Source organism: Schistocerca gregaria, chromosome 5, assembly GCF_023897955.1.
Source record: "Schistocerca gregaria isolate iqSchGreg1 chromosome 5, iqSchGreg1.2, whole genome shotgun sequence".
In the NCBI taxonomy this organism is placed as follows: Eukaryota; Metazoa; Arthropoda; class Insecta; order Orthoptera; family Acrididae; genus Schistocerca; species Schistocerca gregaria.
In genome coordinates this window covers 425,750,338-425,894,516 of record NC_064924.1, presented here as the reverse complement: position 1 = coordinate 425,894,516, position 144,179 = coordinate 425,750,338, and positions in this window count along the sequence as shown.

Below are 144,179 nucleotides of genomic sequence, written 5' to 3'. Positions count from 1 at the left end.
CCACATGTTTGCCTATTCAGAGCTTGTGCTCCGTCTCTTATCACCTTGTTATCTACGGAACATGAAATCCTAATCTTCTTTCCGTCCTTCAATTTCATTTGACCAAATTGTCTGCCGCATTTCCACCTTTCTCAGGGAATGAAACAGAAACACGTAGATGTCGTTTTTGTACAGATCAGTTAAGGGCTGTGGGGCCGTTGATAAACTTCTGGTACGTTCGTGAACCGTTAACAACGTAACAGAATACTTGTTTTTCATGTCAGTTTCTTTTCGCTACTGAGTTATAGCAGCTTTCTCCGCTGTTTTAGGGGAATGAGTGCATGAAAGAGGCGCCTGTTGAATTACACGGGGCTGTCTTCCAGGAAAAATTTGAGCCTATTTTTATAGCTTGTGACAGACTCCCCCGCTTGAAAACCTCTCATACGCCTTTTTTACCTTGAGGGCTGTTACTGCGTCACTTAAATTACGGAGGAGATGCAATATTACCTCCTTTGCGTGTCAACGTCACTGTCACCTTCAACGTCTTCACTTGTCAGGCACAAGCAGAAGATCGTAAAATTAGTTGCGTCTCCTGCTGCTTCGATTTGGCCGAAGGAGATGTTACAAACTGGGGGAAAATTTCATAGGAGTACCTATTCTATTTAAACACTGGTTTATTTGACGTTACTGAATAGATCTTCCTTACCGGAAAGAATCCTTTATTCTGCAGTGGAGATGAGCTGTTCTGAAATCCTTTCACAATAAAACTTTGTGCCAGAACTGGACTTCAATCCGAAAGTCTTCACTAGCAATGCTCTTATCGGCTGAACTACACTTTTATTTCTGTGTGGACTTGTTCCTCTAAAAATATCCGTCCTTCTCTGGTTAACTTTTTTACAGTCGGCTTTAACTTTATTATTTCTTTCGTACAGTTTTTTTTGTTCTTTTATTTTCATCTTCCCCATTACTAAAGAGCTTTGGTTGTGTCTCTGGAGTCATAAGGGATAATCAAGGCTTTGTCGGTACGTCACAGTAACGAATATGCTCTTACAGATGACTGAACTATTAAACTAATACTGAAATGAATTCAACAATCGAATAATTTATATACATTTTCTCCTCTCCGTTCTCTCTATCTTTTTCTCCCCATCTCTGTGTCTACCTGCTCCTGAACCTTTCTCTGTCCATCTGTTAATTTTCACCTCTCTCTCTGTCCAGCTCCTCCTCACCCTTCTTCTGTCCACCCTCTCCTCTTTCCTCTGTCCACATTCTCTTACCCTCTTCCTCCAATCTCCTCCTGACCCCCTCCTACCTGCCCTCCTCTTTCAGTCCAACTCCTTCTCCACCTTCGTTGTCTCCATCTCTTTCTCCCCCTATGCCTCCCTGTCACCGCCTCCCCCTTCTCTCTGTCCGTATCCTCTTGTCCCCTGTCTGTCCATCTCCTCTTCACCCTCCCAGACATACTGTGATTGTAGAACTGCTGCGTTCATTTGTTGCAAATTATGTGACAAACTGTTATGTTTTCTCTGTTTCCTTGGGCATGACCACATTCAAATTCATACGAATATCTATATCGGGAAGGAGGTGTATCTCAGTCACTTACCAGTGGTACAAATTAGGTGCGTCGATAAGAGATTCCTATCATATGACACACATACCGTCACTGATGCCGTGCGTGACACACCAGGCGTGTTTTCCGGTAGAGGATTCGGTTACCTGGTCACCTTGTCAGCAAACATTTGTGGTTCCCATTCGAAAGCCACTTCCTTTCGGCTACTAATAGACTACTTGTGCAGAAGCATCTGTCATTATATATCCCTACCTTACACTTTGCAGTTACATGTCACAGACACAAATTTGGATAAAACGAACAGTGAAAACAAATTGAAAGGGAGGAGTTTGGAACATGGATCGTTTTTTTTTTTCTTTTTCTTTAAATCTCATTTTGTTCGTTTTCGTTCGTTGTATCTGCTTGGGGTGGACGTCGCAAGACACCCGTTTAAGTTCGTCGTTGATCCATTAACTCAGTTTTTTTATTACAGAGGGCAGCTAACCCTCTGACCGAACACGCTGAGTTACCGTGCAGGCATTCATTTGGCAGGTCACCTCCGTAACGCCTTAACCATGACGCATTTCACTTCGCACTTGTTCTATATTGTACTTCTTGAGATAGGACCGTTTCTATTTTGCTCCATTTTTTTTTTAAGTTCGGCACATCTTCTTCCTGTTTGCGTGCTTGACCTGTGTTATGTTTTTGAAGGGCTGTCTCCTGGGCCCTGTTACCACTAGATGTGATGGGGCTGCGGTGGGGAGCTTCCCTTGTAAGATGCTGGGAGAGTGTTCCGTGTCGACGGCTCCCGCCTTTTGGGCCCGGTTTACCTGCAGCTGTGTGCACAGCTGTCAAGCATTTCCTAGCGGCTTGCTATTTGTTTGCAGTCGCGCGTCCTGGCTGTCTGTGCTCAAGTGGAGCAACTTACGTTACCTGACTTGCACTGTAAACGAAATTTTGCTTTCGACCAAGAGACCTTTGATTAACTGACTTCGCACGGGAAACTTTCTCTTTAATTTTTAATACATACTGTATTCTTGTTCTAAGTTTTATTGTAATTTTCTGGTAATCGTCGTTATTTTTGTCAATATTTACCCTTTGGTGGTCCGCCTAATATCTTGGCCTTGATTTCATTCGAAGAAATTTTTCTAGAACCGTTTTATTTAATTAGCTGGTTTATTTAAAACCCCTATGAGCCATGGACCTTGCCGTTGGTGGGGAGGCTTGCGTGTCTCAGCGATACAGATGGCCGTACCGTAGGTGCAACCACAACGGAGGCGTATCTGTTGAGAGGCGAGACAAAAGTGTGGTTCATGAAAAGGGGCAGCAGCCTTTTCAGTAGTTGCATGGGCAACAGTCTGGATGATTGACTGATCTGGGCTTCTAACAATAACCAAAACGGCCGTGCTGTGCTGGTATTGCGAACGGCTGAAAGCAAGGGGAAATGACAGCCGTAATTTTTCCCGTGGGCATGCATCTTTACTGTATTGTTAAGTGATGATGGCGTCGTCTTGGGTAAAATATTCCGGAGGTAAAATAGTCCCCCATTCGGATCTCCGGACGGGGACTACTCAAGAGGACGTTGTTATCAGGAGAACGAAATCTGGCGTTCTACGGGTCGGAGCGTGGAATGTGAGATCCCTTAATCGGGCAGGTAGGTTAGAAAATTTAAAAAGGGAAATGGGTAGGTTAAAGTTAGATATAATGGGAATTAGTGAAGTTCGGTGGCAGGAGGAACAAGACTTCTGGTCAGATGACTACAGGGTTATAAACACAAAATCAAGTAGGGGTAATGCAGTAGTAGGTTTAATAATGATTAAACGATAGGAGTGCGGGTAAGCTACTACAAACAGCATAGTGAACGCATTATTGTTGCCAAGATAGACACGAAGCCCATGCCTACTACAGAAGTACAAGTTTTTATGCCAACTAGCTCTGCAGAGGATGAAGAAAATGATGAAATGTATGATGAGATAAAACAAATTATTCAGGTAGTGAAGGGAGACGAACATTTAATAATCATGGGTGACTGGAACTCGAGAGTATGAAAAAAGAGAGAAGGAAACATAGTAGGTGAATATGGACTGGGCTTAAGAAATGAAAGAGGAAGCCGTCTCGTAGAATTTTGCACAGAGCATAAATTAATCATAGCTAACACTTGGTTCAAGAATCATAAAAGAAGGTTGTATACTGTAGATTAAAACTGATGAAACTGCAAAAACTTGGGAATTTAAGGAGATGGGACCTGGATAAACTGACTAAACCAGAGGTTGTACAGAGTTTCAGGGAGAGCATAAGGGAACAATTGACAGGAATGGGGGAAAGAAATACAGTAGAAGAAGAATGGGTAGCTCTGAGGGATGAAGTAGTGAAGGCAGCAGAGGATCAAATAGGTAAATGGACGAGGGCTGGTAGAAATCCTTGGGTAACAGAAGAAATATTGAATTTAATTGATGAAAGGATAAAATATAAATATGCAGTACATGAAACAGGCAAAAAGGAATACAATCGTCTCAAAAATGAGACCGACAGGAAGTGCAAAAAGCTAAGCAGGGATGGCTAGAGGACAAATGTAAGGATGTAGAGGCTTATCTCACTAGGGGCAAGAGCTCTGATGGAAACCCAGTTCTAAGCAAAGAAGGGAAAGCAGAAAGTTGGAAGGAGTATATAGAGGGTCTGTACAAGGGGGATGAACTTGAGGACAATATTATAGAAATGGAAGAGTATGTAGAAGACGATGAAATGGGAGATACGATCATGCATGAAGAGTTTGACAGAGCACTGAAATACCTGAGTCGAATCAAGGCCCCATGAGTAGATAACATTCCATTAGAACTACTGACAGCCTTGGGAGAGCTAGCCCTGACAAAACTCTACCATCTGGTGAGCACGATGTATGAGACAGACGAAATTCCCTCAGGCTTCAAGAAGAATATAGTAATTCCAATCCCAAAGGAAACAGGTGTTGACAGTTGTGAAAATTACCGAACTATCACTTTAATAAGTCACAGCTGCAAAATAATAACGCGAATTATTTACAGACGAATGGAAAAACTGGTAAAAGCGGACCTCGGGGAAGATCAGTTTGGATTCCGTAGAAATGTTGGAACACGTGAGGCAATACTGACCTTAAGACTTATCTTAGGAGAAAGATTAAGGAAATGCAACCCTACATTTCTAGCATTTGTAGACTTAGATAAAGCTTTTGACAATGTTGACTGGAATACTCTCTTTCAAATTCTAAAGGTGGCAGGAGTAAATTACACGGAGCGAAAGGCTATTTACAATCTGTACAGAAACCAGATGGCAGTTATAAGAGTCGAGGGACACGAAAGGGAAGCAGTGGTTGGGAAGGGCGTGAGACAGGGTTGTAGCCTCTCCCCGACGTTACTCAATCTGTATATTGAGCAAGCAGTAAAGGAAACAAAGTAAAAGTTGGGAGCAGGTATTAAAATCCATGTAGAAGAAATAAAAACTTTGAGGTTCGCCGATGACATTGTAATTCTGTCAGACACAACAAGGGACTTGGAAGAGCAGTCGAACGGAATGGACAGTGTCTTGGAAAGAGGGTATAAGATGAACATCAACAAAAGCAAAACGAGGATAATGGAATGTAGTCGAATTAAGTCGGGTGATGCTGAGGTAATTAGATTAGGAAGTGAGACATTTAACGTAGTAAAGGAGTTTTGCTACTTGGGGAGCAAAATAACTGATGATGGTCGAAGTAGAGAGGATATAAAATGTAGACTGCCAATGGCAAAGAAAGCGTTTCTGAAGAAGAGAAGTTTGTTAACATTGAGTATAGATTTAAGTGTCAGGAAGTCGTTTCTGAAAGTATTTGTATGGAGTGTAGCCATGTATGGAAGTGAAACATGGACGATAAATAGTTTAGACAAGAAGAGAATAGAAGCTTTCGAAATGTGGTGCTACAGAAGAATACTGAAGATAAGGTGGATAGATCACGTTACTAACGAGGAGGTATTGAATAGGATTGGGGAGAAGAGAAGTTTGTGGGACACCTAGACTAGAAGAAGGGATCGGTTGGTAGGACATGTGTTGAGGCATCAGGATATCACAAATGTAGCATTGGAGGGCAGAGTGGAGGGTAAAAATCTTAGCGGGAGACCAAGAGATGAATACACTAAGCAGATTCAGAAGGATGTAAGCTGCAGTAAATACTAGGAGATGAAGATGCTTGCACAGGATAGAGTAGCATGCAGAGCTGCATCAAACCAGTCTCAGTACTGAAGACCACAACAACAACATTTAAAACTGTTTAATTAAAAATTTTAAATGGCCAATACTGTTAGGGTCTTGCATCTTGGATTTATTTGTGGTTATTATTATTGTGATTTAACTGCTCTATCATTCACTGTTTTGAACGCCTTTTACGACAAATTAATATCAGTTTTTATACCTGTTTTCCAGAGAGGACATGTCGTTGTAAAGTTACACATATGTGTATAAAATAAATGTTGCTGTCCAAGGATAAATGGTTTTAGTTTAAGGGGTGTAGTCCTTCCATGTCATTTCCTTGATCCTGGTAATTCCAGATTTCAGTTTACTCTAATGAGAAGGATGGCGCTCTATTTTCATATCAACAAGGATTTTTTATGTTGGGATCGCAAGTAATGATTGTCATTAAAATAGTTCAACACTCAGTCGTTTCTACAATTGTTTTTTTATAAATTTCATGCAGAAAAAAGAGACCTACACAGTTACGTCGAGCCAAACATTGTCTTCACTCTGATAATACTCTGCACCAAAACTGGGTATTTTTGTTTCGCAACAACAGGCCAAATACTTTCAGAGCTTCAAGAAATCAATTTTAACGATGAACCATTTTGAAAATGTCAGTTTCTGCTCTACATTTAATTCTTGATTATTAAAATACTCCCTGACACAAGTAGAGAACTCTTCAGCATCAGTCTCTACAAAAGGCAAGGTGAAAAATTGTGAAACAGTTTAAAAAATTTTGAAATTTTTGAAGCTTTTATTGAAAAGACTTCTGAAATCTGAAATAATTTAAAAGTATTGTTCTCTGTTGTAAGGAGAATATGAAGAGCCCTTCTTGTCAAGGGATTGTTTCAAACAGGAAACGTCTTTTTATACACTTACACGAGATTTATTCCGTTTCAGCTTTTTTGAGAAAGAAGAAACATTTGAAATTGTTCATCCAATGTCTACCATTCCTCGAATATGTAAGCAAAAATCGTTAAGTTTCCGGTAACGCCCGCAAGAAAAGCAAACCCTGCAGTCAACCCGTATCCTCCAGTTACGGATGGATTAACCTCTTTCTTTCAAAAATTCTACTAACGCATGAAGCAACACTAAAACATAGTAAAACACTCCCTGTGCTGAACTAACGAACTTCCGTAACAAGCAGATCATCACTACACTGGCAGTCCAGTGCATCAGTTACTGGTTTCAACAACGTCTCTGAATTGCAACCTTGTTCACCACTTTAGGATTGTACCTTGCATTGTTCATACTTAACACATAATAGTAAAATGGAAATATCGGAAAACTTTTGTCTCTACAACACAAGGCTATGAATCCCTTCTGTTCGACTACCATCGCAGGAGCTACAGTAGACTCTATGTCCACCATCATCTGTACAAGACTTCTTTTTCAGACGTGAGAAGATCTGCGACCTCTGAAATAGTGGTGTAATCTGTATAATTTCCGCTCTTAAATTATCAAAATCCATTCCAGGTAGAAACGGCCAACTGATATGTGTAATCTATATTAATCGACGCGTCACACTTTAGGGGAAAACAACTGCAACTATCAAAGCCGGTTTTAAATTGTGAAGCAACGTCAGGACTCTTAATCTCAAACTTCCTCATTACTGTATTTGCAGAAAACTGTACAGATTTAATGGTGCTATCTCATTTTTATTTTTGAATTATGAAAGTAACGAATCTGCAGCTCCTAAAAACGCAGTTTCATTATTTCGCCTTCATATATTTTACTATCCTCTGTAATAATCTTTGACAATCGGAACGACGCCTCAGTTGCTACTTTATACTTTCCAAATGGTTTTAGAAAAGTAAATTGTTTAACATTAAGTTCGGATTTTTTTCTGTCTTACCTTTTCCTCCCTAAGAAGAGCATCCAGTCTAAAATTCTCCCCTGTGCGTGAGTTAACGTTTCTTAAGTGACGTTCACAACTGATGCACAGCACAGTAAACATACATTATTTGTCCTTTGTCTGGATAAGCAAGTAATCGGTTTCCCATTCCGAACAAAAATGATTGGTTCTTCCTTGAACACGCCCTCGTCAAAACAAATCTAGTCAGTATCAATAAGTAAATAGAACTATCCATTTTAGCAAATGCGTGAGCAGTTGACTATGAGGCTGACGACCTGGTGTTTTTGACTGACACTGAATGGCATTGGCACGGGGGAACCGAACAGTTGTCATGATCACGGTCTAAGCCCAGTGCAGCCATCTTGAGTGTTCCTTGATCTATCGGAAATATCCCTGAGCGTTATATTAGCTCGTGATCGACGGTTCGGCTTGTAGTAATGTATGTAGCAGAACTTTTGGGTCATTCGCACCTAGTTTACTGGTAATATCAGTTAGAAATTTCCTCATTAACTATTTTACTAACTTGTTTTCCTATTTGTGATATTTTTCTGCTGACCTCTTCAGAATTTTCGGAATGAATTCCTATATTGCGCCTCTAGAGGCCAGTGCTATGGAATTAGTTCCCTGACACTTACACTCTACTTTTTTGTGGCCAATACATTATTCGCTATTTTATACCACGCTGCTTACACACTTCATGTATGAAGCAGGTTGAGCACGTTTCTTCATACTGACACCCAATGTGTATCAGGAAACGAGTCCACGGTTTAGTTTCTTCTCTGTCCTTTCCTCATTTAAGTGATTGACAAATTTGTTGTTAACTGCCTTTTCATCAAAGTAGTCTAGCGTATGTAATTGTTTTACATGGAAACTTGCACCAGTTTGAAATTTATTGTTCTCATGTGAATCGCTTCAAAGGATGTAGAAGAAATTGCACTAGTTTCGTTCTATAACATTTGAAGTGTCCGTTTACTGCACAAAACTATCACTGTCAGTCCTGTGTTAACTGAACATTCTACACGATTTTGTCGTTCGTTTTCTAATGTTTCTGTTTGACTCTAATCATTACTGCTTCCCATAAGGGGTGGCCGATTGTAGGCATAAATTTTTGCTATTATTTGGCCAAAGGCAACGTTTGTACAATGTAGCATTCCTTGAACGCTATTCACGTATTATAAGCTTAATTTTTTGATTATATTACACACATTAAAAAACGTTTTGCATCACATCGGTTCCGATAGTTCCGGAACCTGTACAGAAAATTGGAATAGAGATCAACGTAAACATCATTTCCGTCCTTTGTACTGTTCAACTAAACCACACATTACATGTTGTACCATTATACATCGAAACCTTCCAAGGTGATGATCCAGACTGCTGTACACACCGGTACATGTACTACCCAGTAGCACGTCCTCTTGCATTGATGCATGCCTGTTTTCTTCCTGGCATACTATCCACAAGTTCGAGTCTCGGTCCGGCACACAGTTTTAATCTTCCAGGATGTTTCATATCTGCGCACACTCCGCTGCAGAGTGAAAATCTCATTCTGGAAAGTGTAGAGATTTCCATACTCGCTGTCTATTGTACTCTCTCATCAACGAACATAGTCCCTTGACGTTAATCCTCTCGGTCTGAATATCACGGTAGAAACAGCCATTCCCGTCAGATCAAAATCCTTTCTGTGTCAATCTATCATTGAGCCACTCTCTCGAAGTCCTTCTCAATAGTAGAAATTTGATTCTGGATCAACTATCCGCATTATATGAGGAAACTAGCCGGCCGCTGGTGGCCGAGTGGTTCTAGGCGCTTCAGTCTGGAACCGCGTGACCGCCACGGTCGCATGTTCGAATCCTGCCTCGGGCATGGATGTGTGTGATGTCCTTAGGTTAGTGAGGTTTAAGTAGTTCTAAGTTCTAGGGGACTCATGACCTGCGATGTTAAGTCCCATAGTGCTCAGAGCCATTTGAGCCATTTTTTTTTGTTTTGAGAAAACTAAATAACATCTCCAGCTTCAAAAAAATGGCTCTGAGCACTATGGGACTTAACATCTCTCGTCATCAGTCCCCTAGAACTTAGAACTACTTAAACCTAACTAACCTAATGACATCACACACATCCATGCCCCAGGCAGAATTCGAACCTGCGACCGCAATAGTCACGCGGTTCCAGACAGAAGGTCTTAACACCGAACGACCACACCGGCCGGCACTACAGCTTCAGAAGACAGGTAATGACGTACCTACTAAACCATCAATATGATTACCATTGTCCTTGTACGCACTTGTTACCCTTTTACATTTTTTTTACAAAAATTGATCTTCCTCTTTTCCCTGTATACTTAGCCAATGTAGTCTCCTTAAATTTAGTTTTACAAGAGTGCACTATATCAGAAAACCGCTATTTTGTAAACCTATAAATTCTTCTTATATCTTTCATTGTCATCATTGTAATTAATGTCACAATTATTCTCATTATTATAATTATTGTTTTCTGTTATTATTAGTGCCTGTAGCTGCAGTAGTACACATAAGGCAGTATGAACACTGTTAGTTCATACACTGCCACTTCAGACACTCCAGTCATATTAATACTTGTAGTCAAATTAAAACTTATTTTTAGGTAACTGTGATGTAATAAGTACAGTACGCGAGAAACACTGGTCTGATGTAAGAGAGTGCCTGATGTACCTAATAAGATCAGGTTAAATAAATAAACCAACTACTGAAATAGTTTCCACCGGACAAGTATTAAAGATATCTGTTAGAGATGCTTACCTAAGCTATATACGTTCTTTCCAGTCCTATGAGATTCAGTATAATGATTTTACTCAAGCTATTTTTTCCTTGTTTCGAAGTAATAAACTTTTACTCCAGTCTAAAAGCGCCTTATTTCACTTCTTACTACAACTCTTGCTTCAGTTGCGAATGCAATTGTAACTGCCTTCTTTTATTGCAAGTGTATCTCTATTAACTTTTCACTAACCAATATTAAGATGATTCTCGAGAAATGAAGAAAATCACCATCCAAAATGCGGCTCCGTGTGGAACTGAACGTTGTACATTTATTTATTTCGTAAGCTATGCATATATTACGATATTTAGTGTCGTTCCCTTAACGATCTTCCGCGTTATCTTTATTGCTGTACCTCCTGAATTCCATATGCTACATAATATTTGAGTATTTTTTCATTTTCTACTTCGACGCTTTTCGAGGGCTTATGCCTTCGTCTTGAGGTAGATCAGTGGATTACTCTACATTTTCTTTGCTGGATGTAGCCAGCTGTCTGCTTTGCTACAAATACAAAGAATCAGTACTTGTCAACGTATTATGGGACTAGTATCACAAATTTTAAACAGTACTGAAGTATGTAATATGCTCCTTGCGCATTTGATGCATTCCTCTCTGCATCATATTTTCCTACATTTTTGTGTGTCCTAGATCTTCCCACAGAGGAACCGATCTTTTACAGCATAAGTGGTACTTCGTTTTCACGCTGATCCTGAGTCAACGAAAATAAATTTGTGTCATTGTTTCTGCTCATAGGATGGCCTCGTCCTTCTCAGAAGGTATCATAGCAAAGAAACCAAGCAATATCATCATTTCGCGTCTCTACCACTGAGTTCCACAATGGGCTTCAAGGCGAAAGTGTGCTTTCAGATTTGTCATACTATTTTCATCAACGAAAGTTAAGCCAACTAACACACGCATCAATAGTCTCCATTCCCCATTTCATTGGGTGTCTTCACAAGAACGACAATCAGGTGTGTTATGGACCCTATTTTCTAATAATGTGTATGGAAGTTCCACAGTTCGGTTAAACGGAAGGCTATTTTATTACAGGGCAACGAGGGAACTACATTTAGGTTTTACTCACACTCAACAATGTTTTAAATTCGTACATAATTCTAACTAGCTCATAACCGTCAGTGGAAGACTATTGTAGCTGCGGCCATGGAGCGTTGTAGATTATTCAGTGCGAATAAATACTCTGCATAGCCTCGCTGCGTCGCGTATCTACACTGTGTTACGGCTGTTATCACAAACTCTCACAATTCGCCACACCCTGCGAAATATTCTATCCAAAGCGTTTCTCCTACCTGAGACTTTGTAACCTGTGATGATTTTTAGTCTTTACATCACAGAGTAACAGATCTGTTTAATAGAGTTAGAGGAAGCAATGACTTAAAATAAATGCCCATATTACTCGCGGAATAACGTTAGTTACTGATTTCATTTACTATCTTCCTAATAATTATAAGTACAAGTGATCATTTCCCTTATAGCTGAAAACAATTTTTTTTTTCGCGTTCCATGCTTGTTTGGTACTGTGTATAATATTAACACTTTTTTGGCTCCTACTTTTAGCATTTCACAAGTGTTTTACCAATGCCGCACTCGGGAAAATGATATGTTTTTCGCTGTTGAAAATCCGACTTTCCGTTACCAGCTTCGTCAAAAATTTAGCATACAGCGGTAGTATGTAGAAACAGATTCATGGGTTATGGTGGGCTCTATCTTATCAAGCAATTTTTTCGTTTGTCCACAAGTTGTGTGATTTTGAATTTGACGCCGGTTGCCACATATCTGGAGTAAGAACCCTTCAGCACTCACCCACTCGGTTGGTTAGCTGGTTCGTTGCAGTCGACTATATTCCACATACACAGAAAACTTGTAAACAAACGACGCACCAAGAAGGAATTATCCGAATGGGACGGAAATTGGTACATGTGACGTACGTATACGTACAAACAATTTAGTACAGTTTAGCAGAAACTGGATGATTTATTCAAGAGAGAGAGCTCCATGACTTGAGCAAGTCAATAATTCGTTGGTGTGCCTCTGATCCGTATTTATGCAGTTATTCGACTCGATATTGTTTGTTAGAATTGTTGAATAGCGATATCGTGCCAAATACTGTCCAACTGGCTCGTTAGACCGTCAAAATCCCGAGCTGGATGGAGGGCGTTCCTAGCTGGCCAGAGATCCGGTGACCTTGCTGGCGAAGGTGGGCTTTGGAACGCATGAAGACAAGTATCAGAAACTGTCGCCACGTGAGGGCGGGCAGTATCTTGCTGATATGCAGGGTGGCTTGCCACGAAGGGCAACAACAAGGAGGGCAGACTATCATTGACGTACGGCTGAGCTGTAAGGGCGCAGTGGATGACAGCCAAAAGGGTTCTGCTATGAAATGACACGGCACCCCAGAACATCACTCCCGTTGTTTGGGCCGCATGGTGGGCTTCGGTCAAGTTGGTATCCCACCGCTGTTCTGGGCGTCTCCAGATCGTCTTCGGTCTTGAATCTCATTGACTGGAGTCCTGCTTCGAACTCAGCCCCAATGACCAGCAAAGATGTGTCTGGGGAAGCCCTGGCTAGCAGTGTGACAACAACCTGACTGTCGATCGCTATGTGGCCCGTCAGTCAGGAGTGGTGGTCCAGCGTGCCAGTTCATTTGAAAGCATGGCCCCTTTGGTTGCCATGAGCTGCACCCTTACAACGCAGCGGTATGTCGACGATATTGTAAGCAGCGATTTGTTGCCTTTCATGGAAAGCCATCCAGCGCTAACATTTCAGAAACATAATACCCTCTGGCAGACGGTGTGAGTTTCTACTGCTTACTTTTGTGCTTGCCAAAAGCCACCTTGCCCAGCATGGTCGCGAGAACTCTCATTAAGAACGTATGGACCATTATCCGCAGGGCCCTACAACCAGCTTTGTCTTTTTATGAAGATTTAACGTATTTGCATAAGGGCTAACGGTGGACAAATGCGTTGTTGACTTCCCCAGTTTCTGAAGGTCTCTGTCTTTGATAAATTTTATTGTGTGTATTTGTTTATCTGTACATGTAGATCACATCTACTGATTTCTGTCCCCTTAGATAGTTCCTTAGTGGTACACCATCTTTTTTGTCTTGGTATTTATTTCCTGGAGATTTTATTAACAAATTTATGACAGTTGCTGCGCGTAGTATGGTGACTAGTTTCAAACCAACAGGTTCATTCTCAAGCCAACATATCGACTTTCGGTACAGTCTCAATGAGTCAGTCTTGAGAATGAACCAGTCGGTGCGGAAATAGCCACCAACATGTGTAATGTAACTGTGAAAGATCTTTGAACGAACGCTTCGTGAAAAGTCAACTGCTTTTTAATGGTAGTTTTTATACTGTCTCTTATAACTATGACAGGACACTGTTATTCTACCATTGAAATCTACACGTTTATATCACACAGCAAGGTTACTGTTAAGCACTTTTGTAAAATGGAGCAGAAGAGATATATTAATTATGTTTGATATCAATACTTTTGGCAGAGGCTGTCTAGTGGTATAGAAGTAGAAACCAGTTCTAGAACTCCCGGGTTCAAACACGGATGGGGGTGGGGATTTTTCCTTGTTCCAGTCTATTCAGAACAGCCCCAGATCCACTCTGGCTGCAGTCATTTTGAGTACCAGATATATAAGCCAACTGGCGTGAGCGCCCCACTAGCCTCCCCCATCCTCGTGTTACGCCGAAGAGACTCTGCTGTCTAGCCGCATTCAGGCCAATAGCCTGACCAAACATTTGTGCCACAGACTAATTTTTTATCATTACGCAGTTACTCACTTGCTTGCTTACTTAATCATCGTTTCAGCTTAGCTGGCAATATGCCCCCTCTACATATTTCCTGAATGTTTTTTGATCAGATAGGGGTTCTAATAACCCGAATTTTCCAGTCCTATATTTTAGAAAGTACGCTGATGGTATTTTTAAATCTTTTTTTGTCTTTTTCCTCATCTCCTGTTATCTTTCACTACTTCACTGGACAGCTTTAGTGTCTTTGGTCATCTGACATCCACACTTCATCTCGTGCCCAATAGTTATTTATTCTCAGTTCTGGAATATTAATAAAAAATTTCCAGATCTTCGTTTCTAATATATATTTAGATCTTTATCACAAAGGCAAAACTTTTCTTAGAAACATCCTTTTAAAAATGACAATTTCTAGTTCATCTGCGTTCCAGAAGATTAAATAATCTTAATGAACGAACTTTTAAATGCAGAATCTACAGTCAATGACACACAAAAAAGTTAGGTGCACCACTAAAGAAATGTAATTAAATGTTTTGCAGCTGCCTTCGTTTCCATTAAATATGTCTGTTACTTACCCGGAATAAAGTAATTGAAGTTAGAGATCATAAAACTTTTTCTGAAACAATTATCATGTATTCATCGCATCTTAATATTACAGAAGAGAACCGTAAAATTCGCACATCGTTAATAACTGTCTCATGATTACTTTATAAATACACTACACTAGGATTCGTTAGTGCAATCCTTTACCACGCAGTGAGTCACAGAATGGATGAAGTAGAGAAGAAATCTTCATTATCCTCCAGATTACAGTAAAGAACTAAAAATTAAGTTTATGAGAAAACTATAATCTGTAAGCGAAAAGAAAGTATGGAGGCCACTTTTGTCATAACAACTTTGAGCACAATCTGTTGTCTTTGATTTTTTAACATGTAATGTTTGTATTTTGCAGAGTTCGTAATTATACTTTGTAATTCCTTCATGTTGTATGACAATATTGTCTGAGATTCTGGAGTTATTTTATTTCATTAGTTTGTGAAGAAATGATGCTATATAGAAAAACAACTGTTTTATCGCAGTATCCTTTAAAAGTACACCATGCAAAATGGTTTTAGTTAGCACCAACTTCAAGAAACCACGTGAAAAACACATATACACGAAGCTCGTTGAGACAGAACCCGAGGGTACAAATAGCCATTTAGTGCATAATACGAGAATAGTTATTTTGGGACTAAGGAGGAAATTTATACAAACATTATTTAGGTGTAATATTAGTTAAAAATGTGTGTGGCATTAAGAGTCGATCTTTCACTGCTTTGAGATACATACAAGAACTGTTGCAAACATTTGAAAGCTACGTCCCCTTCCTATTTTGATGGTGACCCCTAACGACAACTGACCAGCTATTAACTGGTTTGAGTCTGTTCGCTTTATCAATGACTTGTTCTGCCGAACGCCCTTCGAAGGTGAACTGCGTCTCCACGATTTGTCTTTCGATAAACTTAGTGGCAGAAGACTAGCAACTTACTGCAGACAGTTTGTTGCATTCCGCGGGAAGGCAGGAGAACACTCGCGCAGGAAATGAGGAGCACATACGTTTCCACCATCAGGAAGAGCGAACTCATATATCTGTGGACTCGAGTGTTAGCGTTCGTCTGAGCCTCGGACTTTCTCTTGACACGCTAAGTGGCCCTACTGGTGTCCAGAGGCCAGAATGCACACACACACACACACACACACACACACACACACACACACACACACTTGTGCATGGTAATTTGCGCGACGCACTGCTTAGCAGATTTGATTGGAACCGTTTATTAGCAAACACAAACTATTACTAAGCGCTGCTATACTTACATTACCTGTCTGAATTAGATCATTAGTCTCACTTGAAGCTGCGAGAGAGGGTTTATATTTTCATTACTCCAGTTCTACCACTTGACACCCAGTAGTCATGCAGCTACTTTCAAAAGACCCTCTGATCCGACCATTGGACTACAGTTACAACACCGACTGGTCTTTAATCTTTCCAACCGATAATATGCTCCATAAACAAAAAAGGATTAGAGTTTAATAATACAATGAAGGCTTTTACGACTGGATGATTCAGCTGCCGAGAATTCTTCCGGAGTTTAAAACAAAAAATCAGAAGCACAGACGAAACAGCTCCACACATTTAATTTACATTGGAACAAAACGGACTTTTTATTTAGTATTAGACCATGCCGACTCCCCTGGTCGCACTTTAAACGACACCTGCAGCTAGCCAATAGCTCCAGACTCTGCTATGCGGCCTCTTCCTACAGAGAAGTGTTTGTTGAGTAAAGCGCAACTGTTGCGTCGCAAATGTGTAAGTGGCTAAGGCGGTTTCCTTGCCCGCACTCGGAAACACACTTGCGAAATTATTCGAAATAGTTTGTAAAGGTGGCGCCCTACAGTTGATAAGTATTTAAAGAAATCATAGTTCACAGTCAGGTGCTGATAATAAATTCTCTTTATTGGCTGTTTTTTTAAAAAAAATATTTCCGTAGAGCGAGAAAAGCTTTGTCGATCATTGACGCTCGTAATCTACCAACTTCCGTAATAAACTCAGCGACACTGCCATCGCCGGCTGCGGTAGCCGTGCGGTTCTAGGCGTTCCAGTCCGGAGCCACGCTGCTGTTATAGTCGCAGGTTGGAATCCTGCCTCGGGCATGGATGTCTGTGATGTCCTTAGGTTAGTTAGCTTTAAGTAGTTCTAAGTTCTAGGGGACTGATGACCATAGCAGTTGCATCCCATATTGCTCAGAGCCAACTGAGCCATTTTGAAATTGCCATCGTCCAGTGGACACAAAACTAACTTCCGGCACTCCACAAAGCCTGCGAACGACTCCCTTCTTCGTGTGCTCAGAAGACACTCAACTAAGTTGTACTGCCTTTGAGGCCTTCCAGCCGGTCACCCTTAGGAAAGAACTCAATCATTAGTATTCACCATTTCCAGCTCTCACCAATACAACTCAGTAAACAGCTGCTTCAAACCAGGGTTTTTTAAATTTGTTTCCCATTAGGTGCTATAAACGCTGACCACCCTGGGAAGCAACGTGGTTCTTTCAGACAGCCACACCTTTGATAGCGTTAAGGTAAAGAATGACTGCCCCATGACTTCAGGCTGGATGGGAACTTCTTTCTCTTTGATTCCGGAAACACGACTGTGGGTAGTAGGTTAAAAGTCTTATTACTTCTGTGTATTCGTTTTTGGTGCCTTTAGTATGCGTTAGTGAGATTTTTGATTCCGCTACCGTTTACAAGAGTCTGAAATATTTAGTCAGGCAGAAAGTAATCAAGAAACTGTTGTCCATAGTTTCCAGTTCACGAGGTCAAAATCTAGGCCGTCAAACTGGAATGAAATCGAAACTTCCTGGCAGATTAAAACTGTGTGCCCGACCGAGACTCGAACTCGGGACCTTTGCCTTTCGCGGGCAAGTGCTCTACCAACTGAGCTACCGAAGCACGACTCACGGCCCGTCGGGCACACAGTTTTAATCTGCCAGGAAGTTTCATATCAGCGCACACTCAGCTGCAGAGTGAAAATCTCATTCTGGAATGAAATCATCTACCTCACTATTTATAATCAAAAGGAAGCGGGAACTAAGGTGATAAATGAAAGTTTGCTGTCTGAACGAATCGGTGTATAGTACAGTTCACATGGGTAAATTAATATTTCTGGACACAACAGTGCCTGCTTCCCCATATCACCTCCTATATCATTTTGTGATAGAAAATCTTACATAAACATAAATACTGAAACCAAGCGTTGGTTAATTTCTCATTCTTATATTAAATATGAATTATCAGCAACGTCACTTACTTACTAGTTTACAAGCAAAAAATTACGTTTACACACCAAAATCACAGAGACATTAACACATTTATAATCATAAATACGATAAAACTGATTTAGTATGAAAGGAAAATTTCATTTCAATTTAATTATGTTTTACGTTAATTTAAAATCAGCTTTCTATTTCTAATGTACTTTTTTTATTTACTTTACATGTACATAATTTGCTACTCACTCATCTGTTTACTGACTGTAGGCGTTTTCGAGAGGATCGCTACATCTTTCTTTCTATTTACATAACTACAATAGTCGTCACCACAGAGAATCCCAACAAGGATTGCGATGATTCTAAGGGAAAACACGTGGAAGGAGGACATACTTCATTCCATAATAACAGTATCATAATTACAGCTAAAACCTTGTTAAAAGATTAACAACACTAACAATAATTTAAAGAACTTGAACAGGGTCAATTCATTAATAACAAGATTTAACAATCTGTACCATTAAGAAAGGGACTTGTATCCGGGATTACATAGTACCAAAATACAAGTAAGAAGTCACACCAAGAATCGTGTCCACCAGCGGGTTCAACGATCTGAGTTTGATCAAAAAAGAATTGCAAATGAATGCCGCCAGCTGTACTGACAGTTACTTGTAATAATACCCTAGCATGAATAACACGTTACACAAGTTTTTGTTTGACCATCCTTGTAGCAGGAGGTCTCTGGGACGACGGCCGTTTACTATCGTGACAAATTATAAAAACAACTACAGCCGACCTTATAATTTTATTTTATTTTGTCCCTAACTGGTAGGGACGGCTGTAGGTGATTTTATTTTTTGTCACGTTACACAAGTGGATAACGCCCATCGAAAATACAGAAAGTGATTGTGGCTGATGGAAAGCCCTTAACAATGTATAAGCCTGAATAAAATCCCTTAAGCATTAAAATATACAATACTCCAAAATACAAGCAAAGATGGGAAGGCAAACAATTTAAATGAGAATCCCAGCTGATACACAGCAGCAGAAACATTGAGAATGAAGCTTCTTAAATAAGTATACAATTGCGCCAAATGCTAGCTGATCTGGGAGGACATGCAATCTAAATGTGACTTCCAACTGGTACACACCAGCAGAAGCACTGTCAATGACCCTTAAATAAATTTGGAATTCCGCAAAATACAAATAAGCTGGCAAATATAGCAGGCAGCTATCACAGCCAACAGAGAACAAGCATGCAAGTTTCACAATGAGTGGAGTTAGCTAATGACTGTGGAAATAAGGGTCCGCAGCTCGTGGTCGTGAGGTAGCGTTTTCGCTTCCCGCGCCGGGGTTCCCGGGTTCGATTCCCGGCGGGGTCAGGGATTTTCTCTGCCTCGTGATGACTTGGTGTTGTGTGATGTCCTTAGGTTAGTTAGGTTTAACTAGTTCTAAGTTCTAGGCGACTGATGACCATTAATGTTAAGTCCCATAGTGCTCAGAGCCATTTGAAACATTTTTTTTTTTAAAGCTACGCACACACATGCACGAGTGTCACCTACCCGAGGGGATGTGCGACTATTGTCCCTACCCTTCAGCCAGTCGGCGCATGTTACTATCTCGGAAAGTGGCCTGATTACGCTCTTTACGATCCGAAGCCACTTCTATAAACACTGTCGTTTGTGAAAAGTGCGACGCCGAGAAGGAATTACCCGAACCGCATCACATTTGGTGGACGTGGCGACGTGTGTGCAAGCAAAAAGTGATATAATTGGAAGGAAAATCAGCATTGGCCGTATTTTGTTGTTTTATTGTCAGCAAAATCGTTTTTCAGTCACTTAGTGACCATCCTCAGTGCTGTACTATACAATTAAAATTGGTAGTCACTGGTATCATGCTACAACCACAAGCTTAGAAAGACCACATAAACTCTAAGTTTGTGGTTATAGCTTGATACCAGTGCTTACCAATTTTAATTGTATATTACAGCACTGAGGATGGTCACTAAGTGACTGAAAAACGATTTTGCTGACAATAAAACAACAAAATACGGCCAATGCTGATTTTCCTTCCAATTCTATCCACTATTTGGTCGTGGTGCACACAACTCTCCATGGAGTCGCCAATCAGTAAGTGATATGTTTTGCAGCGAGATGGGCTACACGTAAGCCGAAAGCAGCCCTCTCGTGTCGGTCCGACAGGGTCGGTGTTCCGCTTAGTGTAGGTGCTTCAGTCTGGAACCCCGTGACCGCTGCGGTCGCAGGTTCGAATCCTGTCTCGGGCATGGATGTGTGTGATGTCCTTAGGTTAGTTTGTTTTAAGTAGTTTTAAGTTCTAGGGGACTGCTGACCTTCGATGTTAAGTCCCATAGTGCTCAGAGCTATTTGAACCATTTTTTGTAGTCGGTGCAGAACTGTCACGCAGGGTGGTAACAATACAGGTGTGATTTCAGGTGTGCCGCAGGGGAGTGTCATAGGACCGTTGCTATTCACAATATACATAAATGACCTTGTGGACGACATCGGAACTTCACTGAAGCTTTTTGCAGATGATTCAGTATACCTCGTCCACATCAAAGGGAGCCATATCGACATGTGAGCGAGTTCGAACGGGTCGGAATGATCGGTCTCCGGGAAACGGGGTTGTCATACCGTGAAATGTCGGCTCGCACAGGGCATGCTGCTACGACAGTGATGCGGGTGTGGAAGCAGTGGATAGAGGAAGGACGTATGCAACGACGAGAGGGAACTGGACCACGGAACATGACAACAGCACGAGATGACCTTCATATTGTCCGGATGGCCATTAGAGACCGTACAGCCTCATTCACAGAGTTGGTTCGTCGCTGGAGCACTGCTACAGGCGTGAACTTGTTAGAATCGAAGGTTCGTCGCCGTCTGCTATAGGTTGGTGTGATTGCACGCATGCCATTACATCTGCTTCCATTGTCCAGAAACCACAAACTACTCCGACTGCAATGGGCACCTGAACGCCGTCAATGGGGTGCTGAGTGGCTACATTTAATCTTTTCGGATGAGTCTCACTTCAACGTTTAATGAAAAAAGTAAGAGCATATGGACTATTAGACCAATTGTGTGATTCGATTGAAAAGTTCCTAGATAACAGAACGCAGCATGTCATTCTCAGTGGACAGAAGTCTTCCGAAGTAAGAATGATTTCAGGTGTGCCGCAGGGGAGTGTCATAGGACCGTTGCTTTTCACAATATACATAAATGAAATTGTGGACGAAATCGGAAGTTCACTGAGGCTTTTTGCAGATGATGCTGAGGTATATCGAGAGGTTGTAACAATGGAAAACTGTACTGAAATGCAGGAGGATCTGCAGCGAATTGAGGCATGGTGCAGGGAATGGCAATTGAATCTCAATGTAGACAAGTGTAATGTGCTGCGAATACATAGAAAGAGAGACCCCTTATCATTTAGCTACAAAATAGCAGGTCAGCAACTGGAAGCAGTTAATTGCATAAATTATCTGGGAGTACGCAATAGGAGTGATTTAAAAAGGAATGATCGTATAAATTTGATCGTTGGTAAAGCAGATGCCAGACTGAGATTCATTGGAAGAATCCTAAGGAAATGCAATCTGAAAACAAAGGAAGTAGTTTACAGTACACTTGTTCGCCTACTGCTTGAGTACTGATCACCAGTGTGGGATCCGTAACCTGATAGGGTTGATAGAAGAGATAGAGAAGATCCAATGGAGAGCAGCGCACTTCGTTACAGTATCATTTAGCAATCGCGAAAGCGTTACGGAGATGATAGATAAACTCCAGTGGAATACTTTACAGGAGAGATGCTCAGTAGGTCGGTACGGGGTTTTATTGAAGTTTCGAGAACATACCTCCACCGAAGAGTCAAGCAGTATATTGCTCCCTCCTACGTATATCTCGCGAAGATACCATGAGGACAAAATCAGAGACATTAGAGCCCACACAGAAGCATACCGACAATCCTTCTTTCCACGAACAATACGAGACTGGAATAGAAGGGAGAACCAATAGAGGTACTCAAGGTACCTTCCGCCACACACCGTCAGGGGGCTTGCGGAGTATGGATGTAGATGTAGATGTAGAACGTGTCCTACAGTAATGGCCGCATACGCGTGCGTCGGTACCGCGCTGAGCGCAGCCTGGAGGGCTGTATTGTGGAGCGGCATGGCGCACAAATACCAGGTGTGATGGTTTGGGGCGCCATTGGTTACTACAACCGATCTCGGCTCGTGCGTATTGCGGGCACTTTGAACAGCAACCGGTACCTATCGGAGGTTGTGGAGCCTGAGGCACTCCCTCTGCTTCAGGCATCTCCATAGGCCACATTTCAACCGGACAATGCCCGGCCACATATTGCGAGGAATCTACACGCCTTCTTCGAAGAGCCACAGGTACCACCGCTTCCCTGACCTGCACGTGCGCAAGACATGTCACCCATCGAACTTGTCTGGCGTATGGTTGGTCGCACCTGGTACGTCACGATCCTCCAGTGACTGATTTCACGGATTTGTGGGCTCGGGTACAGACGGTTTGGAGGGAAAGCCCTCAGGAACGTATTCAGAACCTCATTGATTTAGTGCCACGGCCTACAGCAGCTCTCAGCACATGGTGGTCACACGACATGCTTAATAGTAGGGCTCAAAGGACATGTACAAATTATTTAAAAAAATCATTTGTTACTTGTCATGTACCTAACCTGTGGTATCAAATAAACTGAATTCATGCGTTCCCTTCTTGATGTTGCAATTTCCACAAACGGTAGTGTATATGAATCTTTGTAGTGGAGCGCAACACATAGTTGAATCCACTGGCAAATATGTAGCATTTTAAACAGTTTTAAGACAAATCTCACAGGATAAAGCTATTACTTTTACTGTGTATCATGTATTAAATGGTAAGTAAGAGGATGATACTCATATGTACTAGACAGTCAACGACTCCCAGATCGTATATAGACAACATGTAGTTCTGAAGAAGGAAAAATCTATTTTCCGTATCTGCATATAATAGGTTGCTTTTATCTTCCTCTCTCCATTATTTTTTTGTCAGCCTGCTTACCTCTTTAGAAATATTTCTGGCCGGTGGATCAAGCTACATCAGCGTTAACAACGTACAAAAATCGCATATTTTGCCTTATAAAGAGCAAAAGAGAAATAGTTTGAATAAAATTACTAAAATTTATGTTTCGCTGGGTGCAATAAACTGCTGTTCTTGTCCCATTGTTTACAAAATACAGAAAATAGGCCATGGACACAACGCAAGAAGTGACAACTCCTCAAGATTGCCAGCGTTGATGTCATCCAAGCGAAATGTGGTTGCGTAGATTAATCTAGAGCTGTAAAACAAACCATGAGGAGCCTTATTTAGTTAAAACTACAGGATTGACCTCAAGATCTGATTACATTGACTACATATAGAACTATAACACTGTGCAATCCTTTCTACCAAAGAGTAACTTCTTCAGAAAACTGGGTATCTTGTGTAGGTGGCGAGATTATTAACCTCTAAAACTATTCCAATCCAACCCTCCATTTTCATTTTCACATGAATAAGCACATCCACACTTTACTGAAATTTATTTGTTTTGTAATTGCCTTTATCATACAGTTAGTTCTAATACAATCAGAAATGGAATCAACAGCGTCATACAAACGCTGCATAATTATTTATTTAATCCTGAAAATCTGTGCCGAACTTTCTCCACGTCCTTGTGTTTAACTGTCTTCTCTTACTTAATTAGGACTGACGTGTAGTCGTTTCCTAACTCCTCTCTGTCTTCGTGTTTTATAACTTTGACATGGGTGCGTATAACCCTCGTTCCTTCTGGGATCCTTAGTCGTCCACAGGTCTTCCTGCATTTCGCTGTAGTCCTCTGGTGTTGCAAAGCATGCTATTGACAACAGCGACGTTTAATAAACTCCTTCTGGAGGAGAAGGTTTAGATCCCTTCAACTCCCGATGGATTTTAGTTAATTTTCTATTCCGTGATCGCTTTTCCAATATCTGTAATTGTGGCGCTCATACTATGGTTAAAAGGAAGAAACGTATTACAGTCTTCCGCGAGAAAACGATTTTGGATTATGGAATTCAGTATTTCGCCTGATTTCTATCGTATGAGCGACTGAATGTATCATTTCTATCCACTCACTGACTTTACCCACGATCATAAGGTCGAAGAATTAGTAATTATTTAGTAATATGGATTGGCAACGTTTAACTGTCGAAATTCATTCATTGATTCTCATATTTGTTCTCCACACGCTCATTTTTGTTTTGTTCAGTTGTGGGTTGTCAACAAGGCTTCGATCTCGCTTAAAACTATGATAAATCTCTATATGTTCACACACATACACACCACACACACACACACACACACACACACACACACACACACACACACACTAACACGGCCATTGAATTACGTTGGGTCTTTTCCAACCCTCACAGTCACATGCCGTTCCAAGGTGTGTTGTACAATGCATACTTCTACTCACTTAATCTCCAGATCATCGCCCACAGAGCTAAGTACGAGAATAATTTTCCGTAATACTAAATCATTTCAGTGCAGTGCAAACGTACAATCTTGACATCTTTCCACATCCCAAAGAGCCCCCTCTATAGGAACTGTTGAATACGGTTGATGTAACGATTATGACTTTAGTGTTCAATGTTTGCTGGTCATGGATGTGTTGTCTGTATGGTTGACGAAGTTGTGAACTGGACAAGAAAGATACATTGTTATAAAGTATTTCAGATATTAATTGAATCCCTTCTGAAACGATTTCAGAATTTAAATCATTAAGTATTGTTGAATTTCTAAACAGAAATTAAGCAGTTAATGTTATACGCATGTCTTGTTTCGGGCAGACTAGAGTTTCCTACTTTATGTGGGTGCAGCAGGTCCCAATATACAGGTGCTGGAGAAAAATATGGGATTCACCCAAAACACAACACATTACCAAACCCAACACAGTATAGGAAATCCTTTCCCACTCAAAACAGCTTCTATTCGTTTCGAAAGCCCAGTATGGTTTTCAAGGAAATATTATACCAACCTTCCTGCAAAATGGTGGCAAATTATAGTAGAGATGACACACCCTTCTCTCCAAAGGCTCAAAAACATTGAGATCTGGTGACTTTGATGGCCAGGGTATATATAGAATATCATTCTGCTCCTCCTGAAACCATTCATGGATGATAAGAGCTCTGTGAGCAGGGGCCCTGTCGCCTCTGAACACAGGGTTACCACTGGGAAACAAATATTGTACCGTGTGATGGACCTGTTCAGACAAATGGTCACATAATACTAGACAGTAACACAACCTTGGAGAATAACCATGAGGCTTATGGAATATCACGATATGGCTGTGCAAATCATCACCGAACCCCCACCATGTTTCACTCCTGGGATGGACACTTGGCTTGAAGATGGAAACGATGTGAAACAAGACTTGTCCGATCGGATGACTTGGTTTCGCTGCTCAGAGGCCAGGTTTTATGGCTTGGCAACACATTTTATTGTTAAGGGCATTTGCAGCACTGATGAGATGTTTTGGAATTCCAATTCACCCTGTAATTTCTTGCTTATCGTCTCCCTTCGTGTTGTTTTCGTGCTGCCAGAGTTCGCTGTCACTTTTGCAGCTGCGCCCCCTACTTTTCATCACAATCCTCTTCAATGACCGTAAGTCACGATCACTCAGCACTCTCTTTCGTTTGCGTTTTGACATAGCGAACGATGTATTCCTGTCTTCCCTGTAAGCGGTATAAATATTCGATACAATGCATCTTGAAACACCAAACACTTCGGCTCGCTTGATAACAGAACCACCCACCATACGCGCACCAACAATTTACCCTCATTCGAATTCAATGAGCTTCGAAATAATACCCTTAAAATTAAACAGGATACTGTTCTGATCACGACTGACATTTACAACACATTGAGGTCATTGCACAGGTACCGTTCGTTGTCAAATACAACAGTGTAATCTACAGACTTGGCTAGCATCTGTAGTAAGCATCTGTAGCGATGTTTCCATATTTTTGTACCGTACCTGTGGGAAAGGCAAACAGCGTTACAGCGCAACGCTACTGGAGGCCGATAACAATTTAATGATGGAAGATTTATCGCCGGTTGCGATCACATCGTTGGTACCCAACCATCAGAGGGCTTGTACACGAACGTAAATTTGTTTATAGCTCAACTGTATAAGACAGTTTCAGAATTTTACTGTTGCTTTATGCTCTTATAAAAGCACGGATCTGTCATGAGTAACATTAAGATAGACAGATCAGTGAATTAAACGTGATGGTACGCATTTCTCCTCCTTAAACGAGACATCACAACAACGTTTCACCAGGCAACACCGGTCAACTGCTGTTTGTGTATGAGAAATCGGTTGGAAACTTTCCTCATGTCAGCACATTGTAGGTGTCGCACCGGCGCCTACCATGTGTGAATGATCTGAAAAGCTAATCTTTTGCGTGTCACAGCATCTTCTCCTGTCGGTAACATTTTGCGTCTGTAGCACATCATCTTCGTGGTGTAGCAATTTTAATGGCCAGCAGTGTACTTAATATAATTTAAACTACTTTACGCTAAGGACAAAACACACACCCAGAATGAACTGCAGTACAGTAACATAAATCCATTAGAATTTAAATACATAGGAGCTGTACAACAGCCAAGGAAAAATGGCTACAGTACAGATGTGGAAAAAATCGAAGAAGAAATGATCGTCGTTAGGACTGACTCATCAGATAGAAAAGTCAGAACAACATTGAATGAAATTAAAAGAAAGCGTGGGTACATTCAGACTGTGGGATTTCCACTGCTAAAAGCAGAGAGAAGAGTCGAAAAGTGGAATGGGTACAATGAAGGCATCGGTAAGGGTAAGGATCTGTCTTATGACGCGAAACATGAAGAAACAGGAATCAATACGGAAGACGTAGGGGATCCAATTCTTGTGCCAAAATTTAAGAGAGCTCTGGAAGATCTGAGCTCAAATAAGGCAGGTGGAATAGGTAACATCCCATAGGAATTTCCAAAGTCTTTGGGTGAGGTGGCAACCCATTTTTTACTCAAGTTCGTGTGCAGAATCTATGAGACTGGCGACATTGCATCAGTCTTTCGGAAAAAAATCAACCACACAGTTCCTAGTCGGTCAAGACCAGGTAAGTGCATGAAATCGCTCAGTGATGTTAACAATATATGCATGAAAGCTGGAAACAAGAATAATACATAGAAGAATGTAAAAGAGAACTGAGGATCTGTTACATAATGCTTAGTTCGGTTTTAGAAAAGGTAAGGGCACCAGAGATGAAGTTATTACGTTACGCTTGATAATGATAGCAAGACTGAATGGAAATCAACACACGTCCATTGGATGTGTCGACCTATAAAAAGCTTTCGACGTTGTAAAATGGAACAAGACATTCGAAATTCTGAGAAAAAAATGAGTAAGCTACAGGGAAAGACGAGTAATACTCAATACGTACAAGAACGAAGTGGGAACAATAAGACTGGAAGACCAAAAACGATGTGCACGGATTAAAAGGTTGTAAGAGAGGGTTGTAGCCTGTAGCCCCCTACTGCCTATACATCGCGCATGGAATGATGGAAATAGAAGAAAGGTTTAAGAGTGGGATTAATAATGACGGTGAAAGGATATCAATATAAGGTTCACTGATGACATTTGGGTTCGGTGAAAGTAAAGAACAATTACAGAATTTATTGAGTGGATTAAGCAATCTAATGAGCAAAGTATATGGGTTGAGAGTTAGCTGAAAACGACAAAACTAATGAGAAGTAACAGAACTTACAATAACAGGAAATTAACAGTAAAACTGGTGATCTCCAAGTATTCGGAGTTAATGAATTCTGCTGTCTTGAAAGTTAAACAACACATGACGGATGTAGAAAGCAGGATACAAGAAAGGAGACTGGCACAGGCAAATACGGCATTCCTGGTCTAGCAAAATATACTGATACCGTCATAGGCCTTAATTCTAGAAGACATTTCCAAAAACGTACGTTTGGAGAGCAGCATTGTATGGTTGTGAGCAACGGACAACAGGAAAAGTGGAACAGAAGTTAATTGAAGCGTTTGAGATGCAGCGCTACAGAAGAATGTTGACATTTAGGTGGACTGATAAAATAAAGAAGTAGGACGTTTGCGGAATCGGCGAAGAAAGGAACATATCTAAAACACTGCCAAGAAGAAGGGGCAGGATGATAGAACTTGTGTTAAGACATCAAGGAACGGCCTCTGTTAGAGGGAACTGTAGAGGGTAAAAATTGTAGCGGACGACTGATATTGGCATACATCCAACAAACTTTCCCAGAATGAAATTTTCAATCTGCAAGAGAGTGTGTACTGATGTGAAACTTCCTGGCAGATTAAAACTGTGTGCTGGACCGGGACTCGAAATCGGGTTTACGTTACGCGGGAAAGCGCTTTACCATCTGAACTACGCAAGCACGACTCACGCCCCTTCCTCACAGCTTTGCTTGTGTCAGTATCTCGTCTCCCACCTTCCGAACTCCACAGAACCTGCTGAACTAGCACCACTGGCAGAAAATATAATGCGGAGACATGGCTTGCCACAGACTGGACAATGTTTCCAGAATGAAATTTTCACTCTGCAGCAGAGTGTGCGCTGATATGAAGGTTGGAGACGAGGTACTGGCAGAAGTAAAGCTGTGAGGACGAGGCGTGAGTCGTGCTTTCTTTGTATTTAATTTTATTTCTTCACCTTTTACTATACGTAACCGTGTATTTGCAGTATTTCTCACTGCTACTCATAGTTCGCACGTTTACACATACTGCATGTCAAATTACATGTTGTTTAATCTAATGTGCTGTAAAATAGCATTGAATAGTGTCTGCCGTTAGCTACTTGGTTAACTAGGAAAATTGTGAATTTTGTTGGCGAAGCGTTTAGACCGCATGAAAACTCTAAATCTGACATATGCGTGTGTTCTGCGTTTGTTTACATATCAGAATCAGTCACACTGTAGTATTCGAGAGCTGTTGTGGTACTTTGCGTATTTGTTTGGTGAATACTAGTAATTTTTTCAGTCCGCGTCAGTATAATACTCAATGTATTCTGGGAGACAGTCAACACTTTATGTTGTTAGTTACTCCGAAACTACACGCATGAGGTCTTGTACTCTTTTTATAATGTTTCTACTACGTTTAATACGGTTTTTATTCGGTAAAATTCTCCTTCAGTTTGAAATATCTATTATTTTCAGTATTTTTATTTTGCATGAACATGATCATTTCTGATAGAAGTATATTAGGGAGGCTCCTGTTACGTAACACCACCCATTTTACGTGAAACTTTTGAAACGTCGAACTGCCCGGAGCTTCCTCCTGCCCTTGTAACCTCGATATACACTTCTGGAAATGGAAAAAGAACACATTGACACCGGTGTGTCAGACCCACCATACTTACTCCGGACACTGCGAGAGGGCTGTACAAGCAATGATCACACGCACGGCACAGTGGACGCACCAGGAACCGCGGTGTTGGCCGTCGAATGGCGCTAGCTGCGCAGCATTTGTGCACCGCCGCCGTCAGTGTCAGCCAGTTTGCCGTGGCATACGGAGCTCCATCGCAGTCTTTAACACTGGTAGCATGCCGCGACAGCGTGGACGTGAACCGTATGTGCAGTTGACGGACTTTGAGCGAGGGCGTATAGTGGGCATGCGGGAGGCCCGGTGGACGTACCGCCGAATTGCTCAACACGTGGGGCGTGAGGTCTCCACAGTACATCGATGTTGTCGCCAGCGGTCGGCGGAAGGTACACGTGCCCGTCGACCTGGGACCGGACCGCAGCAGCGCACGGATGCACGCCAAGGCCGTAGGATCCTATGCAGTGCCGTAGGGGACCTCACCGCCACTTCCCAGCAAATTAGGGACATTGTTGCTCCTGGAGTATCGGCGAGGACCATTCGCAACCGTCTCCATGAAGCTGGGCTACGGTCCCGCACACCGTTAGGCCGTCTTCCGCTCACGCCCCAACATCGTGCAGCCCGCCTCCAGTGGTGTCGCGACAGGCGTGAATGGAGGGACGAATGGAGACGTGTCGTCTTCAGCGATGAGAGTCGCTTCTGCCTTGGTGCCAATGATGGTCGTATGCGTGTTTGGCGCCGTGCAGGTGAGCGCCACAATCAGGACTGCATACGACCGAGGCACACAGGGCCAACACCCGGCATCATGGTGTGGGGAGCGATCTCCTACACTGGCCGTACACCTCTGGTGATCGTCGAGGGGACACTGAATAGTGCACGGTACATCCAAACCGTCATCGAACCCATCGTTCTACCATTCCTAGACCGGCAAGGGAACTTGCTGTTCTAATAGGACAATGCACGTCCGCATGTATCCCGTGCCACCCAACGTGCTCTAGAAGGTGCAATTCAACTACCCTGGCCAGCAAGATCTCCGGATCTGTCCCCCATTGAGCATGTTTGGGACTGGACGATGCGTCGTCTCACGCGGCCTGCACGTCCAGCACGAACGCTGGTCCAGCTGAGGCGTCAGGTGGAAATGGCATGGCAAGCCGTTCCACAGGACTACATCCAGCATCTCTACTATCGTCTCCATGGGAGAATAGCAGCCTGCATTGCTGCAAAAGGTGGATATACACTGTATTAGTGCCGACATTGTGCATGCTCTGTTGCCTGTGTCTATGTGCGTGTGGTTCTGTCAGTGTGATCATGTGATGTATCTGACCCCAGGAATGTGTCAATAAAGTTTCCCCTTCCTGGGACAATGAATTCACGGTGTTCTTATTTCAATTTCCAGGAGTGTAGTCCGAGCTCTTGTTATCAAACACAGGCAAACTCGCTCACCTTCGCAACGCAGGGAAACGCAGCGGCATTAGCTGCAAGCAATTGACGTCGCGTGCGCACAGGCGATGTCTGCGGCAGCAATCATCTAATCAAGGCGGCTGGCCCAGCATCGCAGCCGCCGCGGGCAGCTAGGCGTACCGGCCGGTCCACGCAAGGTCAGACGCGCGAAGCGCTGATTTTATTGCTTCGCAACTGGCGCTACAACAGCACTAAATAAGAGCTGAGGCTAAAAATAGACACTTCTGCAGGCAGGCAGCGCTGAGAGCACGGTGATAAACCTACCACTCGCGGAGTAATGTTGCCAGATGTTACGAGCGCTAAGCGGATCGCTGACGGGCGTCTTCGTTAAGTGTAGCTGCCGACACAGCACGCTATTACTGTCGCGGCAACACTAGGGCCGAAGGAATGCGTGCCACTGTATGCTTCTGTCTGTGTATCAGTGTACAGCTAAAAGGAAGGTTGGGTAGGGAGGTCGTTGTTTGGGGTTTAACGTTCGCTCAGCAACGAGGTCATTAGAGACGGAGGACTAGCTTCGATTGGAGAAGAATGAGGAACGAAATGAGCAGTGTCTTTTTAAAAGACATCGGCTCTGCATTTGTCTTAAGCCGATTTAGAGAAATCATGGAAAACATATACCTGGATACAGCTCAACAGCAATCTTCCTGAAGTGCCTACCACGGGACTTACAAAACGAAGAAACGCAGTGCTAAGGTTGGTCTTCGTGGACTGGCAACCTCGATTTCGAGAAAGAACAAAAAAAATTGTAATGACTAGACAAGGCTCTGAACACCTCCGATGTCACTGCGATGGTGGTCGATGTACTATGCAGCTACTCCCAAACTTTTAAATTATATATTTACAAACATTTTATTTTATGTGTATCATCAGTTTTCTGACATATTTTACTCGACCAGCCACGAAATTATATTTTGTGCGAACCTCTTCATCTGAGAATTACACTTGCACTCGACTTGATCAATTATGTTTTGTATATTTTCCACTTTTTGTCTTCCCCATAGTTTTAACGCTCTACGGATCCCTCTAGTATTCCTTATTTCCTGATGTCTTAAAGCATGTCTTACCACCCCGTTCCCTCTTCTTGTCATTGTTTTCCGCAAATTTCTTTCCTAGGCGGTTCCGCAGAGAATTTTCTCGTTTCTTATCTTGTGACTGCGCCCAGCTTTCAACGTCCTTGCTGGCATCACATCTCAAAGGCTACAATTCTTGTATTTTCCGGTTTCTCCACAGTCTATAGGTCTCTGCCATACAATGCTGCCCTCCAGACCTACAGTCTAATATATTTTCTCATCAGATTAAATCTTTGTTGATCCATTGTGGATACGGGACAGAGGGCGGTCAAATATTTACCAACGAAAATCGCCAAACAACCGTATGTTTTGAGGAGTTATTTTATTTTGATCACCAGTTTTGGCTTCTCAATAATGCCACCTTCAGGCCCCTACGCACTCCATGTATAGACAATCAGATATGTCGATGCTTGCATACTGGTCAAATCAATATTTGCATTCCGTGATTTGGTTTTTGGTGTGTTTACTCCGAAGACAGTTCTCAAATATTCAAAGCAAACGCTTCCGAAATAATTTCACGGAATCCAGATACTGATGGCACCAGTTGCCTAAATAAAATAACTTCTCAAAACATACGGCTGTTTGGTAATTTTCCTTGGTCAATAACCACCAAATTAAGGTCTATGTTCGAAATTAGTGGACATATTTCGGTCACGAATGTCTCCGTTCCTTGCTCTAGTTCTGTCCTTCTTGGTTCGTCATCCACGCGTTATTTTGTTTCCGAGGTGGTGGACTACCTTATCTTCATCCACTTCGCGCCCACCAGGTTTGATGTTAAGTTGTCGCCAATCCATGTACTTATCAAATCTTTCGTCTGCCTCTGTTTTACCCTTAGTCCATATTCTGTGCTAATTACGCTCCATTCAACAGATCTTGTTATTCTCCTTCATACTAACGTCATCGGCGAATCTTATCACTCATATTCTTTTACAGTGAATTTTAACATCAGTCCTTTTTATTTTAATCAGTGCTTCTTCTACTGACAGAGGGAAAGGTAAAGGGTGAAATTCTGCTTTTAAGTATAGCACCCGTTTTAATCCGAGCACTTAATTGCTTTTCAAACATTATTATTTCCTTTTGGATCCTGAACACACTCTACGATAGCCTCCTTGCCCTGTATCTTACACCTATTTTCCTAGGTATCTTGAACATCTTGCACCAGTTTACGCTGTTAAACTTTTTTTCTTAGTTAACAAATGTCATGGATGTGGCTATATTATTCTTGTGTTGTGCTTCATTATGAAGCGGAGGGCCGTAATTGCCTCTCTGGTGACTTTACTTTCCCTAAAACCAAACTAATCGTTGCCTTAGAGATTCGTTTTTTTTTCTTCTGAATATTATTCTCACCAGCATCAAAGATACATGCATGAGCTACTAAACCGACAGTGCAATGATTCTCGCACTTTTCTGTCCTTTACATCTTCGATACTTCGTGAAAGATATTTTCCGAAAATGTCATTGCATGTCGCCTAGATTCTAAACTACAGCTTCAACAGTCGTTTAATTGCCACCTCTTCCAATGATTTTCTAAAATCCCAGTAATGTTATGTAAGCCTTCCACCATATTTGACTGCAAGTCTTCCAGAATGCTGTTAAATTCGGTCTCTAATACTGGAACCCCCGCATCGTCTATATCCATCCCCATCTGTTTTTCTATCTTCAGGCAGATCTTCCCTCTCGTAGATACTTTCAGAGTAACCTCCCCTTGCCGGCCGCGGTGGTCTCGCGGTTCTAGGCGCGCAGTCCGGAACCGTGCGACTGCTATGGTCGCAGGTTCGAATCCTGCCTCGAGCATGGGTGTGTGTGATGTCCTTAGGTTAGTTAAGCTTAAGTAGTTCCAAGTTCTGGGGGACTAATGACCAAAGCAGTTGAGTCCCATAGCGCTCAGAGCCATTTGAACCATTTTTTAATCTTCCCATCTACCCACACTCTCCTTTGGATTTAGAAGTGGTATTCCCATTGCGCTCTTAATGTTTACATCTTATGTTTAATTTCACCAATAACTGTTTCGATTTTTCTACGTGCCTATTCAGTTGTTCTGAGGACCTTTTCATTTCCGATTTCTTCACCTTTTCCTGCATCCACTTCGCCTTGGCTTATGTACACTTGACAGCAAAAAAAGTGGGTCACTGCCGATGGAACCAACATAACGTAGCTGTGTTGCAGGTCCACTAAACACCAAAACCAAGTGGGGTACAGTCGTTTGACTACACACAATGGGTACCGCAAGAGACTACTAAGAGACCAAAGGTTTTATGGAAGTCAGTCTAAGCGTCAACTAATATCGTCATACAAAACATGTTAGAAAACATGTTCTTAGCTATGAGAAACCCCATAACACTCATAAACTAACTTTAATTACAACAAGTGACATTCTAAAAGGTCTGAGAAAACGGATTATTTTACATATATCGTATAGTAATCCTTAGTCAAAACTAAATGCTTGAGACAATATATGGAGTTACAAAGCTGTACGGCGATTGGAAAAAAGTTTTTCGCTCTCTAAAAGGTTTTCCATTCACGTGCTGAAGGTCGCTCAACGGCGAGTGGTTCTGGAAGCTGGATATTGGACGAACCAGTAGAAAAACGCGATTAACGGCAACAATCACTCTAAGGAATTCTTAACATTAACAGTGAATCACCAGTAATATCACTGTTCTCGTAACACATCAACTTCTACGTGTACACAAATTTGAACTTCAAATGACATGACCAACGTCGTCGTTCTGGACCTGGATTCAAAACCTTCACCTATAGCCATTGCCACCTGAGCTAAGCTTCGTTTGTGCCTTATAGAGACCGGATCACTAGGCACAAAGAAACGTGAAGTATAGACGTTTGCACCAGTATCAGTTATCAATTCAGATCCTTAAAATAAATGACGAAAATGTTTGTACTGAACTGGGAATCCTGTCATAACAGTTACCGTCCTGGGAACTACACCCAACGACGATTAATATGGCGTCATTGACAAGGTACAAGATACGCTCATGTTTAAAATTGAAATGCCACCATATCAAGGTTGTGACAGGGATGTGAACCCAGCACCTAATCGGATTGTTAACGAAGTACAGTCATGCTCAAAAGTATCCGAACGATCTGTATTGCATTTCACCTGATTCTCATGCGACCTACATAACGCAGCCGTCTAGCAGGTCCTCTAATCTCTCCTTGATACAGTCGTATGACTATTTAAAATGGTTCCAACACGTAACCCCTAGAAAACACTGCTCTGTATCGCAATAACTCAGGATGTAAAGTGATAGCACGATACTAAAAATATCAAGGAACAACTCATCACGGATAAGACAGTCCTTAAGGCTTTTAAGCTCGCATTTATTGCAATAACTGACATACTTGAAATGTTAGCACACTCATTATTACGTGAGATAGGTAATGCACGTAGTAAGTTCATCGTATTCATGATTTCCTCTTCAAAGTAACATACCATACTTGTTATTTAACAGAAAAGTCATTAAAAATTTACGTTATTCACGAACAGCTAATTGAGAATATGTATGAACTAGGCATAAAGAGGATGCTATACCTCGATTTTAGACAGTATCAGTTAACAAATATCAACTTTAAATTACATTATGTAACATTTTTAACGGACGCGAATTCCTACCCAACATCTATTGTCCCTGTTAACGAACTACGGGAGATGTTAAATACTGCTTCTTCACAAGTAACTTACTTGAAATGCAGTGAGGTAAGGCTTTGTGTTGGACAGAGATTCGAACCCAGAACCTAATCGGATTGTTATCGAAGAACAATCAACTATTACATATCGGATTTTCTCGGCAGTAGCTAGATGTGTTAAATGAAATGACGAGACGAAACATTAATTTTTCCTTTCCAGGACTCCAACCCGGCACATATCGCTATTATATTCCAGAGAAAAGGAACGTTAAGTATAGGTTTGTTACACCAGCAGCAACATGTGAGCATGTTTGAACTAGAAATAATATGACGAAGTGTTCAGTGCTGACTGAGAATCGAACCCCAAACACATCGTTGTTGACTACACACAAAGCGACGACACTTACAGAATTTTTCTCCACCAGCAGCTCGTAATAACATCCCTAAACTTACAGTGATCTCGCAAATAGTTCTGTGTCTCACTGGGAGTCGAAAACGTCAGATATCGTTACTGTTGACAACGAATGAAAATATATTAAAAATAAAAATTGTTATCCACCAGCAGACAGGTGTTCTCAAGATAGAGCTTGAGAATACATAGTGAAAAGTTTAGTGCTGGGCCAGGATTCCCACCCATTCATGCGCAATATGTGGAGATGTTGAGGAATCTGCAGTTTTGAACAAACAACAAGTTGTATTCGAGCTGTATTGTCACGAAGGGATCAAATTCCCCGTTAAGGGCGGTCTGAGTTGCATTCCAAGTCCAGAACCAATTTCATCGACATACATAAGCTCAAATAAAAGACGGAATAAGTTTCCTGTGACCATACACAGGGTTTGTTTCGTCACTAGAAATAAGTAACTAGTGTAAGAAAAGTTACTGGTGATAGAGTTTCTACATGTCGCCACTCCTTACTTTATTGTGGTTCCACCTAACGTCTACTTGGTAGAGAAGGAATATCATGTTTAATGTGATTTTCAGACCACAGTACCATTATACCTTCTTCACTAGGCATAGCCAGAAGAGAATACAATCTGCCTCTCCCTATTAAAAAACATCATCCGATGTTTGAATCGAACCGAGACCAACATCATATGAAACTATCATGAGTCCAACAGACCACCACACCGACGTCTCTACGGCTTATCTCTCTATCGTAAAACCGTTGCGACACACAAGATGAGAATGCCGACACACAGGCTCCCTGAAGTGGTTTGCAGGATGTTCAGTACATTCATTTACTTGGTTGACCGAATCGCCATGAACGAGCTGCCTTAGCTACCCAGTACATACATTCGACTCTATTTTGTAATCACAGAAATAGAATAACGTAACTGCCACCTACACAGAACTGCCAACAGTGTAGGATGCAGAAATGTAAATATGAAGTGTTCCTTTCCATTTGAGCTGCTCTATTGCGCTATTTGTTTGTTGAAAAAATCGTACAATGCAAAAGAAATCATGTAACTGTCTGTCTCTCAGATGTCTATATCCAGCCATATGCATTATCTCATAGCACTGACGAATGCCGAAGTTCTGGAGGGACTTTTGTTCACTTCCAGAGGTGCTGTAGCTACGTCACAGCTAGTAGCGTAACGGTAAGCGTTGTGCACTGTTGCTGGGATGTCGCGTGTTCTATTACATTCGCTACTACATTTTTTAACGCAATTCTGCTGTCTGCTAAAGTTATCAATTTAATGGAACTTTGAACGTAATTCTCTTCACTTCTCAATCCAAAATAGTCGCATGAGGAAAAAAGGCTAACTTCTGCGTCATTTTGTTCTTTTCAGGTTTAATAGACGGCCAGGCAGCAGATGCGCTCGAAGCTTTTGTATTATGTATGGGGAGAGCGCATCGTGCCAAAATAGACACAAAAGTATTTTCTACATTAGCTGTCGTCTGGTAGTGGTATTTTATTCTTCTTCAAACTTTGTTTGACAGCTTTAACTCAGAACAAGTTTTCTACATGCATGTAATCAATAAACTGCATGTGCATTGTCAGTCTGTTATAGATAACTTCAGAGAATTCGCATATATCGTTGATGATAAATTTCTCTCATGTGTAGCATTGTGTTAACAACACTAAATAAACCTTACGAAAACTGTGCACTGTATTGTAAGAAATGCAATAAAACTACCCACGACAACATTACGGCTTAAATCTGTTTTAACAAAACTGAGTATCTGTACACAAGCGTGCCTCTATCTGCAGGAATTAGTAAAACACTATTCACTTAGATTTCGATTGGGTCTGAGTTTAAAGGGTATGCTGTGTCATACTCAACAGGTATGCCAACTAGGCATTTCATAAATAAAGTTATGTATTCCTACAAACCCAAAATTTGCTGGTCAGCAGCGGAAAGAGGCGTTATCTGTTGTGCAGCATTGTAAGTTTTTCATCATTGCACTATGAGCTGAAAGTATTTCCTTACATTTTGCTGATCGATGTTTGATCTGACTGCTTGCAGCTCTTACACAGGAGGGATAAAATCGTTACATTCAGGAAGGCTGGAACCGCGAACCATAACAGTTGCGTTTCCACAGGTCAGCACGTCAACACAGAGCTAGCGGATAGATATGGTTTGATCCATATTCTTACGAGATCAGTAGTGGCTAGAACTCATAAACCGCTATTTACAGGACGAGATTAGTTGCGATAACAACTCAGGTTATTCAATGGAAATGACACGAGAAATTAAGTGAACTTTAAGGCTTAATTCCGTGCACACCAGGAAGTAACTCGTCGATTACACAGTTGCCAAACATACCTTGCGCTGTTGCCAAATCTCAGTTACATTACTAGCAGGAAGAAGACGAACCTGTGTGATCCTACAGTGGGCTGGGAAGTGACCATAGCTGACGTTTCAAAGACACGGCTGCTACGGCCTGGAATACATAATGCGTTTGATTAGCATTTCTGTAACTGCTACTAAGCAACATAAATCAGTAACTCTCATAGTTGTTTTTATATTTCTTTCGCAACTATACACAAAACTAAGAAATTCATTCATGGACTTTTTCGTGACTCGCCGATAGTCGAGCACAACAAACAAAAATAAAAAGAAAATGTGTGTGTGTGTGTGTGTGTGTGTGTGTGTGTGAGAGAGAGAGAGAGAGAGAGAGAGAGAGAGAGAGAGAGAGAGAGAGAGAGAGGGGGGGGGGGGGGTAAAAAATTGTTTTAAAGAAATTGAATACTGGTATGTAAAGAAATCTGTCATTAAAATAACTCGTTCCACATCATTACGGAATGTCGTATTAATGATCTATGGGACAAGTATTAATCTAATGTAATCATATCATATTGCTGTTTGTCCATGATGAGACATGAAGTACCGAAATTTTCGCCTATATCAGTAACCAAATCTAAACTTGAAAATAAAAGACGACAGTTTTTGTAATAAACCGGGACTCCCATCAAGACCCTTTCATCCCTGTTAACTAACCATGAAAGATGTCTCATATATCTCAATTCAGAAGTAACGAAGTCTGTATGAATTTAAAGATGAAGCGCATGATGTGAAGTTCTGCGACGGAGATACGCACACAAGACGTAATCGGATTGTTAACTAAGTAAAATCAAATGTTACGTATCGGTTTTTCTTGCCAGCTACTAGGTGTTTAATCTAAAATAAGGACACAAATTTTTGTGCCTGAGAGACAATCGAACCGCACTCCTATCGTTCCTTAAGTGTTAATTGCTTACTCACCAACAGTAAGATGTGTGCGTGTTTGTCCAGAAATTGTTGGCAACATGAAAAGACATTAAAAATGCACGTTAATTTTCACTAGCAGGCCGGTGTGCACGTGATAGGGCTTGAAATGAAGTTATGAATATTTTTGTACTGGATCAGGATTCTGACCCGCATATTTACCTTTGGAGGAGACCTAAAGAAGACTGCAGTCTTGGGAAAAGGAATGAAATGATTGAACTATACTGTTCCGAGAGATTCAGATCCTCGAAAGAGGAGATACGAATTCGAATCACAGTCCAGCACCAAATTTTTCAACGTCTCTAGTTCAATCAAGTACAAGTAAAATAAGAGCCCTGTTCCTTTAGGCGGCTATCAGTTCATCAAATAAAATAAATTTTTCTAATGTAAGTAAGTTTGCTGGTGACAGTATTTCTGTTTACCCTGACCTCCACCTATGTCATTTTCCAACGTAAGCCGGCTCTGCCCAGTTTGGAATGAAGGAACGTGACGTTTAATGAGGATTCTGGATTATAATAGCTTTCTTTTGAGGTTACCAGAGGTAAAGTAAATCTGTTTGTGCCTCTTAAAAGTAAATGCCTGAAACCACGCATTGAACTTGTGATAGTTCGTTCCACCAGACCATTGTGGCCACATTTCCCAGCCCCAGGAGTGTGCTGTAATTGATGATGTGCTTAGCTTACTAAACTAGTCACGGCGGAAAAAGCGCGAGTCTATTAAATGGTTAAGTAGAAGCAAGCTTCTGACGTGGAGATTATGCTATTCTCAAGTCAGCAGGATGTAAAGACTCTTCTAGGCGCCATAGCCTCGATTTGAAGCCATTTTCAATTTTTCACTAATTCAGGAAATTTCTTAGTTCCAGACAATCCACTGTGAAGTGTGAAGTTACCGGATAATTCGATTATCACCGTCATTATTACTATCATTTTCTAAATACCGCTGCTGGAACACATGTGCATGAAGATCATTTAAGTCCTTTTTGTCATTATATGTCGCTGTCGGTTCTTCGATATGATTTGGTCGACTTGACCAGTTCCAAGTTGTCTGTGACACAGAATGTTTTAGAAAATTGATTTTTTTCCTTTGCAATAAACAGAAAGATTTGCATTCTAAGCTATCCAAGTCAAGAATTTTCGCAAAATTAGTTCAAATTTAATATTCGCTTCCATAATGTAAGGAAAGTATTTCACAGTTGCAAAACCCGCATCCCACTCACTGTCCTTACACTTGGTCGCTGGCCATAAATTCCAGCTCAAAGTGACGCCCGTTTAAGTAACCTAATGTAGCGAAGACTGTTTGCCAGTGCTCTTTGTCACCGGAAAATATGCAACTCTCTCATTGGGCTCCATAAGTACACTGTAACAGTAATTTCTGTGTGCATTCAATGCATACGGATTGTAGAATTTTGTGGTGCTCTCTCTTCCACTTCTGTGTACAATATGCCTGACCTAAACGGGTCCTTTATCATTACAGTGCCTGGGCGGTGCAACATCATATTGACAACAGTAACGTGCTTATACTGACAACCTCATTGTTCGTTTTACCCGATTTTGTAATCATTTAAGTAAAACAACATGGCCTTCGAGTGGGAGACATTTCGTCCACTTTTTCCTTCTGTGAAATTTGTCATAAGCATTTTTTTTTTCGAACCAGCGAAATGCGTCAGAGTACGGCTGGTAAACGATTTACAAACCACGATTTAGTGGCGTTAACGCGATTTCTTTAAACATTGACGTAGCTGAAGGAACTTTCTTCTTAAATCGTCTTATGCAGCAACGTTCACAGATATCACAAATAGGAAAAGCTCTTTATCCAGGTACGAAGGTAGTAAAACAAACTTCCCACAGTTTGCGACCTCATTTTAATACCTCGTGGGATCAGGCATAATATTTTGCTTTTTGAACACCGAACAATAACACACAAGGATAGTAGATGGAAGGATACAAAGAAAAAATCAGAGTCATGGGTGTGGACCCAGTTCATCATAAGAAGACTAAACAAGAGGGAAACATTACGAAAGCAATGAATACGCTGATTAGTATACATTATTTGTATAGATCTGAAGATGAAAAAGCGCAGATCTGCACAGTGCCCGCATCTGCACATTAGTTTCTGTCTTAATTGACATAATTTTTAGTTTCTTCTCTTCTGAATTATCAAATGAATTGATTATTACGTGGTACAGAATAAGTAGGTAACTGTGTTTCTTACAGATTCCATTCACACCAACATTTTTCTACATTCTCGTGCAATCCATGAAATTCTACTTGTATGATCACAAAACTGCACATAGATGCAATCGATTTCGAGGTGCAGAGTGTTTGTTATCTTACTTTTCGTGACAGGTTGGCAAAGTTGATTTCCAAAGACTTTTTATTGTACTGAAATAATCTTTTGTAACAAAGTAACAAGGTAAGTGTTTTATTCGTACATATTTTGTGGGAAAGTGTAATCGTGATAGAAAATTACACACCTAAACGTTTGACACAGCTGGTAGGAGAAAACGCTGCAAATTAAGCAAACCCCGCGCCTCCTCTCCATATCTTCCTGTGACATTAGCACAGGATTTTCCTCCTATAACGCTACAGAGCTGTTGCTAGCACAGCTGCGAATTGGCAACATCGTCACAAACGTTTGGCAACACTGTGACAGTGCAATTACTTCCGCGAATGGTACTGAACAAAGTCGCTAAATTCACTTGATATTCCCTTTCCATTTGAATGACTCGTAGTATATAGTCCTCACGTAAACTTAGACTCTGAGACCGAAATTTCAAGTTTGTGGCTTCATAAATGCTATTCTTCACATAAGTGACAACTTTTAATACCTTTCACGATGCGTTATGAGACTGAGCGACCAATACCATGACGAGAGTGGCGTGTTGGCAGCAGTGTGTCCGTAGCCCCAGCGTATTGGTTCATATGGAGCGGAAACATCTTTAAAGTCACCATGGCAACTATAGTGTTAACCCGCGCCGCTGGTGGTTTGGGCGTCAAAGACATCAAGAAACAATGCACTGCCATATACATGGACCGAATCCGCAAAATACTGCAGACACCCCACACGACAGTTACAAAAACGTTATTCAACAGGTTAGCCCCAAAGAGCAAACCGGCCCCAGCCGATGTTGGTCGCATCAGCTCTCAACTCGATCACGTCCGGACTTACTACCTGGAAATGAGCTATATTCAAGATACTTCACAGCTGCTTCATACCAGAAGGACCTACTACCGCTTCACGAGACATCATAGGCAAAACCCAATGGAAGCGAAATATCCAGCGATCAACTGGAGTAACGTCTGGAGAAACATTAACAATCCCATCCTCCACTCCAAAGTAGTGTCCACATGGTATGGCACTGTAAACGAGAAGGTCCCCACAGGTGAAAACCTGCATAATATCGAAATTAAGCAGAGTCCATATTGGGATCATTGCCATACTGTAGATACCTTGGCACACATTCGCATTTGCCGAGACCAATACCACATATGGAACTGGACTAGACAAAAACTCGCAATAATTACTAGAACAACAGACTCTGCTATGACACTTAAAAATGTACTTCAACCAGAATGGCATTTCTTTCCTGCAACAAAGCACAATAGCTACACTTGTATTATCGGCCAGTTTGCATATTTTGCTGTTACGAATACGCATGCGAGTATTGACGAATACATACAGTATATAATGGAAGAGCACCACAACCTTAAAACGAGTCGAAAATACAAAGTTTTGTTTCAAAATTTCTTACTTCACACTTTGCCTTAATGGAAATTTTTGGTTGATGCACGAAACTACAGCGAGTCGATACTAATTTCACTTCATTATTATTAATTTGGCATTTATTTATTTATTTATTCTTGTAGTACGGCAATCAAAGTGTCTCAGGAAAACTAATTTTTCCAGGAGCTGTAACATAAAACAAATCAGAAGTGCTTGCTTAATTTCGAGTTCTTCTGTTTTACGGGTATTGGACAGTTTGTCACGGAAAGAAGATTTATTCAGTTTCTTTATATATTATTTAATAAAAAATATATAAAAAAAGAAAGTAGGTTAAGTTAGCGTGAAAGTGGCGGTGGCAACAGATTGTTTCTTTAATGTTAGATAGGATTTTGGGGGTGATAAGGGTGATAGGGACCAACGCCTGAAGTGGAAGAGGTCTAGAAAAAAAGAAAACTGACTGTAACGTTTTTATCTCTTCCGTGAAAGAGCTGCAAGCAGTCAGATCAAGGAAAAAAAGTGTGTAATGGTTAGCGTCGCGCACTGTTGATAAGACGTCCCGAGTTTCGGTACATTCACTGCTACATTTTTTAAAACGCCATACTGCTGTCTGAAAAAAAAAGTGGTAATGTGCTGACCCGTTAACCCGTGAAAATGCATGTTATAGTTCTCTGTTCCAGTCTCGCTGAGTGAAACGTTTTTATACCTTCTGTGAAAGACCTAAAAAAAAAGTAGCCCCCTGGTACCACCCGTGTCTCGTATTCCACCGGTTAAGAAAATCGTTAGTAGTAACCGTGATAGGGGCAGAGCGTGCGAACTTTTTTTGTGTATTATTTCATGGAGCTGCGAATTCGCAGAAAAAATTCTGTAACAAAATCAGAAAAAAACCTTTACACATCAAATTCTCTTGGCAGCTCGAGTCAGTAAGTTGTGTTAATGGTTGTAGATCTAGGCTTTCTGACTGCCAAGCTGCTATACGATACTAGCATCTCTGAAGAAATTCGAATCGACCGTCAACGATACGAAATTCAATAATGTTCTTCACTTAAAACTCTCATGCCAGGGTGATAAATATGAAGGAAATATATTGATTAGCAAATCGTAAGAAAATACTTTCAGCTCATAGTGCAATGATGAAAAACTTACAATGCGGCACAACAGGTAACGCCTCTTTCCGCTGCTGACAAGCAAATTTTGGGTTTCTAGGAATACGTAACTTTATTTATGAAATGCCACGTTTGCATACCTATTGAGTATGACACAGCATAATATAAAATCTTTGAGCGCATCTGCTGCCTGGCCGTCTATTAAACCTCAAAAGAACAAAATGACGCAGAAGTTAGCCTTTTTTCTTCATGCGACTACTTTGGGTTGAGAAGTGAAGAGAATTACATTCAAAGTTCCATTAAATTGATAACTTTAGCAGACAGCAGAATTGCGTTTTAAAAAAAATTGTTAGCGAATGTAATAGAACAAGCGACATCCCATCAACAGTGCACAACGCTTACCGTTACGCTACTAGCTGTGACGTAGCTACCGCACCTCTGGAAGTGAATAAAAGTTCCTCCAGAACTTCGGCATTCCACAGTGCTATGAGATAATGCATATGGCCGGATATAGACTTCTGAGAGACAGACAGTTACAGCATTTTTTTTGCATTGTACGATTTTTTCAACAAACAAATAGCGCAATAGCTCAAATGGAAAGGACACTTCATATTTACATTTCTGCATCCTACACTGTTGGCAGTTCTGTGTAGGTGGCAGTTACGTTATTCTATTTCTGTGATTACAAAATAGAGTCGAATGTATGCACTGGGTAGCTAAGGCAGCTCGTTCATGGCGATTCGGTCAACCAAGTAAATGAATGTTCTGAACATCCTGCAAACCACTACAGGGAGCCTGTGTCTCGGAATTCTCATCTCGTGTGCCGCAACGGTGTTAAGATACGGAGATGAGCCATAGAGAAGTCGATGTGGTGGTCTGTTGGACTGATGATAGTTTCATATGGTATTGGTCCCGGTTCGATTCCAACTTCGGCCGATGTTTTTTTATAGGGAGAGGCAGATTGTATTCTCTTCTGGCTACGCCAAGTGAAGAAGGTATAATGGCATTGTGGTCTGAAAATCACATTAAACATGATATTCCTTCTCTACCAAGTAGACGTTCGGTGGAACCACAATAAAGTAAGGAGTGGCGACATGTAGAAACTCTATCACCAGTAACTTTTCCTATACTAGTTACTTATTTCTAGTGACGAAACAAACCCTGTGTATGGTCACAGGACACTTATTCCGTCTTTTATTTGAGCTTCTGTATGTCGATGAAATTGGTTCTGAAGTTGGAATGCAACTCAGACCGCCCTTAACGGGGAATTTGATCCCTTCGTGACAATACAGCTCGAATACAACTTGTTGTTTGTTCAAAACTGCAGATTCCTCAACATCTCCACATATTGCGCATGAATGGGTTGGAATCCTGGCCCAGCACTAAACTTTTCACTATGTATTCTCAAGCTCTAGCATGATAACACCTATATGCTTGTGGATAATAATTTTTATTTTTAATGCATTTTCATTCGTTGTCAACATTAATGATATCTAACGTTTTTGACTCCCAGTGAGACATAGAACCATTTGCGAGATCACTGTAAGGTCAGGGATGTTATTCCGAGCTACTGGTGTAGAAAAATCGATAAGTGTCGTCGCTTTGTGTGTAGTCAACAACGATATATTTGGGGTTCGATTCTCAGTCAGCACTGAACACTTCGTCATATTATTTCTAGTTCAAACATGCTCACATGTTGCTGCTGGTGTAACAAACCCATACTTAACGTTCCTTTTCTCTGGAATATAACAGCTATATGAGCCGGGTTGGAGTCCTGGAAAGGAAAAATTAATGTTTCGTCTCGTCATTTCATTTAACACATCTAGCTACTGCCGAGAAAATCCGATATGTAAAAGTTGATTGTGCGTCGATAACAATCCGATTAGGTTCTGGGTTCGAATCTCTGTCCAACAGAAAGCTTTACCTCACTGCATTTCAAGTAAGTTACTTGTGAAGAAGCAGTATTTAACATCTCCCGTAGTTCGTTAGCAGGGACAATAGATGTTGGGTAGGAATCCGCGTCCGTTACAAAATGTTTTATTATGTAATTTGAAGTTGATATTTGTTAACTGATACTGTCTAAAATCGAGGTATATCACTCTCTTTCTCTCTTTATGCCTAGTCAGGAATGACTGTTAATTTCCGACAGTCACGAAATCTTAGTTTGCATGACCTGGGTTTGATTACATATGCAGAACGAGTCGGTTCGTCGTGTCATTTGAAGTTCATACATATTCTCAACTATATTCTCAACTAGGTAACGTAAATTTTTAATGACATTTTGTGTGAAATAACAAGTATGGTATTTTACTTTGAAGAGGAAATCATGAATACGACGAACTTACTACGTGCATTACCTATCTCAAGTAATAATGAGAGTGCTAACATTTCCGGTAAGTCAGTAATTGCAATAAATGCGAGCTTACAAGCCTTAAGGACAGTTTTATCCGTGATGAGATGTTTCCTGATATTTTTAGTATCGTGGTATCACTTTACATCCTGAGTTATTGCGATACAGAGTAGTGTTTTCTAGTGGTGACTTGTTGGAACCATTTTCAATAGTCAAATGACTGTAACATGGAGCGATTAGAGGACCTGCTGGACAGCTGCGTTATGTAGGTCGCATGGGAATCAGGCGAAATGCAATACAGATCGTTCGGATACTTTTGAGCACGACTGTACACAGTATCAGAAGTTAAATATCAAATGTTTTCACCAATAGCGAACTGCCGGAACCTTCATTGACGATAGAATTATTTTTGCCTGACTGGGATTCGAACCCAGCATCTAGCACCGTCGTTTTGTAGCCAGGAACAGACGATAAATAGCTACTGTTGGATCACCAGTAGCGAGATGGGCGCATGTTTAGCTAGACATCAGGCGACGAAAAGTTCTTTCTTGAATGGAATTCAAACCCCGGACACGTGGTCATGAAGAAGCTTTAACTATCAAATTATTTTCCAATAATAGCTAGGAATGGCATGTTTGTACTTTCAATGATGTGTTGGAAAATACTCTTTTGGCTAGAAGTTGAATCCACAACATGTTGTCGTTGGTGATTACAACGAACACAACGCCAAACACAAATCCGTTTTCACCAGTAGGATGGACAGGAATGTATGAACTTGAAAAGATGTAAGGAAACGTTTGATCTTGCAATGTTGTGATAAAACGCTCATCGTGTGGCTGTGAGTTGAAACGAACACGTTACAGCTGACAACGCACAAAGAGACGTTGAAAATGCAACTATTTTTCGCCAGTAGTTCGGAGTGCACATGCTAGGGCTCGAAACAAAATAATGAATATTTTGTGCTGACCAGGATTCGAAACCAGATAGGTGGCTTTCGAGGACGCCTAGAAGAGTTTGCAATCTTCGGGAACATAGTGACATCGAATTCAAATCCCAGTCCAGCACCACAATTTTCAACGTCTCAGTTTCAAATAAAGTAAGACCCTTTGTGAACTTACATGGGCTTTGGTTCATTAAATGAAATACGTTTTCAAGTTTACAACGGCTTGCTGGTGACAGAGTCTCCGTCTTACGGGATTTTGTCCATCTCCCACAGCTCAAACGAATGCCCAGTCGCCAGCGAAGGGATGTTATCTTTACTGCGGATATTGAACGACGGAGCTTACTGGGGTTCTGCACTTGGCGTTACTAGGGGTGAAGGAGAAGTTACTGGTGTGTGTTAAAAATCTACGCCTGACGTGAGATGTGAACCTACACGTTTTACACATTAATACAAGATTAATCCACCAGACCACAGAACCCCCTGTCAAGCAAATAATTGTGAATTGCAAAGTATTCATTTAGATGTAGATGCAGATATCAAGGGACGCGTAACACGAAGGAGGGCGGGATCTGGGAATGGATAGAAGTGCAGAAGTGCAAAATATAACGTGAAATGCTAGCAAAGTATTGCTTACTTAGATGTGTGCCACAGTTCGTTTTATCTTAGGACCGAGAGATAAGGAAGGACTCTTCTCAGAACGAATAATGGGTTGTAGGGAAGGGGAGATACGGTTTCATAGGTGGTGAGAGGAATGATAGAGAGTAAAGACAGCAGCAATTAAAAGAGAAAATGTAGCGTCATTGGAAACCGCTAGATTTGTTTACAAAGCTTCTGGGGAGTGTAATAGAAGGGCACTTGCGGCAATAGTGTCAGAGAGAGAGAGAGAGTGTGAGAGAGAATAGAAGAGATATTAACAACGAGTAAACATAAATGTTCATATGTGTGTGCTAAGGTCATCAGTTCCTAATCTTGTACACTACTTAAGCTAAATTATCCTAAGGACAAACATACACACCCATGCCCGAGGGAGATCTCGAACCTCCACCAGGACCAGCCAAGCAGTCCATGACTGCAGCGCCGTAGACAGCTCGGCTAATCCCGCGCGGCGAGTAAACATAATATGAAATCGTTGGCGTATTGTGTGGAGGACGGAGGGTGTATTCATGGATGGAGGGGAAGAGAGAGACGTATTTGAAATAACAAAAACTACTGTGACAGAGTCCACCTACGCTGATTAGTTTGTAACTATGTAGACATGGTATAAATGAAATCAAAATAGAATACTTACCAAACTGTATATTGAAAAGAAACCCACTTGAATTAAAAGGGCAACTCAAAGGAAAGCTAACCCAAATTGTATCTTTTCTGTTGCCACGCGATCTTCCACTAGCTTCCAATGAGGAAAAATGACGAAAAAGAAGACATAACAAAACATTTTAAGAACTCTAATATTTTATCCAGAATCCTTCATTATTTTGTACTTCTATCACTCGTCTTGGCATAGAATGTATAAGCCTTCGGACGTAACAGCCTGAAGAAGCAACTTCCTCCCAGGCTTCCAGGACGCAGTCCCAAAGAGCGTCCGAAGTAGTTGGTTGGTTTCGTGGCCAGTTCTCTGTCAATGTTCTGGCGACCTCAGCCCACATGTTTTCCATGGAGTTCATATCAGCCGCCCGTGGCGCCAGTCCATGACGTTGACGCCAATCTTGGAGAGCCGCTGCTGAACAAATGCAGACATGTGAATGGGAGAATGGTCCTCTTCCAATGTGACGTCCCCTTTTGCCTACAGCATTCGCACTGACGGAAGAATCACATTTTCCAATATGTGGGCATACTGTGCGCTGTCCAGATTTCCTTCTATTATGTGAAGAATTCCCGCCCCTCTCGCAGAATTCCAACATCAGCAGGTAACAGATATCCGGCCACTTCTTCTTGTTGTGGTTGCATATTCGCATCGATCGCGAGTCCCTTGCGGCCTGTAAACGATTCGTGGACCTTCGTTGTTGGTGGAAAACACTTTCTCATCAGTGAAAATGACTTTGCCCACGACGCCCTCAGATGGAGCTCCGCAAATGCTAGCCGGTATAAAACGTTGTCTTCGCTGAGCTCTTGATTCACGGCGGATCGTCGTGCATGGAGTTCAGCGTCCCTCAGCCTTCGGCAAATCGCGTCACTGGAGCCGGGGAAGTTGGTCTCCCACCGCAACTATTTCGCGTTCAGAAAGGGATTTTCTCTGCTCCTAGACACTAGGTCCTTCTCTTCCTGGTGTGAGATTACTCTCTTCCTGCCTGAGCCAGGAGCCCTGTTGGTGGTGCTCTTTCAAGTGGCCGAGAGGTTCTAGGCGCTTCAGTCTGGAACCGCGGGACCGCTACGGTCGCAGGTTCAAATCCTGCCTCGGGCATGGATGTGTGTGACGTCCTTAGGTTAGTTAGGTTTAAGTAGTTCTAAGTTCTAGGGACTGATGACCTCAGATGATAAGTGCCATAGTGCTCACAGCCATTGGAACAATTTTTTGACTCTATCTCGAATAGACCTTTCCCAGTGACCCATTACGGCAGACAGCCTGATGTGTACTTCTGCTTGCCGGTCTTATACTGATTCCAGGAGAGGAGGTAAACATATTTACGTCAAACGGAGCGGCAGCGGCAGAGGCATGCGGCGCAGCCGTGCTGGCTCGTCCCGGGCTGTTGGCCCACCAACGACACTTGCTTGCGTCTCGCCTCGGCCAACCTGACTGGCCCGCAGCTAGTACCGGGCCGCAGGGCCACGATCAGCCCTTGAAGGATCAAAAGTTACACCTAATCTACCTAAGTCTGTTGTACAAACTAACGCAGCTACAGCTATTATGCTATAACATGTGCAGGCACACCTACAGTTGACGATTTATTCAAATATTTGACGAACAATACTTTCAAAAATACATTCATTTTAAACATAGCTACCACAAAATATTTCACCTAGCTAACGATAGCATGACGCAGGAAACTATACTTTCTTGTAAGCGCTGTGCATTAGGTGTAGCCTTAAGAAAACCTGTATTCAACCACAACTGAGCGGAATGAAAAAGTAAACGGGTTTGGCGGCAGCTTCTCTAAATAATAGTATATACTTAGTATGTAATACACGTTTTGTGCACTTATAATATGTTCTCAGTGTCTCTGAAACATTACGTACTGCACGACGGAAATTACTTTCTGCTGAAGCACTTCATTTACATCTCAATGATACACGACTACAAGAGAACATTGCTCTTTACGGCAGTCAATCAACTTGTAAATTAACATCATGATATCCCAGACATTAGGCAACACGTTACTAGGGATGAGTAAGGCCTTAAGGTTTGCAACTAAACGTGCTACTCCTACGTACTACTGAATATGAAGTTGATTATTAACGTGTCTTCATAACCATGCGTGCGGCGTTCGACTCTGTCAGCATAGACGTTTTCGTCACCTTATTTCTAGTTAAACGTGTGCACATCTCGCTGATGGTGAACCAACATTGGACATTTCTCGTCTGTTCCTGGTTAGACAACTACGGCGGTAGGCGCCAGGTTCGAATCCCGGTGAGGCAATACAACTTCACTCGTCATTTAAGGTTCCAACCCCACTATTGGTGACAAACTGTGATATCTACATTATGATTTTACGTACTTATTCAACAATCCGATTCGGTGCTGGGTTTGCATCCTTGTCCCCAGCATTACATGATGGCATTTCAATTTTAAACATGTGCATCCTTTATTCCTTGACAATGCAACAGTATACAACGTCTTTCGAGGTTAATTATCAAGAAGGTAATAGTCATGTTAGGGTTCCTGATTTCATACAAACATTATCATCATTTACGTTTAAGTTGAGAACTGATAACTGATACTGGTGCAAACGTGAATATTTGACGTCTCTTTCTGCCTTGTGATCTAGTCTCGATAAGGCACAAAGCTTTGCTTGGTTAACAATGGCTTTACGTTCTGGGTTTGCATCCAGATCGAGAACGAAGACGTTGGTCATCCCATTTAAAGTACAACTTCGTGTACAAATAACTGTTGATGAGTAATGTGAACAATGATATTACTTGTGACTCGCTGTTAATGTTGGGATTTCCATAGAGTGGTTGCCGCCGTTAATCACGTTTTCTTTTAACTGCTTAGTATTACATAAAGTTGATGCGAAACCACTCCCCATTGAACGTTGAACGACATTCAGCATGTGTTGGGTAAACCTTTTAGACAGCAAAGAACTTATTTCCAATCCATATACTGTCTCAAATATTTAATTGTGCCTAAGGATTACCGAACGATTTATGTGGCAAATCTAGTTGTCCTATAACATTTGAAATCTCACTTTTTGTAATTAACTTTAGTTTACAAATGTTAAGGACTGTATGATCTCTTCTGTACTATTGTGGTGTTACTTTACATCTGGACAGACTGTCATAAAGACTGGTGTTCTCTAGTAGTCTCTAGCGGTACCCATTGTGTATCTTACGATGACTGTACTGTGGAGGATTGCAACTAAGTGCAACACAGATATGTTATGTTGGTTGCGTACATTCAGGTGCAGCCTACATGTTGGCGTTCATGTGTGACCCACTTTTTTTGCTGTCCAGTGTACGTTTCTTATTTATTGCATTCCTGTTGTTTGTATGGTATGGTCTTCAGTCTGAAGATTGGTTTGATGCAGCTCGACTACAACAATCTTCAACTTGGTAAGCCGTTTTAAAGACTTGACCTTCCTATACAATTCTTACCCCCACCCCCAAACACACCCTCCTACTTTCCTCCATTCCCAAGCTGATAATTCTTTCACAACCTGCGATATGGCAGCGAATGGAACAGAGATCCTAAAATGTAGGATAAATTTCTTTACTTCACGTCCATGATCACAAATATTGTAGGCCCTGAGGTTCTGAGAACCTATAGTATTTGTATCAGAGACGTGAAATAAAGAAATTTATTGAGATTTATGGATGTGTGGTATCAACCAATCCCTCCTTTTAGTCAAGCTGTGCCATAAATTCCTTTTTTTGTCGATTCGGTACTCATTTGTTTATCGAACTATGCACATAATCTTCAGCTTTCTTCTGAAGCGCTACATTTCAAGAGCTTCAGTCTTCTACTTGACAGAATTACTTATCGTTCACGTTTAACTTCCATGCAAGGCTATAACACAGAAAAGATACCAAATTTGTACGATACTGCAGTGCATTTGCCCTTAAGACGATGCATTGTTCGCTCGGAGATTCACATGTGTCTGAAGGAAGAGGCACTGCGGCGACTGCAACCGTTACGGAATACATGGCATGTTTTCGCAGTTGTGAATACGAACAACAATCAGCTGTATAAGGGAATGGCGAAAGTGAAAACTTTTGCCGGGCCGGGACTTGAACACGGATTTTCCGGCTTTACGGGAGCGGTCTCTTTAAGTGCTTCGGCTATCCGTGCACGACTCACGGATAGATGCAAACTTCCGCACGACGTCGTTCCTGCGTCACAACCTGTACGCGTACAGACAGTATGTAATGCATAGGAGAGGACGTTTTAATTGAAAGTCGCTGTCCGGTACCGGCGGATAAATACGATGCATCGTACTTATTAACAGCATAGACACTGTAATATTGTATTCATCCGCCGACACCGGGCAGCGACTTTGAAAATGTCCTGCCTGTACGGGAATTAGACTATGTGTGTCAGAGTACAGGTTGTGACGCAGGTGCGGCGACTTATGGAAATTTGCGTCCGTGCATGAGTCGCGCACCGATAGCCAAAGCGATTAAGGCGACCGTTCGCGTAAAGCGTAAAATGTGCGGTCTGGCACAGATTTTCACTGTCGTCATTTCCTTACACTGCTGTTGGTTGTCCGTATCAGCAACTGTGAATACATTTCACTTAGCTATATTATTGTTATAAGTTAACAAATTCTTCATTTTCAGAAATGATTTTCTTGATACTACCAGTCCGCATTTTGTATGCTCCCTACTCCGGCCACATCAGTTATTTTGCTGCCCAAAAAACAGCACCCACGTAGTTCTCTCAGCGTCTAATTTCCTAATCTCATCCTCTCGTAATCACCTGATTTAAACCAACCACAGTCCATTACTCTTGTCTTACTTTTATTGAAACTGATCTTATAATCTCATTTAAGCCACTACCGATTCTGTTCAATTCCTCTTCCAAGTGCTTCGACGTATCTGACAGAAATACTTTGTCATTAGCAAACCTTAGAAATTTTATTTCTTCTCCCTGATCTTTAATTCCCTTTCCATTTTTCCTTGGTTTGCTTTATAGGTAGCTCAATATATAGATTGAGTTATTTCGGAGATAGGCTAGAACGCTGTCTTATTCCCTTCTAAATAAAGTCTTTTCTTTCATGTCCTTTGACTCACGTAACTGCAATCTGGTTTCTGTTGCCAACAACGTCTGCTCCTTTTATTTCATTCTTGTTCCCTTCAAAACCCTAAAGAATGTATTTCAGCCTACATTGTCAAAAGCTTTCTCCAAATCGACAAACGTTATAAACATGTCTGCCTTTCCATAACCAACCTAAGATAAGTTGTATGGTCAGTGTAGCCTCTCGAGTTCTTACATGTCTGCGGAACGCAATCTGATATTCGGTAGAATCGACCACTGTCAGTTTTTCAATTATTCTGTAAGTAATGCGCATCAGTATTCTGCAGTCATGACTTACTAAACTGACGGTTCAGTAGTATTCATATCTATCATCACGTGCTTTATCTGGAATAGGAATTACGACAGTATTCCTGAAGTCTGAATGTATCTGATCTGTCCCATATATCTTGCATACCAGGAAGTTAATTAAACTGATGTACTGTTGTGTTTCACTGCCAATTTTTGTACTTCCGTCTTTCGTTGATCGGCTGAAGTAAGTCTTCCTGTATGCTCGGTTTCTTGGCATTTACCTAGCTTGTACCTGTTTTTCACAGTCCTATTTCTGTGGCTCTCATTTTTAGAGATATCGACCCCTCTTGAAGTTACTGTTTACTATGGTATTGATTATTTTCAATCACAGAGTATTTTAAGCGAATCTCAACCTTACTCACTAGTTCAGTATTACACTTCTTTCTGGATTGATTCGTTCGGACGATCATATAATTTCTCAAGTCAACATATATTTATCTAAACATAATGACGTATCGTTAGAAAGGTTTTCGAACCAGCTTCTGACACTGTATTTCGATTTTGCGCTAAAACTTACTGTTTATGGAAAGTTTTAAGATAAAAGACACTTTTAATTGTCATAGGCAAAAGAGCATCAAGGATGCCCAGCTTCATACCAACGAAGCTAACCAACTAAGTTAACGTGTTAAGAGACTCCCTTCTCATATTATCTTATTACAAATACCATTTCATTTGTTTTAGAGTACTTTTATGCTGGATAATTTGTATATAGCACTGACACAGGTAACTGTGGCTGCTGCGGTAGCCCATTATCTCTCCCCTTTGCTCAATCTGACTTTCGTAAACGAATATACTTTCCGAAACAAGAAACTTATCTGTCATTGTCACTTTGAATTGTGATTTACCTATTGCTACTGCGGCCTAAAGTGCTACATAGCGTACGAAGTGCACGTAAAATCTTGAAATGCGGTACCAAGTGAGAAACGAAAACTACGTTGTAACCTAAACATGTCGCATTTATTTACTTCCTTGTATTTTATATTCGTTTTCATCATTTAACTTCAGAGGGGAAGGTAAATCTAAATTTTACGTTCGAAAATTAGAAATTACAAATAATAATCCATGGAAATGTGTATACAAGGATCTACCATAAATTCACGATTGTTATTTCACGTTGCTCGGTTCATTTTTAAATTTATTTTCTCTTCATTCCCACAGCTAGCCTTATCACAACTACTACATTAATTCTAAATACTGCCATTATTTGTAACTAAAAAACTGCGAAAGTCTCGCACGGGTCCCCTGGTTCTCTTATACTTCAGTCTATTCTTTACCATTACTAAATTACGATCTAAGTTGTTGGAAACTTTCAGAAAACAGGTGTAAACTATATTTGCATAATAATCAAGAAAGAGCAATGAGAGAGGGAGTCAAAGAACAAAAGGGTCCTATTAAGAACTTAGTAAGACGGAGTGATGCCAGCTCTCACCCGTGCTGTTTAATCTATAGATCGACGATATTTTTTGACTGGAGTAATAGGTACGTTCAGCAATGGTATTTAAATTCAATGTGAAAAAATAACGATGATAAGATTCGCGTATGAAAGTGCTTTCATCAGTGAAAGCGAGGAGGAGTCACGGGCCGTACTGAGTGGAATGAACAATCTGATGACAACATAATATGCATTGATAATATACGGAGGGCGGACGAAAGTAATGAGAAGTAACAGAAATCAGATTAGTAAGAAATTTAACTGTAGATCACGAAGTAGACGAGCTTGAGAAATTCTGCTATTTCGGCAGAAAAAGATGACGGACGAAGAAAGATGGATATACAGCGTGAACTGAAACGCCGCTGACCTTATGAGTATTTTGCTACAAAAAAACCATGGTCACCGGCGTTAAATCATGGTAATGTAATTATGATCTATTCGGTTTGGTACCGCAACTGTCTTTGTTTGTGTGAGAATAACTTCACAATAGTGAAACTGCTTATAATATGCAATAACTAAAAGTACAACACATAACACAGAGCAATTCAGCAACCTTCAGCCTAAACACTGACACTTTTACCATACTATGTTCAGTCTGTTGTGTCAGTGTACAACACAGCACGGAACAAATGCAGAACTGTTCCGTTATAGATATTGTTCAAATTATCGACCACCACGATCACGTAGTGTTCAGCAACTGCGTCATAGCCTTTCTTAGACCATGAAGAATTCCAGGAATTTGGCGCACTACTTCAGCTTCTGTGATAGTTCTAGCAACAAGGTCTGTACGGGTGTCGACAGGAATCTCATAAAGTATACTTGGATGCCTCCTGAGGAAGACATTCACTGGTGCCATGTCAGGTGACCGCACTGGCTACGGAAAAGGATCATCGTGACCAATCAATGGTCTTCAATCTAATTGAAAGTGGTTAATAACATAGGGTGCAAAGTGTGCCTACGCCCTGTCATGCTACAACCACAAAGCTGACGAAATAGTAGCGGAATATCTTGTAGGAAAAGCCGGAGGACATTTTGAAAGTACATTTTTTATACGCCTCCGTTCTCTGTATCTGGAAGTAGGTTAGGTCCAATTACAGAATCGTTGATAATATCAGTCCAAACACTCACAGCTAACGACTGTTTACAGGATCGACGCACCACGGTGGGTGACTTTCGTTATCCCATACATGGCTGTTCCTATTTTTGAACGTGCCTCCTGATATGAACATGTCCTCGTCTGTAAACAACATGAAAGCGGGAAAATTGAGTTTTCCTATACATTGCTATTGAAACCAATTTCCAAACACCACACGGAGTGGGAAGTCCGTTGGCTGCAATGATACCACTGACTTTAAGTTGTACGGTTGCAGTTATTGTTCATGTAAGACTCTCAAAACCGACTCAGAGCTTGTGAAACGCGCTGACTACTAGAAGCAAGACATTTACCAGATGCGTATAACACATTGCCTTCCATATCACATTTTCTAGCATACATCACACAACCGGTACATTTCATTCTAACACGGAAGGCCACCGTTTCTCGTAGCCGTCCATACACAGAAGAAAAAGTACTATGCCGGTGGTACGGGAAGAGCTCAGCATAGCGTCTTCGTATGAATGACATGTATTAGCAATTGCGAATACAAACAACCATCAGCAGTATAAGGGAATAACGACAATGAAAGCTTGTGCCGGACCAGGACCCGAACCCGCATTTCCCGCTTTACACGAGCGGTCGCATTAACCGGTTTGCTAACCGTGCACGCCTCACGGCTAGATGCGTACTTCCACGTGTCATCGTTTTCGCTTCCCAACATGCACTCCTACGCACATTACGTAAGTCCTGCACAGGGGAAGACTTTTTAATTGAAAGTCGCTGCCTGGTAACTGTGGACATCCATACATGCAACTCTGCATCGCGGCGTTCTTCTTAATATCACAGGCACTGCTGTATGGTACTTATAAAAGGGTGTTGAATATTAGGTAGTATTATAAGGTTAGAGATGAGGAGATTCTGCACATGAAATGAGTACAAAACGATGTGGAAAACAGTCACAAGAGGAAGAGACAGGTTGACAGGACATGCATTAAGATAGGAAGGAATAGCTTCCATTTTACTAGAGAGAACCGTAGGGGATAGAAACAATAGTGGGCTCTAGATGTTGGAAGATATACAATTTATAGTTAAGAATATAGGGTGAAAGCTCTGCTCTGGGATGAAGATAGCGGAATAGGAAAGATAGTTGTGGCGGGCCGCATCAAATTATTGTGAAGACTGATGAAAATCTTAAACCGGCTTAGTATCAGTATTACTGTTCCAAACTCGAATGTATGTTTGAACCCCAAAGTGCTTCACTGGCCAGCGTCCTATTCCAAGTGGATCTCCTCAATACTTTTAACTGACTTGCGTAGGCAGTTGTATAGGGGCCTAAAACTAAACTTAGGCTGCAAACCAGGCCCAATTGGAAATTTTTCTCATTAACAATGACTGTTAGAGGTGAAACTAGAGATAAATGACAAGTTAAAATCCTATACGGGCATGGAACCCGAGACCTTAGCAAGCACAGTCCGTCAGTTTACCACTGAGCCACTGTACCATACTGCATTTAATTATCAGTGCCCTTTCCAACGGCCTTACCGCTGCGGTAACATCAGTTCCCGTCAGATCACCGAAGCTAAGCAACGTCGGGCTAGGCTAGCACTTGCATGGGTGACCATCCGGTCTGCTAAGCGCTGTTGGCAAGCGGGGATCACTCAGCCCTTGTGAGGCAAACTGAGGAGTTACTTGATTGAGAAGGGGCAGCTCCGATATCGTAAACTGACGTACGGCCAGGAGCACCGTGTTTTGACCAAATACCCGTCCATATGGGCATCCAGTGACGCTTGTGGGCTGAGGATGTCACGGCGGCAGGTCGGTACCGTTGGGCCTTCTAAGGCTTGTCCGGACGGAGTTTAGTTTTCAAACGCTGCAGCTCTTGATTTATGCAAAGTCACTGAAGGCCATGTTTCATAAATGCACGTACGAACCACGGTGATTGAGTAATAACACATCATCTGTGTTGTATACAAATATCTGTGATCAACTAAAATCGTCTACATGACGGCCTAACACTTCATGCACCTGGCTGCACGATCCACAGAAAATTCTGCAAAGGTATCCTGATCCACCCCTGATCAGCCACCGCTTACAATCTGCGGCGGAGGTGGAGCAGCGATGAGTCCATCGAACGCTAAAAGGAATATGATTCTTAATAAACGAATTGTCCATATTAGTCTGCCCTTCTTCAAATATTTGTCAGTGAAGTACTGAAACAACCTGTTCTTTAACTAGCTGTAATTTTTTTGGTCTGGAGTCTTCTGAGAGTATCCGTCACACCGACTAGGATAAGCTAATATTGAGCTGTGCAATTACTGTCACAGCACATTTACGGTACTGAGACATATGTGTTTAGTTACTTCTCCATTTAAAATAAAAATGCTCGAAATTCTACATCGTCGTCATTCCACAAGAAATGTCACACACTGCAGGAAAAGAAACTGGTACACGTCGTAAGGGTTCCCGCGAGCAGGCAGAAGTGCCGAAACACGACGTGGCACGACGTGGCATGGACTGAAGTAATGTCTGAGATAGAGCTAGAGGGAACTGACACCATGAATTCTGCTGGGCTGTCATTAAATCAGTGAGAGTTCGATGGGGTGAAGATATGTTCTGAACAACACGTTGGAAGGCATCCCTGACATGCTCAATAATGTACATGTTTGTGGAGTCTGGTGGCCAGCGGATGTATTTTAACTCAGAAGAGTGTTCCTGGAGCCACACTGTCGTAATTCTGGACTTGTGCGTTGTCGCATATTCCCGTTGGAATTGCCCAAATCTGTCGGAATGCACAATGAACATGAATGGATGCAGGTGATCAGATAGGATGGTTAAGTACATGTCACTTGTCATAGTCGTATCTAGAATGTCAGTGGTCCCATATCACTCCAACTGCACACAGCCCACATAATTACAAGGCCTCCACCATCTTGAACAGTCTCCTGATGACATCCAGGGTCCATGGATTTATGATGTTATCTCCATACCCATACACGTCCATCCGCTCGATACAATTTCATACAGACTCCTCCGACCAGGCAACATATTTTCAGTCACCAGGGGTCCAATGTCGGTGTTGACGGGCCCAGGCGAGGTTTAAAGCTTTGTATCGTGCAGTCATCACGTGTACACGACGAGGCCTTTGGCTCCAAAAGCCCATATTGATGATGTTTCGTTGAATGGTTCGCACGCTAACGTCTTGTTGATGGCTCAGTATTGAAATCTGCAGCAAGTTGCGGAAGGATTGCACTTCTGTGACGTTGAACGATTCTCTTCAGTCGGCGTTGGTACCGTTCTTGTAGGATACTTTTCCGGCGGCGCTGATGTCGGATACTGATGTTTTAGCGGACTGGTTATATTCACGATACACTCGTAAAATGGTGTACTGGAAAATCAGAACTTCGTCGCTACCTCGGAAATTCTGTGTCCCATCGCTCGTGCACCAACTATAACACAAAGTTCAAATTCACTTAAATCTTGATAACCCGCTATTGTAGCAGCAGCAACCGATCTAACAACTGTGCCAGACACTTGTTGTCTTATATAGGCGATGCCGACCGCAACGCCGTGTTCTGTCTGTTTACATATCTCTGTATGCCTATACCAGTTCCTTTGGCATCAGTGTTTTAACAAGTGAGACAGGTCACCATTTCAGGAGAACCCGATTACAAATGCAGAACAAATGAAACACATACGTCACGGTAATGGATGCCCAGACAGCTACATCAGTACGCAGTGTAGCCCCCGCCCCCCTGCCGCAAAACAGGTGTGTAAACTAGCATGTGATGGTTTATAAAGCTGTCGAATGGCTTTCTGTGATAGATTTTCCCAGCATCCTCTTCTGTTTCTTGCAATTCGGCAATGATTCTTACAGGCCTTCGAGAACGAGTAAGTTCCCTCTTCATCATGTTCCGCAAGTGGAATTGGCGAGCGATCTGGTGATCTTGTTGGCACTACGAATAGCACATTGCGTCGCAGAAGCTCATTTTCGATGTGCATTGTCCTGATAAAAGGGCACGTAATCGTGCAGTCGAAGGAATGGCAGTAGCAGGGGGACAACAACTTGTACAACGTATCATGGACTGTTAATTTACCCTGCAGAAACAACAAGCGTCACCAGTGCCATAAATGATGACCCCACCACACTCTATGAAGCCTGGAATGGGATTTGTCTGCCGTGGGCGAATGCAGTCTGGAGTAAACAGCTCTCATGTCATCGCTGCTCATGTGTACATCCATCACTCGCATATAGGCAGAATCTAATCTCATCACTGAAGACATCATAACGCCATTCCACTCCCCAGGCCCTTTCACGACGGTCAGAGTGGCTTTTGTTGGTAGAGTCATTGTGTCAGTGATACCCTGGCCAGAGGGACCCATGATTTGGATCCTGCTACAAACAGACGGTTCCAAATGGTCCCTAATGGCACAGCAGATGCAATATGTGTTCCTAGATAACTTTCGGTCAACCTACGCGGTTCGTGCAATATGTCGATCTTGATGTGCTCTGTAGCACACGGACTCCCTAAAGCTGCTCTATCGATGTTGGAACTATCCACAGATCACTCCTGAAACCATCGACGCATCACCGATATACTGAGCCCAACTAGTACTGCAGTTCCTCAATAAATCCGTCCCGTTTCTCTCATGTTCAAAATGCGAAACCGTTCAAGTGCCTAAATATTTTCAACAAGACTATGCAATCATCGGTGGGGCATGATTGCAAGCACTAGTACTTTCTGCAAGGTCAGAACCATAGGAACGGTGGTGTTGAGTTGAATGACGTGCACATTGTTTCAGAAACATCAGTTTTCTAAAATGATATCGAAAAAAAAAGAATCCACTTCCAGAGGGTGAGGCCCAGTCCCACTCACAAACACATACAGTACATCCACCGTGTTGTTCAGACAGTAGCAACACTATGAATAACAAAATTTCGATATGAGTCGCTCTAAAGAAACCGCTAACCAAGATCCAGGTTCAGTTAATAAGAACTGGCACTGAAGTGGCCCATCCAAAATTCCTGTGTAAAATGCCATCGTTTAAAAACAAGAAGTTTAGCAAATAGAATTCAAAGCTCAACGCTAGTCAAGCCTCAACTTCAATAACAGTAAACTGGCAGTGAAGGTGCCCACCAAAAAATTCTCAAGTAAATTTTCGATTATTTAATTACAAGAACATTAGTACATTAAATTCAAAATACAATGAAGATCAACTTCCAACTTCAGTTAACCTCAAACTGGTGTTGAAAATCCCAGTAAAAATTTCTAATGTAAAAGTTCAGTTACGAAGGCAAGCACCAATTTTTCGAAATAAAATTGCTTCTTTAATTCCAGTTTCAACGAAAACCAGTTAATACGAAGCAGAAGCAGCGCCATAACTAGTAGCGTAACTTTAGCTTTTATGAACTACTTTATTTTCTTAATCCCAGTACAAGATCTGATCTTAGCTTATATTCAGTTACTGCTGTTACACAAGGAACAAGGTGCGACCAACGGCTGCCACACGTGAACAAAATGCAGACAATCTTGCTATATAACAAGTCGCAGCTCGCAATTGTCCTTTTGCTCAAACGACAGCCGAACATCGGTTTTAACTCGATAGCCGTTGCCTGCCTCCCCACTGGCCACAAGTCGTCATTAGCTGCTCACATTAGACCTCACCACCATTCTTTAATGCTTCTTCTTAAAACAGGACTAACCCAACAGACACATTCAGGCGACCCCCAGCAACGCCGATGACATACACCTCCTGGCTACTCCACCAGACTGTCTCCTTTAGACCTTCGTCTCCGAAGGGATGTTTCCGAGTCGCTGGCCACCCGCGGAGCCCGCACCAATCGACACTGCTTCAAGTCGCGTGCCGGCCGCTTTGGCCGAGCGGTTCTAGGCACCTTAGTCCGGAACCGCGCTGCTCAAAAAATATTCAAATGGCTCTGAGCACTATGGGACTTAACTTCTAAGGTCATCAGTCCTCTAGAACTTAGAACTACTTAAACCTAACTAACCTAAAGACATCACACACATCCATGCCCGAGGCAGGATTCGAACTTGTGACCGGAGTGGTCGTGCGGTACCGCGCTGCTGCTACGATCGCAGATTCGAATCCTGCCTCGGGCATAGATGTGTGTGATGTTCTTAGGTTGGTTAGGTTAGACTCAGGCCTGACAATATCTCGCTCGTTTCCGGCACACTCATCGGATGGCGGAAGTGTTGGGGCAGGGAAAGGGGACCGGTACATTGAAAGCGTGGCCACCCAATGGCTGTGGCACTTTGCAGCTATGTCTACTTGATATTCCCACTGTCTCTCTGAAGCATGTTTTACTACCTCAGTAACAGTACCTAGATTGAGCTTTCACGTTACTCGTATTTACCGTGCAATGCTAGGAAACAGTTCCTCTGTAGCATATCACTACGTTACAAATAGTTTCTCACTTAGTAGTTAGCGTTAAAAAAATTCCTTAGCCATCAGGCGTGTTTTACCAACACAAGCACACACACACACACACACACACACACACACACACACACACACACATGCTGACAAAACACAGTGAGTCATCTAAGATATGCCATACATTGAGATGCCGTTATCGATAAGGTACAGGGAAGGTGTATGATGTATTCTTTCGTCGCTACTGTTAAATCTAAGCGTCGTAGAAGTAGCGACGGACCTAAATAAAAGGTTCAAGAGTGGAATTAAAATTCAAGGTGAAAGAGTATCAAAGATAAGATTGCTATTCTCTTTGACAGTGAAGAAGCATTACAAGATTGAAAATCACGAAGTTGATTAAGTTAAGGAATGCTGCTACGTAGACAGCAAAATAAACCATGACGGATGAAGCAAGTAGAACATCAAAGTCAGACTAACAGTGGCGAAAAGGGCATTCCTGGACAGGAGAAGCCTGTTAGTACCAAACTCAGCCCTTAATCTCAGGAAGACATTTCTGAGAATGTACTTTGAGCACGGCGTTGTGTGGTGGTGAAACATGGACTGTGGGAAAACTGGAAAAGAAGAGAATAAAAGCATTTGAGAAATCGTGCTACGGAAGAATTTTGAAAATTATGCGAACTGATAAGGTAAGGAATGATGAAGTTTTCTGGAGAATTGTCGAGGAACGGAGTATACCGAAAACGCTGACAAAAAGAAGGCACAGCATGGTATGACATCCGTTAAGTTATCATGGAACTGTTTCCGTGGCACTAAAGGAAGCTTGTAAAGGGTAAAAACTGTAGAGGAAACCAGAGACTAGAACGAAATGTTCAAATATGTGTGAAATCTTATGGGACTTAATTGCTAAGGTCATCAGTCCCTAAGCTTACACAATACTTAAAATATCCTGAGGACAAACACAAACACCCACTTTTGGACAACATGGTGGTGGAGAGAAGCAGCGATTAATATGATTAATCAATAATTCAAGAACAATCTTAATCGCATTTATTATTGTTATAATACCGCCAACCTGTTCCAACCTGACGTAGGGCTCATCTTCTGGGTGTTTACACCATTGCTCGACTGCTGGTGGTGTTACTCCTGTCTACATAACGGCAGGAAACTATCAATACCGTTATGTAGAGAGGAGTGACACCACCAGCAGTCGAGCAATGGTGTAAACGCCCAGAAGATGATCCCTACGTCGGGTTGGAACAGGTTGGCGGTATTATAACAATAATAAATGCGATTAAGACTGTTCTTGAATTAATAACACACATCCATGCTCGAGGGAGGACTCGAACCTCCGCCGGCAGTAGCCGCACAATCCTTGACCGCAGCACCACAGACCGCTCGGCTAATCCCGCGCGGCAAACTGGAACAGATCCAGCTGATAACTGAGGACGTAGGTTGCAAACACTGCTCTGTGATGAAGACGTTGGCAGAGTAGAGGAATTTGCCGTGGGCAGCATCAAACCATTCAGAAAACCGATGACCCAAAATACAACAAACAAAAAATGCGAAGAGTGTGAAGACTTATAGGAAGCATTCAAGTAATATTTACCGTTTTAGCTGCCGAATTCTGACTTCAACATTTTGAATGGCGCCATATACAGTACTTCTTTCTGTAGCACGGGGAACACCATTCGAGGTGACTCACAGGCACGTGCAGATCATTGCGCTGCGGACCTCTAGACCGCTGCAGGTACTGAGTGGGCTGTCCCCTTGCTGGCCTCCCAGCCCGCCACAATGTCACAAGAGACTTGCGCGTGAAACTCTCAAAAATTCTTGAGGAGGACAGTTCCGAAGTTACGTTAATGTTTACATTGACGATATCACAGTCTGAATCAAATTATTACCAAATACGAAATGAAAAGATTGCCAGATAAAACGTAAATGATGATATCTCAAGGATTAGAACACATAACAGCCAATATTGTTGTAGGTGGACAAACAACTGAACAAGTAAGAGAATTTAAATATTTAGGATGCAGTTTTGTATTTCCGAAGTCAGATGATATAGAGCTGAAATTAGCGAGATTCAGCCATTTTTGTGGAGTGTACGTACATTAAAACATAATGTATGGAAAGAAACATTAATTAAACTCTACAATATAATAGCGTTACCTTTGCTGCTGTATGGTAGCTAACGTAGGACTATAACAGCTGATCAGTTAGGACTAATCGAATCATCAGAGATGAAGTCCAACGTTTTGCGGCGACATAATTCATCGCTGGACCGTAGAAGATATACTGATGTTATGCAAGAACTAAATGTTATTTTACCAAAGCTGGATCTTGTGAACTCCGTGACCGTTAAAGACAGTTGGTGAGTGACGCAATCAGCCAGAAACACTTTTTTAAATGGTTTATTTTTGTGCCGTGATCTGTTTTGGGATACCATTCCCATCTTTAGATACCTAATATTTTTAGTTACTCAGATGTTATGACCAACGTCATGTCATATGTTCCCACAGTGCAGAAGAATGTTTGCGAATTCAGTGCCGCTTTATAAGCTGTTTCATTGATCCAAACACGCTAAAGTGCTTGCATTTATTTATACATATGATTCAAAATTGTATTATTCATTTATTTAAGTTCTGGCAGCTGGTGATTTGTTTTGTTGTGGTCCAAGTAGTTTTTCTGGTCGATGTTGTTAAATTCCACACATCACACAGATTGTAAATAAATTACTGTGCAGCAATTCACAGTATTTGTGCTGTGTGGAATTTAACAATGTATGCATAGAAATTTTTTGTAAAATTTTTGGGAAAACAGCGATGTTTTAATCTATATAAAATCAGTGAGAACATTTTTTAAATCGCGATGCTTATTTTGGTAAAATGACTGGCCATTTTCATACAGCATCATGAACTGAAGTTGACGATGCGTAGAACAGTCAGTTGACTTCAGTCACTGAAACTGCAGTTTCAGCGAATGAGGTCAACTGGCCGTTCTACGCTTTGTCAACTTCAGGTGATGGTGTTGTTTCAAGATGGCCTAATCCTAGGCCGAAACAGGTCATTTCAAAAACAAAAGCAATCGCGACGAACACTGGTTTTTCACTGATTTTATTTAGATACATCGATCTGGAAAACCACTTAAACCACAGTATTGAACCTATTACAAATATAATTCAAAAGTACAGATTGAACTGGACAGACCATGTCCAACGATTGTCTAATGACAGAATAACTATTGCGGCAGTACAATATAACCCAACTGACAGGAGAAACATTGTATGTCCCTCAAACAAATGTTGTGAAAAATTCTGGAGCGGAACAGGCAAATAGGGCTAATCCTTGAAGACGATGATGATGAAGTTTTCTAACCGTATTCAATACGCTGAAGTTAGGCCGGCTTATCTCGACTGTCTGTGTGGCTGCTACGTAGGGCTTTTTGATTCGATTCCCAGCTGATGCAAGGTTTGGAACAAATGTGCATGTTCTGCTATCAGTTCGGTGAAGCTTAAAATACGTAAACGTGAAACAAAATTAGTAACGCTCGAGACTGGTTCAAATGGCACTGAGCACTATGCGACTTAACATCTGAGGTCATCAGTCTCCTAGAACTTAGAACTACTTAAACCTAACTAACCTAAGGACATCACACACGTCTATGCCCGAGGCAGGATTCGTACCTGCGACCGTAGCAGTCGCGCGGTTCCGTACTGAAGCACCTAAAACCGCTCGGTCATCGCGGCTGACTAGAGACTGGTAATCACTGGTTTGAGTAATCTTTCGGTACATTATTTTTTACATTGTTTTTATTTCGAATACTTACATCAAATAATTATTAAATCCATCAAACATATGCTGACAGGTACCTAATTGCTTTTTTTATGAAATATGCACGATATCTTATGTCTCATTACATAACACTCACAAAATGTGGTTTTCATTGCAAATATGTATTGTTAAAAACTAATTTTTCAATGAAAAAAAGGATATTTCCAAATAATCTAGTTTCCATCCCTGTGTATTTTACCCTACATGGAAATGATCATGGAACATGTACCTTTGTTTAAAATTAGGCACGGCTGGGTAAATAACCTGTGCCAAGCACTTGACCAGCAAGAATTTAGCGCGCAGCTACTGAACCTGCGGAGAAAAACTGACCTTTTAAGGTATTTTAGGTGGACGGAATACTAGAAAGTCGATTCTCTTGAGAATTTCTGACTGTACGCGGAACTGCTTTTTCTGACTAATAATTGATTCAGAACTTCACGTACCATGAATATAAAAAATATATATAAAAACTCTATTGACACATGGCCTCCTTGTCAGTCAGCCCGTCACAGCACAGTGCTGGCAGGGTCAGCCAGTTCAGCCAACGCCACCTTAAATACTTCAGCATTACCACAAATGTTTCTGGTTGTATTGGTATGGGGCAGAATAATATTCCCAGTACTACGTATAAACCTGTATGAATGACTTGAACTGAAAAACAACAATGATGCAAAATCTAATACATCACGAGCAAATTTGTGTCTTTTAGGAGGTGAAAAGCTCAGTTGAAACTGACTTTTTATAAACTTAACTGAACTTTTAGTTCTGCCTTCACACTCTAAATTGCACAGCAACTCAACAGTAATATCAGGTAGGTGACTTTCGTCTTGAGTATGTATCAAACCTTCTTCAAATGTTATAAATTTCTCTATATCAAGAATAGTACTTACAGCTTTTGCAATTTTTATGGAGGAGACTTCTTGGCCCTTGAGAAAAACACTGATGCTCAGATTTGAATTAATAACTATGTACAGAACATCATGTGGTGTTTTCTTAATATCAAAATAAACTTCACACACTCAAGTTTCTTCGTTAGTTCTTAAAAAGAGCTGAAATTTACCTTCTTATTGTATTTTGTTCCTCCAGCGACTTAACACTGGATTCTACTGCTGATTTCAGAGCAGCAGCCTCACGTTTTTGCTACTTTTCACATGGAGATTCCCTGTTGGAAGGCATTGTCTTGGGTTGCTTAGAGGTGAAGTTACTGTGACTCCCGTCTTCCAATCTACTGCCCTCGTTTCCCTTAATAGACCGCCTTCGAAAAAGTGTAGATGACATACCTACGAAGAGATGAAAGATATACGGTATTGACATTCTAAAACTTTTACTACAAAACTTCATTAAACAGCTAGGTACTTTCGTCACACTATCAGTGCTTAAAATGAAAGATACTTACCACAGAATGCTTGCTAGGAATAATATTATTGCTTTTGATTGCAGATAACCTTTTCCACGCACTTTTCCACCTGAAGGGAACGTATAAATACGTGCACTTTGTTATTATCGTTGTAGTAACCGACACAGCCAGGAACACAACACTTGACCATTCTATTGACTAAAGCTGAGCTGTTAAAGATACCTTAGGCCTCAGGAACCACTACAGTAATTTCCAACAACATTTCAATCCAATTCAGTAGCACAGATAAACCAAGGCCGTTAACAGTTAGAAACAATAATCTCCTTTGGCGGGAAGGCAACTTCACAATCATGTAGAGTCGTTTCCTAACAATTTAATGTCGTGACTCTGGCTAGTTCCATCTAACCGGTATAAGTGGCGTTGCTGGAGCGTAGCCGGTAGACCGTGACGTCACAGCCTGATTCTGTGAGTTGGGAGGCCTTATCTTTTAGGTGGTGTTGGTTCAGCCCGGACGGCCTGTATCTCAGATCGAGTAACACGAGACGCGACCTGACCACGTGCGTCTCGAGTCCGCAGCGCTCGTTTCGAGTGCTACGTCTGCAGCGCTTATCTCATCTACGTCTTGAAGGTTAATGAAGTTTCGCGTAATCTATCCAAGTGTGCAGAATAAACTAAAGTTGAAAGCGCTATTTTGCCGCATCATCAGCAGTCGCATTTAGTTTTACATTTCCATAGAAGAGGTTTAACGAAACGTAGCTAAGAATTTGTATATATCAAAAATAGCGGAAGCACAAATGCAGGTATGTCCGGCATGCTGTGGAAATATCGGGAGAGAGAATAAGGACAGTGGCTACGGACAGGCGGCGCTCGATGGGAGTGTGAGTCGGCCGTGCAGCGTGCCAAGATATAGTCCTTAGAACTGCGATAACATTGTGTTCCGGATGCTGCTGTGGCTACCGTCCCGGCCAGTAAGCGGGAGATCCTAGGTCCGAATCCCGGTCCCGTACACAATTTAACTCGTCGCTGCCGATTACGCATAATGTCCCAATGCTACTAACAGCAGCGATTCCTCCCCAAACCTTTATTCAATTCTCCACCTTCATTTTACACTCCTGGAAATTGAAATAAGAACACCGTGAATTCATTGTCCCAGGAAGGGGAAACTTTATTCACACATTCCTGGGGTCAGATACATCACATGATCACACTGACAGAACCACAGGCACATAGACACAGGCAACACAGCATGCACAACGTCGGCACTAGTACAGTGTATATCCACCTTTCGCAGCAATGCAGGCTGCTATTCTCCCATGGAGACGATCGTAGAGATGCTGGATGTAGTCCTGTGGAACGGCTTGCCATGCCATTTCCACCTGGCGCCTCAGTTGGACCAGCGTTCGTGCTGGACGTGCAGACCGCGCTTCATCCAGTCCCAAACATGCTCAATGGGGGACAGATCCGGAGATCTTGCTGGCCAGGGTAGTTGACTTACACCTTCTAGAGCACGTTGGGTGGCACGGGATACATGCGGACGTGCATTGTCCTGTTGGAACAGCAAGTTCCCTTGCCGGTCTAGGAATGGTAGAACGATGTGTTCGATGTCGGTTTGGATGTACCGTGCACTATTCAGTGTCCCCTCGACGATCACCAGCGGTGTACGGCCAGTGTAGGAGATCGCTCCCCACACCATGATGCCGGGTGTTGGCCCTGTGTGCCTCGGTCGTATGCAGTCCTGATTGTGGCGCTCACCTGCACGGCGCCAAACACGCATACGACCATCATTGGCACCAAGGCAGAAGCGACTGTCATCGCTGAAGACGACACGTCTCCATTCGTCCCTCCATTCACGCCTGTCGCGACACCACTGGAGGCGGGCTGCACGATGTTGGGGCGTGAGCGGAAGACGGCCTAACGGTGTGCGGGACCGTAGCCCAGCTTCATGGAGACGGTTGCGAATGGTCCTCGCCGATACCCCAGGAGCAACAGTGTCCCTAATTTGCTGGGAAGTGGCGGTGCGTTCCCCTACGGCACTGCGTAGGATCCTACGGTCTTGGCGTGCATCCGTGCGTCGCTGCGGTCCGGTCCCAGGTTGACGGGCACGTGCACCTTCCGCCGACCACTGGCGACAACATCGATGTACTGTGGAGACCTCACGCCCCACGTGTTGAGCAATTCGGCCGTACGTCCACCCGGCCTCCCGCATGCCCACTATACGCCCTCGCTCAAAGTCCGTCAACTGCACATACGGTTCACGTCCACGCTGTCGCGGCATGCTACCAGTGTTAAAGACTGCGATGGAGCTCCGTATGCCACGGCAAACTGGCTGACACTGACGGCGGCGGTGCACAAATGCTGCGCAGCTAGCGCCATTCGACGGCCAACACCGCGGTTCCTGGTGTGTCCGCTGTGCCGTGCGTGTGATCATTGCTTGTACAGCCCTCTCGCAGTGTCCGGAGCAAGTATGGTGGGTCTGACACACCGGTGTCGATGTGTTCTTTTTTCCATTTCCAGGAGTGTATATATAATGTTCAACAAATGGTGTCCCTTCTTTCGGACGTATCCGAAAGAAAATACAGCACACATTCACATTGGATTTGGGATGCTTGGTTTAAGGTGTGACGAGATATCTTTCCGAAGTTAGAATGATTTATTAATACCTTCAGCTGCTGACGGGCGTTGATGTATATCACTAGGGACACGTGAAAAGGTGTGCCCCAACCGGGACTCGTACCCCAGATCTCCTGCTTCCATGGCAGACACTCTTTCCAGCCGAACCACCGTGGGCACAGAGGATAGTGAAACTGCAGGGACTATCTCCCGCACGCCTCCCGTGAGACCCACATTCTCACCTTGTGTGTCCACACACTACATTCGTAGTGTCCCATCGCAACACACTCATTACTCGTGTAAGACATTCTTACCAAGTCCCGTAAGAGTTTGGAGAATATGGGTGCATCCGCACAGAAGAAGAAGGTCATGGCTGGTATTGCCTGTCGCCACCCTGTCAGCCATCCCCCAATCCAGGTGATATATTCGCGTGAAAGTGAGAAAAGTTTTCTACATGCTTCTGAATCATGTAACTATATGGGGTTTTGGCACCTGCCCAAAATTCATTCAGTGGGATGTAAGATTCCGCCTAGAAAGAATACCCAGGTTGTCCTTCATCGTTAATTCGATGGGCGGATACGATCTGGGACTGGGACAATCCCCCATACATGAAGTGAAGCTTCAGCACACATGGTCAACAATGCTGGTAGCTCTAGAATTTCTGTTAAAGCGGAATAATTTGAGTCACGGCCAAATATTGATTCTCATGGTTAATCAACGCTTTTTAGTGCAAAGGAAGTTGCAAAACGAAAAGTGAAGTAGTATTACTTAACAGACTATCTATTAATGTTTAATTCCCCTTAGAGTTAAAATAGTGAATGGTCAATGAAGCTAATTTTGATCTATTCATAGAGGAATAAGCAATCAGGGATCCCAGAAAAACTCTATCGTCACCGCGGGAAAGCTAGTGAAATGAGTAATAATTTATACAGAACAGCTCTGCCGTTTGGGCCTCAGACCGCTGTGTCATCTTCAGCCAATGGTGTCGTTTGGCAATATGAGAAGGTGGGCGGGGGGGGGGGGGGGGGGGGTGGGAACGTGGGGTCACAACACTATTCACTGGTCGTTCTCGTCTTTGCCGATATTGGTGCCGGTACTTCTCATTCTAGTTCTAATACTTACAGTAAATGTAAAGTATAAGTAATTTTTATGCGTTTTAAAACTTACGCGCAACCAGCGGAAAACATTGTTACCTTTTCTGATAAAAAGACAATGAATTTGGTACTTCTTAACAATTCAGAGAAATCGGCGTGTAAGCTTGAGTCATGTAAAATGTTTTGTTGAAAAAGTTTCTATAATAACATGCACAATGTGTTTAATTTTTTGAGTTTTGCGAAACAATTAAGGACTACACAGAGAGTCTCAAGAGGAATGGTGAGCATTCAAGGATGTGACAAGAACCATCATTCGAAGCAATATGATCTAGTCAACATAGGCTCTAAAGTGCCTATCCTAAAAGCTATGAGCACTTCATTTTCAAAAATGTAGAACAAATCTCTTCTAGTACAAGCACGTTCACTTCCATATTTTGAGTTGTGGTAGTATGTACCAAAACAAGAGAAAAATGACCAGTAAAAATGATCTCCAAAGCGCATACCGTTATATCTATGAGCATTTCTCGAGCTACGTTGCAGCAAAAAAAAAAAAAAAAAAAAAAAAAAAAAAAAAAAAAACCCTCTCATCTACTGAACCAGTGCTCTTATCTTTTTAGGGCATGCATTTTAGGGCGTATATTTAGTGGAACATTTTGCTTCTAATTTTCTGTCGTATCCATGAATAATGACGTCCATGGACACTCGGTATTAGTGCAGTGGCCATATTAGCCAGAGCCATTTCATTTTTTATATCGGTGGGACAAGACGAGCGCTGATGTGGGATGTTTCATAGCCACCATCAAAATGTTTGAAACATTTAGGGCGGCAAATCTATGGACTTATAGAATTTCTGTATGAGTTTTTGAATTGAGAGAACTTTTCAGTACTCGTGTTCATGGACTTCAACTACAAACTGCAGAGTCTTCTTCAAAGACTTCGGGAAGTGCAGCATCGACTTTGAACAGTTATCGTCAATAGATTTTTTGAACATTGAACAGTAACGTGACTGCCAGTGCATTCTTGGTCGAGGTCATGAATCAGTCTATCGTTGCCCTCACAGTATTAAGCAAAGTTTGAATGTTTACTACCGAACAGTACTCAGGTTGTGTTAAGGACGTTTATTCATTTAGTCAACCATAATCCTCTCTCCAGATAATCAGGAAGTTAACAGAACAATAACATGGTAATGCGACAGGATTGTGACCGTTCTCTAGAGATATACGAAGCCAACTAACTTTAAATATCAGTTAAGAAAATAGTTAAGACCTTTTATAAGCCGGCCGGTATGGCTGAGCGGTTGTAGGTGCTACAGTTTCGAACCGCCCGTCCACTAGTCCACTACGGTCGCAGGCTCGAATCCTGCCTGGGGCATGGCTGTGTGTGTTGTCTTTAGGTTAGTTAGGTTTAAGTAGTTGTAAGTTATGGGGGACTGATGACCTCAGAGGTTAAGTCCTTCGACCATAGATACTAATAGACTGGGCAAGCAGTGCAGCGGCTATACATCTGGCGTGGCTGCAACATGGAATCACGTGACTGTTGGCAGAACGTCGGCGGGAGTTCAAGGCAGCATTCTGATTCCTGATTTCACTTCCAGTATTTCTCAGTGGATTTCCTGCTAACTTCACCACATTAAATGTAGCTTATGTAAACAAAGATATAAGTGATAAATTATTGCGTAACCACTGTAAAAATTTAGTTTTACAGCTATTACTTCACAATTAACTTTGTGAACTGCTGAAACACTTTCGATGTTCGGCAATATATTCGCCGTGAATATTTTAGTGTTACAAATTATGAGATGCATTCTCTACTAACAATACGCGTAATGTACTGCATAAAATGTAAATATTGTGTGTGTGTGTTTTAGTGCCTTGACTGTAGAAAGTGTTATAGACTTCATACATCGGCATAAACAACGAAACTTGTAACGTAAACACACGTGTGCACATCGAATGCAACGAACTCAATTGTGTCGTTCACCCACAAAACGTAAAGCAGTTTCATTTGAAAGCTCTTTCTTGGTTTAAACAGTTTGTTTCGTAGATGTATCAAATATAATAGAATTTATATCTACAAAATCAGTACCTACTTACATAAATACTTGTTACACAGAGCATGAATACGATACTTCGCAAGATGTGTCAGTTTAATGAAAGCTAGACCTATCATTACATGACAATTCTTTCAATCACTTATTTATATCTAAAAATTCGTCTACTGGGTAGGAACTGTCATTCATAGATTCTTTTAGTTTGATTATAAATGCTGGTTGGCTATCTGTCAGGCTTTTAATGCTTTTTGGTAAATGACCAAAGATTTTTGTAGCAGCAGATTATTTATCCCATACTTTACAGCTTATTATCTGGAAACTAACATAGGCCATACAATTACTTTTTTTGCAAACCGTATTCAGTATCTGTTTCTGATATATGTTTTGTAACTGCGAAGTACAAAATAAAATTAAGCCCTGATGAGAAAGGAAACCCCTAAATTGCTTTTGCAAATTATTCTTTATTATTTATAGTAATGGCAGCATAATTCGCCCCTTTTTGTACCAAAGTCAGATTTAATCCAGGGTAGTAAAAAACATCCTTTCTTCTTGTGTAGTAGCAATGCACATTGCCATTGCTTTTGGAGTGGGAAGGGTTATTGGTAACAAATCTATCTATCTATCTCTCTCTCTCTCTCTCTCTCTCTCTCTCTCTCTCTCTCTCTCTCTCTCTCACACACACACACACACACACACACACACACACACACACACACACACACACACACAAAAACACACACACACACACACACACACACACACACATATATATATATATATATATATATATATATATATATATATATATATATCGAATTGCAAGGAGCTAGCGATATACACTCCTGGAATTTGAAATAAGAACACCGTGAATTCATTGTCCCAGGAAGGGGAAACTTTATTCACACATTCCTGGGGTCAGATACATCACATGATCACACTGACAGAACCACAGGCACATAGACACAGGCAACAGAGCGTGCACAATGTCGGCACTAGTACAGTGTATATCCACCTTTCGCAGCAATGCAGGCTGCTATTCTCCCATGGAGACGATCGTAGAGATGCTGGATGTAGTCCTGTGGAACGGCTTCCCATGCCATTTCCACCTGGTGCCTCAGTTGGACCAGCGTTCGTGCTGGACGAGCAGACCGCGTGAGACGACGCTTCATCCAGTCCCAAACATGCTCAATGGGGGACAGATCCGGAGATCTTGCTGGCCAGGGTAGTTGACTTACACCTTCTAGAGCACGTTGGGTGGCACGGGATACATGGGGACGTGCATTGTCCTGTTGGAACAGCAAGTTCCCTTGCCGGTCTAGGAATGGTAGAACGATGGGTTCGATGACGCTTTGGATGTACCGTGCAGTATTCAGTGTCCCCTCGACGATCACCAGTGGTGTACGGCCAGTGTAGGAGATCGCTCCCCACACCATGATGCCGGGTGTTGGCCCTGTGTGCCTCGGTCGTATGCAGTCCTGATTGTGGCGCTCACCTGCACGGCGCCAAACACGCATACCACCATCATTGGCACCAAGGCAGACGCGACTCTCATCGCTGAAGACGACACGTCTCCATTCGTCCCTCCATTCACGCCTGTCGCGACACCACTGGAGACGGGCTGCACGATGTTGGGGCGTGAGCGGAAGACGGCCTAAAGGTGTGCGGGACCGTAGCCAAGTTTCATGGAGACGGTTGCGAATGGTCCTCGCCGATACCCCAGGAGCAACAGTGTCCCTAATTTGCTGGGAAGTGGCGGTGCGTTCCCCTACGGCACTGCGTAGGATCCTACGGTCTTGGCGTGCATCCGTGCGTCGCTGCGGTCCGGTCCCAGGTCGACTGGCACGTGAACCTTCCGCCGACCACTAGCGACAACATCTATGTACTGTGGAGACCTCACGCCCCACGTGTTGAGCAATTCGGTGGTACGGCCTTCCGCATGCCCACTATACGCCCTCGCTCAAAGGCCGTCAGCTGCACATACGGTTCTCGTCCACGCTGTCGCGGCATGCTACCAGTGTTAAAGACTGCGATGGAGCTCCGTATGCCACGGCAAACTGGCTGACACTGACGGCGGAGGTGCACAAATGCTGTGCAGCTAGCGCCATTCGACGGCCAACACCGCAGTTCCTGGTGTGTCCGCTGTACCGTGCGTGTGATCATTGCTTGTACAGCCCTCTCGCAGTGTCCGGAGCAAGTATGGTGGGTCTGACACACCAGTGTCAATGTGTTCTTTTTTCCATTTCCAGGAGTACATATATATATATATATATATATATATATATATATATATATATATATATATATATATATATATCCCTAGCTCCTTGCAATTCGAGACACTAATATAAAATTCCAACTTTCTGTTTAAACTGGCACAGCCCAAATAGCAAACGATTAAGTTATTCTTTCTCCTACAAAGTATGTTAAGAGTTCTTCTCTTAACTGTCTATGGCAATCTGTTACTAAACTAGGAATATCACATATTGAATGACAGAGGTATGAGCATAATATAATTCACACAAATTTTTCATAAAATATTATTTTGCAACACAACACAGTATTTACAACAAACTCGGCACTGAACAAATTTCTATTCTTTAAAAAAAGTACACTAACAGTACACACGAACCTTTTAGTGTCCCTTAAATAATATTGTTTTCGTAATCAAGCTCCTTACACATCCTTTCTGTAAGGTTTCTGTTACAGTCTTCCACAAATGGTGATTTCTTATCTTGAAATAATCAAATAAAATGGATTTTATAAGAGTTGTACGATGGTTTTCTGTGGGGCCAATGCTCATTATATGCTCATTGATAGATGTAAATATATTGCTGTTAATTTCTGCCATAGCAGATGACAAGAGCACAAGCATTACATTTTTTTTGTCAGCATACCCTTTGCCTGCTGCAACGATAGGCTTGTTCTGCTACTTTACAGATTTGAACAACATCCCTGGAAGGTGTTTCTAAACCTCCCATATTCTTTCTCATCAGGAGTTCATTTTCGCTTTCTAATAATCCATATAAAGAATTTGCACATTCAGTACAATATATGGTTTTCTTCAACTTATGTACTATAAATCCTGCAATGTAAACAACAACATTTCTCACATACTTTGACAATTGTTTGAAACAAATAGAAGGGATACTGTAACAGTGATCATGAGACACGTTTTCAACATCAGGAATTTCAGCTCGGAAATTTATACATGAAACAAATGGGTTTGTTTGTACTTTACCCAGTGCTGAAGACACATTCAGACTAGAGCACTCTTCAGTGTGTACACAAGTTCCAAACTCTGAACCCCTTACTTGCTGATGTATTAGTAACCTTTTTAAGCAGCTTTGAACTGAGTTGCTGTAGGGTTATTGTTATCACCACCACACCTCCTGATTGAACTAAAAAATGTCTCGATGTGATCTTGTAACAACTTGTGTGTTAGTAAGAATTTAAGTTGTGGATTAGGACTGCTTATCAGAGAATTGTATAACCTTTTGAGACTTTGAATTGACACAATAAAACCAAGGATACCAGTCTTTCTGTTTGTAAACAAAACAGAGGGTCCATTTGCATCCAGTCTTACATTTTTTATATATTCTTCAGCTTCATCCAGAAAAGACAAAATGTGGGTAGCAGTCTCCAATGACAGAGGTGCTTTATAACCTTTCGCTAACAGATTTCTACTGTTGAAGCAATCAAAAACATTGTTCATAATCCTTATGAACCTAACTGTTGAATCACAGTCTTTAAAATCATCTAGCTGCAAATTTGTGGCAAGAAATGCAAGGGCATTAGCTACACTATTACTCAATGTCTGTGCAGCAATTCTGACATTCATCTTATGGCGATACCACTCAACATGCTTCATTCTTACTTTTGTAGCAATATGAAGAACTCCACACACTGCAAATCATGTAACTTGAGTACATAATCCAATTTAATAGGATTTCTATCGCCATTAAAATTGTGCCCTTACCAGCTAAGGTATTACGTACTAACTTTAGCATGTGACATGGGTCAAGGAAAATACATATTTCCTCATTACACAATCGGTGCTTAAAGAAAGATTTTATTTTAGGTAAATTAAAAGAAGCACTTAGCTTTTCTATCATTGCAGTATTTACATGTGTTCCATCAAAAGTTACTGATATCACCTCAACACCAGCATCAAAAGTAAACTTTAGAGCCTCATTCAATAGGTTAGATTTTTCTAGTGCAGTTAGTCCATTGACTAGAAAGTAACCAATTGGAAGTTTCCAGGAACTGTTAACAGCAGTTACCATAAACGTTAGTGCCTCATTTGCAACAGGAAGGTTATCATCATCAAGCTCTGCCCCATAATCTACATATCCAACAAATTTATTTTGACGAAATTCAATGTGTTTCCTTATTGCAATTTCATCAAATGACATAGCACACAGCAATTTCTTGCCCTTGTTCATAAGTTCTTGACTCTTTATTCTGAGAGCAACTGCTGCTTCTTTGCTGAAACCTGGATTTCCATCAATCACACTATACCACCTTCTCAGTGTCCGTGGATGTGGCAGAGATGTATTGAAATTTCTCCTTACATAACTGTAGGCCTTGCTGCTTCAGAAATTAAGAGTTAAAGCAAAGGTCCGAAGAGCTGCTGGGTACTTTTCTCTTGTTTGACCTCTGCTGACACGCTTTAACCACTCTGAGGTACCTGGTGGCAGCATCTGAAAGCAATATGATATTCTCAGTAAGGAACTGCAAGAGCTAGGCTACAAACTGTCATTCACTCAACATGTTCTGAATATCACATCATGCAGAAGACTCTACATTGATAAGGAATGAGAAAACAACTCATAATTAGCAGTTACAAACTAAATTTGTGCATAGAAGGAACAAAAGATCATAACTGTTTCTACTATTTGTGTTCTGTATGGTAGATCTAACATAGTTAAGTTTCCAAGAGAGTCTCCACTTTAATAAAAGTTACTGCTTTCTCATTTATATTAAATTATGGTGCTTTCTCGTACTTTATTTTACCCATTGTGGTTATTGAATACCACAACTGTTTTTGTAAATTACACTGTAGGAAATAATGCAACCAGTCACAAGTTTCTTTGAGTAGTGATTTGTATTGTACCATTACTAGTTTTGAGTCTGAGCCCATTGTCAGATGGTAGCATTGATTTCTTGCAAGTTTTATGTATGTATCCCAAAATATAACAAAGTTCTAAGAGAGGAAATGTAAAGGAGAAAATTTTATGAAGTAAGTGCAATGTGTATTGTCTATATACAATCCAGTACCTTTCAAGAAATATGTAATTTCAAAATTTTAGGACACACACGTAAAACTGCAAGGAATTAGTGGTATTGCATGGCAATGGGTTCCAGGCCGAAAATAGCAATGTTACAATAATAATCACTTCTAAGAAACTTGTGGCTAGTTGCAGTACTTTCCACAGTGTAATTTTATCCTATTATTTACATGAACATGTTGGTATTTTTCAAAACAGTGCCTCCATTTGCGTGAATAGAGACTTTCTTACAATCAATTATGCCACTTGTCATGGAACCATAAAACAGGTACAATACTAGAATGTACACCACCTGGTATTTATGTAAGGTGTCAGGCAAATCCAACACCTTACATGAAAACCCTGACATAATAAGCAAATCTACTAGTATGTCACATAGCTCCGAATAAATCGTGACATGAAATTAACCAAAGTAATACAAGTAACGAGTGAGCAAATGGAATGCCACAGACTAACACAAGAATGCCTAAATGCATGTCGTACCTTCCCACCGTGAGGCAGACGCAGTTCCGAGGGGAGAAACGATGACAGAAGCCGAGAGCAGAACCGTGTTGAGCTAGAAGGCCCTATGATAAGGAACGGACGGCCCAGCCTACCTGTACAACTACCATCCGCACGTTTTAGCGTGAGACATTTTCGCGTCTCAGGTATGTCAAGGACCATCCCCAGCCCATGTTAAAAGCTAGGGCCCTCCAGAAGAGCAGTATAGATCTTACGATAACGCTAAAAGGACCACACTAGCTGCAGGTTTTAGCGTGAGACTTTTTAGCGTCTCTGTTACGTTGCAAACTTTAAAAACATTGCCCCACCACGAAAAGTATAACGTTTCTCATTGGATAGACAGAATTTTTGTAGGCGGAGCTTAAGGTTAACATTGAGACCCTGATTGGTCAGATGAAAACACAGCCAGATAGTTTTTTTAAACCAAATTCGGTAAATTGTAGTAACGAGAAGTTAGAGTAGAGTTAGTTCCGAGACGGCAGGCTGGATGGCTGCTGCGCCGACCGCTGCCGCCCTGACGCTGCTTAGACACCGACAAGGTAATGAACGCACGCGATGCCGCATTTTTGAGCGCATAAGGCTTCACTCAGAACTGCAGAAGTCTCATCTGTTACACCCCTTTTTTGCGTAATACTAGTGTCGATCGTTAATTAAAACTCATGGTGTTCACATTTGCCGCTTGAAGTAAAAATCTGAAACGCGATAATTTTTCTATTTTATAGTTATTGAGAAGCCACATCAGCCACTGTAATTTACGACAAGTTAAATAAGTAATTAAAGATAATTGAGGGTCCCTGTAGACCATTTTTATAGTTGTAGACCATTTTGATAGTTTTCTCTTTTATGAAACTTAATTTAAACCTAGATTATACATGTGATATGGCATAGGTCATCCTTCGATCGATTGTAGAACTTGGAAACCCATCTAGGGAATATTCGTTCACATTTTTGTTGAACGCAGTTGGTTTTTACCATCCTGTATTAAAACATTTCCTTTTATCAATAGTGCAAACGATGTTTTGTGAGTAGAATAAAATTTCCAATGGTAAACTTAACTGCTTTTTCGACGTTATTTTACCAGCTAATTAAAAATAGGAAAGCCTTGAACCCTTTCCACTAAATTTAGTTAGTATTAAGATTCTTTTACAGGGAGTGCAGTGGAGCTGACGCTGAGATCATTTAGTATTTGGTTATATCATCGCTAGTCTCACTGAACTCTTCTGAATTCTACATGTCATGTGTGGTCTGGCGTCTCCTTACCAGCAACAGGTCCCAGGTTCAAACTAGTTAATTCCCTAAAAAACACGCTCAGAGCGTCGTTGCGCGAAAGTGGTAGGGAGACACGACATAGTACAAACAGACACCACCATGAATGTTTAGATTTATAATAAGAATGGCAATTTCGTATGCTTTAATGTCACATGTCAAGAAATTATAAGTACTACTTGAAGTACATAGTTCTATCTTACCTTCAGCAAAGTACCCATGGATTCACTTATAAGATTATTCTTTTGAAGGTCACTTATTAATGACTCCAAATTTAAAATTTTCTTCCTCATCCTGTGGGCTGATCGCTGCAAATTACTTAATTTTCTAGCTTTCTTCTTCAGCTACTTTTTTGCAACACTTGCCATTTTACTAGCTATGCCAGGAACAGCCAAATCATCTTCCTTAAAATCTCCTATGTATCTAAAACTTTTGCTTGACCCATCTTTTACTTCAGAAGCTTGTATAGCGGCTGCAAACAAAATACTAGTCCACTGAACGAAAATGTACATGAAAGAATTTCCCCTCAGTCTAAAGCATAATACGACAATGTTACTTTAAAAAACGCTGTTACATTTTTGCATCCACTGCTTAACACTCTCCTTCTTACTTACGTTAACATATTAACACAAAGTAGATATCTAGAGTTACGAGAATTATGGGAAGTTTCTGCACATGAAATTTCGTCTAATGACTCTCACTTAGACGGAGGTTTACGAAGCTTGGGTCTCTTTGCTTGCAGATGCTCAGGGAAATCGAATTTTTTGGGCACGGCGTCACTGTGAGGCCAATTCCCACCAGTCTTTTCTTTGTCGAAACAATTTTCTTCAAAGTGCTTCGAACAGATGCGTGTGTGCACAGTAGGCTTGAAATCTTTTCGTATCACTGCCTGTAACCACATCTGCCTGTGCCCTTCATCCTTTGGAAACCTATACGAAAGAGAAAATGTAGCTTTGTAGCCTACCATTTCAAGAAGTACATAGGATTGCAATGTGCTCCTGGAAACGCACACAACACTTCAAACCGCCAATTTACGTAACTGTGACGTTCTGGGTAAGGGTATGATATACACAATAGTTTACCAGTATTCAAGAAATGCCACTAAATTAAACTAATAATACTTACACGTGAAATTTAATGTTACTTCCTTCACAAAACGCTCGGTACAATCATAAGCACAACAGGATACCACCATTGTTTTGCCAATAGTCACGTGGTATAGCAGTAGAGATGTTGGTGCCACGAAATTTACGTCATGACCAGTCTACCAATATCTATGGTCGAAGTTTAAGTCCCATAATGCTCAGAGCCATTTGATTTGAACCTTCTATACAAGAAGAGTGAAACTCGTAAAATATCCGGTACGAATATAAAATTAGTTACATTAGACGTATTGATTGACTCTCGCGTAGAGGAGTCTCCGCAATATAGAAGGAATTCAAAGATGGACATTTAAGTTAAATTACAGTTTAATGACTTAACATTACGAAAGACTACTTTATTAAGATATCTGCGAAGATACTATTCATTGGAATTGAAGGAGTTGTCCAATAGAAAGTTCTTTAGTTGAGCCTCAAACTCCAAGACACTATCGAAATGGCACTGAACATGCTTTGGCAGATTTTGGGATGCAAATGTATCCATGTATCTGTCTTCTTTCGGTACTAATGTAGAGCAACTGACCTCATCTGGCAATTTACATACATCATAACATGTAAACTTGCTAATGAATTCATCAATTTACCCTTCCCACAAACAAGTTCATGTACGAAGAGAGTCGTGTGTCGCACAATTTTGAAAATACACGTGGTCTAGACGGACAATACAATCTGTCCTACAACCATTGTTTAAGGATCTTGTCTGAAAATACGACAAGTCACAATGTGTTAATGCTATATTCACGCTTTCTGCATTTTTTGAGAAGAGATGAATTTCGGCTATGTCAGAAAACACTGTGATGCAAATGCAAAAATACCAAACTTCTGAAAGGGCTCCGCTAGATCTTGCAGAACGAACACTAGATATAATAGGTTACGTAAGTCTGTAGTGGAAGGAAATACGCAGTATCAAGCGATTTTTGCATTTTCAAATCTTCTATAACAGTAATCATCCGTATTGCAGACGCAAGTAAACGAGACGCTTCATTAAAACTAGGCAGAGAAGTTCCCAGTCAAGGCTGTGATCTATACGAAGTCATAAAACTTAGTTGCTTACTTTGCAGCATTTCCAACGGAATCGTTTCCGGTACATGCAGACTTGAGTGTGCAGCTACTAACTGAACTCTATCAAAGAGCAAAGGACATTATAGTCCTAATAAAAGGTAGACAGTCATGCTACAGTCCATTGGACGCCAGACCTTTCCACGCTCAGGCAAAGAATAAGATCAAGAAGGAGAGGTTATCAAAATTCTCTAGGGAAATCAGAGCGCAATGCTAGGCTCCCTGAATACAAGGCAATTAAGGTACGCTTCAAAACATTGCTCCAGGGAACTAAAGGAACACACTAGGAGAAATTTTTAAGAAGGCAATTTCAGCTTGATATGTCGGGAAGATCATTTAAATTACTAGCTAAAAAGGTTAAGGGGCCTATTTTCGTGTCCACAATTCGTAAAGAGGGTGGTTCAATGACTACTGGATGGAGGGAGTAAGCAGAATATCTGCTAACTGTCTTCCTTCCTGATGAAACACAGACACTGATCTGAACTACACGCACAGCTTAGAAGTGAACTAGATAACGAATACGACAATCCCATTTTGGTGATATCGTTCGCTCAAGAAGAAGTTGCTGTCGCAATTTCCAAACTGGAGAGGCACAGAGTCCGAATGGCGTCTATTCTGAGGTCGTGCGGTTGGTAGGTCCACTGATAGTGCCATATTTGACAGCAGTACTAAACGAGGCGTTTGCGAATAGGTATCAGTCCCGTGATACGGAAAACACTTAGAGCAGTAGTGATTAAAAACAGAAAGGATAGAGATACGGCATCACGGAAAAGCCATAGACCTGTTTGCTTATTAAAAGTCTTGGTCAAATTTCAGGAACGTCTGCTCTGTGATCGACAGGGAGCTCTTGTGTTTAAACCAATTTCAATACGAATTCAGAAAAGGAAATTCTATAGATCTACATCTACATTTACGTGATTCCTCTGATATTCACAATAAAGTGCCTGGCCGAGGGTTCAGTGAACCACCTTCATGCTGTCCCTCTACCGTTCCACTCTCTAACGGCACGCGGGAAAAAGGAGCACTTAAATTTTTCTGAGCGAGCCCTGATTTCAGTTTTTTATCGTGATGATCATTTCTCCCTATGTAGGCGGGTGCCAACAGAGTGTCTTCGCAATCAGAGAAGAAAACTGGTGATAGAAATTTCATGAGAAGATCCCGTCGCAACGAAAAACGCCTTTGTTTTCATGATTGCCACTCCAATTCACGTATCATATTTGTGACACTATCTCCCCTATTTCGCGATAATAAAAAACGAGCTGCCCTTCTTTGTACTTTTTTGATGTCATCCGTCAGAACCACCTGATAAGGATCCCACACCGCACAGCAATACTCCAGAATAGAGAATAGAGCGGACAAGCGTAGTGCTAGCAGTCTCTTTAGTAGACAGTGTTCTGCCAATGAATCGAGTCTTTGGTTTGCTCTACCCACAATATTATCTATGTGATCGTTTCAATTTAGGTTATTTGTAATTGTAATCCCTAAGTATTTAGTTGAATTTACAGCCTTCAGATTTGTGTGACTTATCGCGTAATGGAAATTTAGCTGATTTCTTTTAGCACTCATGTGAATAACTTCACACTTTTCTTTATTCAGGGTCAATTGCCAGTTTTCACAACATACAGATATTTTATCTAAATCATTTTACAAGTTGTTTTAATTTTCTGATAACTTTAGAAGATGGTAAATGACAGCATCATCTGCAAACAGTCTAAGACGGATTCTCAGTTTGTCTCCTATGTCGTTAATATAGGTCAGGAACAATAATGGGCCTATAACACTTCCTTGGAGAACGCCGGATATTACATGTGTTTTAGTCGATGACGTTCCGTCTGTTACTACGAACTGTGGCCTTTCTGACAGGAAATCCCGAATCCAGTCGCACAACTGAGACGATACTCAGTAGGCACACAGTTTGAAGACGCTTGTGAGGAACGGTGTCGAAAGCCTTCTGGAAATCTAAAAACATGGAATCAATTTGACATTCCCTGTCGGTAGCACTTCTTACTTCATGAGTATAAAGAGCTAGTTGTGTTTCCCAAGAACGATATTTTCTGAAACCGTGCTGACTATGTGTCAATAAATCGTTTTCTTCGAGGCACTTCCTAAAGTTCTAATACAGTTTATGTTCCAAAACACTACTGCAAATCGACGTTAGTGATATGGGCATGTAATTCAGTAATAAATATAGTAAATCGGTGGTCTACAAAATATCATGTTATGAATGCGAAAGAAGCTGTATCGGGCAGACAGGTGGGACCTTTGGTGTAAGGTTTAAAGAACAGACGTATCCCAGTAATATGACATGCATACATTCAAAGATGACATATGCAAGAGGGGCGTCAAAATATTGGTAGCATCGACGAACAGCTTCAAATTCTACACGTAGTTATAAAAAGTAAACGATTAGACATTTTAGAACAACTGGAGAATTATGTTACGAGACGCAGAGAACTTGACAAACTCCTCAATGAACCGAATGAATTTGCAACAGACGCATACTTCAACATTTACGACGATCTGTCTACCTGAGCGAATCGTTTTTACTACATACGTGCTTCAGCTAAGGATGGAGCCTTACGATGGTCGAGTATTGCACTGCTAGTGCTGGCCGCAGCAGATGTCAACAACCTTTAAAGCGGAGGAGCGTGCCAGCCAACTGCAGAAAATTTGTCATATTTTAGACTTTAGCAAAATAGAGACTGTCTTATAGAGGACACGCGCATCTAGCGCAAAGAGGGAGAACAAAATCTAACATTTTTTTCTATTTATATAAGACCGGTGTTTTATATGTTATAGCTAGTTTTACAACACATGAACCTGTGTTCAGTGCAAGCCGCTTTTAGGTATGAACTATACGTATGTATTTCGTATAAATTCAGTTAGATGATTAATAAGACTCGTTAAATATTGCTTTTATATTTAGGTTTTAATACAAATTTTCTTTTGTATTGTTATAGAATCTCAAGGTGGTCATTGTATGGCCGAAATCGGTTACAAGTGTGTCATAAGAATGTGATTGCGTCTATAAATAAACAAAAAAAAATAACGAAACAATCACTCACTCTATTGACATAATGTCGTTTTTTCCAGAATCCTACTTTCATTTGGCAGTAGATGTCAATACATAGAATTGTCGAATATGGACAAGGGAAAATACACAAGCAAATCAACCAGTACCTCTTCATCCTGAATAGTTCACCTTGTGATGCGGTTCTACGGCATCATTTATCATAGGGCCCTATTTTTTCGAAGAGACAGGTTCTTCTGGTCATGTTACCTGTACCGTCACTGGTAAGCGCTTTGCGTATCCTTTGCGCAACCACGTCATTCTAGCTGTCCAACAGCGTGGATGTGTGGATCATGTTTAAGCAAGATGGCGCTACTCCGCGCACTAGAGATCCAGTTAAGTAGTTGCTGAAGTGCCATGTTGGAAATGCTAGAATTATCTGCCGCCATTTCCCTACAGCCTGGCCGTCTCGGTCAGTTTATCTTAATCCGTGTGACTTTTGGCTGTGGGGATATCTGAAAGGTGTTGTGTTCAGTGTTCCGACTGCAAACTTAGCTGCATTGAAGGCACACAATACGCCAAACATTCTGAACGTGACCCCGGAAACACTTCTAGCAGCTGTGGAACATGTTGTTTCTCGATTTCAACTTGTCGCGGAAAACGGTGGACAGCATATTGAACATGTTTTGTGCCAGTCACACGGAAATTAATAATCCTATTTGATGCTACGTAAGCGGCTTTCATCCTCAGAACAATTAAAAACAGATTTTTTCCATCCGATGTGATATGACCTTGCCGTGGTGGATGAGCTTATCACATATGTACGCCCATGGAAAATGAGTAGTGCAGTTAGTTTCGCGTCAAACGTACACCTTAGGTATTGTTGTATGATTGATTTGCCTTTTTTAGTAGACTATTTAATTATGATGCTTACAGCGCCATGTATTGCTACATTTTGTAGCTATTCTGCCATACATTTTCTCCCTTCTCCGATAATATTGCGCTGCAATTTGACGTCATTCTGACCAGCAGTGTTACTTCTATAGCGTTTTGAAAGTTCAGCTCGTGGTCTTGCGGTATCGTTCTCGCTTCCCGCGCACGGGGTCCCGCGTTCGATTCCCGACGGGATCAGAGATTTTTGCCTGCCTAGAGATGACGGGGTGTTGCGTGTCTTTCATCATCATTTCATCATCACTGACTCGCAAGTCGCCGAAGTGGCGTCAGCTAAAAAGGACTTGCAATTCCCGGCGGCCGAACACCCCGCATGGGGTCTCCCGGCCAACAATGCCGTACGATCATTTCATTTCAAGAAAAATACAATAAAAAGAAAAGAAAGAATGCTAGGGACACCCACACGGGGATACGTCGACTCGAGCATTGCCGAGGCACCCGCATACCAGTGACGATGATGTAGAATAGTGTAACGACAGTAGATTTAGAAGTAGGTATAGTGTAGTTAGTCGGAAAACCTCGAGTTTTCCGAGGCTGCAGTAACATATCCAGTAATTTAAGATGGAAGTTGTTGACTTGGAACATCAGGTGATTCCTTTTATTTAATATTTTTTTTATTTTTTAAAAATGATACTTAATTTTCAAATGTTATGTTTTATTTCTACATTAATATTACCAACGGTTGCTGTTAAAATGGTTTACTACTATGTGCATAATATACAACATTATACGTCATCATGAGTAACGAGTATGTACGACCTGTTTAGTTTCTAGATGAAGGGTCTAAAATTCGAAGCGACAAACTGAACTGCGCTTAACTCAATTGAATTTCATTTGTTTAAGAAGACCGTATTTTCAGCTTGTGGAGCTCGATGAAAAATGTTGAGTTATGTCCTAAGTATTACGAAACTGTGGTCATAATCGATGTTGACAGCTAGAATTACTTCGCTAGCTGCCCTTACAGGATTCTTATTACTTTTATTGTTCCTATACCGGGATGTAGAGGCTTATCTCACTAGGGGTAAGATAGATATTGCCTACAGGAAAATTAAAGAGAACTTTGGAGATAGGAGAACCACTTGTATGAACATCAAGAGCTCAGATGGAAATGCAGTTCTAAGCAAAGAAGGGAAAGCAGGAAGGTGGAAGGAGTATATAGAGAGTCTATAAAAGGGCGATGTACTTGAGGACAATGTTATGGAAATGGAAGAGGATGTAGATGAAGATGACATGGGAGATACGATACTGCGTGAAGAGTTTGACAGAGCACTGAAAGACCTGAGTCGAAACAAGGCCCCCGGAGTAGACGACATTCCATTGGAACTACTGACAGCCTTGGGAGAGCCAGTCCTGACAAAACTCTACCATCTGGTGAGCAAGATGTTGAAACAGGCGAAATACCCTCAGACTTCAAGAAGAATATAATAATTCCAATCCCAAAGAAAGCAGGTGTTGACAGATGTGAAAATTACCGAACTATCAGTTTAATAAGTCACAGCTGCAAAATACTAACGTGAATTATTTACAGACGAATAGAAAAACTGGTAGAAGCCGACTTCGGGGAAGATCAGTTTGGATTCCGTAGAAATAGTGGAACACGTGAGGCAATACTGACCTTACGACTTATCTTAGAAGAAAGATTAAGGAAAGGCAAACTTACGTTTCTAGCATTTGTAGACTTATAGAAAGCTTTTGACAATGTTGACTGGAATACTCTCTTTCAAATTCTGAACGTGGCAGGGGTAAAATACAGGGAGCGAAAGGCTATTTACAACTTGTAAAGAAAGCAGATGGCAGTTACAACAGTCGAAGGGCATGAAAGGGAAGCAGTGGTTGGGAAGGGAGTTACACAAAGTTATAGATTCTCCCCGATGCTATTCAGTCTGTATATTGAGCAAGCAGTAAAGGAAACAAAAGAAAAATCGGAGTAGGTATTAAAATCCATGGAGAAGAAAAAAAAAACTTTGAGGTTCGCCGATGACATTGTAATTCTGTCAGAGACAGCAAACGACTTGGAAGAGCAGTTGAATGGAATGGACAGTGTCTTGAAAGGAGGATATAAGATGAACATCAACAAAAGCAAAGCGAGGATAATGGAATGTAGTCGAATTAACTCTGGTGATGCTGAGGGAATTAGATTAGGAAATGAGACACTTAAAGTACTAATGGAGTTTTGCTATTTTGGGGAGCAAAATAACTGATGATGGTCGAAGTAGAGAGGTAGACTGGCAATGGCAAGGAAAGCGTTTCTGAAGAAGAGAAATTTGTTAACATCGAGTATAGATTTAAGTGTCAGGAAGACTTTTCTGAAAGTATTTGTAGGGTTTGTAGCCATGTATGGAAGTGAAACATGGACGATAACTAGTTTGGACAAGAGGAGAAAAAAAGCTTCCGAAATGTGGTGCTACAGAAGAATGCTGAAGATTAGATGGGTAGATCACATAACTAACGAGGAGGTATTGAATAGGATTAGGGTGAAGAGAAGTTTGTGGCACAACTTGACTAGAAGAAGGGATCGGATGGTAGGACATGTTCTGAGGCATCAAGGGATCACCAATTTAGTATTGGAGGGCAGCGTGGAGGGTAAAAATCGTAGAGGGAGACCAAGAGATGAATACACTAAGCAGATTCAGAAGGATGTAGGTTGCGGTAGATACTGGGAGATGATGAAGCTTGCACAGGATAGAGTAGCATGGAGAGCTGCATCAAACCAATCCCAGGACTGAAGACAACAACAACAACATACCGCTAGTATTTGCATATCGACGGACATCGTATCTCCCTTCTTAAGCTGCAAGTGGAAGATCACTTACATAAATAGAAAACAAGAGAGTTACCAAATTACCAAAGTGTGTTGATTTCAGGAATGTCTTGCAGTATAGTTTCCTTAGCAGTGAGGCGTGAGGGGAAGAATCCATGGGTCTGATCGCTGCTAGACCGAAAGCAGCCTGGTACTGAGCTCTTCACGTCCCCTCCCCTCCTTCTCCCCGCTTGGAATCCGTTTTTCTTGCAGTGTTAGGCGACATTCAGCCGAACGAGCCCCGCGCAAACTCAATTGTGCCACCAGCAGCCCAGTGGCAGACCCCTGACAGCAACCTGCCCCCTGGAATCTAACGGCGCAGTAACTCCACTGCCGCTCAAAGATCCGCTACCCGAGGCAAACAGTATTTCGTAAGTGCACATACTAGGCTAGCGGGTACTTTTCTTAATCCACTTGTTCGTACTTTTTTTAATCCAATGCGTTATGATTTCTTAGGGACGCTAGTGACTTGTTTATTACGGCTTCTTTCCTTACAGTATCCCTTAATACTCTCGCTCCTCCTGGTTCTCTCTGCTACTGTGATCTTAATTTGACTCCAATATCTGTCCACAAACGATCTACCAGCGCCATCAGGTGCCTGTATCTATCATGCATTGCTGTGCGTAGAGTTATTTCATTTACCTCAATAGTTTATAAATCATCAACTGACTTGTTTCAGCCTCTGTCAAGAATCTTTCGTTTCATATCTTGTTGAGTACCATGTCTTTATGTGCCTCGAAAATCTTTGTCATTTCTTCCGAGTGTTGCTTGAAACTGGTTCTATAATCTCATGGAAATCGTATCTTGATATTCCATCAAAATTTTCTTACTTAGGAGAGGCTTTGAACTTAACGATCAAAATGAGAACAAAACTTAGCGCTTTGTTTGTACAAATCTGTAAATTAGCTCTGACTTTTGCGTTTGAAATTTTCTTTGTATTACTCGATATTTCAATTCTGTCGCATAAGAAAGTAGTGTGCCATTTATGCTCAGTAGAAAAGGGAAGAGATGCACCTTTGCTCCTCAATAAAAAAAGAACGCGAAGAATCGAATATAAATATCGATATTTTTATTTATGAAGTACTGTATACAATACTTGAAGTATCTGATTATCAAATATCTCATTACTTTCAACATAATAATTAATGTTGTTGGATAATTGCTTACGTTACTGTGTGACTTACGGCAATACTAGGACACAACGTAAAGAATGTACTGATTTTATTCTTAGTTTTTTTTTAAATAAATAACTCATTATAAGTTTTTCATGAACATGATGCCTGTCTCAGCAGGAATATTTGCACCTTTGAGAAATATCCCAATAGAACGCCTCACCACGTTCTCTTGGCATTCCCTGAGTTTTATTTAGCGTGACAATTCGGTGTTAGAATTACACATCCATCTTGAAAAGTTTTGCAAAGCAGTCCCAACTCTCGTGAGCTTCAGGCAGCGGTGTAGCAACTTTCTTTGTTACCTCCATCTGGAAGCTAGCATTTTGGCTGATTTCCGTCGGTTCGTATTCACTTACGTGCACTCATGGCCAATATACGGCAACGTTAGGAACAATGAGAGAAACGGTTTCAACGAAATATTGAAACTTAAGAATGAGGTTGGTTTTACGAACAGAAGCAACCAAACTAACTCTTCCTGTCCTTGCAGAGATGACGTGAACCGAACATTTGCCGCATTTATTCTCAAACTAGAGGCTTTGTTTGGTACAAATTGCTTTTCGATTGCTGTGGTATACTGCTGATACAAAAGTTGATTTGTTGAATTCAATTTTACTTTATATTGTGGGTTATCGTTTAGCGTAGTTTAATTGCATTAAGGATGTTTGTTGTTATAGGGAGGATCTTGGAAAAAGTGAGATTATTTAAATAAATTCGAAAGGGGAATTTTTTTAAAATGATTCACGCAAATAAATTTATAACTTCAAACAGTGAATAGATAGACAGGCGGAACAACACACGATTTTGTTTTCTCGTGAACAGTTCAGCGTAATGTCGAAAAGGTATAATGAAACCGTAGAGGATTTTGTGGATAGCATTATGAAACTCAATGCGCATACATATGAGTTACCGCATAATGAGGTGAACACGGTGTTGCTACAGTAAGACAGGCAACAGGCGCTTCGTACTTGCATGAAGAGTTTAGGACCAGCGATGTCCAGGAGGGTGTGCACTGATACGCCTGAGAATCTTCATGCAGCGGTTAGGTTGGCATCGGAGTACGACAAAACTGATGTTTCGCCACGGGTAAGGGTTCGGAGAAATGTGTTTCTGTCAAGTGTGGACAAATGGGTTATGAGCATAGGTAATGCTGTTAGCCACAGATTGATGAGGATGGTATGAACAGCAAGTGATTTGGTGGGAATACTAATAGAGATAGTATGGAACAGCCGCAGGAATGTAGGAGTTATAGTAGAGGTTGTCTAGGTGGAAATAAGTACCTGTTAAACGTAAGAAGAAACCCTAGATCCTCCGAAAGTGTGTTCATACTAAAAGTAAATGCCATGAAAACGCATCAGCGGTGAAATGTATCACAGCGGCTGTAACAGGAGGTAGACACTGTAAGTTTTTATTTGACCCAATGACGCATGTGCCAGTGGCTTGAGAGATTTAATGGGTGACAGTTGATGCCACCCACCACGCTATAACTTGCTTGGAATAGAGGACAGCGATATACGATCACTAAGATCGGCAATGATGTTTCCCTTTGGACACAAAAAAGGTTTAAGCAGTGTGTGGAAGGTCTGTCGCGTAAGCGAGGGTTATGGTAAGACCCTAGTGTTAGACTTTCTGCGTTAACATCACGCCATAATTGACCTTCGACGGCGTAGAGGTAGCCTAGTGGAAAGACATTCCAGTTAGGAGAATTTGTGGTCCATGATGATCAGTCGCGATGAGCGTCTATTGCGCAAGACAATCCAGTTCAACCGCGGACAATGACATTAAGGCTCAGTTTGCATGACTGTGTATCAAGTGGCACCAGTAAGTTGCCACGGTGGAGTGTGGAGTCTAACTTACTGAATGGTATGTAACGTATAGTGGAACCACTGCTAGATGATATGATATTAGAATTAGAATGTTGCTTACGGGGGTCTAGTATTGTACGCATACAAGGATGGGGTAGTGGGAAGGTCAGTGTGGATAATTGTGGTACTGAGTGTGTGAAGTTCTTAATTGGAACGTTAGTGACCATGTTGGGAATTCCGAATGAGGGAGACTGCTGTACAGAAGTTTTGGAATGCAATAGGGCATAGGATGCTGTTAGGATTGCATTTTATGAGAAGGTGAAGCATTCGAAGGGACCATGAGGATCAGATTGAGGAACTGGTGTTAGAATTTAAAGTCTAGTTCTTTCTGCCAGGGACAATGGCTGGCAACACCAATAATGCAAATAGGATTCTGACTGGGAATGAATCAGCGGCTTATTGGACGCCATTCAGAATAATACGATCCCTGCAAGCAATTATAGAGAAGTTTATGAATCAGTAATTGTCCGACTGGATTGGATAACTGAAGAAAGTAGTAACAACTGGAAAGTGGGAATTGTGACTCTGTCAAAGAGATGTATGGACAGTTCGAGGAAGTATTTATTCTGTTGCTGCTCAAGCCATTTGCACAGTTAGGTTGTGACAGATATCTATCCATTCCTGAAAATTACAGAAAGAACTGCTTTTGGGCAGTGCTGGTACTTCCCGGCAGTGGAGTTTAAGAGTGGGTACTATCAGTTGGTACCATCAGTTATACGAGACAAGTGGCTCCAGAGGATAGAGCGAAGACTTATTTCCAGCAATCTGGGGATATTATTTGTGTTGAAAAATGCTATTTGGTTTGAAAAATGCACCGGAAACATTCCCACGTCTATTGGAAGGAGTGTATAAAGGACTGAAAAACTTATCAGTGTTTGTGGTATCTGGATGATATATCCGACTTTACAAGAGATAAGCAAGAACACAGACAAGAGGTTATGGGCAGTTCATTTAACACTGACTACAAAGATATGTTACATTGTGCTAGAAGAAGTAAAATTATTTAGGCCATGTTATTGTTGTTGTTGTCCTCAGTCCCGGGACTGGTTTGATGCAGCTCTCCATGCTACTCTATCCTATGCAAGCTTCTTCATCTCCCAGTACCTACTGCAACCTACATCCTTCTGAATCTGCTTAGTGTATTCATTTCTTGGTCTCTCTCTACGATTTTTACCCTCCACGCTGTCCTCCAATGCTAAATTTGTGATCACTTGATGCTTCAAAACATGTCCTACCATCCGATCCCTTCTTCTAGTCAAGTTGTGCCACAAACTTCTCTTCTCCCCAATCGTATTCAATACCTCCTCATTAGTTACATGATCTATCCACCTTATCTTCAGCGTTCTTCTGTAGCATCACATTTCGAAAGCTTCTATTCTCTTCTTGTCCAAACTAGTTATCGTCCATGTTTCACTTCCATACATGGCTACAAACCCTACAAATACTTTCAGAAAAGTCTTCCTGACACTTAAATCTATACTCGATGTTAACAAATTTCTCTTCTTCAGAAACGCTTTCCTTGCCATTGCCAGTCTACCTCTCTACTTCGACCATCATCAGTTATTTTGCTCCCCAAAATAGCTAAACTCCATTAGTACTTTAAGTGTCTCATTTCCTAATCTAATTCCCTCAGCATCACCAGAGTTAATTCGACTACATTCCATTATCCTCGCTTTGCTTTTGTTGATGTTCATCTTATATCCTCCTTTCAAGACACTGTCCATTCCATTCAACTGCTCTTCCAAGTCGTTTGCTGTCTCTGACAGAATTACAATGTCATCGGCGAACCTCAAAGTTTTTTTTTCTTCTCCATGGATTTTAATACCTACTCCGATTTTTCTTTTGTTTCCTTTACTGCTTGCTCAATATACAGACTGAATAGCATCGGGGAGAATCTATAACTTTGTGTAACTCCCTTCCCAACCACTGCTTCCCTTTCATGCCCTTCGACTGTTGTAACTGCCATCTGCTTTCTTTACAAGTTGTAAATAGCCTTTCGCTCCCTGTATTTTATCCCTGCCACGTTCAGAATTTGAAAGAGAGTATTCCAGTCAACATTGTCAAAAGCTTTCTCTAAGTCTACAAATGCTAGAAACGTAAGTTTGCCTTTTCTTAATCTTTCTTCTAAGATAAGTCGTAAGGTCAGTATTGCCTCACGTGTTCCAACATTTCTACGGAATCCAAACTGATCCTCCCCGAGGTCCGCATCTACCAGTTTGTCCTACAATTGGTAATATGCCAAGTGTAAGGTGTGAGGACTAATCCTAGATCGTTTCAGGCAATGCAAGATCTTCTACTACCAAAAAAACAACCAAATAGTTACAATCTTTTCTGGGTCTCGCAAACTGTCATACGAAACTTGTGAAAGAATACGTGGATACATCACAGCTGCTCACACAGTTATTAAAGAGAGGTGAGATGTGTTAATAGGACATGGGGGTCCACGAGTGGATGCCGCTGATTCTGTAGACTCAAAAACAGTTGACAGTCTTTATTTCACATGATGTTTTGCTGGACACACCAGTGATAAGCACACCTGACAATAGGGCCCAGCAATAATTCTTAGATGCATTAAATGAGCAAACAAGAGACAAACTGGTTTACTGATACATATTCCACATTACTTTTTACTAAAACTGTTTAATATCTTAAACCGTGGCCACAGTCAGAATTTATTCAAAAGACAGGCCAGATTTAAATAACAAATAAAAACTATTAATTAAAATAGTTTCTTAAGAAAACTCTAAATCTTAAAATTAATTTTTCTTTACAAGCACTTTTAAGAAACAGGAGTCAATTAACATTTCATAAAAAGGTGAATCTACTTCAATAATTTCAGAAATCACAGAAAAGGCATATAAAATATACCAACGATATATCTATCCATTAACTAGCACACATGTGTGGGACGCAGGAGGCCTTGCCTTACGCTTTCACAAGGTGATCATCAAACATTGAGTCGGTCACATCGCGAAATAGGCTGCGTCACAATAGCAAAACACAGCTTTCTACAACAGAGAAAATCAGACATTCTGAGAAAGTACTAGAGACAACGGAAACACGTTATCAGAGATTCTTCACATACATGATGCAAGACTATAAAATGCACAATTCAAAGTGCTGTACTGTTAACGTTTTTGACATCCAATCTCTTGTGCTTAAATAAACATGTTCATTAGCAAAAAAAAAAAAAAAAAAAAAAAAAAAAAACATTTAATAGGTGCACCGACAAGAAACCTACAGTTAAATTTGAGTATGAGTTTAACAAAAATTAATCAGCACACCCAAAATGTAGCTACACAGCTAAATTTAATATGAATGTAGGCATACCAGCTAACCATTGCATCACAGTGACACTCCGACTACAACAGATGCATGAACTACCCTAATTAGAAAAAGTAACACAGTTATGCATCACAATGATGAGGAGTGTTGCATCATTAAATTTGTGAACAGAGCACTCACTAATGAATGAACGTTGCAACGTGATCACTTTTAGAAGACAGAATTGTGTTGATGTCTCTTTGGGAAAGCGAAGCTCACAGGACTAATGGATTTTCATTTGCTCTCACCTCAACATAACACTAGTCACCCCATCGAGGTCAAGCCCTTCGTACTTTTTACGAGGAGACGATACGCTCTTCAAAAATAAGCCAGGAAAAGTGGACGAATCTGGGTAATGCGAGCCTCCCGATTTCCAACTCACCGAACACTGGAACGCTGAATAAAGATAAATTTAGGATTCTCGGCATTCATATTCGAGGCTACAGCAGAATTCGCCCTCTCCTCCCCGTCCCGCAATAAAAGAGCTGAAAGTACTGATGAGATAGGAATACACAAAAATTGAATCTCAGCACCTCTGGCATATATCGGGTAAAATACTACCAGTGGTTCTTGGCACACTACGCACAGTGCTGGAACATATTTCTTCACATGAAAACCACTGCTATCGATAAAATGTACAACCAACACTTACTAAAGCCACTATGCACTTTATTTATAGAGACATCACTTGGGAAGCCTCTCACTGCTAATTAGTATTAAGTACCACGTGATGATATCGTTTCCCTTTTCTCCTGTTCTCATTTACCCCACAAGTAACAGTAATGATTCAAAAAGTTTCCCAGGTGCGAGATGGACTCGCGCACCGAGGGTCCCATCCACACCGGGAATTGAGGATTTTTGCCTGTTATCGACATTGATATTGGCAAGATATCGGTCAGAGGCATTTCAGAGACTTTCGAGAATGTTGTAGTGTCAAGTTTGAAGGCGGATAATAAATTACAAAAGAAAATATTTTTCGTATTATGTGATGAAAAATGAACACTTTTATGATTTTTTTCCTTTACTTGTACTGTGAAACCTTTCTTTTTGCCAAATTTCATGATTATAGGCGAGTAGGAAATCCTGTAGTTTTTTTTTTAGTATGGGACATAAATGGTCGCATCTCTTGATTGCACTGACTTAGAAGCTTCACTTTGTTACATCGGAGAAGGAATGTAGACCTTAATATATGTCATAAATTTCGGCACACAGTCTACCCGTTCCTGAAAAAGTGGTTTTTGACAGTGGGACAGACAGATGGACAGATAGACAGACAGACAGACGGACGCAAAACAGTAATCCTGTAACGGTTCCGTTTTTACCGATTGAGCTACGGAACTATAAAATTATTGGTTTTATTAGACAATTTCTTGGTTATGGACAAAGATACCAGGAGAGACATTAGGGTGTGGTTCTAATTATACACAAGGAAACTAGAAACAAGACATTGTGAGCATCTAATGCAAAAGCATAAGATCATTCTTAAAAATAGACAAAAAATGTGTCATGTAAAACACGTATACCCTCCAACGTTCTTAAATTGTGGTGAGGGGGCAGAACCCCTCTACAAAGAGTTCCATAATGTGATAAATGCCAGCAATATAAGGTGGTAATGTGTAAAAGAAGGGCCAAACTAAAGGAGAAAGAGAAGAAAAAATGCTATTCTTCAGTAAGAAGCTGAAGATATGAAACCAGAAGGGTCATAGCTCATATTTAAGAACAGAAGCGAAGAAAAGAAAGTAGCCTGTAGAACATCTAGAAGAGTGATGTGAAAGTGACACTTGGAAATGAATAGGAGAACTACTCATCACAGAAAAAGATAGAAACCATGATTTAGATATACCAGTCTGTTGCCGTGAGATATCAGAACATGCACATCTCTTACGTGCTCTGTTCCGTGCACTTCGCTGCGACCATGAAGTTTGAGTGAGAGGTAGGAGCAGACGTGGCTAACGATAAGTTGAGTGCAACACAAAATGGTGCTCAAAATTAAGAAGCGCGTGTTCATTGCCGAGGCTTGTACACCAGAAAACATTGCTCCCTGCAAGTGGAATTTAACACAGCATGGTGTCAAAAAAGTATCAAAAAGGATTTGTATCCTTACAGATTTACTGTTGAAACTTCCTGGCAGATTAAAACTGTGTGCCGGACCGAGACACGAACTTGGGACCTTTGCCTTTCGCAGGCAAGTGCTCTACCATCTGAACTACCCAAGGACGACTCACGCCCCTTCCTCACAGCTTTACTTCTGCCAGTATCTCGCCTTACAGTTTTAATCTGCCAGGAAGTTTCATATCAGCCCACACTCCGCTGCAGAGTGAAATTCTCATTCTAGATTTAGAGTTTTTCATAAATGTAAGAGCCCTGAAGAACTTTCAAGTGTTGAGTTCTGCCAGTGACTTCAGAGCAAAGTGGAATCAAGAAATTTTTTTTTTTGTACGCCTTCTACATCTCTACTGGCACCTATGTCAAACATAAAACGTAGTTTGGTAGTTTGCATTTAATTTTGACGATGTCACATTTCAGCCTTGTTATTATTTTATATGTTACTCATAGCATAATTTTGTTTTCCATATATGTTTTTATACTTTTTTACTTTCTTTTATCATCTCTGCAATAAAATAAATTTATTCTTATTCACAGATGTTTCGTCCCCTCCTTTTCCCCGCCTCCAATCCCTACTTTCAGTTGCACGTAGTGTACTGGTTTAGCAACATCATAAGATAAATATAATTTTTGGCATATTTTTACATTTTAATTGCGTTGCCGTGGTTCATCATATGTACAGCCCTTCTTTTACGTCTTCCCTGCGTTTTAAATTATATTTTTCGTATGCGTTGAAGGTACGATCTGATACCGCTAGCGCCACAAAGTTGCTATTTTGTTATCTTAGATGTTACGTCATGCCTCGTGCATTCAGTCACGTTTTTCTATATATCACATTCACAAGACATCATACTGCTTGTATAATGATCTTTACCCTGTCTTTTTATGTGTTTTTCGCGTATCTGTATCGTATTTCCTTGCTTGTCTTTTAGCTACTATCACTGTATTATTCTTGATTTTTCGTAACATTTTCCAGAAGTTCTGATGATGATTGTATTCGAAACGCGTCGATAAAGCAGTTGCCCTACATTCGATACCTAGGAAACAATCCTGCGTCCATATCAACACTGTTCAATATTTTAAATAATATGAGCGCATACCTTTCGCGTAACTGCATGACACACCTTGTATAATTATGACAGTGAAGAACATAAAGTAGATTGTCGGCGAGTGTTCTTGCTGAATTCACTGAGAGAAGAAAAGATAAAGACAATGACGTAGTGTGTGGTGCGAAGATGGAATCTAATCAGTGGCAGCATGGCTGAAGAATGTAAGGAATGAAAATTTTTGTAGAGAGACTGTTATACAGTTGTGGATTCAGAAGCGCAGTGATGAATAAATGAAAAGTACTAATAACAGATTATTGAAATACTGGTAACAGCGACATAAATGTATGCCGCAGCTCCTACCTCGAGTAGATATCCAGGAGTTTCATTTCAAACCTGAGTGTAATAATTCCGTATAACATACGATCTTCAGTTTCGACACTGTGCCAACGCTACTAAATTAAATACGTTATTAACAAAGTACGCAACGGAAACATTCAAGAGTGATTTCTGAGCATGGGAGCCTTAAAGTGCCACGAACAGGACTGCTGAAAACCGCCTTCCAAGAAAATTGCATCCAGTACCGCTGCCCCGATCTGGGAAAGCGCCCACTCATAAATTGTTCAAAGTACGTTGTTATCCTTTTCAGTAGGCCGTTAGATATTGAAATACTGCCATTATAATTTCGCCCGCTTTTTCTTTCTACGTTGTGAGCATCGCTTCTTCATAAATTATTCGAAATGCTAATGAAATTAGGTGTAATCTTCAGCACTCCTGCCTAACTGGTTATGGTTCCCGCACAGTAACTTGCACACCTTTCACGCGCAGCTCCGACGTTCGCCTCTCCAGCTCCTCTGCAGCGCCGTACCTATGTTTCTTATCTTCCCCACATATGTAATTTTTTTCTGTTTTCTGAGCTCTGATTCATACGACTGTTCTTCAATTAGTATGTTATATAAATACAGCACTGCAAATGATACAGTTTATATGTTTTACCCTATTTTTTGATACTGACGTTGTATCCCCTTTCCAACAACTGATGTTCAAAAACCTAGTTTAGTAGAAAACAACAATTTGTAGATAAACTTCATTATAGACAGAGCGACAGTAGGAGCTCCTCAACTGATTGTGACAGAACCACTTTTTCCTTTCATTTGCATTCTCTTATACGAAGTTAATTTCACAGTTGTGCAGATTTCGGACTCATATGATCCTTTTATGAGCCCCTGTTTACCAACCCGAGTATTAGAAAGTAACCACTTAAAACGAGTCAAAGAACACTGCAGTTTTCACAAGCAAAGCATAACTGATGTACTCGAGTAGGAAAGCCTAGCATCAAGCGTTTGGGGTCGCTGATGGTTCTTGTGAACAAACAGAGGTAGCAGCATTTTACACGATCGTTGCTTGCGAAATACAAGTTAATTCCTATGCAGAAGCTTTACATGTAAGGGTAGGGAGCCTTGATGTGGGAGTGGTAAAGTGCCGGGCACACAAAACTCAAACATTCCATAACTTTATTGTTATTTTAATTTTCGATCTTTAACAAATGTTATTTCTCAAATGTAGAAAACATTTAAGAACTTCCCCCAGAGGCACTCAAGACGATTCACAATGATGTAGAAGAAAAATTTTCTTTTGAATGATACTTTAACACTAGAAAAATTTAAGAAACTATACATTTAAATGACCATCTGCCAAAGAGGTAAATTCTTATGCATTGCTTACAGTTTCGGTAGACGCTTTTTGTAATGATGAATTACACCCTAGACCATGTATAATAATTTTATTCGCAAAAGAAGCTCAATTTCGATCAATGTTTAGTCATCTTAAGGCTGTTACCCCTTGATTACTGCCGGAGATGTGGCACAAGGCACAAACTACTCTAGGATGGCGTGAAGAGCAACTCCTCCGGTGCGAACTTTGCCTAAAACAGGCAGCGATTCCTCATTAACAGCGCGACATCACTTCAAATCAGATAGTAATGAATGAAATTTAAAAATGCGGGCGTGCTAAGAATTCCAGTGATAATCGAGCAGAAAAACACTGCTGCCCAAATTGAGCAACGGACGTGATGGTTTGTGGTTCAAGGTAATGAAAAAAAATTTAAACTGAACCAAGGAATGGCCTTCAAGTTACAGCAGCCCTTCGATGGTCCACCACAGTAACTACCAAGAGCTGGCAGCCATCGACGTCAGCTCTTTTTTTCCTTGTCTTGTGGTTCTGACGTGATTGAATACATCGGAAACAAACCTACCAGATTCAAACTGTTTTCCTGTCCTTTGAAGTGGGGGGCTTCTAGCCGAAACGATCTCAGCTTACGTTCACTTATCTGAATATCCTCAATACTCGCTGCCACTTTGTCTAACTCGGTCGTCGTGCTTTTTGATGATAAGTATAAGAGATATATAGACACATACCTCCTAGAATATTATTAATCTCTTCCTATTCGGTAATGCTAAGGTAAAGTGCTAACTTAGTTTTACAAACATCCTCAATATATCGGATGAGTGGATCACCATAATCTTGAACACGATAAAAATGTCAACTGGCCAATTCAGTTTTAAATCTACTTTATGTATTCTCGTTAAGGAATTTTTACACAGATCAACCAACGAATCACCTTTATTAAGAGCTTCAGTTATAATTCCGCTCAGTTTGCATCAGGCTGCCACGATTTGAAATATGACTGAACGGGCCACTTGAAGAATGTTGGCCAGATATTTCAGCGTAAAAGTTACCAAAAAAAATCTGTACCTCACTACTTATTTGTATTGAAAACATGTCGATGTTTTGTTTTATTGGCAAAAGCGGGTTTTGTAATTAGTTCAACTGTTTCTATATCAACCCTTGATCTCTTTATTGTGGTTTCAAACCCACCACCATGGATTGTTGGGTAAGGAGGGCAACTATCCACCTAGTCCTGCGCTGTGGTATCTTAGCAGTTCAGTAACTTGATACACGTGCGGTATTCAATGAGAAGGGCTTGTTTAAGGTCCTTATTAACTATCCATAAAATATGAACATGGTTACGTGACATATTAAGATGTGTTTGTATACAAAAAATCTGTGAACGCATAGGGAACGTCCCTTCAGCCTTTCAGTATTCACCAGTACCCCCTGCTGTAAGCAGAACAGTTGGACCATACCTTCCCAATGTTGCCAGCCGTGATGCAGAGTTGGTGGTCCAATGCACTGCACAAGCGTTGACTTAATTCTATAACGTTTTCTTTTATGTGCAGAGCCGATATTGTGAGCTTATATTGAATTTCATTCTTGTTAGGTATAATATCCCCCGTACAGCTCATCTATGGATGATTACAGTTTCGCAGTTTCCTGCAATCAACAAAGAGCATACCCTGCAACACGAATCCAGCTATCGCCTATCAAAATTTTTGTTTATTTGCGACAATACTGCACACTATCAGAACCACTCCTTGCTACCATGTGACGCAGCATGTGAAAGTTACTGTATTTGGACGGGTTACTCCTGTAACCGAAATATCAGATCTGAAGATGGTCGAAAGGAACCGAAACCTGTCATATGAATAAACGTTTGGCAATCAAGACGGATTAAAAGTTACATTGTAAAATCTCTGATTGCGGCTATCCTATTAGACATTATGTATGTGTTTGCAATACCCTGAATTATAGTTAATCCGAAAATCAGCTGAAGACATCTACGTTTGTGTTAATTGTTAGCAAAACAGTTCGCGTAATGAACAGCTTTGCATTACTCACTGTAATGCTAACTGTTGTAGATTTTAGGATTGCAAATGTTTATAAATAATTGTTATGTGTTATAATTAATTATTTATGTGATGTTCATAATATTTCGTTTACCGAAGAACAAGTAATTTTATGTTACACTGTTATGTAACTTGCATATGCGAGCAGAGTTTGCAATCCACAGAAAAACCATGAAATGTATTATACTGAAATAATATTTTGTCAATACTCATTTAAATTATGCATTTATTCTTTTAGTGTTTGGCATTATTTTTTAACTGTTTCTACCAAGTAACAAAATTCACTGCTGTCACATGAAAGTTTCGGGCAGCTCTCAGTTTCGTAAACTGCACTTTTTTTTCAGTAGTTACCGAAATTAGGTAATTTCATCACTGTCAAAATTTTCATATTTTTTCATTGGTCGTATTCTCAGAATCAATAATGGTGTTGAGATGGGACCCTGTTAGGTAAACGATTGACATAAAATTCATTTACACTCTGTTATTCAATTAAGAAAAACTAGTACTCAGGCTAGCCTTGTACAATTTAAATATGAAACTGGTCGGATTTTACATTGACAAGTTGCTGGTGGTGTGATGTAAGGCAATATTCGTCAACAATGTTTGACAACAGGCTTTTCTTTGTCATCGCTCCCTACAACGAGTCTGAGCCCATAGTACTATCCTTGAATATTAATTCCTCTTGAGATCAATGTGCTCTGCCCATTTACAGAAACGTAACTGGTTGGCGATAGGTTAAACATCTTACAGTTTGTTTCTTACATTCCCACTCATCATGTGCACTTCACCACTTGTCCGTAACAACTCCTCTCCGCCGACAAGTTCTGCCTAACTTCGCGCTTATGCGCCCAGCGACAATGCTCCTTTCTTCAAACGTATTTTTTGGCTCTGTAAAACAGAAAACTTCCCTGACTGGGCCAGCGTTCTTACTAATTAGTTTTAGTTAGTTCGTTTGAATTAGTTCTTTGGAATTCAATTATATGACAACGTTAATAAAATAACAAACGGTACATAAGACACAAATTACGTACAACTATATTATGGTTACAGAATTAATTATGCGAAAAATTTATGAGGTACTGTTTATTGTGTTAGACACTATTCCTCTTCGAAGTCTCAGCATATATTTCTGTCAAATTCCCTCAGTGATTTTGCTTTATGTTATCATGTAACACAAAGGCAAATGTTCCGTTCTTCACCCGAATTACGTATCCGTTGTACAATTTTTAAAGTCGGCAGACATTTTCGTGTCGCAGATTAACAATTTTCACGGGCTCAATTGGCTTCTGCCTACTCAAGTATGTCGCTCGTACGGCAAACACAACAACACTCCCACCTTCCGTTGTGTACGACTAGCGAGGCTAATGGACCGACATTCAGACATCACTGACGATCTCACTTGAAATTTTCCAAGTGAATTAAATGATTGTATGGCATTATTGGCCGGGAGATCCCGTCTGAGATAGTGCAGCTGTCTGGAGCAAGTATTTCCGTTTGACATCACTTCGACGTCTTGCGCGTTTCTGTGATGAAGATGAGAGGAAAGGATTAAGACAACACAAACATCCAATTTCCGAGCGAAAAAAATCTGCGACCCAGGCGAGAATGGAAACCAGGACCCGTAATCTAAAGGCACACCACGGACTGCGAAAACATTCAGATCTGAATGGAAGTGATATTTACCGAAACAGATACAACCTTGTATTTTAAACTCGTTTCCAGTCGATTTTAGCTGTTGGATCTGGAATACTTCTTTTTTTAGGTTTGTTGGAACAGCTCTGGGGAACCGAACTGCATCTGTTAAAGAAACATGCCTCTGCAGTGACCTACTTCGAAGTATTGGTCGAATGTTTCAAATCCGTATTACGATGGTTTGACATTGACTGTATTTAGATACACTCCTTTAAGATCTTAGGAAGTGTGATGAAGGTGTCTGTAGAGCTTAAATGGCGTCTGTGAAAGCAAGCGACGAAACTCCCGCCAAACAGCTGCAATTTTTGACAAGCTGTGGTTCCCATGTTCTTAGTGACTGCAAGGAGGTGGATATGTAAGGCCGTGCAAGTAGTTCGCACTATTTCAATGAGGCTGAATGGATTGCAATACAGTAGATTTCTAGGGAGTTCACTGCTGGACAATTACAACTGGTGAACAGCCATGTCATCGAGAAGCACCTTCTTACTCTGCGGTTCAAAATCATCAACTGTGAATGTACCGCTGTTCATCATAAGTCAAGGTACGAAGACATTATCACAGTTGTAGTTCACTGAGAGCATGTAAAATGCCTTCTGGACTGAGGTGTCACAGTACACACCTACGGCAGGAAATTAAACGTCTTGACTAAGTCTCATTAGGCAACTGAGGATCTTCCAGCAAGCTGCTCAAGGTATTGTTGTGCTCGTAGCCGTTTAAATCAAGTGAAATATGGCTCGTGGTGCTTACGCCATTTTCTCTCTCCGGCGGACGACATCATCGTCTGAAACGATTCACCTGCAGCACCCAACAGACGACTTCTATTTCTAGCACGACAATGGACCACACAATCGCTCTCGAGTTATGCCAGAATTAAATAGTGGACCCATAAAAGCATATAGAGGCTTGGGAACACATGGTGTTCTTACAGTGGTAAATAACCCTAGTGATGCCTGAATGATTTTTTAGTAACAGTAAGTAAAAACCATCTGATCTAAGGAAGTGGTATATACAAAACACGAAGCACTGAAAATACGGAATTTACGTCTGTGGATGCAAAAAGTGAATTTAAGAAATAAAATAATCAGGAGACAACCGATATTCCCCTTCAGGTCGCTCAGTGAGGTCTCATCAGGAGTATTCCTCGGCAAGGCCAACTGTGTACCTAGCTGTAGCGGGAATCAACCTGTTAACGTGACTAGGTTCATTCATGTTCCAGTTCATAGCAGCGCACGTCGTTACCTCACAGTACGAGCAAGAAGAATGATTACGTAAATTGACCGACGAAAATATCTTCACGGAAAACTGTGACAACTTGCCGTGAACGTCATTTATTATACTAAGAATGAGAACAAGAAATGTGTATTAGTGCCGACAGAGATGGTTACGAAAGAATGAAGCAAATCTTGAGAAGCAAAAATTAAGTAACTGGTGTGCCAGTTACGAAACGAGGGAGACGATACTGAGTGGAGCAGGACTGAAGTATGTGGCAGGAAGCAGAATAAGTGAAATGCACGTAATGAACATTCCGTTGATGGTGCACTTAAATATAGGAAGGCTGTTCAATAACACATTTCTTTTCTCGGCCAATTTCTGATGAAAAAATGCTGAATTTGTTGCGGGGCGTAGTGCAACATTAGCGCTTCAGCCCCTTAGAGCTTGGTGAAGTTCTGTCAGGAGGCGGCACCTTCAAAATGGCGTCTGTAACGGAGGTGGCTTCGAGTAGGGAGCTGTCATTGACTTTCTTTTGGCGGGAAACCCGAGCATTGTAGATGCTCATAGGCGCTTGTAGAATGTCTATGGAGATCTGGCGATAAGCAAAACGACGGTAAGTCGTTGGACGAGGCGTCTGTCAACATCGCAACAAGGTCGTGCAAACCTACCTGATCTCCCGTGTGCCGACTGGACGCGTGCAGCTGACACTCCTCCAATGTTAGAACGTGCGGACATTCTCATCCGAGATGATCGGCCGAATGACAATCGAAAACCTCGCTCCTAAATTGGACATCTGTGTTGGTAGTGATGAAACACCCGTCCACCGCGTGGGTACTGAATGGTGCAGCCCGTATCTCGCAAGTTCCCAACCCAATGAAGGACGCACCCCGCGGTAGGTTGTACGTGTATGATGTAGTGGTTTTTGATGGAGGAAGAGATTGGCCTCGACGTCGACCAGCAGAGTGGTACTATGCAGGTGTACAGGCCCTCCTAGTAAGGTGACGTAATGCCACTGCATGAATGGAGATTTTGTTGAAAAATAGGTCTTTGTAACCAAAAAATGGTGAATGATATGGTGTATTGGAATCCTCAATAGAACCAAACTGCTTTCAGAAAAAAATGTGTTGCATATCCATTGAACATCCCTCGTATAAGAAAATACCAACTTTTCTAGAGCTTCACAGCTAGCTGTTGTTCACAGAATTTGACTTCGATGAAAGAAAACAAATTTTGGAAAAAACTCTTCGATCTCTAGGATTTGATTTTAGAAGGTACTACACAGTAAAGAAATGTTGCAAAGTGACAGTGTACAAGAGTACTGTCAAACAACATTGGCAGACAACGTTTCATTGTTTTGACTACCAAGTTTTCTTTCATGTTCAGTGTTCCTCTGTGATTGTAATAGCAAAACTTCAGACTTACATGTAAAAATGGACAGAAGAAAAATACGTTGAGACAACGAAAGCGAAACTTTTGGCATTAAGGAGCACCAACCTTCCCTTTTTTATTTTACTAATAAAAAAAGAAATGGCTCCCTCAGACGATGGAATAAAAAACATAAATGTTTACATGTTTTAATAGTTTAATCAATTTGCATATTAATTTACGGGATTTACAATTCGTTACAATATGGTTTCCAATAAATAGGGCAGAATAATACTTGTAATTTGTACATAATTCTTTCTCTAACAACACATTTTCCTTAAACCTAGTTTCTTCTTCAAGTTCTTCTTCTTCTTCTGATTTGTCACGGTCGTGATTTCGCCTCCTATCAATGCTCGACTCTTGCCTAAGGTTACAGGTCAGGTTATTTACTTCTAAATGATTTTTCCAACAATAAAACTTTGAACTTGCTTCTCTTGTTTCAGTTTATTAACTTCGTTTAAGCAGCTTGTGTAGCCTTGATTTCTGAATAGGAGAACCCCTTCATGGGTTATACAGCAAATGTTCAAAAAATGTTTGCCCCGTCACTATCATTTCATATACTTTTGATTCCTTGCAGTGAACAGTGAATTCCACTCACCGTGACCTGCTGAAACTACTCTTGCACACTGGAACAATACATCTTTATAGAAATGAACTTCAAGATTCTTTAATTTACTTACTAGTATCGACAATCTGGTAATCACTCTCACACACTCTTTGTGACGGAGACTACAAGAATCTGTAAGGGAAGGGCTAACTAATATTTTTGTTGTTTTTGAGACAGATGCAATGTCGATGGAATGCAGTGTTTAGCAAGTAAACCAAAGTAACATTAAGCTACACTTCATGACTGAATTTCATGTCTCGCAGTTCTCCCCACAGTAACAATACCAGAGTTAATAACAGGTATAGGTAACTAAACGTTCATGGAATCTAAATGTAACTTTCCATTTATTCGTTTTTGTTTGCCTTTTTTATTGCAGCAGTCAAACTACTTCATTTTACACATTTTGTTTTGCTTTTGTTTTTTTCTGTACTAGTATGCAAAGAATAAGATATTTTGTCTATCCTTCTAATGTTTGTTCAAGTACGATATTTTCCCAATACGTTGTCAACAAACACTTTTAAGCAATGCCATTTCTGTCAATTTGTACATATACTCGTAATGAATACCTAATGAAGATGTGACAACATAACGAACTAATTCAAGTCAACAACAGAAGTAAATTTTACTTTTACTTTACACATGGCAAGGGCCTTATCGACCATACGCCTGCTCCATGAGCCTCTTCCACTTCTGCCTGTCCTATGCACTGTTTGTCCAGTTGCTGTTGCTGTTCACCCTAGTTGTGTCGTCCCGAAATTTATCCCACCATCTGATTCTGGGTCTCCCTCTTCCTCTCGTTCCATCCATTGTTCTGCTGAATGCCATTCTAGGAGGTCTATTCTTTGTTAGTCTTGCTATATGACCTGCCCAATTCAACCTTCTCCTCTTGAGCACTTCGCCGATGTTACGATGTTTGTGCAGCCCTCTTAATTCTTCATTTCTTCTTATTCTCCATTTCATGTTATTTTCGTTGTATACAGGTCCAAAAATTTTCCTTTCTACTTTTCTTTCGAATGTTAACAGTTTTTCCTCATCTTTATTTCTAAATATTAATGTTTCACATCCATACAACATCACAGGTATCTGTGATGTTGTGTGGTCGATTGATATAAGCGGATTTTGAAGTTACTACTAAGTGATCTTTTCGTTAGAATTTTGATGAAACTAAAAAGTGTCTTGTTTGCTGTTGATAAACGGGCATCTATTTCTATATCTGTTCTGTTGTTGTTACTAAAAAGACTTCCTAGGTACATGAAGTGGTCAACAGTCTTGAAATTAAATCCATCTACTGTCAGAGGTGCAACTTTTCTGGTTTTCTTACTTATGGGCAGGTATTCTGTCCTTTCTTCATTAACATGTAATCCTGTTTCCTCAGCAATTTTGTAGCAATTTTGCATAATTCTGATCAATTATCTTTTAAAACTACTTACTAGTATTACATCATCTGCATAGGCAAGTCTTGTTATGTTCACATCCTGTAGCTGGATTCCTTGTGGACTGCTTTTAGAAAATTCTCTATCGAACTTCTCTAGGATAAGGTTAAATAAAATAGGTGAAATGGCATCCTCTTGTCTCTGTCCAGTGTACACCTTAAAATCTTTAGTTTCTCCTAGCGATGTCTTTATGCGACATAAAGTTTCATCTATACACATTGTAAGTAGGCTGTTTAGTTTCATCTATACACATTCTAAGTAGGCTGTTTAGTTTTTTTTATGTTGGTAACGCCATGTAGCTCTCTGCATGAAAATCACTGGCTGTGCTGTGTCCAGTCTGTGGCTGGTTGGCATTGTTGGAATATTCGCTATTGTAGTGTTGGGCAGTTGGATGTGCATAGCGTTGCGCGGTTGGAGGTGAGCTGCCAGCAGTGGTGGATGTGGGGAGAGTGATGGGGGAGTTTTGTAAGCAGGTGATCTGGACGTGTGACCATCAGAGACAGTAAATTTGTAAGACTGGATGTCATGAACTGATATATACAGGGTGTCACAAAAAGGTACGGCCAAACTTTAAGGAAACATTCCTCACACACAAATAAAGAAAGGATTTTATGTGGACATATGTCTGGAAAGGCTTAATTTCCATGTTAGACCTCATTTTAGTTCCGTGAGTATGTACTGTACTTCCTCGATTCACCGCCAGTTGGCCCCATTGAAGGAAGGTAATGTTCGACTTCGGGCCTTGGTGTTGACAAGCGACTCGTTGCTCTACAGTACTAGCATCAAGCACAGCAGTACGTAGCATCAACAGGTTAGTGTTCATCACGAACGTGGTTTTGCAGTCAGTGCAATACAAATGCGGAGTTGGCTGATGCCCATTTGATGTATGGATTAACACGGGGCAATAGCCGTGGCGCGGTACGTTTGTATTGCGACAGATTTCCAGAAAGAAGGTGTCCCGACAGGAAGCCGTTCGAAGCAATTGATCGGCGTCTTAGGGATCACGGAACATTCCAGCCTATGACTCGCGAGTGGGGAAGACCGAGATCGAAGTGCAATTCTTCGTGCAGTTGATGACAACCCTAATGTCAGCGTCAGAGAAGTTGCTGCTGTTCAAGGTAACGTTGACCACGTCACTGTATGGAGAGTAGGGGAGAACCAGTTGTTCCCGTACAATGTTCAGCGTGTGCTATCAGCAGCTGATTGGCCTCCACGGGTACACTTCTGCGAATGGTTCATCCAACAATGTGTGAATCCTCATTTCAGTGCAAATGTTCTCCTTACGGATGAGGCTTCGTTCCAACGTGATCAAATTGTAGATTTTCACAATCAACATGTGTGGGCTGACGAGAATCCGCACGAAATTATGCAATCACGTCATCAACACAGATTTTCTGTGAACGTTTGGGCGGGCATTGTTGGTGATGTCTTGATTGGGCTCCATGTTCTTCCAACTACGCTCAATGGAGCACGTTATCATGATTTCATACGGGATACTCTACCTGTGCTGCTTTACAAGTACGGCACAACATGTGGTTCATGGACGATGGAGCTCCTGCACATTTCAGTCGAAGTGTTCGTACGCTTCTCAACAACAGATTCGGTGACCGATGGATTGGTAGAGACGGACGAATTCCATAGCCTCCACGCTCTCCTCACCTCAACCCTCTTGACTTTCATTTATTCGGCCATTTGAAAGCTCTTGTCTACGCAACACTGGTACCAAATGTAGAGTCTCTTCGTGCTCGGATTGTGGACGGCTCTGATACAATACGCCATTCTCCAGGGTTGCATCAGCGCATCAGGGATTCCATGCGATGGAGGGTGGATCGTGTATCCTCGCTTGAACATTTCCTGTAACAACGTGTTTGAAGTCACGCTGGTACGTTCTGTTGCTGTTTGTTTCCATTCCATGATTAATGTGATTTGAAGAGAAGTAATAAAATGAGCTCTAACATGGAAAGTAAGCGTTTCCGGACACATGTCCACATAACCTATTTTCTTTCTTTGTGTGTGAGGAATATTTCCTGAAAGTTTGGCCGGACCTTTTTGTGACACCCTGTGTATATAATGACTTTTGAACACTATTAAGATAAATACGTTGTTTGCTCTCTATCAAAATCTTGCATTTGCTTAGTACGCCTATCAGTAGTTAGTGCCTTCAGTACTGCGAATACATAGAAAGAAGTATCCTTTATTATATGAGTATATGATAGCGGAACAAACACTGGTAGCAGTTACTTCTGTAAAATATCTGGGAGTATGCGTGCGGAACGATTTGAAGTGGAATGATCATTTAAAATTAATTGTTGGTAAGGCGGGTACAAGGTTGAGATTCATTGGGAGAGTCCTTTGAAAATGTAGTCCATCAACAAAGGAGGTGGCTTACAAAACACTCGTTCGACCTATACTTGAGCATTGCTCATCAGTGTGGGATCCGTACCAGATCGGGTTGACGGAGGAGATAGAGAAGATCCAAAGAAGAGCGGCGCGTTTCGTCACAGGGTTATTTGGTAACCGTGATAGCGTTACGGAGATGTTTAGCAAACTCAAGTGGCAGACTCTGCAAGACAGGCGCTTTGCATCGCGGTGTAGCTTGCTCGCCAGGTTTCGAGAGGGTGCGTTTCTGGATGAGGTATCGAATATATTGCTTCCCCCTACTTATACCCCCCGAGGATATCACGAATGTAAAATTAGAGAGATTAGAGCGCGCACGGATGCTTTCAGACAGTCGTTCTTCCCGCGAACCATACGCGACTGGAACAGGAAAGGGAGGTAATGACAGTGGCACGTAAAGTGCCCTCCGCCCCACTCTGTTGGGTGGCTTGCGGAGTATAAATGAAGATGTAGATGTATATGTAGTTAGTGCCTTCAGTACGTAGAATCTTTTATTTAGCTGACAGTATTGGCGCTCGCTGTATTGTAGTTCTAGATTTTTGTGGGGCAGGTGATTCATGAATGGTATAGATTATTGTTAGTCATGGCCATTCTTTTGTAGGGATTATTAAAAGTCAGATTGCGTTGAGCTAAAAATATTGTCTGTCACTTTATTGATGATCAGAATAAGTAAAGTGAGAAATGTCTGAGCACGTTTAGTTTTTCTCAGCTGTTTGAAAATCAAATAACGTAAGGGGTTTACCAGCACAGTAATTCATAAATTTTTCTAAGGGGATGTTTCATATGTCGGCCCTTAGCCGAGGATACCTCACTGGAACCTTCTGATTTTTTTTTTCTTGTAGTTTGTGTAATTAGTATAGTTATTGTTTATTGCTAGAGCGTAATTCTAGAGACAATTTCCTTTGTAATTATAGTTTTTCATTGTTGTACAGTAAAACAGTTGTTGAATGCATGTAGATTTGCACCAAGTATTTGGCAGCTGTGCTTGCAAATAACTAAATATTAATTTCAGAGCTATGTTAATGTGATTTCTAATTTTTGCTCTTCAAATTGTGCTTTTCTTGTTATCGTGTGAAATATTGTGACAGTAATGGCGTGTGAAAAACGTAATACTAGGCTCCAAAGTAAACTGAGAAGTGACAGTGAAGGCGAGAGTAGAGTGTTAGCACCACCGTGTGATGAATTAACTGATGTTCAACACAGAAATTTGGTAATTGTGCATAGTGGAATGAATCAGGCAATAAATAATCGTGTAGACAGTGAAACAGCTAGTGAAGAGGGTGGTATTGTCGATCTGTCGGTCGGCAACAGCTCGACACAGGGATCCGAAATGACTGGACACAATTTTGCAAATACCGTAGATTCAGGTTTTGTGTCATTAACCATTTCTCAATAAAGTCAAGACACATTTTCTGCTTTTCAAAATACGAATGTTGCCGGTGCAAATGCACTGCCGAAACGTACACAGGAGCATGTTTCAGACACCAGTGCATTGTTACTACAATTAATGCAACAAATGGGACAAAAGCTTCAAAAGTTAGACACAATGGAACTAAATCAGAAACAAATTAAAGAAACACTTCAACAAACACGTGAAGATTTAACTACTGCGTTTCATAACATGGAATCAAAATGTCAAAATATCTGTAATGACGTAAAAACAAAAATTTGTGAGCACTTTCAACCCATTTTTTCGCGGCATGAAAATGGATTACAGAATCTCGAAGCAGCCATAAAAGAACTGCAAACTGTTGTTCATGAAAATCACGAGACCTTGCGGGTTAAAATTGACTCAGTTGCATCTACAAATTCGGTTACGCAACTTGCAAAAACTCAGGAAAACTTAAAGAACACCGTAGATACTCTGAAAATTCGTTCAGAAAGGCACATGGAGGAAATTAGTTCATTATCAGCGAAAGTAGTCGAACTTGCGGATCAGCTAAATAATTTATCTACGAAGGTAGATAATAATCTGAATGACACAAGACCGGTAGTCTTTAATGACACAATAGAGAACGAACAAATTAGGAAATTCAAACAAAGTCAGAATCAAATTAATGCACAACAAAAAATAGAAATCTGGGAAGTACAAGATCAGTTGGCACGAGTAATACAAAAATTACATATTTCAGAGACTAGCTCTCCAAAACGGGAAGAGGGACATAAAATACGGAAAAGCCACACAATAATATCACAGGGCACTTCGGAAATTATGAAAGAAATTGGCAAGGTACACCGAATTTTGAGATGGAACCGCCGAAACGACGTAACAGTGACCGACATGTGACTCGCCGACATGATGATTTTGACTACAAGCTCTAACATTCAAGGTGGTGTCTGTTTGTTCTATATCGTGTCTCCCCACCACTTTCGCGCAACGACGTTCTGAGTGTGTCTTTTTGGGAATTGACTATTTTGAACCTGGGACTTGTTGCTGATAAGGAGACGCCAGACCACACATGACGTGTAGACTTCAGAAGAGTCTAGTGAAACTAGCGATGATATAACCAAATACTTAATGATCTCAGTTTCAGCTCCACTGCACTCCCTGTAAAAGAATCTTAATACTAACTAAATTTAGTGGAAGGGGTTCAAGGCTTTCCTATTTTTAGTTAGCTGGTAAAATAACGTCGATAAAGCAGTTATGTTTACCATTGGAAATTTTATTCTACTCACAAAACATTGTTTATAAATTGCACTATAGATAAAAGGATGTGTTTTAATACAGGATGGTAAAAACCAACTGCGTTCAACAAAAAGGTGAACGAATATTCCCTGAATGGGTTTCCAAGTTCTACTACGGATCGAAGGATGACCTATGCCATATCACATGTATAATCTAGGTTTAAATTAAGTTTCACAAAAGAGAAAACTATCAAAATGGTCTACAGTGACCCTCAATTGTCTTTAATTACTTATCTAACTTGTCGTAAATTACAGTTGCTGATGTGGCTTCTCAATAACTATATAACAGAAAAATCATCAGGTTCAGATTTTTACTTCAAGTGGCAAATGTGAACACCATGAGCTTTAATTGACGATCGACATTAGTATTACGCAAAAAGGGGGTGTAACAGATGAGACTTTTGCAGTTCTGAATGAAGCTTAATGCGCTGTTATGCGGCGTCGCGTGCGTTCATTACATTGTCGATGTTCGTAAGGGTGCGGTGCGCAGCACAGCTCCGCTCACCTCGCCGTCTCCGAAGTAACTAACTCTCCTAACTTCTCCTTACTACAATTTACCGAAGTTGGTTTAAAAAAAACTATCTGGCTGTGTTTTCATCTGACCAATCAGGGTCTCAATCTTAACCTTAAGCTCCGCCTACAAAAATTCTGTCTATCCAATGAGAAACGTTATACTTTTCGTGGTGGGGCAATGTTTTTAAAGTTTGCAACGTAACAGAGACGCTAAAAAGTCTCACGCTAAATCCTGCAGCTGGTGTGGTCCTTTTAGCGTTATCATAAGATCTATACTGTTCTTCTGGAGGGCTCTATCTTTTAACATGGGCTGGGCGGGGGGGGGGGGGGGGGGTGGTCCTTTTCCGTACCTGAGACGCGAAAATGTCTCACGCTAAAACTTGCGGGTGGTAGTGGCCCTTTTTGTGTTATCGTAAGATCTATACTGTTTTTCTGGAGGGCTCTAGCTTTTAACATGGGCTGGGGGGGTGGGGGTGGTCCTTGACGTAACAAAGACGCGAAAAAGTCTCACGCTAAAACTTGCGGGTGGTGTCGTCCTAATGGTTAGCTGGCAACGTGGGTGTCCACTCCGTCCCTTATCGTAGGGCCTTCTAGCTTAACACGGTTCTGCTATCGGCTTCTGTTCTCGTTTCTCCCTTCGGAACTGCGTCTGTCTCACGGTGGGAAGGTACGACATGCATTTAGGCATTCTCGTGTTAGTCTGTGGTATTCCATTTGCTCACTCGTCACTCGTATTACTTTGCTTAATTTAATGTGACGATTTATTCGAAGCTAAGTGACATGCTACTGGATTTGCTTATCATGTCAGCGTTTTCATGGAAGGTGTTGGATTTGCCTGACACCTTACAAAGCTGTTTATTACTACACGTAAATTCAAAACATTGAAGACTTCCTTTAACGACATGCATCCACAAGCGTGGCTACATCAATTCTCTCATTGTTTTCCTCCCAACTGGTCACTGGAGCACAGATTAGAATTTGTGTGTGGCTACTTAGAGAATGAACCAGCTGTAAGAATGCGATCGATCACTCACGATCGTCACAGTGAAGAAGAATTTTATCATTCCTTACTCTCAGCATATTGGTCCTAAGCTACACAAGACCGAGTAAAACAAAGCATCATAAAGTTGAAACATTTCGAACAATCTGCATTTTCCAGTCCTGTCAAATATTTTGAAGACATGTTACATAAGAATCAGTATCTGTCAAACCCATACGGCCCCTCACAACTCATCCGCATTTGCTTAATCAGTTTGCCTGAACATTTACGATAGGATGGATAGGATATGTGACTGCTGTATACGGACGCAGGAGGAGCTGGCCGCTGTTGGCGAACAGCTGAACGTGTTGATGGGGGCGGTCAGTCGTCTTCAGCCTGCTGCCTCGGAGTGTAGCGGCATTGGGGAGTCTGGTGCGTCGCATGTTACACCCCAGGTGTTACATGCTTCATCCACTGTCCCTGCTGTCGAGACATCTTCGCGGGAACCGGACGTAGTTCGGCCACCCTCTGCCCAAGGGAAGTGGCGGGTTCAGCAGCGTTCACGGTGACGCGAGGCGGAGGGTCAATGTTGAAGCTGGCCGTGTGGCATCGCTCGCTCTGCCTGAGAGTGGACATGTGGCCGTTCCTTCAGCAAGGTCCGAGCAGGAACACGGGGGGAGGGGTTTAGTATTTATTGGGAGCTACAACGTTACGGGGGTAATGGACCCCTCAGGGAAATAGCGGAAAGGTCGGGGAAGAAGGCCAGTGTTCGCTCTGTTGGCCGGGGGGGGGGGGGGGGGGGGGTCTCATCCGAAATGTGGAGGAGGCCCTGCCGGCGGAGATAAAGAGCACTGGGTGCACCCGACTGCAAATTGTTGCTCATGTCGGCACCAATAACTACTGCCGTCTGGGTTCAGAGGTCATCCTCAGTTCGTACAGGCGGTTGGCGTAATTCGTGATGGCGGAAAGCCTCGCTCGCGGTGTGGAATCTGACCTAACTATTTGTAGTATTGTTTCCAGAACCGATCGCGGTACTCTGGTTTGGAGCCGAGTAGAAGGCTTAAACAAGAGGCTCAGACGATTCTGCGGAGACCTGGGGTGCAAATTTCTCGACCCCCGCTATCGGGTGGAGAATTGTATGGTCCCACTGAATAGGTAAGGCGTGCACTACACCCAGGAAGCGGCTACAAGGGTAGCGGAGTACGTGTGGAGTGCACATGTGGGTTCTTTAGGTTAGAGAATTCCCTCCCTAGGCCCGACAAGACGCATCCTGAGACGCGGCAAGGTAGGAGTAGGCAAAATGCAACATGGAATAACAATATTAATTTGCTAATAACAAACTGCAGGAGCGTCTATAGAAAGGTCCCAGAACTGCTCTCATTAATAAACGGTCACAATGTCCATATAGTACTAGGGACATAAAGTTGGCTGAAACCAGACATAAACAGTAATGAAATCCTAAACTCAGATTGGAATGTATACCGCAGAGGCAGGCTGGACAGTGAAGGGGGAGGCGTGTTTATAGCAATAACAAGTGCAATGGTATCGAAGGAAATTGACGGAGATCCGAAGTGTGAAATAATTTGGGTGAAGGTCACGGTTAAAGCAGGCTCAGACATGGTAATTGGATGTCTCTATAGGCCCCCTGGCTCACCATCTGTTGTGGCTGAGCACCTGAAGGATAATTTGAAAAATATTTCGAGTAGATTTCCCCACTATGTCATAGTTCTGGGTGGAGATTTTAATTTTCCGGATATAGACTGGGAGACTCAAACGTTCATAACAGGTGGCAGAGACAAAGAATCCAGTGAATTTTTTTAAGTGCTTTATCTGAAAACCTCGTAGCGATAACATATTAGACCTTCTGGTGACAGACAGACCCGAACTATTTGAAACAGTTTACGCAGAACAGGGAATCAGCGTTCATAAAGCGGCTACTGCATCGATGATTTCAGCCGTAAATAGAAATATTAAGAAAGGTAGGAAGATTTTTCTGTTTAGTAAAAGTGACAAAAAGGAGATTACAGAGTACCTGACGGCTCAACATATAAGTTTTGTCTCAAGTACAGATGGTGTTGAGGATCAGTGGACAAAGTTCAAAGCCATCGTACAATATGCGTTAGATGAGTATGTGCCAAGCAAGATCGTAAGAGTTGAAAAAGAGCCACCGTGGTACAACAACCGAGTTAGAAAACTGCTGCGGAAGCAAAGGGAACTTCACAGCATACATAAATATAGCCAAAGCCTTGCACATAAACAAAAATTACGCCAAGCGAAATGTAGTGTGGGTAGGTCTATGCGAGAGGCGTTCAGTGAATTCGAAAGTAAAGTTCTATGTATTGACCTGGTAGAAAATCCTAAGAAATTTTGGCCTTACGTCAAAGCTGTAGGTGGATCAAAACAAAATGCCCAGACACTCTGTGACCAAAATGGTACTGAAACAGAGGATGACAGACTGAAGGCCGAAATACTAAATGCCTTTTTCCAAAGCTGTTTCACACAGGAAGACTGTACTGTAATTCCTTCTCTACATTGTCGCACAGATGACACAATGGTAGATATCGAAATAGACGACTGAGGGATAGAGAAACAATTAAAATTGCTCAAAAGAGGAAAGGCCGCGGGTCCTGCTGGGATACCAGTTCGATGTTACACAGAGTACGCGAAGGAACTTGCCCCCCTTCTTGCAGCGGTGTATCGTAGGTCTCTAGAAGAGCGTAGCGTTCCAATGGATTGGAAAAGGGCACAGGTCATCCCCGTTTTCAAGAAGGGACGTCGAACAGATGTGCAGAATTATAGACCTATATATCTAACGTCGATCAGTTGTAGAATTTTGGAACACGTATTACGTTCGAGTATAATGACTTCCCTGGAGACTAGAAATCTATTCTGTAGGAATCAGCATGGGTTTCGTAAAAGACGGTCGTTTGAAACCCAGCTCGCGCTATTCGTCCACGAGACTCAGACGGCCTTAGACACGGGTTCACAGGTAGATGCCGTGTTTCTTGACTTCCGTAAGGCGTTCGATACAGTTCTCCACAGTCGTTTATTGAACAAAGTAAGAGCATATGTACTATCAGACCAATTGTGTGATTGGATTGAAGAGTTCCTAGATAACAGAACGCAGCATGTAATTCTCAATGGAGAGAAATCTTCCGAAGTAAGAGTGATTTCAGGTGTGCCGCAGGGGAGTGTCGTAGGACCGTTGCTATTCACAATATACATAAATGACTTTGTGGATGACATCGGAAGTTCACTGAGGCTTTTTGCGGGTGATGCTGTGGTATATCGAGAGGTTGTAAGAATGGAAAATTGTACTAAAATTGAGGAGGATCTGCAGCGAATTGACGCATAGTGCAGGCAATGGCAATTGAATCTCAATGTAGACAAGTGTTATGTGCTGCGAATACATAGAAAGATAGTTCCCTTATCATTTAGCTACAATATAGCAGGTCAGCAAATGGAAGCAGTTACTTCCATAAATTATCTGGGAGTACGCATTAGGAGTGATTTAAAATGGAATGATCATATAAAGATGATCGTTGGTAAAGCAGATGCCAGACTGAGATTCATTGAAAGAATCCTAAGGAAATGCAATCTGAAAACAAATGAAGTGGGTTACAGTACGCTTGTTTGCCCACTGCTTGAATACTGCTCAGCAGTGTGGGATCCGTGCCAGATACGGTTGATAGAAGAGATAGAGATGATCCAACTGAGAGCAGCGCGCTTCTTTACAGGATCATTTAGCAATCGCGAAAGCGTTACGGAGATGATAGATAAACTCCAGTGGAATACTTTACAAGAGAGATGCTCAGTAGCTCGGTACTGGTTTTTGTTAAACTTTCGGGAACATACCTTTACCGAAGAGTCAAGCAGTATATTGCTCCCTCCTACGTGTATCTCGCGAAGAGACCATGAGGATAAAATCAGAGAGATTAGAGCGCACACAGAGGCATACCGACAATCCTTTCCACGCACTATAAGAGACTGGAGTAGAAGGGAGAACCGATAGAGGTACTCAGGGTACCCTTCGCCACATACCGACAGGTGGCTTGCGGAGTATGGATGTAGATGTACTATTTTCGCAGGACATTGCAAAGACGAAATTGAAGCTTTTCTGGGACTTACAAGAATTGGAAATTGACACTGACAATCGCGGGACTCGAAAACAGGAGCACAACAATTACTGGTCACATCCGCCACAATTCCGCGTTGAATGAAATAATAACTGGACACTACAAGGCTATTCGTACAACGTAAATCGTGACCAAAACAGACACAACCCGTATGACAACCGTTGTCAGAGTAGTAATAGTTACAGAGAAAGATCGCATTCCCGTAGTAATGAATATGACAGAGATAGCCATAGAAACAGACAATATGGGAACAAAAACAATTACTATCAAGAGAGACATAATAACTTGAGATGCAACGGTCCACCGCGCAGACGATCCCGGGAGAAATTCTTCACCATATGACCGACAAGAAAGAAACTACGGAATCGACCGACATGACGACAGACGATATAATCATATCGACAGACCTGAATTTCATCAGAACTAGCGGGATTCAAACAGGCTGGTTCAAATGGATCTGAGCACTATGGGACTTAACATATGAGGTCATCAGTCCCCTAGAACTTAGAACTACTTAAACCCAACTAACCTAAGGACATCACACACTTTCATGGCCGAGGCAGGATTCGAACCTGCTACCGTAGCGGTCACGCGGTTCCTGACTGTAGCACCTAGAACCGCTCGGCCACTTCGGCCGGCGATTCAAACAGGGCAGGGCCCTCTCGACAAGGTGAATTTGTTGCAGTTAGGTCTCCTAATACTCATAACGACGCGCACCATTAAAGAGATAGACAATGACTCGCACTGCAGGCAGCCAAGTGCGCCGGCTGGCCCATAGAAAAATAACATAGACGTTAACCTTAAGAAAAATGTTAGCATTCCTTACTGACGTATACAACATCATAATTGCTTGAAGTTGAAACTCTGCGCACTAGAAAGGGTAAAAGATTGCACCACATTTCACATGTAAAACCGTTTATTGAGAGATAATCTGCTTTTTAACTTAGTCTTTGCCATAAAAATTTTCACTTCACTTTACTAGTACGCTTTGTCATAATTAGAAACTGTTAACATGCGGCAATGTTTTGAAGTTAACTATCCAGTCTAGAATCTAGGAAACATATTTAGGCAGTAGTTACGGAAGCATTGTTATAGTGGACATACGGCACAGTGTTATTGTGTGTGTGCATTGCACGATTACGTAACGACTATAATGTTCACATATTTAGCACCTATACTGGTACTGCTAATGAGATTTTAATGCAACGTTTTGGTTTACTTGAAAATACATTCTGGATTTAAATTACTTTCTGAGAGATACTAGATGACATAGTGGTTAGTTTGACAGTTACATGATTATATCAGGGCGCTACTAATAAGTGACAATTTATATTATTGCTTTTGCGGTGTATCTGTTTTATATCTGCACAGTTTTTCTGAATTCTTCTGGAAAGTAAAACATGTTTTAGTAGTAACTTTTGTGGTGTAACTACAATGAGACAGCCTTTTTTGTATCACAACAATACGTTACAGTATAGTACTTTCTTGATCAAAGTAATGCACGTAATAACTACGATATTTAATCTCATAGCATTTCACTTTTCTTTATTACGAGGTAATTACAATGACATCTACAGAACTTTGCTTACGGACGACGATAGTTATGATTCTTGCCACATTTTTTACTCTTAAGTAATGACAGAGATTATAGTACAACAAGACGCACAGTTTAGCGCTGCAGGATACGTATTTGAGTGATTCATTTTGTACTTAGAACATTTATGTTTAAAGATTTTTGAATTACAATGGTACAAAGGTTTTCCGTGATACATTTCATCCCATTGCTGTAATCTTTAACACCTGAGGGTATAATTACATTAATCCTCGGGGGGGGGGGGGGAGAGGGGGGGGGGAGTGATACACGCTTACTTTGTGTACCATGTGTTTGGCAAGCACAAGGAGCCCTAGCTAATATGGTATTTGCTTATACAACTTTACACATCTGTACCCTATTTCTCTAACACATAAATTACGCAGCTATCTAATCATTTAACTGAGAGAGACGAACATTTTCTTTTACTACGTCAGTGACAGGTGTTTACGTAATTACACACTTCGAGAACTTCATACATATGAAATTGTATTTTGTCTGTACTGTGTAAACTGTTCATATTTTTTCGGAACCATTGTGATACTATGAGAGCTTTGAAATATGTATTTGGTATGGGATCAAGATTTTTAAAGTAAGTCTGAGGTAGTTGACACTACTGAAATGAGCAGAGGATTTTTTTAGATTTTGAAATTATTGTAGAAAGCTACGACGTTTTTGAGATTTGTGGAGTTTTATGATGTTATTATTACGACGACAATGTGTGTTATGCTGTTGAGGTATGTTTATGATCAATAAGCTGATGCTATATGAGGAAATTGATTATGCTACGTATTTATTACGATGAAATATTGAAGAAGTGTCGACGAATATGTATATGTGTAATAAGGTAAGCAATAATGAGTAGTGGTTAGGGACTCTGATTTGAGAAAATGGATGTTGGAAACCAAGAATCGTACTTTAAGAGTTATGAAATGTGTGTACATACGTGAATATATCACAATGCCCGCTAAAAAATTTTGGCCACCGTTATTTTTATAGGATTTAGTTTCAACACATTTGTCACGCAAATTCTCGACCTGTGATTTTTTTTTTTAATATGAGGCTGTCAGCGTTATGGGCGCCCAGCTGTGCCTGTCACCTGGAGAAAAAGCCATTACGTGAGGGAAAAAAAAGAGGCCACTAACCTCGCATTTGACATTTCTTTATAGAAAGCATTTCAAATAAGACATGCTCTTACTTGAAACATATGATTACAGTTTTGAGCTCAAACTTTCTGATACTTACTGAAATGCTTATGAATTGATGGGAAATATTCTTACATCTGCACACCTGATTATGACGAGTATCTTTCTACGAGAGTTGAGAGAATTTCTACTGTCTTATGAAATGCCACATGACTACTGTATGATATTTTTATGCTTTGCTTTACATAGTTGCTTAATTCATTTGATATCTGGTTTCCAGCTGTGTTACAGGATTGGTTTTACAAAATAAAAATAAATGCATTTGCTAATGTGAACACTTTCTGTCAACAGATCTATTAAATAATAATTTTATGATCCACATTCTTCGAAAAAGGAGCACTTGGAAAGGAAAGAACAATAAGAAGGGACTAATAACAGTAACTGCACACATAATTTTCTTTTCAAGTACTTGGTAATATTTTGTAGAATAAGTTGTTGTGGTGCACCACTTTAATGACATAGACATTAAGATGTGAATAGACATTTCCCTTATCGGCATTGTTGTATTTAGTGTACTATTTTTTCAGCTTGAGCTATGTCAATTGAGATATAGGTTATTGCATTTGCTGCTGCTGTATGCCAGGCATAGTGCTACTGAATTTGTTTGTATTGCTCTGTTAAGCCAGTTTTACTACTGATTTTTTTCTTGATGCTGCACATTGGCCCATATTAGTTGTAATGTTGCATTTGCTTTGCTAATTTGCATTTATTGCTAGTAGCTTTGCCAATTTGCATTTTTTTTGTCGTTGCTCTTTGTGTTAATTGTTTTGTGCTGCTGCATTGCCTTGTCCCTTAGTTTATACATCTGAGCTCAGTAGAATTAAGTTAGCTTAAGATGGGGTAGGCTATATAAGAGAACGAGTTGCGATAAATTGGAAGAAATGCATTGAGAGAAGTTACACGAATAAAGTTTTTTTTTTAAAAAAAGTGTACTGTACAATGAAGAATAATTATTTTGGAAGAGGATATGAGTATATCACAGTATGCAGGTATAGATAGGACTTTTTGAGAATACTGATGAACGAAGAGAGATCACCAAGAAGTAAAGAAAGTTTTGTTTGCAAAATACTGCAGTAAAACAAACCCTGTCCTTTCCTTTTGTGTTATTCCGCTATGTGTTTGTGCACCCTTGTGTATTTGTGTTCTTACTGTCATTATGTGTTTATCTGATAAGAGTAATGTTGTAGAATTTTTCTAATAATGTGTTATTTACTTTGTAAAGACGTATGTATTCTGTTCTGTTTTGATGCTCATGTGTGAAGTTGATGTTTCTAAAGTTATTCTGACCTTTTATGTATTTATTTATAATTCCTGGAACACTGATGTATATGTTATTTCTATTCTTTTGTAAAGCCTATATTACTACAAAAAATGGTTCAAATGGCTCTGAGAACTATTGGACTTAACTTTTGAGGTCATCAGTCCCCTAGAACTTAGAACTACGTAAACCTAACTAAGCTAAGGACATCACACACATCCATGCCCGAGGCAGGATTCGAACCTGCGACCGTAGCGGTCACGCGGCTCTGGACTGTAGCGCCTAGAACCGCTCGGCCCCTGCGGCCGGCTTGCATTACTACAAATGTTATCTGTATAATTATGTTTTTAACGATGTTTTCTGTACCTTTGTATTTGTATTCTCATGTCATAAATTTATATATGTATTGACACCAGTTCTTCAAATTAAGTTTCATTTCAGTGCACACGTTTCTGTTGGTCATTATGTGAATAAAAGGAACTGTTAGTAATTCAGCAAGGGACTTGTTAACAGCATTACTGGTTCTAAGCACAATTCCAAAAACTTTGTGAGTGCACAGGTGGTGGTTTATGGACTTGCTATATTGTCTGCAACACTCTTCAATGGTGACTGTGCACTCGCACAGTCGCAACAGATGGCTGCTGGCCATCTCTACAAGGACTACAGTGCCTCTACACCTTTGATGACTCACCAATACCATTATTTCTACAAGGACTGCAGTGGGTCTGCACCTCTGGTGGCCCATCAATACCATAATCTCTACCAGGACTACAATGGGTCTGCACTGTGATGACATACGTGCCAACATTCTTCAAAACTTTGACTGACTCTGCTGTGGGTTTGCTCTGTTGTGACCCATTACCTGGCTGCATGTCAAGAGTCAGCATTGTCTTTCCGTTGGAAGGACAACACTACTTCTTCAAGACTGCATGGAAGTCCAATACATCCGTGTGCATTTCCTTTCTCTGATCAGAATTTGTGCAATGCAATCACTATTGTGTTAAGTGATCAGGACTGTATTTATGAGAACAATTTTAGCTTTTGACCAACAGTGCATGAATAAGTGTGCTTATTTCACATCTTTGTTATTGTAATTATTAAAAATTTTATCAAATCATGATTGTCCACTCCCCAAAACAATTTCAAAAAATTTTTAGTGGGATGAATGGGGGCTGTGTAAGTAGGTTGTTTAGGTTTTTATGTTGGTAACGCGACGTAGCGCTCTCTATGAAAATCACTGGCTGTACTGTGTCCAGTCTGTGGCTGGTTGGCATTGTTGGAATATTCGCTATTGTAGTTTTGGGCAGTTGGATACAAACAGGGCGTAGGATTGCACAGTTGAATGCGAGCCTCCAGCAGTGGTGGATGTGAGGAGAGTGATGGTAGAGTTTTGAGAGCAGATGATCTGGATGTATGTCCATCAGAGACAGTAAATTTGTAAGATTGGAAGTCATGCACTGATGTATGCATTATATCTTTTAGAAACTATTAAGGTTAATACATTGTTTTTTCTATATCAAAATCTTTCATTTGTTTAGTATGCCTATCAGTAGTTAGTGCCTTCTGTAGGTAGAATCTTTTATTTAGCTGGCAGTATTGGTACTCGCTGAATTGCAGTAGTTAGAGTAACGAAGATTTTTGCGAGATAAGTGATTCATGGAAGGTATAGGTTATTGTTAGTCAGGGCCATTCTTTTGTAGGGATTATTGAAAGTCAGGTTGCGTTGCGCTAAAAATATTGCCTGTCAGTTTATTGATGATCAGAATGAGTAAAGAGAGAAATGTCTGAGCACGTTCAGTTTTTCTCAGCTGTTTGTAAATCAAATAACGTAAATGGTTTACCAGCACAGTAATTCATAAATTTTTCTTAGGGCAGGTTTTACCATTTTAACTAATCTGATTAATTTTGATGGTATTTTAAATTCCTTCATTATATTTAGGAGCGTCCATCGGTGTATGCTATCATAGGTCTTTTTAAAATCTACGAATGATATGTGGACATCTACATTGAATTCCCACGGCTTCTCAGTTACTTGTCTTAGGGTGGACAAGCTATCTAAAGTGGATCTGTTTCTGCGGTAACCGCATTGGTAGTCCCCAATCAGTTCTTCTGTTATTGGTATCAGCCTGTTTAATAGGCAGCTTGATAAGATTTTGTAGGTGACATCCAGTAAGGCAATTCCTCTGTAGTTATCATAAACAGGTGGACCGTTCTTCTTAAATATGGGGCACACAATTACAGATGTGAATTATAAATGTAAAGTGGTAGATCACTTCGATCTTCATAATACTCTGAATATAGAAAGAATAAAAGAATTAACTGTTGTAGATGAGTCTATGTGTATATAGTTCTAGAGGAAATATATGTTGATGCTTTGGAATTTTTTGACGTCATTTTTCATGTTGTTTAAGTTCTCGGAAGGATGGAGAATTTACTATACGACCCTAGTGAAGAACATTCACTGTGAATTTTGGTTTGCTCATAAATAGACTGCACTGTTTTTGTTCCTAAACCATAGGTTACTAAACCGCAGTAAAATTTACAAATGCAGTTAGTACCAATTCGCGGATACTTATTACTTATTTTATAGGTGACGTACTATTGGAGACCATATATAATAGTTTAGTAATGCAAGACTTGCTTTCAATAAAGTATGGAGTAGTAAAGCTTCAGGTGGTTTAATAACAATTTCACATTTTTCCTCTTTTAATGTTCCAAGGTTAATGCTGTTAATAAATTTCGATTTTATGTAGAATGAATGATGTCCTATAAACTCACTATCACCGTCAAAGTGCTAAATTATTCAGACAGACAGTTCTCACAGCGTGCGCAATTTCTTTGCCGTCGCGTAAACACACTCAGTTTCAGTGCCGACGTGTAAGCAAAAACGACCACTCAGGCTCAGTACAGGAATAATACGCCAGATCCGCAGCTGTAGTGTGACTTACCTGGGGTAGTCGATTAAGAAATAGGTCGCTCTTCGGAAAGAGGCTTTAGCGGCGATCCATCTGGCATTTCTTCGCTACGGCACATGGGGAGGCCATTGGTGTGGGAGGAGTGGGGGAGCGACGACTACCCCGCCGGTCGTTAGCTAATGAAGCCGTCAGCGAGCGGCGCCGCAGCGCGCCACGCCTCTGGCGCGCCAGTAAACCCGTCGCTTGTTTCCGCTGGGCGCGCGCACATGGTAACGCCAGCCGGGTGTGGAAACTGATGAACATAATGACTCAACAGCGCTGTGTTTTCGCGCCACTCACTAGAAACAGAAACGGATGGCGCAGCCACAGTCGGATGTTTTTAATCATCATTTGTGAGCGACCTAGGCGCGCTCTGCAGGCACTAGTGCCTATTTACAGATTATTCAACGCAACAAAGCCAATTAATGGGAATAATCCTTCGTGTTTACACTCGACGCAAGGCGTTCATCAGCACTGCACGGAAAGAGTGAAGTACATAGTTTGTCGGATCTGCTTTCCCCAGCATATCGCAGCAACTCGACGTGACGTGGAGTCAAAAAGTCATCGGAAGTCTCCTGCAGAATTATAGAGACATCCATAATATTTATTTGTCCCTAATTGCGAAAATTTTGGCGGTGCTGGATCTTGTGCACGAACTGACCTTTCGATTACGCACTATAATGAGTTGATGGGATTCAGTCGGGTGATGCGAGCGGCGAAATCATTGGCTCGAACTGTCCAGAACTTTCTTAAAAGCAATCCCGATCAGTTACGGCCTGGTAACATGGTGACATGCCACAGTCTCATCCATAAAAACACATCGTTGTTTGGGAACATGAAGTCCATGAATGGCTGCAAACGGTTCCCAAGTAGCCAAACAGATCAAAGGCCCCAGTCCATTCCACGTAAGCATATCCCCCACCATTAGGGAGCCACCAAGAGCTTTTACAATGCCTTGTTGACCACTTGGGTCCTCGTCCTATGGTATCTGACCCACACTCGAACGCTACCATCAGTTTTTAACAACTGAAATCGGGACACATCTGACCAGGCCACGGTTTTCCATTCATCTAGGGACCAACCGATGTGGTCACAAGCTCAGGAGAGGCAGTGCAGGCGATGTCGTGGTGTTACTACAGCCACACGTGTCAGTCGTGTGCCGCCACACTCATTAACGATCAATTTCGTCGCACTGATCTAAAGGAAACGCGCGTCGTACGTCTGACATTGATTTCTGCGGTCGTACCATGCAGCGTTTCTTGTCTGTAGCCCTGACAACTCGTCGCTGCTCTCGGCTGTTAAGTGAATGTCGTTGGCCTCTGCGTTGTCCGTGGTTACAGGCAACGCCTGACATTTGGTATTTTCGGCACACTCTTGACACTGTGGGTCTCGAAATATTGAATTCCCTAATGATATCTGAAATGGAAAGTCCCATGAATCTAGCTCCAAAGTGGGACACCTCTCCACATGAATCACCCGAGCATAAACGACAGTTACATCAAAGCACTACCTTAATATACCTTGCGTACGCGATGCTGCCACCATCAATACTCGTGGATATTGCTATCCCATGACTTTTACCACCGCAGTGTACAGACCTTGGCAGTGAACAATACGAAAGGGAAAAATAAAGGAAATGAAAGAGATTAACAAGAGGATAAGTGGGAGAAAAAGGTAATGAAGGAAACTTGGAAGCCGGCCGCTGTGACTGAGCGGTTCTAGGGGCTTCAGTCTGGAACCGCGCTGCTGCTACAGTCGCAAGTTCTAATTCTGCCTCAGGCATAATTGTGTCCGAAGTCCTTAGATTAGTAAGTTTTAAGTAGTTCTAAGTTTAGGGGACTGATGACCTCAGACCTTAAGTCCCATAGTGAGCAGAGCCAGCCAATAAGGTTTCTGGTTTAGGATTCCATGACATGTTAACAAAATTTGTATCGACTGGTGAGAGTCTTATGGTCTGAAATGGACCCACTAATGCAGATGTGATTTGCTGCAATGATAACAAATAATATACGAAGTCAGCCACTAAACTACGAATTCAGTGAAAGAATTGTCTAGTCAGCTCTTCATTTTTCCTCGCCAGTGTTACAATGTGTTTAGGCACACTGTCGTCTAGATTCTACAAGAATCTATTCGCCATCTTTATTCATGTTCTGTACTACATCGTACCATATGCAGGTGCACTACTGAGTGGTACTATATATTGGGTGGATAACTTCGTAGCATTTTTCCATAAGTTCAAACATAGCAGGTGCACATGACAGAGGCTTTAGTCATCAATAATAATGTATTCTCTTTCACTATTTACGACAGTCTGCCTACGCTCGGGTAACTTTTCGCTTCCGTGGCTGTAAAAGTCACTTGGTTTTAAGGCGAAGCGCCGCACGGAGGAGCCGAGCGGTTAGAGGTGCCATGTCACTAAACGTGCGCCCTCTCCCGCCGAAAGTTCGAGCCCTCCCTCGGGCATGGGTGTGAGTGTTGTCCTTAGAGTTAAGTTCATTTAAATACTGTGTAAATCTAAACACCGATGACCTCAGCACTTTGTTCCCTTAGGAATTCACACACATTTGAACATTGAGGCGAAGAACTCACCGAGCCATGTTCAGAGCGCATTTTGATCAAGAAAGGATTGTTCGATAGATAGCGGAAAATGTGAAAATTCGAGGGAACAAGATCAGGTAAATAAGGTGGGTGCGGAATGACTTCCAAACCCAGCTCCTGTGTAGTGTTTCTTGTCGGTCTGGCAGAGTGCGAGCGTGCGTTATCGTGGAATAAATCACTTCACGCAGTCTTCCTGGTCGTTGTTCTTGGAATGAGTCTACAAGACATCTCAGTTGATGAGAATAAATATCAATACACATAGGGGAAGCAGTTCGTAGAACACCAAACCGTGGCCGTTCCACCAGATGCGTAACGTTATATTTTGTGGAGGGCCGCAGGTGTTTCGAAATGAAGTTGAACTCTACCATTCCTTTCTTATGTTAGCATAAAGACACCATTTCTCGCCCCCCCCCCCCGCCCCCCCCCCCCCCCAGTAACGATGCAGAGTAAGAATGATCGGTCTTCTTCACTAGCCAACAAATGACGAACTCACAGGCATGGCACATATGACCAGTTGCTGATTTTTGTACCCATACAAAAGGTTTTTGTACCTTGCCCATTGCATGCAACTGCTGCACGATTATCACAGTTCACCTCATTTGTCAGTTGTCGAGTACACTAATGTGAATCATTGTAGGTTAATGCCTTTAAACAACCTTCATCAAACTCCGAAGTTCTTCTTGAACACGAAGAGACACCAATGTGAAAAGGGACCTCTTTAAAACGAGAAAACCGTTTTTTGCTGTGCTCTGTCCAGTTTCTGGCTGCCTCTCTCTCTGCCGAACTAAAACAGGATAATATGTCGAAAATGTTCCGATTTCTCCACGTGGCACTACATTTTCTAACGTCCGCAGCTCCTCCCACTATTTATGAATGAGAAAAGGACAATATGCAAAGTTAAATAGTAAAAGCGAACTAAAAACAAAAAATGCCAGTCGATAAATAAACTCGTAGCAACCGGATACGAACATGCAAATCAGAAACTCTACGAACTTCTGCTCCAGGCTAATAATACAAAATGATGCGAAATACCTCGTACTGATTATTCAGCTCTTCGAGAATCGAAATTTTTTTCATCAGTCTGGTTTCATGTGACCCGCCACGGATCCCCGTCATGTGAGAAACTCTTTACCTCAGAGAAGCACTTGCATTCAACATCATAAATTTTTTTTATTTATCTCAATCTGAGTCTTCCCTTACAGCTTTCACTCTCTACAGCTCCGTCAAGTACCTTGGCAGTTCTTGGCTCAAGTGGCTCTGAGCACTATGGGACTTAACTGCTGAGGTCATCAGTCCCCTAGACTTAGAACTACACTCCTGGAAATTGAAATAAGAACACCGTGAATTCATTGTCCCAGGAAGGGGAAACTTTATTGACACATTCCTGGGGTCAGATACATCACATGATCACACTGACAGAACCACAGGCACATAGACACAGGCAACAGAGCACGCACAATGTCGGCACTAGTACAGTGTATATTCACCTTTCGCAGCAATGCAAGCTGCCATTCTCCCATGGAGACGATCGTAGAGATGCTGGATGTAGTCCTGTGGAACGGCTTGCCATGCCATTTCCACCTGGCGCCTCAGTTGGACCAGCGTTCGTGCTGGACGTGCAGACCGCTGAGACGACGCTTCATCCAATCTCAAACATGCTCAATGGGGGACAGATCCGGAGATCTTGCTGGCCAGGGTAGTTGACTTACACCTTCTAGAGCACGTTGGGTGGCACGGGATACATGCGGACGTGCATTGTCCTGTTGGAACAGCAAGTTCCCTTGCCGGTCTAGGAATGGTAGAACGATGGGTTCGATGACGGTTTGGATGTACCTTGCACTATTCAGTGTCCCCTCGACGATCACCAGAGGTGTACGGCCAGTGTAGGAGGTCGCTCCCAACACCATGATGCCGGGTGTTGGCCCTGTGTGCCTCGGTCGTATGCAGACCTGATTGTGTGCTCACCTGCACGGCGCCAAACACACATACGACCATCATTGGCACCAAGTCAGAAGCGACTCTCATCGCTGAAGACGACACGTCTCCATTCGTCCCTCCATTCACGCCTGCCGCGACACCACTGGAGGCGGGCTGCACGATGTTGGGGCGTGAGCGGAAGACGGCCTAACGGTGTGCGGGACCGTAGCCCAGCTTCATGGAAACGGTTGCGAATGGTCCTCGCCGATACCCCAGGAGCAACAGTGTCCCTAATTTGCTGGGAAGTGGCGGTGCGGTCCCCTACGGCACTGCGTAGGATCCTACGGTCTTGGCGTGCATCCGTGCGTCGCTGCGGTCCGGTCCCAGGTCGACGGGCACGTGCACCTTCCGCCGACCACTGGCGACAACATCGATGTACTGTGCAGACCTCACGCCCCACGTGTTGAGCAATTCGGCGGTACGTCCAACGGGCCTCCCGCATGCCCACTATACGCCCTCGCTCAAAGTCCGTCAACTGCACATACGGTTCACGTCCACGCTGTCGCGGCATGCTACCAGTGTTAAAGACTGCGATGGAGCTCCGTATGCCACGGCAAACTGGCTGACACTGACGGCGGCGGTGCACAAATGCTGCACAGCTAGCGCCATTCGACTGCGAACACTGCGGTTCCTGGTGTGTCCGCTGTGCCGTGCGTGTGATCATTGCTTGTACAGCCCTCTCGCAGTGTCCGGAGCAAGTATGGTGGGTCTGACACACCGGTGTAAATGTGTTCTTTTTTCCATTTCCAGGAGTGTACTTAAACCTAACTAACCTAAGGACATCACACACATCCGTGCCCGTGGCAATATTCGAACATGCGACTGTAGCGGTCGCGCGGTTACAGACTGTAGCGCCTAGAACAGCTCGGCCACTCCGTCCGGCTGGAAGTTAAAAAAAAAATGGTTCAAATGGCTCTGAGCACTATGGGAGTAAACAGCTGTGGTCATCAGTCCCCTAGAACTTAGAACTACTTAAACCTAACTAACCTAAAGACATTACACACATCCATGCCCGAGGCAGGATTCAAACCTGCGACCGTAGTAGTCACACGGTTCCGGACTGCGTGCCTAGAACCGCGAGACCACCGCGGCCGGCAAGGCTGGAAGTTCTTCCTTAATATCTTTAACTCTATCACTCTGTTCCTTATTCTTATCAGTGTTATAGACAACTTCTTCTTCGTGCCGATTCTTTGGAGAAACTCGTTATTTCGTATCTCACAAGCGCATTAGAACAGCTGATATAGAGAACTGTATAAATGTACCGTCCGCAGCTCGTGGTCGTGCGGTAGCATTCTCGCTTCCCGCGCCTGGGTTCCCGGGTTCGATTCCTGGTGGCTTCAGGGATTGTCTCTGCCTCGTGATGACTGGGTGTTGTGTGATGTCCTTAGGTTAGTTAGGTTTAAGTAGTTTTAAGTTCTAGGGGACTGATGACCATAGATGTTAAGTCCCATAGTGCTCAGAGCCATTTTTGTTATAAGTGTACCATGATCACTGATACGTGCCTGGAGTCTATACTCTTTTGTGATTTCTTGGATAATGGTGACACGTTGCAGTTGCTAAAGCGTCGAACTATTTGACACCATGACGCATCAAGCACCCAAGTAAGTTTTTTCGGGCTTTTAATCGTCACCTAGGATGTCAGCTTTATAATGGTGCAGTAATAAAATGAAGTTAATATGCGACTACTGAATAATGAGTTCCTGTAATTCCATCTTGTGTAAATGAAAGGGGACTACAACTGGTCAAAGTCTTGAAGAAAATAGATATCAACAGCCGTAATTTTATTTAATAATTAGTGTGATGCGTCTACCAGGAAGCTTTAAGAAGTCTGTGGAAAGTAGCTGAGCATAGTGCTCCGTTTAACAGTACAAACACCTAGATGACTTACCTACTTTCTTGTGTAGGGGCTTGAAGATGGTGTAAATGACGCACCGAAACGGTTGTTGGTATTTATTTTCTTCAAGACTGAATGATGACGTTGGCTTCTCACTGTAGTATCACTAGCCACTTTCTCAATAAAATTCAACGTCATTAGGACGAATGCACATAAGGATAAAATTTTTGGTGGTTTGGATAAGTTGGTGTGCCATGAAATTGCGTTTGGAAATATGGCATTTAAAGTTCAAAAATATTGCCAGTTTATTAAGTACTTTTACGTACTAAATAGCTGACTGCTGAAAAGATAATTGCTGTAGTTAATTGGATCAAACATGACTCGAGACCACATATAGTGGTTAGTAACTTACCATAAATTACAAATAAGTCTGAAGAAAGCTGCAAAATTACTTCAATTGCAAGTGTCCAGAGCCACAGCTTCCACATGCGAAAAATGCCTGTACTGTCCTAAAGCGAAATTTTGTTAAATACACTTATTTGCTGACGCGAAAACTAACTCCGAAAAGTCGAGCAGCAAAATAACTTTTCAGAGGGATATAGATTGTGCTCCTCCAAACGACTCCTAGATGTCGCCTCCCTTCTATAAGCTCGGCTCATTATGGCCCTGAATCCCGCAAATTAGTCAAACAGCTACTAGGAAATAACTTATGATTTATGGAAGTTACGTTAAAACTTGAAGTACCTGAATATGGTCTCTGAAATACCAATTAAAATGACATATTACAATAAATTTTTGGATAAATAGTTCCGTAACAGTCGTAAATAACTTGATGGCAAAATTCACACAATGAGAGCAATACTTAGTTTTTTTTGTTAACGATACGTCGAACATTTACACTACACAAATAATAGCAACACAGTGGAGTAGGAAATGACCTGTTGTTTGGACTAATACTATGTGAACTTATGTATATTTACCGAATTTAAATTTTAGGCAAAGCTACGAAAAATTGTAGTTAATTAATTACAAAAGACAATTATACGTAGAAAACTTACGATATAAAGTATGTTGATAATGTGTGCTTACGTTTCTGAAAATTTGCTGTGATATCGTTCGTGTTTGTGTCTTGTACAATTAATTATGCTGACTTTAATTAATCATTTGATTCAGACACCTCTCGTCGGCCAAGTAAGTACACAAGAAAACATGTGCTTAGCGATAAGCGTTTCAGCTTCGTAATTCGGTCTTCCCGGTGGCTTAATTTGTTGTGTAATGGACGTAACAAGAGTTGGCGCGCTGAGACAGTTCCCTACTGGCAACGTAGGCGGATCGGCGTAGATGTACGACATCTCTGGTACCAAATTCCAGGGCTACTGTTCATAGCTACAGTTCGTAGTGAACGGCCTGCGAGACTTAGTCTTCAAGTGGAGTTGCCCATAGCCTTCGCATAGGGATATGGGTTTACTACTGTGATTGACAGTTTGGCGCCCAGGACGGACTTAGTCTTCCTGGCATTGTATTTAGAAATCACGCCTTGACAGGCCACTGCTTAGTTCTATCGGTCCTAAAACACACCCAACGAGTGGCCGTACAACTGTAAGTATCGCAGCGTAATAAAGTGTGTATTTGTGTGTCATTAATATGTTTGCACTGTTACAATTCCTCTGTCCTTCTCGGAGCACTTAATCCCAAAATGTCGTGCGCGAGCCGTTCTACCCAGAATAGCGCGAAATGTTGTTATCACATGGTTCAAATGGCTCTGAGCACTATGGGACTTAACATCTATGGTCATCAGTCCCCTAGAACTTAGAACTACTTAAACCTAACTAACCTAAGGACAGCACACAACACCCAACCATCACGAGGCAGAGATAATCCCTGACCCCGCCGGGAATCGAACCCGGAAACCCGGGTGTGGGAAGTGAGAACGCTGCCGCACGACCACGAGATGCGGGCATGTTGTTATCGAGTCATTCTTCACACAATAACTAATTAGAAACATGACATCCACACCCATTCACATATTAAAAGTGCCTGCTGCTGCGATGCTAGCCCAGATGTACAATCGTGCTCAAGCCAAAGGAACCACTTTGGATATCTTTTGTAGTCTGTTGAGTCATCCATTAGTTGTCGAAACTTTATATTCGGACTAATTGATTACTGAATTTAACACAGAAATTGTGTACAGATCAGTTTCTTGGCCATGATTAATGCGTCCTAGGAAAAGAATAAAGCTTTTACTACGCATTCTTAAATTCAGCAAACCTCCGGAGATTGCTGGGCTTAGCTGCTTTCTATACACATCGTGCAACAAAGTGTACCCACTAGCTGTTCAGGACTGACTTCTGTATAACAGATGCACAAAATATTTTATATCAAACATAGTTTTAGAAATACTTTCATCCTCCGTTATAATTCATTTTCCACAACTCTTCGCAATACATTAATCGTTGGCACACACAACAATAGAGCTTAGCAGCACTCCAAATGAAACTCTTTGACTCTTTCCTATACGAACTGTTCAAAACCCCTCCTCACCCCTTTATTTACAGTGACAGCTGCTTGAAACGGCTATCTGACTGAATCCAGCTTTCATGAGTCCCTGCAATAATGCGTGTAGTTTAGCTGCCTTCCGCACTTTGGAAATAAAGACTCTGAGCATATGGTAGTCCGGGTTCTACACGCAAGAACAGATCGAAGAGGCTCATTGATTAGAACACTAGACATACATTCGGAAGGTCTACGGTTAGAAACTGTGTCAGTTCATACCGATTTATATTTTCTATCTTTTCCCTAGATCGTTACTGGCAAATACTGGGATTGTCCCAGTGGAAGTGGAAGATCGATTTCCTTCCCCTTCCTTGAAACTTTCCAAGCTTTCGTTCCATCTCTAATGATATGGACTTCGATGAGACGTTAAATCCTACGCTTCCTGTCTTCTCCGAGGCGCAAAAGCTTGCAAACACCCCCCCCCCCCCCCCTCCCTGCCGCCCTTAAGCTGCTCCTGCCACCACCCTGCGGTCTACTAGGTTTCGTTCGAGAGAACTTGTAGGCCACGGATTTGGTCGAACTCGTTTTACTCAGCTCTCACGGAAACTATCTGACAGAAGACAAGGGGCGTCAGTAGTGCAATAGGAAGAGGCTCCTTCATGCGTGCAGTACGTGTGCCATCGCACAGCTATTGGTACAGCTTTTACATCAGTTACAGCTTTCTCTAAGAAGACATTATAAGTTCGTCCGTTGAGAGTGGATGGAAGACCGTGATGAGCACAAAACACTATCGGGTAATCTAAGAAGTACAACTTAATCGCCGGCCGGGGTGGTCGAGCGGCTCAAGGCGCTACAGTCTGGATCCGCGCGACCGCTAGGTTCGCAAGTTCGAATCCTGCCTAGGGCATGGGTGGGTGTGATGTCCTTAGGTTGGTTAGGTTTAAGTACTTCTATGTTCTAGGGGACTGATGACCTCAGAAGTTAAGTCCCGTAGTGCTCAGAGCCATTTGAACCTCTTGAACAACTTAATCAGAGGTAACCAGAGAGCATTTGGAACATCTATTGTGGTGTGTTATGTCCCTAAGTCTTCCTTGTGTTTGTATTGTATTTTATGTTAACCGTGGACCTAGAAACGACGGAGAGGCTGCGTCCCTGCCGCAGCCGCAGTGGTCCACAACCCCACGACTACTGCCGCAGTCCACTTCACCACTTAACCGCTCCACACCGAACCCAGGGTTAAGGTGCGTTTCGGAACGTCTCACACCAGACGAGTGTAACCCCTAAGTTTGCGTGCTAGAGTAATGGTGGTGTACGCGTACGTGGAGAAATTGTTTGAGCAGCAATCGCCGACATAGTGTAACTGAGGCGGAATAAGGGGAACCAGTCCGCATTCGCTGAGGCAGATGGAAAACTGCCTAAAAACCATCCACAGACTGGCCGGTACACCGGACCTCGACGCAAATCCGCCAGGTGGATTCGTGCCGGGGCTTCTTCCCGCCCGGAAAGCCGTGCTCTAGACCGCACGGCCAACAGGGCGGGCTGTTCCTTGTGGTTAGTGTACTAAGGAAAGCTTAATAAAACAAGTTATAGCGTAGAGAAAAACATTACCATATGAATTATTTTAATTGTGAGACATGTATTCTCCAGATTTTTCCGTGCTTTCTTACTACATCTTGTTCAAGGAGGTGACGTTGCCATTCTCGGCAGTCGACAGATTTAATGCATTAAGATGACGGATGTGACAGCTTATAACGGACCTACAATTCCGGTTAATTTGAATTTTTAAATGACACAGGCACATAATATTTCCTGTTGTTTGGGAAAGCCATTTCCAGATAAGTGGAGAAACATTTATAACCGAACTGTTATGACGCAACTACTTTCCAAGGATAACGATCAAAAGAAGGAAGGAAGGATTAACGTCCCTTCGACACCGAGGTCATTTGAGTCGGAGCGCAAGTTCGGATGGTACGAATGATGGGGAAGGAAATCGGTCATGCCCTTGCAAAAGAACCATCTCATCGTTTGCCTGGAGCGATTTAGGAAAATCACGGAAAACCTCAATCTGAATGGCCGGACGTGGCTTTGGACCGTTGCCCCCCCGAACGGGAGTCAAGTTTCTTAACCACGATCAAAAGAAATCTTGATAAAAAACGTAAAAACAACAAATCATTAGAGAAATTTGGAGTAAATAAACTGAGCCTGTTATACTTTTTGATTATAAATTACTTAAGAACGGTCGTCAACTCACTGTGTGGGCAAAAAATTAATGTATAATTATTAACTGTTTACAGACTGTATTTACGAACTCATTAATGAACTATAATCAGGCGACAACGGAACAAAAAGCACTGAATTGAGCTCTGGTGTAAAAACACAATTAATACCATGGCTTAACGCTAATCAGTAAACCAACAAAATAATTAGTACTGAACACACGCACGTAATAAAAGTTAATTGTTCGGAAAACAGCTTAATGGATAGTTTGAGCTGCTCACTGTAATGCTAACTGTTACTGATTTCAGAAATGCAAATGTTGATAAGCACTTGTGTTTATTGTAGTCAGTTCTATGGAAAGTTCGTAATGATTAATTTAGCGAAGAGCAAGTAATTTGTGATTGTGAGCAACACACACAGAAAACATGAAAGTATTATTCTGTGGTAATATTTTGTCAACAGTCATTTAAATTATGCTTTTACTCTTAATCATTATTCTTTAATTAGTTGTTCTACCAGGAAACACAGATCACTGCTGTAAACGACAGTTTTAGATAGTTCTCAATTTTTTAGACTGCACTTCTTTATCTTAGTAACGGAAATCAAATAAGGTCATCACTTTCAATATTTTATTATTCTTTGACTGGTAGTATTCTCGGAGTCATTAATGGTGATAGGATAGGGTGCTTTCCAGTAAACAATTCAAGTAAAGTTCATTTACACTTACAATTGCTGCACTAAACACTCTGTTATTCAGTTAGGAAGAACTAATATGCTGGCTAGCCTTGTACAATCTAAAGATGAAACTGGTCGGATCCTACTTTGACTAGATGCTGCTGATGCACTTTGAGGCATAATCCGTCGATGATGTTGGCAACAGACTCTTCTCTATCGTCGCTCCATATAACGTTTATGAGCCTATAATAACCGTCTTCAATATTAATTCCTCTTGATGAAAATGTACTCTGCCCATTTACAGCCACTAATAGGTCTGTCCATCTATTTAAAAATCTTGCAGTTTATTCTTTACATTCCCGGGCAGTGCGTCTGCGCTTCACCACTTGTCGCTAGTAGTTCTCTCTGCCATCTGTTTCTGCCCGACTCCGCTCTTATGCGCCCATTGACAATACGCCTTAATTCAAACGTGATCTTAGGCTCAGCACAATAAACAAACATTACAGAATACGCTAGTAATTTTTCTACATCATAATTACAAAATTGTTTTAATTGGTTCATTGGAAATAATTCTTTGACATTTGATTAGATGACAGCATAAATAAAATAATGAAAGGTACGTGTGACAGATATCACAGTCACATTATCGTTACAGAAATAATTATGTGAAAAAATTATTATGCATTGTGTTGTTGTGTTTCGGTCAGTAAAAATCTCGAAAATTAGTTGACGGTCCATGATATCTGGGCGGATTTATTGTCGTGACACCACGAGAGACTCCAAGGACTCAGCAGTTACCGAACAGGCTGTAATTACGCGGAAAGGGTATCAGCAAACGTTCCAAAACTATTTTAACTTGGCTTATTAGCCAGAAATATTGTAATAATTGTTGTTATAACTTCAAAACGACTGTGGTGAAACAGATATTTTGAACTGGTGAAAACGACGAAATCAAGTAATACTCTTGGGAGATAGACTTTTTGTCATGAAATCCAGAGAGATTAGTTGAAAATAGAATAAAATTTTTACATTAAATCTAACCGCGATAATGCAGTACATCAGTTAGGTCAGGACATAAGTATTGCGGCCTCTTAGCCAATATATTAATCACGCCCAGAAGTTTCTTCAGTGACCGATCTCATTATTCGTAGTTGGGCAAAACAGTTTGAACAATAGTAGCCTTTCCTCTGATTCCTTCTTCCACGGACAAGGCCGGCATATGATTCTTCTCACTTCTTCACAGAGTTGCAAATGGCGCTGGCGACCGACTGAATGCTCCTCTCTCTCTCTCTCTCTCTCTCTCTCTCTCTCTCCTCACGTCGTCAGTCAAGACCTATATTCCTTTGTTGTATTATACTTCAGTTGGCTGTTCAGATCAACTTAACGGGTTTACGAATTACGCTTTTCGTACTACGTTATTCTGCAGCTCAGAATCACGGTGTATTGTAGTTTAACAGAAACTTATTCAGGAAGAGAATACTGCGAGTTTGGGGTTTTCACTACCTCACCTAAAGCAAGTATTTGCTCTAGTCAGATTGCCCTCTTTAGAAGGTAAACAACTGATAACGCCTGTGCTTGTCAATGTAAAATCGTAGCCCAGGCACACTGCTGGCGATTAAAATTGTAACCGCGGTAGTATAAAGACAAGGATCCATGATAAGCATTATAGGTGATCTGCTGGTATACAGGGTGCGAAATGTAGTCCACAGAGCTACTATATTTAGCAGCGACAACGGCTCTTACATAGCTAAACATGGCGTCGAACTGGGCTTGGAAGGCAAATGACAGTAAGTCATTCCATGCTGCTTGAGCTTCATCAGTCGTAGTGCAACTATCCCGTAATGTATGGCCAACTGTGGACAACATGCCGGCTAGGACAACAGATGAACACACACTGTATCAAGTCATGTCAGGAGAGGACTTGCAAATTCCGGTCTTGTGTTATCATGTTGAAAGATGACGTCATTTAGACCCCGAAGGAACGACGGAGGCACGGTCCTTAATACGCCAGAAAGTTAGCAACTACTGTCCAGGTTGCTGTCTATGCAAACCAGAATTGCCACCCCTTATCACCAAGTCTGGTGCTGCGACCCTATGATGATGGTAAATGCAATCTGACAACGTTCGTTTTCCTGAAAGTCTCCACAAATGGTTTTGTCCTTCGTGATGCCGTATACATGACCGTTACTAGCCTATAATGACCAGGTGGTGCCACCACACAGTCCAATGTTGTTATTGGGAGCACCATTGTCGGTGCGTCCTTTTCTGCTACTACGTCAAGTTGAGCTGCAATATTACCCGCAATGCTCATGGTCCATGATGCTTCGCATGTTGTCGCCCTGTCTGCGCGGGTACTGCTAGTCACGTGTGACCATTGATAGCCGACATGTTCTTGGATATTGGCCTCTCGAATGCCTAATATTTCCTAGTAGCCAACCAATGTGATTCCTGAGCGAGAAACCGTCCATTTGTTCTGTCTTTAACTACATAATGTGGAAAGTGTGGTTCCTTGCTACTTTGTGCGGTTGCACTGTTCTTAGTACTTAATTTTTATATCCAAACATGTAGTACAGATCACGTCAGTTTTATGTTCTTGCATGTCACCTTCATGGTGTTGCTGTTTAATGACCAGTGGCGTAATTACCGATCTGAGGAAACATGCAAAAACAGATAACACGCTGCAGCTGATCATTAGCAACCGAGATAGCACAGTGCTCTAGTTACTGGGCTCGCACTCTAAACGACGGCGGTTTAATCCCCTGGACAATCAAATACTTTTCCGTGTGTTCCTTAAACCTCTTAGAGCAAATTCTGGGATGGTTGTTTTCAAAATCGTCCATTTCTTTTCAGTCCTTCCCGAATCCGGACTTCGTTTCTGATCTCCTCTGTCACGTCGGGATTTTTACTCCTAATCCTCCTTCCTTTAAGATAATTAAACGAAAGTTTTCACTAGTAGAAATTAAATAGAGACTTCAATAAGCACTGGAAAAGATAAATTACGCTAAACCATTTGTTACGCCGTTCGCAGCGCAGGATACAACAATTCCGTACGGAAGGAAACCTAGACAAACGGAAATGCAAATCGACCCTCTGTCACAATCTCGAGATTTTCAGTGCATTGCTATAATCTCAGGATAATTATTTCGAATGAAAATCAAATATTTTGTTAGGGTGGACAATGCAGTAAGTCGTAACTCATGCCACACGTAACTGTAAAAGGTTTTCTTGAAATAGCCTTATGTCACGTCTTTGCTCTCGTAAAAAATTTCTGTTCTCCTCTTTTGTTCTTAGATATCTGCCACTTGTGACCACTTTCAACGACGAACAACGTGAATCACAGCCAAAAGGAATTTTCAAAGTCTTTACAATGTCTTTCTTTATACTTGGTGCCTGCTAAATTTTGGAACATGCCTGTGACTTCCAGTGTTGTGGTGACCACCTCCTCTACGACGCATTCTTGTTGTAATCCAGCATTCTTTGAAGCTACGTGATTTTAGAGTGTCCAACAACGAAAGCATCCGCTTTCATTACCCAAAAGTCGGCCCATGACTAGCCTTGACAACGGTTGAAAGGTTCTGAGCTCAGGCACTGAAGAGGAAATAAAGATGTGAATGCATTTCAGAAAAGAACAAAGGGTGATTATAACTCAAGTTCGGGATCGAAAAGGCTGTGAAAAAGAACCTCTGCGCAGGAAGATACAAAATCTGACGGATTATTATAGCAGGAGGAGGAAATGTTATTAAAAGAAAAACGAAAATTTTACCACCAGATGGTGTAAGCGTTATAACGTGAATGCGTTCTGCTACAAATGAAAGATGAATCGCAATACGCCAGATATGGTGTGAGCTGCACGTTAAACCAACTGTATCATGCAATGTACATGATTGCACAAGTCTAGCATTGACTGTTGTAGCACTGTTAGTTACGTAAGCCCATCCTGTACGCGAAGGTTGTACCACATTGGATGGAAAAATTAGTTTTTAAACTTTCTGAGACCAAAAACGGCAATAAAGGCAATAACGAAATTGGTTTTTAAATGTAAGACTGAGCAAGACGTGTTCAGTGTGTTGTACACTGTTTTCTGCCACAAGTTTAAATCGAGAAACTACATGTTCCATAACACATCGGAGTACCTGAGGGGTCACTTTCAGCATTGCACAGTGCGTGCCGTCAGTTCCACTACGTTTGCTATCGGGGTTCTAACAAAATAAGCCACAGCCAGATGTCACACGAAGTAATACTAGGTGATCTGGACGCCAGTCTGTAGGAAACTGTCGGCTGATAATTCCAGAAGTTCCAAAATGCCTGTGCCGCAGCTACTTCACCGGCTGTGCAGTGCGCGGAACAGCGCCATCTTGGATAGAAACAACGCACACCTCCATGCTGCTGTGTGGATGGAATGACTATGGCAAGCAAAAGACTGGTAGCACTTTACAACAAGGGTACACACAACATTACCGGCAGGACACATCTCCTTGAAAACAGTTTCCCTACAATAATGGATGCCGTCAACCCGCACCACATGCCTACATCTGCAGAATGAAAAGGTGCTTTTTAATGTGCGAACGTGTTTTCCGTTGCCCATATTCTGCAGTTATGCGTAATGACACGTCGTTGGAAATGGGCTTCGTCTGTCCACAGTACGTTCCATGTCCATTCATTGTCTACCTCCATGGGAGCAAGAAATGATAGAGCAAACCTTTGTCTTTTTGAATGTATACGAAGCAGGATGTTTCGAAGAGTCTTGTGCACCGTGCTTACAAAGTTTCAAGCTTGGGCAATTCCCTATGCGCTGCAAGTTTGAACACCATCACTCGACCCGTCCTGCAATCCTGCGCCCACATCTTTTACTGACGTCGAATAAATTGTTTTCCTCCCTCTAGCGTAGTGCAGTTCAATGGAATTTGCCTTTTCGAAATTCCTAATTATTTTCTTCAGACATCGGAGCAACCGCCTTTTTGGTACCCTTGAGTATCCAGAACTTCTGCAGGGTTAATGGTGCACAGTCACCG